The 144,179-nt window shown below is 42.7% G+C and overlaps 1 protein-coding gene across 1 annotated transcript; it reads right to left on the bottom strand.

Annotated features, from left to right (window-relative positions):
• Positions 1-39,361: 39,361 nt before the first annotated feature.
• LOC147604072 (heterogeneous nuclear ribonucleoprotein 1-like) lies at positions 39,362-100,535 on the bottom strand. Its single transcript, XM_086795069.1, has 12 exons — positions 100,420-100,535; positions 99,959-100,048; positions 99,212-99,277; positions 99,068-99,133; positions 98,879-98,964; positions 42,483-42,528; positions 41,020-41,074; positions 40,834-40,910; positions 40,320-40,751; positions 40,137-40,235; positions 39,927-40,061; positions 39,362-39,645 (listed from the first exon to the last, which is right to left on the bottom strand). Exons 1-12 carry the CDS (start codon positions 100,459-100,461, stop codon positions 39,562-39,564), a joined length of 1,278 nt encoding a protein of 425 aa, XP_086651195.1. The 5' UTR covers positions 100,462-100,535; the 3' UTR covers positions 39,362-39,561.
• Between the last annotated feature and the right edge of the window lie 43,644 nt (positions 100,536-144,179).

Raw genomic sequence — 144,179 nt, 5'->3', positions numbered from 1 at the left:
ATGAAGGAGGTAACTTTTTTCTCATCATTGCTTTCCATTTTAAATCAATAAAATGAGATATTTCATCTCTCCTCTCTACTATTTCAAGTCTAGTTCCAAAAAGTAAGCTGAACTAACCCAAAAATGGTCAAAATTTGACCAAACTGATCTGGAAAATTCTAGAATCAGTTTGCTTGGCTTGAGGCTCACATTTTCCTATAAATAGAAGCCTCCTCCTTTGTAAAAGCTTAATAGTGTTTATGCACTGTTACTCTACTCCTTCTTCCCAGAGCCAAATACATTGAATTCACTTGATAATTCAATTGTTTTTGACTAAATCCTCTCCAAAAGAATTGATGGCCACTCTTGATCCAAACAAGAGTAGAACCCTCAATCCCTCAAGCCAAAGGAAAACTCACAAAACTCCATGTAAGCTAAAAATTCTACTTTTTAATTTCTAATATATGGTTTTCTGATTTCTTTGCTTTTTTTTAGTTAATTAAAGTGAATCTTGATATATTAAAGTGAATCTTGATATTATGTCTTCTATTCCTTAAGAATTCAGTCCTTCTTTATCCTGAAATGAGTAACAAATAAATTGATTTAAACTTTTCTTATTGTTTACTCTTTAGAAAGTGAAAATTGAGTAGATTAGAGTACTTTACTTCAAATTGGGATTAATTTTAAATTGATATTAGAATGTAAAAATTGAAAAATGGTCAGCCATACAAAGGAGGTTATGGCAAAATTTTCTTAAATTTTGTAGAAAGTAAAGTTTATCTTTATGTTAATCTAAAAGAGTAATTCCCACCATTTGTGCATTCTAAAAGAAATATTTTTATTTACTCCATGTACATATTCATCTATGAATATGCATGGATATCATTGATATTAATTATTAAAATTAATTTCTATGCTTAGAAAGATGCATATTGAAAAAAAATATTATAAAAGTGTTATTTTCATTAGATTTAATTTCTATGCATGGAAAGATGCATAATAGAAATTATTTTTATTATAAAAGTGTTATTTTCATTAGATTTAAATTCTATGCATAGAAAGATGCATATTGAAAAAAAAATATTATAAAATTGTTATTTTCATTAGATTTAAATTCTATGCATAGAAAGATGCATATTGGAAATTTTTTTATTGTAAAAGTGTTATTTTCATTAGATTTAAATTCTATGCATAGAAAGATGCATATTGGAAATTTTTTTATTATAAAAATGTTATTTTCATTAGATTTAATTTCTTTGCATGGAAAGATGCATAATAGAATTTTTTTAAATTATAAAAGTGTTATTTTCATTGAATTCAATTTCTATGCATAGAAAGATGCATACTGGAAGAAAAAAATTATTATTAAAGTGTTGTTTTCATTAAATTTAAATTCTATGCATAAAAAGATGCATAAAGAAATTCTTTTTATTTTAAAAGTGTTATTCCTTTTAAATTGATTTTATGCATAAATAGATGCATAAAAGGCTTTTCTTTTATATAAAAGTGTTATTTCCATTGAAGTTGGATTTCATGCATAAATAGATGCATAAAGAATCTTTATATCAAAATTAGATTTCTCTTTAATTCTATGTTTAATTTCTACGAGTATTTGATAAACGAATAAGTAAATACTCTAAGAGAGAAATTTCTATCATTTTATATTCACTCAGACTGTAAAGAGAAAATTCAAGAAATCTATCAAAGTCGAAATATTCAGATAAATGATTAATTTATTCCTCATCAGAGTTCGTGATTAATTTAGAAATCAATTAAGTGAATATTCAATGAAATGAAATTTAGTAAAATAATAACTGAAATATCACCCCCCTTTTAAAGAAAGATAGTTCAGGAAAAACCTTATCAGACTCGAACCTTGAATCAAACTATGACCAAGACTAAACTCTTTCGTCAAATTTGAGGAAAGACGATGTGACCAATTCAGGAAAATACAGTCAAATCTCCCACCAAATCTGAAACTAAGTTAAGACCCTTAGAATTGATCTGAGGATCAAGGTTACAAAATTCGAGGAATTCGGTTTTGAAATTCAAAATTACGAGTATGAAGTTTTGGGGATACTGATGTAAGATATACTCATTGTATTCAAAAGAAAATCAAACTGAAAACTTGCATAGAAACCCTGTTTTCTTAAAGGACTGTCTTACGCCAGAATGCTGGAGGGAGCATTTGGTATGTGTTTTTCTAAGGTAAGTTCGTTTGCAATAGCTGGCCAGGGGAGTGTTCAAAAATTACAGCTCACGCGACAAAGCCTGCCAGGTCTTAACCAGCCTTGGTACAGTTAAAATGGTATGCTTCCGGTACTATGATGGACGAGGGCCGATAAAGCGGTCCCTGAGTGAAGTGCCAAGACACCTAAGGAGGATCCTGGAGGGTTCTGACCAGGCGATGCACGGGCTCGCGGTGCCTAGGACACCCATGTGTATGTCGTGGAAGATGTATGATGAACCAATGATTATTGTAATCTATTATTGGATCTCATTGCTATACGGAGAGTCTAGAGTGATACTGTTTTTTTTAGAAACAAGGATTGAATGGAAATTTTGAGTTATGACATCTGTAGTCAATAACTGTTTGTCAATGGATTATTTTATAAGTTAAAGGTTAAAGAGGATCCCTTGTAATCATTCTATGTTTCTGAATACAAGAAAATATTATTTTTTCTTATTTGACCTAGTGAGATAAAAATTTCCAAAGAGTGGTAAATCAATATTGGAAAATGAGAAAAAAGAGGGATTTCAAGTTTATTATAAAAAAAGGTATGATATTTAGTTAAAAAGAGATAATTAAGAAAAAAGAGATTTGAATTAAATTTTAGTGTCAAAAGATGAATTTCCACCATAATTCTACCGAATGAATTAAGGTTGAGAAATTATGTGATAGAAAGAATATCTTTGGATATTTTAATTGGTAAAATCACTAAATGGATATTTATCCAAAAATAGATGTTTATCTTAAGGGAATCCTTGTAGAACTAAACCGAATGAATTCGGTTAGACTCTACGAGAGGGACGGACAGTAAACCTACTTGTCCATCTCTCGATCTAAATCAAGTATAAATTTCGTGACCAATTCAAGTTCTAATCACAAAGAATAGACTACCGGAACTAACTAGTTTTTCCTGACCGAACTCACCAAGAATCTAGTTGGACAATCAGACTGAATGATGGGTAGATTACCCTGATGAGAGATCAAGGATCCTCATTATGAAACTGGGAATTATGGAAAAAGGGTTTTTGGAACCAATCTCAAATTGGAATTTTACTTGCATTGAAACCTCTATTTTTTTTTAATTCAAAGGATTGTTTTACTCCAGAATGCTTGAGAAAGCATTTGGCTCATGTTTTTCTAAGAGGAGGTTCGTTGTTGGAACAGCTAGGTGGGAGTCGTCAAGGGACGTCGCTCGCAGGCAAAGCCTGTCGAGGTCTCGACTAGCCTCGGTACGGTTAAAATGATACGCTTCTGGTACGATGGGCGAGGACCGACGAAGCAGTCCCTGAGTGAAGTGCTAGGACACCTAAGGAGGATCCTAGAGGGTTCTGACCAGGTGATGCATAGGCTCGCAATTGCTAGGACACCCATGCATACGTCGAGGAAGATTTCGGATGGACGAAAAGGAAAGATTTTTGGGAACAAAATTTTGATACTGGATCTCGTTGGTTGGCCAGCTGGTCTTCAACGGAGAGTCCAAAGGATATTATTGTAATACAATGGACTCGGATTTTTGGAAAATGATGATCATAAATATTATGATTTCTATTGAAGGATTGTTTGAAAGCCAGTTGAATCTGTTATAAATGGTAATTCATATTGGGTGTGTACGTGGTATGCCTACCTTAATTTTTGCATGAATCCCCGGCTAGGAGGCCTGGGAACTCTTTTCCTTAGTACTCGAGCAAAAACACAACCAAATCTTTATAAAGAAATCCCACCAATACAGTGGTCGGCTGGTTGGCTAATAGGCTGGATCGGAGGATTCTTGAGAAACAACTAGATACGATTAGTTACGTTAATTAGTTTAAATCCTGAGAAGACCTTGTTCCATGGGAGTGGATCAGCCAGCTGTGCCTTGTAAATGAGGAAAAAAGTGGTGATTCCATGGACCAAGTGCAAGTCTCTTCTTGATCTGACTATGTAGCTTCAAGTTTGGTCAGATCAGTTTATCTAGTTAAGACTTTGACTCATTAGAGTAATTCCCCGTTAGAAGATTTTTTTTCATGGCAGAATCGCCCATGCCTTCCGGGCAAGGGGAGTCTTCCGGGCCCGGTCTCGAAGGGACCGCCCGGGCTAGCCTCTCGTCCCCTAGACATCCACGGGCGAGGCCTCAAGTGTGGATCCCCACCCCGCGCAGGAGGCCAATGCCGCTTCTGCCACCGACAGGGCACCGTGGAGGGGGCAGGGACCTCACAGCTAGTATCATGAAAGCTAATAAGGATAAACGAATTCTTATCAGAAATTGATAATTAAAAAAAACTTTGAAAAAGCATTTTTCATAATGTATTTTCATACCGCAAGTCTCATTAATAAAGAATTTTTAATCAAAGAAATTATTTTTTTTAGATGGAAGTTCCATACTTATCTGGTGTTCCCAACCTCACCCAGTCCCTTGTGTGTTCTCTTTTAGGATTTTGTGAGTGTGTGTGTGCTTGCAAGAGCTCAAGTTCTCTTCTCCCCTACATCTGTTCATGGTATCAGAGCCTGGTTCATGCTAAGGGATGAGCTGCAAGCAAGAGAAGCACAGGAAGTGGTATGAAGGTAAGAGCTTCAACTACTCTTCCCTATTTGTGTTGGTGACTACACCCTTGTCGGGAGCTCTACAAGAGGCACTGGCAAACGATCTCTGATTGAAGAGCTTTCTTCACGGGAGTAAAACTATAGGGCAACAATACAGTCCTATTGGACTAAATTTTTTGATCCGAAAATGCGTTTTGGGTGCATTACGACCTTCGTTTTTCAGAAAGCAGGCAATTTCAAGAATTGCAAGTAAGTCATCGATTCTTTGCAGAACTCTGTTTGAAGAACTACAGGAAGACAGATTGGTTGTGCAAACACTGTGTGTGCTGCAAGGAGGTCAACAGTTGCCATTGGGTGTATGTATGTACATTGAGGTCACTGGTTGTGACATTTGAGTGTACTACAGTACCGCTGCAGAAAAAACAGCAGTTTGTGCAAGACAAACTAGAGTGTTGTTTCTGGTAAATTTGTGTGTCTGGCAAGATGTCAAATGATGGCATAAACCAGATTGTTGCTGAGAAGCTTGATAAGAACAACTTCCATGCTTGGAGGTTCAGGTTGACAAATTTCTTGATGGGAAAGGGTTACTGGTACTACATAGAAGGTGAGCACCGGAGATCCCGACTGCTGCTCTGCAGATGTGAAAGAGTTCAAGGATTGGAACCAAGGAGCCAGAAAACTTATGTATTGGCTCTCTATCAATATACAGGACACCATGATTGGGCACATACAGGATGCCAAGTCCCCCAAGGAGGCATGGGATGCCTTGGTAAAACTCTCTGAAACGAATACCAAGGCACGAACGATACAGTTGAAGAATGAACTTCATACTGTGGAGAAAAAGAGTATGTTTGTGAATGACTATGCATTGAAGATCAAGGGTATTGTGGAATCCCTTGCATCTATTGGTGTTTCAGTAGTAGATGATGATGATAAGGTGGAAGTCTGTCTACATGGTCTCTGGCCACAATACAAGGCGTTCAAGACGTCTATTCAAACTCGAGAAAACATTTCCAATTTCAAAGATTTGGTGTCTATGTTGATTATAGAAGAGAAGAGCTTGGGTGAAGACCAACAGCCTTCACAAAATAAAAATAGTTCAAAGTAACAGGCCTTCTACACAAGTTCAAGAAGAGGACGAGGTAGAGGAGGCCGTGGATGTGGCCAAGGAGGTGGCCAAACAGGTAATTAGAATTATGGCCAGCAACAGCAACAACAGTCCCAGAATTCACAACAACAACAACACACAGGTGGAAGAGGCCAATTCAAAGGCAAGGGGAGTCAAAGAGGTCGTGGAAATTGGCAAAGGCAGTATAATGATACACATGGATGATTTTATTGTGGTAAGCCTGGACATGTGCAGGCAGATTGTATAAGAAGTAGGCTGACATGCAAAATGGAAAATTGCAGTAAAACAACTATGCATCCTCGAGCAGAAACAATGAGGATAATGAAAGGTTGTTTGTTATGCAGCATGTTGTTAATGCCATTGTTAATGCCATGTCTGAAAATGTTGAAGCAGCACATAAAGATAATGTATGGTACGTTGATTCAGGTGCTTCGAACCACACGTTAAGTCATGGGGAGTGGTTCAAGGAGATGAAAAACCTTGAAAGACCAGGTTTTGTGGAAACAGGGGATGACACTGCTCATCCAATTGCCCATGTTGGAGATGTGCCATTGTCTATGCAGGATGGCAAAGTGAAGTACCTTGCAGATGTACTTCATGTTTCGAACATAACTAAGAATCTGGTTTCAGTTGGCCAAATGATTGAGCAAGGTTTGCAGGTTCGGTTTAACCCTGATGGTTGTTATGTTGAAGACTTTAAAGACAAGTGCAGGAGGTTACAAAAGGCAACAGAGTGGGCAGAATGTTTACATTAAATGTAAACATGCCTGAAGTGAGTGCTGCGATGTTTGCAAATGGTTCAGGAATTGTTGCAGACACAAACATTTGGCATAAAAGAATTGGACATGTGAATGTGCAGAGAATGAAGTCTATGCAGACTAAAGGAATTGTGGCAGGGCTGCCAAAGTTTTAAGTTGAAGGTATGTAGAAAATATGTGAAGCATGCCAATTTGGAAAGCAAACAAAGCATGTATTTCCACACGTAATAGAAATGTGAGCAGAAATGCACTAGATGTTGTGCATTCAGATGTATGGGGTCCTACGAAGACCATGTCTATGGGAGGCTTGAGATACTATGTGATATTTATTGATGACCACACAAGGAAAGTGTGGGTATACTTCATGAAGGAGAAGGGTGAGGTGTTCACTCATTTTCAGAATTTCAGAGTTATGGTTGAAAAGAAAACAGGAAAATATGTAGAGTGCCTAAGGTCAGATGGAGGGGGAGAGTACTTCTCCAATGAGTTCTCTGAATTTTTGAAGAAGAATGGTATTCGGAGACAGTTTACGTGCAAATACAGTCCGCAGCAAAATGGAGTTGCTGAGCAAAAAAACAGGCACATTGCTGAGATTGCACGAGCATTGATGGAAGAGAAGAATATGCCGCATAGCTATTGGGCTAAGGCTGTTTCTACAGCAGTTTACATCATGAACAGAACTCCAACTGCAACCATACATGATGTAACTCTAGAGGAGAGGTTTACTGGCAGAAAACCTGATTTGTCTTATCTGTAATCCTTTAGGGATAGGATATTATCCTTTAAAAAAACATGTGAATGAGGGTGTGTGAGTCAACCCTTAATTCTAAGGGGGTTAAAGAGCCTTATCAAGAATTTAATTTTGTGCGGTTAGTCGCATTCTCTCTCCTCGGCTACCTCTGCACAGTAGCTATGGGCGGGTACTGCCTCTTTGTGTAGTACGAGTCTTCATTCGCCTGCGCATGTCTACCTATCTTTGTCGGTGGCTATAGCTGGCCACTTTCCACACAAGCCCGCCAAAACTTCTTCAACTTCACGCCGCTGTTGTCACTTGAGGTCGCCACAGCAGCCGCCATCGCCTTGTTTGGGAATCAGTTAGCTTGCTTCCACCACCTCACTGATGCTGCTTCTTCTCATCTCATCTTCACCTTCTGCTGATATTACTGCTTCTTCCTTTTCAATCTCGCTGATTCCAGCTGCTACTGCCTTGGACTCTTGTCTGTCGCACTCTCTAGTGCTGTTCGCTTTTGCTGGCTATTCCCTACAGTGGAGATTTTCTATGCCATAGCCCATGCTTGGCCATACTCTTCTTCTCTATCTTTTACAGTAGGCAACAATCACTACCAGTTGTACACGATCTTCTCTTACGTGCTTTCTTCCTTCAACATTGCATTGCTAGACACACGAACCAGTTTCGTCTCCTACTCCTTGTGGCCAATGCTGCTACTGCCTCCTTGTTTATTGTCCATATCTAATGGTTCTCCTTTCTATGCCATTTTCAAGGCTCTCAATAGCTTTGCTGCTTTTCACATATGCCAAATAATTTTGGCCACAAGCCTTTCTTTGCCTTCTATTTTGCTGCCTACAGCATAGACTCATTCCAATTTGTCTCATATGTCTTGCTTGAATCTCTTTCAAGCCCTTCTTTCCAAGGTTCCAACAGCCATCGCTATGACCATTGTGAGCTCCCAAATGAACTCCATAACCTTGCATGCTCTCCCATTGCTACTTTGCCTCTCCAAGACCTCCAAGTTGAGGTCTTCCATGACCATTGACATGGCCTTCATGGCCTCCAAATCAGCATGCTTTTCCTTCAATGCATGCATCCATTCAAGGGTGCTTCTCCATTTTGGTTTCTCTCAAGAAACCAAGGTGCATAAACATGTGGAAACTGCCAAGGTTTCCATCCCCTTCTTTGCTCTCCTTCATTGAGCAAACATCAACAAGTGCATTCTCTTCTTGATGCACACACATGTGAACTCCATTGAGTCCACCATCTCACCTGCCATCATCTTGACAAGCATGCACCTCCTCCACTCTTTGCTTGGAAGCAAAGAACATTGGGATTCTTCCATCCCATCAAGCACCCCTTATACATTGAGCATTTTTCCATGCTCAAACACAAAACTTTGAGGCAAAACTTCACAAAACCAACCTTCTTGAGGCATAATCAGCAGCATATCTTCTCTTGGCAGCTTCTTTGTTGACACCGAAGGCTCCATAGTCTTCATACTTGTGCTGAAAGCTCCATTTTCAGCTTCTTTGATGATGAGCAAGCTCTCCATGTTGCAAACTCCCATTTGCAACTCTCTTGGGCAGCTTCAATGCAACCTCCTTGTCTCCTCTCAAATCCTCACAAATGCAAATCCAAATAATAATATGAGTGTGCATAATTTTTTTCATAAAAAATTAAAAATAATGCTTAATCAAAGAAACACACAACCAAGCTAATATACATAATAAACACCATGACCAAGAGCCCACCCAAGCTCTGATACCATATTAACAATCTAAAAATGGGATTGATCATGGTGATAAACATAGATTAAGAAACATAATTAAGGTGGATTAAACCACACTAAAAACTCCATGAGAGAGAGAGAGATTGCACACTCAACACTCAATTCTATTCACTTGCATATCACAATGAACCATACAATGATATAGGCTTTCTAGCCTTATCCCACTTTACACATCATCATCCATGTGGCAACTCCTTTTCCACTCTTTTGGTCAACACTCACACACCATACAATATTACATGTGGCATTCCTATCTCACTACAATATCTTGCACCTCTAGGATACTTTCCCACATACACAACACTGCGATTATATCTCTCAACACCCCCTCTTAATTGAGGTGTTCCACAACTCACCCATCATCCATCACCCATATTAATGTAGCATTGCACAAACGCAATCGCTACTTCTCAACATACATCATGTATACTTCGTCTTGTAAATCACCATGCAAGAATGCATTCTTTACATCCATCTGATGTAAAGACAAACCCTTTTTAGCACCCATAGCAATGACAGCTCTCATGGTTACCATTATTACAATTGGGCTAAATGTCTTCTCATAGTCAATGCCATAAGTCTACGCATATCCCTTGGCAAACCAATCTTGCCTTATACCTTCTCACTGAACCATCAACATCATGCTTGATCTTATACACCCATTTACATCCAATTGCCCTCTTTTTCCTAGGCAAAGGCACTAACTCTCCTATGTGGCATTTGTATCCAATGCTACCATCTCCTCATTCATGGCATCTTTCCATTTCTTATTTCCAAGTTCCTACTCTTTCTTAAAAAATCATTGAACTCATTGGAGAAATACTCTCCCACTATCTGATCTTAGGAATTTTATTTGCATGCATTTTTTCTTCTTAACCAAGACTTTAAATCTTTGAAAGTGAGAAAACACCTCACTTCTCCTTCAAAAAGTAAACCCACACTTTCCTAGCGTGGTCAATGAATGTAACATAATACCTGCAACCTATAATTATTGCAGTCTTGGTCGGTTTCCATACATTTACATGTATAACATCTAATGGCCTTGCACTAACATGCTTTTCATATGGAAAAGCATGTTTAGCCTGCCTTACCAAGCTCGCATGCTTCACACACTTTATGCATACCATCAATCTTAAACTTTGGTAAACCTACAATAATATTTTAGGCTTGCATAGACTTTGGTCATTATATATTCACATGACCAATGTGCTTGTGCATTATTTCAATATTTTTTATGACACCTTTTCCATGTGCAAACATCCTACCATTTCTATTACCCTTTTTGCAACCAAACAACACTGATTTTTGAAAAACCTCACTTATAGACCCTATTCAACCATCTGTCCAACATAAACCAGGTTCTTTGTAATATTTGGAACATGAAGTACGTCTGCCAAGTACTTCATTTTTTCATCCTGCATAGACAATGACACTTTACCAACATGCGCAATGGCATTTGTAGTATCATCACATGTTTCTACATAAGCTAGTTATTCTATTTTCTACGTCTCTAAACCACTCACCATGACTCGTCATGTGGTTAGAGGTGCCAGAATCCACATACCATATATTTTGAGATCCTAACACATCTCTTGTTATGGAACTGAGCATGTGTTACATCACAAACAGCTACTCATTTCTGTCATCACCACCCTGTTTACTAAATGATGCATAGTTGCCTTGCTACAACTTTCCACTTTTAATGTCATTTTACTTTTTTAAGTATTTATCTACCATGTTCCCTAGTTTACTACATAATATCACTCTGCTATTTGCACTTTGATTTGTTTGCCAACCACCTTGGCCTCTTTGGCTCCCCCTGCCTCTAGACTAGCCTCTTCCACTTGTGTATGATTGTTGCCACTCTGGTATTGCCACTCTGCTGCAAATCATTGGACTATTGTTGTCCATAATGATAGTTTTCTTGTCGACCACTACATTGGCCTCAACCATGACCTCTACTACTGGCTCTACCAGAATTAGAGTAGAAGGTTTGTTCTAATGTTTTCTTGCTTTGTGAAGAAGAGTCCTCACCTAGAGACTTTTCTTTTATGATTAGCATAGATACCAAGTCCTGAAAGTTGGGAACATTCTCTCTGATTGCAATGGAGTTCTTAAATGACTTGTACTCTTTGCCAACAAACAGACACTCACTAAATCATCATCTTCCACCAATACATGATAGATCCAAGGGATTCAACAATGCCCTTAATAGACATGCTTTTCTTTTCCATAGTATGCAGCTCTTGTTTTAGCTAAGTTTTCTTGCCTTTGTGTTGGTTTGGAACATCTGCACTAGGTTTTCCCATGCCAACATAATAGTATCTTCTATGACTACTACAATGGTACTTCAGCATAACCTATATGTCACCAGATCTAGAGTACATGTACGTACATCTAATATCAACATTACATGTGTAAACATTGTCTGCACTACCAAAATGCACTACTCCAATAGCCAGATTTTGACCAAAGACAATTCTCCACCAAAACTTCCTAAAACTGCCAAAAATACCTTTCTATGATCAAATAGAGACCGAAACGTGCCTAAAATGCAATTCTGGCTACAAAATAGCAATATAAAGAACTAAGCACCACACTGTTAATGGCTACCACCCCTCCTAAGAGAGAACTCTAAGCATTCACTAATTGAAAGAAGCAATAGACAACAACCATCATTGGGTACTTACCAATGCTTCGATATCACGTCCCTTGAGATCTCCAAGCTCACTTTTGAAAGCTCCACCTCCATGCTATCACTATAGAGTTGCTCACACCACAACGCAAGAAGGCAATCTCTCTCTCATTCCTCTACACATACATGCATAGAGAAGAAACATGTACTAGAGTATACTCTCACACTCTGTTTCTCTCACAAGACAAGGCAAGAGCTCTCATAACACAAAGGGGGATTGTGTCCTTCTATTATGAGAAAATGCCTTATATACAATTGGCCCTTATTCACACTTGGGTGCCCAAAAATTACTAACTAAGGCCTTGGGTGGCCAATATCTCATAGTGTACAACTTTTATAGTGCCTTTGCCATGACACTTATTAATGTCCTCAAATGGAGGAGCATATTTGTTAATCCAAAATTGGATTAACATCCCCCCCTACTTGATGGAGGTTTTGTTCTCAGAACTTGTTACCTAGGCCAAAAGACCCGGTCCTCGAACTCATGCCTGTAAAAGTTACGGCGTGATTGAAGCTTTTTTAGGGTTCTTCTCAAGGCTACGTGTGACATCTAGAACCCAATATCGACCATATGTAATGTGCATGTAACCTAGAAGACACCCTAGGCGATGATAGTATAGCATCATGCCTCTTTCATCAACACCTATTTTCATGTCGAAGCGGAGTTGTTCAGCTCTGCAAATCCATCGTATCATTCCTTAGGTTGATCTATTTGGACCACTATCAGCTTCAAAAATGTGATACCCCTCTACCCCCTTCGCGCACCAGATTCTCGGTTGATAGCAGCGGAAGTAGCTTCCTCTTATACAGGGCAGGGTTTCCCACTCGGGGCCTCGCCATCGAATGTCCGGACACGAGACCAATCTGTTGGTCATTTCGAAACAGAAATCAAGAAAATTTTCCTTGCCCAGAAAACGAGGACGATTCCACCTTTTTATTTTCTTAAAGATTTTCTTAAACGAATTACATATCTTCCACGACATACGTATGGGTGTCCTAGGCACCGCGAGCCCGTGCATCGCCTGGTCCAGGATCCTCCTTAGGTGTCCTGGCACGTCACTCAGGGACCGCTTCATCGGCCCTCATCCATCATGGTACCGGAAGCGCACCATTTTAACCGTACTGAGGCTAGTCAAGCCTGGTCAAGACAGGCTTTGCTGCGTGAGCTGTTCTTTGAACACTCCCCACCGCTAACTGTTGCAACCAAACTTTCCTTAGAAAAACACATATACCAAATGCTCCCTCCAAGCATTCTGGCATAAGACAATCCTTTAAGAAAACAGGGTTTCTATGCAAGTTTTCAATTTGATTTTCTTTTGCATATAATGAGTATATCTTAAATAAGTATCCCCAAAACTTCTTGATCGTAAGTTTGAATTTCATATAACAGAATTTCTCAAATTCTGTAACTTGATCAACAGATCAATTCAAAGGGTCTCAAACTTAGGTTTAGTTTTGGCGGGAGATTTGAGTGTATTTTTCTGAACTGGTCACATCTTCTTTCCTCGGAAAATTGACGAGTTTGGTCTTGGTCATAGTCTGATTCAGGGTTCGAGGCTGATCAGATTTTTCCTGAACTATCTTTCTCGAAAAGGAGTGATATTTTAGTTACTATTTTACTGAATTTCATTCATTGAATATTTACTTAACTGATTTCTAAATTAATTACGAATTTTGATGAAGAATAAATTAATCATTTATCTAAATATTTCAACTTCGATGGATTTTTTGAATTTTCTCTTTACAATCCAAGTGAATATAAAACGATAGAAATTTCTCTCTCAGAGTATTTACTTATTCATTTATCAAATACTCATAGAAATTAAACATAGAATTAAAGAGAATTCTAGTTTTGATTAAAAAAATCTTTATGCATCTATTTATGTATAAAAATCAAAGTCAATGGGAATAACACTTTTATATAAAAGAAAATCCTTTTATGCATCTATTTATACATAAAATCAATTTTAATAGGAATAACACTTTTAAAATAAAAAGAATTTTTTTATGCATAAAAATTAATTTTTACAAGAATAACGCTTTTATAACAAAATTTCCTTTATACATCTTTCTATGCATAAAATTTAAATTCAATGAAAATAACACTTTTATAATAAAAATTTCCATTATGCATCTTTCTATGCTTAGAAATTAAATTCAATGAAAACAACACTTTTATAATAAAAAATTTCCATTATGCATCTTTCTATGCATAGAAATTAAATTCAATGAAAATAACACTTTTATAATAAAAAAATTTCCAATATGCATCTTTCTATGCATAGAAATTAAATTCAATGAAAATAACACATTTATAATTAAAAAAATTCCATTATGCATCTTTCTATGCATAGAAGTTAAATTCAATGAAAATAACACTTTTATAATTAAAAAATTTCCAATATGTATCTTTCTATGCATAGAAATTAAATTCAATGAAAACAACACTTTTATAATAAAAAATTTCCATTATGCATCTTTCTTTGCATAGAAAATAAATTCAATGAAAACAACACTTTTATAATAAAAAATTTTCATTATGCATCTTTCTATGCATAGAAATTAAATTCAATGAAAACAACACTTTTATAATGAAAATTTTTATTTTGCATCTTTCTATGCATAGAAATTAATTTTAATAATTAATATCAGTTATATCCATGCATATTCATATGTGAATATGTACATGGAGTAAATAAGAATATTTCTTTTAGAATGCACAAATGGTGGGAATTACTCTTTTAGAATAACATAAAAATAAACTTTCTTTTCCATAAAATTCAAGAAAATTTTACCATAACCTCCTTTGTATGGCTGACCATTTCTCAATTTTTAACATTCTATTTTCTATTTAAATTAACCCCAATAAGATATAAAGGACTCTAATCTACATAATTTTTAATTTCAAGAGAGTAAACAATAAGAAAAGTTTAATCAATTTATTTGTTAATCATTCTAGGATAAAGAAAGGCTGAATTGTAAAGAAGAGAAGGGGGTAGCCTTTTCACCAAGGCATAGCATCAGAATTCACTTTAATCAACTATAAAAAAACAAGGAAATCAGAAAACCATAGATTTGAAATTAAAAAGTAAAAATTTTAGCTTATATGGAGTTTATAAGCTTTCCTTCGGCTTGAGGGATTGAGGGTTCTACTCTTGTTTGGATCAAGAATGGCCACCAATTTCTTTGGAGAGGATTAAGTCAAAAACAATTGAATCATCAAGAAAATTCAATGTAATTGGTTCTGGGTAGGAGTCGAGTAACAGTGCATAAACACTATTAAGCTTTTACAAAGGGGGAGGATTCTATTTATGGGAAAAAGTGAGTCTCAAACCAAGCAAACTGATTCTAGAATTTTCCAAATCAATTTGGTCAATTTTTGACCATTTTTGGGTCAGTTCAGCTTACCTTTTGGAACTAAACTAGACTTGAAATAGGAGAGAGGAGAGATAAAATATCTCATTTTATTGATTTAAAATGGGGAGTAATGATGAGAAAAAAGGCACCTCCTTCATGAGGGGGAATCTCCACTCTGAGGTGTTAAAATTTTAGTTTTTTAATGTTTCCTCTAGTCCTTAGTCCAGTCCACTCTTCATCTTATGTGAGCATTTACTCATTTTGGAGGAGTTTTTCTTTATTTCTTCAATTTATCTCCTCCCCTACATTTGAATTAATCTTATTGGTCCCTCAAAACCTTAATTGAAAATTTTCAAAAAATTTGGACCCATAGGCTAAGGTCTTTTGTGAGCAGATTATAATTTATTTCTAATACACCTTAGGAAATTCTTTTTAAACTTCTGTTTCGGGAGAATTTATTTTAAAAAATAGTTAGAAACAAGATCTTTTATTATTCTGAAAAGGGGATTGATTATAGGGGAAGATACTAGACATCTTGAGGGGCTGGGAGGAATCTTACAAGAAATCTGATTGTTGCCACGATATCTAGATCTAGAATACAGTTCTAAACTCATATCCAGGTGAGCATTTGTTGCCTTTGACTTGTAATATCTAGAAATGTTGATGGTGCAAACTGCGAAAAATTATAGCAAACATGAGAATCTTGGTTGGCATCATGGAATTATAATGGGGTCAGCCTCCATTTGATAGGTATGTATAGTGGATCAACCCTTTGGATTGGCGGTGGAGAGCACTGGTACTGCTAACTATATTTAGGAATTATGAGATATTCCTTACACCATTCTAGTTGTATACCAAAATCCTAAATGTGGTTTGGTATTATCTATGATGTCATGTAACCTCCCCTTGTGTGAATGGGATTTGCTTTGCACCACCTGCTAAAATAGTAACTAATCTCATGAATGTAACAATTTTAATCTCGAGCATGTCCGATATGGTTCCTAAATGTAGTGAGGAGATATCAGACTATCTAGCTTATGGTTTTTGGCCAAGAACAACCTTTGAATCAGGACAAAATATGTCGGCTTATTAAGTTAGCCGCGCCTTACCAATTGATTGCTGGATAATTGTACAAGCTAGGTAAGGACAATATCCTAAGAAGATGTGTGCGGGAAGATGAGTTTGTCACAATACTAGAAGAAGCACACTCAAGAATAGCTAGAGGACACTTTTCAGGGGAAGTTATAGCTCGTAAAGTGCTTCAAGCAAGACTGGTGACCCTCGTTATTCGGGCATGCCATGGAGTTTGTAAAACGATGCGAGGAGTGTCAAAGATTTACTATTCCACAACAAAGAGACAGGATGCCACTCACCCCCATGATTGTAAGACAACCTTTTGAGAAGGGGGGTATTGGTTTTATATTGGACCCATTGGTCTAGCCGCGCATTCGTTCATCACAAGCTCGATATGTGATCGTGACCACATATTATTTCACAAAATGGGCAGAGGCAAGAGCCTCTAAACGAGCTGATGCACAAACTACGACTAAGTTCTTATATGAACAAATCATTTTTAGATTTGGCTGCCCAATGGAATTAGTCAGTGTGAGGGATCACATTTCATTAATGAGGTGATTGAGCACTTATTACTTGCCGGATTCCTTGTAGTCCATTGGAAATCATCACCTTATTATTTGCAAGCAAATGGTGAAGCAAAAAGTATAAACAAGATTTTGTGCAGTATCTTGACAAAAACATTAGAAGCTAGTTGCACATATTGGGAACACAAGTTAAGTGCAGCTTTATGGGCATATCAAACATCGTATAAGGTAGCAAGAGATATAATCCCTTCCGTTTAGCTTATGGCATTGACGCAGTGATGCCTATGGAGTACTTAGTTCCAAACCTGCGAATTGTGACGCACAAGAGGTTAACTGAAAATGCAATAGCCGAAAGATTATGTTGGATATCACTGCTCCACCCTCAGGTAACTATGCAGGCACCAACTAACTCTACTTTGTGAGTCCCCCCTATATGAGGAGAAGGCATTTATGATGAGTAGCACGGGTCGCCTAGTAGGTCCCGGTTTAAACACCGGATGGTGGCCGATTGTGGCCAGATTGTGGCCAGATAGCATGAGACGATTTTGGAGAAGGTTGGCACATTGCCAACTAGGATACATGCATATGCAGTGAGTTATTATACACCTACTGCATATGGGCTATAAATTTTGGGTTCGTTGCAGCGCGCAGTTTCACACTAGCCTACTTGGGGGAAGGTGCGGAGGGGGGCATGAGCCCCTCTCTGCAGGGGGTCCGGGGGGGAGATGACTCCCCCTCGGCCTGAAGGGCCGTTTATGCTAAACTCCATACGATCTTTGCGGGCCAACCAGAATATAGATTCAATGGTGGTCATTTATGATTGCATGATGAAAAATCATGCACACAAAGCTCTATTTAGCGAGACGGTCTTTTCCACTAAAATCACTCTTCACCCACGCTTTTTGCATAGAGCCTTCGCTCTCACTTCTTCCGGTCAGCTATCAAAGCTTCTTCACCGAAGCACACGGCTGGGAAGCGGTAGCTATCTATTGTAATTGCATACAGTAATCATAAATTTTTGATTCTCCATATCTCTGTGTTTTCTCTTGTCTACAAAGATCTTGGCTTCTGTTGTTTTGTAATTTCTTACAGATTAGTGGATTTGGAGAAACTTCATGAAACCCGGCTAATTGCATCACATGGGCTTATGGTTGAGAAATTGCGAAGAAAGCGCTGGTTTGACCATAATATGAAACAAAAGGAATTAAAAATGGGAGACCTTGTCCTCATGTATGGTGTTGGAAGTACCAAGAAAAAGAAACTAAAATAAAGAGGGTTAGGACCATTTAGGGTGTTCGAAATCACCCCTCAAGGATCAGTCCAAATTGAAACCATCGAGGGAGTGCAAATGGAAAGATACATCAATGGAAGCAATCTTAAAAAGTATTGCGAGCCACTAACCCAAGAGATGCTCATGCAAGAGCACCTACCGAAACAAAAGGAAGAGTTGGCCAGGCAAAAAATAAAACAAGTGCAAAAGGAAGACAGCGCAAGGGATGCCAAGGCCAAATAGAGACTCCATGAGAAAATTTTGCATGTGAACATGGCTTCACTAAGTCTCCTTTTGATGAAAACGACTTGGACATTGAGTCGATGCGTCTTAATGTAAAAGTCTCAAAAAAAGGAGAGTTATGCAATGAGCATTGCATTAATTGATATGATATCAAGTCATAACTTGATCTCTTATGAAACATGGGAAGCTCTAGACTAACATCACCCTGAAGCCACTAATGCACAAGTCCAAAGTGTGCATTTGTCGACTACCACAGCTGTGGGATTTTTAAATGTTAATATTTCCAATCAGAAATAATCCCTTGGTTGGAAAGGTGTTTGTCATGCCTACAGGATCTATTGAAGAAGAGATGATCCTTGGACGATCCTGGATCTACGCCCGTAATTGTAATATCCAATGGGAAGAGAGGGTATCACAACTTAATGAGGGCAAGGATATCATTATCGCGCCATTATGGAGCCCCTTAAACAAAGGAAAACAGGAAATGATAGATGACATGAAACTACTGATGCCACAGAAAGTAGCCATTGTGCCATAAAAGGTTTCATCTTCGTCAACCACACCTTCTTACAAGAAGGCCACAAGAAAAATAGCCAACGTATCTGGTAATTCAATAGTGGGTTCCCAAGGACCAACTTCAAGCACATGGATACTATGATACAAAAGAGGTAGCCTGGGGATCAAGGAAAAAAATTCAGGTTAAGGACATGGGATAGAGTAGGCCGTCCAAAGACAACAAGCAGTATTCCAAGTAGAAATACCATCCTAAAAACACTCAAAATCAATGGGTTCTAAAGGATTTACTAGTTGCACAAGGTTATTTTTATCAAGGTAATACAACAATATGGGTACCTAGGTTCTACCCGAGTTCCAGTACTGCATGTACTTCTAGAAGTACAGGAAAGGACCATGAAAGCAAATAGAACCAATTTTCAGCTAAATCAAATACTAAGAAGACCCAAAAATTGGTTCGGAGGAAGAAACCCATTCAACCTAGCAAACAAAAGGAAGCAATACTACCAACTACACCCACCAAGGTAAGTGAGCTAACCAAAATTGAGGAGAAGAGAAAGGAAAGCATGCACCCACATGCACCAGCAACCAACTAATATCAACAAGATTCAGTGGATGCACTCTTCAATTGGATGGAGGGCAAATCAGAAACTCCCACTTTGAAGAACCGAAGCGGTTACAACAACAAGTTTCCACAAGTGCCAAAGTACCAAAGTACCAAATTGGTTTCTGTGGCAATAAACAGATAAGAAGTACAAGAGGTATCCATTCTTTGAGAATACAAGGTAAAAGAGTTTGATTTTTATACCATGAAGCATGATCATTCATTTCATGTGTATAAAAATGTTTGAGCATATAGGAAGCATAGGGTATCTAAATTTGCATGCACAAATGATTGGATAGATGCCCAAATGATCGGATAGATGCACATTGTGAAATGCTCAATGCTTCGTGCCGTGAAATGGTAAAAAATAGTTCACATCATGAAACGGTCAAACACGGTTCATGTTGTGAACCACCTTAGTGCTTCACGCCATGAAATGGTCACTAGCCATCCGCCAATCAAATGATGACATGTGGCATGCCTCTTTAAGTTAGCCACTAGGGCCGACAGTTGAATCATAAAGGCTATTTCTTCCCTCTTTTGTATATTTTTCCATGTGCGAATTCTAGATTCAAGCTTCATACATTGCATTTATGCTCACTGCCATAGGATTGTACTCACGACATCTTCCATCTATCATTTCTTTTGCAACCTTCAATTTCAGGTGGGAGCTTGTGCTTGAACCTCTTTTCTTTTCTTCTTTTGGAATAGTGGGAATCAATCGCATGTCATGTTCATTATTGTGAATAGTAGCACTTTGTTTGATTGTGTTCTATGGTCTGTATCTATTCACCCATCACCCTTATGTGATGAAAGAATGTGCATAAAAATTATGATCACTCTTAGCAATTGAGATACCTTGTGAAATAACAGTCTGCTATTTCACGGCATCCGCACACCACCCTTTTGATGGGACTACACAGTATTTAATCTCCATCCAAATGAATAAATCATGCCCTACCTGACCCATAGATGCATTTAAAATAAAAAACCATATGGGTTAGAACCCTACAATTTCACGGGTCACAACCGTGCAATCTCATAGGTTAAGCCATCACGGGTTAAGCCTCTCATGGGTTAATCCTCTCACGTACTAACCCTCTCATGATTTAGCACTTCACAGCTTTAGCCTTCCACCTGCATCTTCAGGTAATAAGCACTCACGTCTGCATCTTCACGTCTTATACACCTTGTTATTTCTCACCCCACTAACACCCTTCTCATCAAGCATAACACACAAACACACCATATCACTAAAAAAAAGATGGGGAGGACCACATGCTCTTACCAGTCATTATGTCTGACACTCTTCTCAATGTTCCAGATGTCATCCTCTGCAACCCCAGAACCGGAAGTCAAAGAGACTCCAACCATCACACAAACAAGTATCATAGGGTCACCAATGGACCGAAAGAAGAGAGCACCACGCAGTACAAAACTCAATTATCTGGGGCCGTATGCACAAATGTTCAAGGGCTCAACAATCAACAAAGATCAACAGATAGTACATAGAAAGATAACCCTACACTAGCATATCCCTAAGTGTTTATAGATTTTGGAGGATTCAGAAGTCAGAAAAACTGGAGAAAGTGGGGCTTAGAAGAACGGCCTAATGGCTCCCCCACACAATCAATGCGAGTTATGTGCAGAATACTTAAAGACCTATGATAGGGTAGCTAAGAGGGGACATGTTACAAAAGCAGATGGTACAACAAGGCAGGTCCTCCTCTTTGAAGAATTACTACGTGAAGCCTTGCAACTTCCGCCACCTATCAAAATACACACTCACAATTTCAAAAAGATGCCACTAGAGGCAATACTCAAAAAGAGTTCATACAATTCAAATGGGGTAGAATATGAGAATATACACGATGAAGTAATAGAGAAAGCTTACCCAATAATGTCTATAATTATGCATGTCAAGCCAATTGACAGGTACAACAGAATCCCTCTCAATTGAATAGCCAAAGTGTATGAAGAGAAAGAAGGAGATTGGGCTTGGTATATCCATAGAGAGATGGAGAACTATCTAAAGGCACAACAATCAAAAGTGTGCAATCCATACTTGCTCACCACAAGGTACTTAGTCATGGAGTGGATCTTCCAATTCCAGAAAGCATGCCAGAAGAATAGGTACCACAAGCTGCAGCATCGCTAGAACGTCCAACAATTACCCTTGAAGAGTTGCAGGAAGGGCAAGCACTTTTAAAGGAAACAAATGAGATAATGCAGGAACTGAAGAAGGGCAGATAGAAAAAGACAGACAAAAAGATGAGGGGCATCATTTCGGGAGTTGCAGAGGAGTCCTAGCGCTTGGAAGCTGAACTGGCCCATGACATTGCTTCTTATTAGTACAAGTGGTGGAACAGCAACAAGAGGCAAGGGGAGTTATCCTTTCAGATGTACCAGTGACCAAAGCTTTAGACTTGCCTCAACAAACACTCCCTCCCAGCCTAGCACATATGGTTTTTAAGAAACTCTCACCACTTTGAGATTTTGTTATATCAGATCAGCCTACATTAGCAGAGATTGGCATAGAGAAGGCCTCGAAGGAAGTAGTACTACAAGAAGATGTGAGCCACAAGAATGAAGAAGCAACATTAGCACATCCAAAAACCACAGAAGATGGTTAAGAAGCTTAAAAAAGGAAAAGCGCTGACAAACTTGAGAGCTCAAGCAAGAGACAACAGAGACTGGTTTATGAAGACCACATCACGACAGATTCATTTTTGCATAACCTCGATTATGACCCCTTCCTACACAGGAAACAGTGGAGGGTATCGATAGCTTGCTCCAATTCCCTTTACAAATTAGAAGGGCTAGTCTCTACAAGAGCATCCATTTGGGAGCAAGAACAACGGGTTTGGCAATGTCATTTACTCACCACTCATTTGCTACATGATAGGAACACAACTTTATGGAAGCAAGTGCAGGAAGTGACAAACCAAGTATAACTACTCAAGGAACAAATGGCTACAGCCTACGCTACACACAAAGATGTCATTCTCAAGGGTCTAAAGGATGCAAAAGAACAAGAGGCCGCCAGATACCAAGTATTAGAAGGAAACAACCAAATTATTAGCAAAACCATAGTGCAAAAAATCAAAGAGAACACAGAGCTGACAGCACAAGTCGAACAAGCTAAAGAGCAGCTTCAAAAAGAGGTGACTCATGCCCACAAAAAAGAAGAAGAACTTACATAGCAGCTCAGGGAGGCTTAGGCCCTATTTGAGGTGAAAGAAGAAGGGCTAACTAAGTAAATTGCCACCCTCACTGAATCCATTCACGGAAGTTGAACATAAAGTGGTCAATCTTGAGACGGAATGGGAACAAACAAACAAAGCCCATGCAGAGAAGGTTATGGCCTTAAATGAAATGATCAATGCTAAAACTTTGACAATAGATCAAATGCTTGCTAGTCATAAACATGAACGGGCTCATGTCACTGAGCAGTTAAAGAGCTTATCGATAGTAGAGTAGCTAAAGAAGATTGAAGATGCTCAAGTTTTGGAGGCATCAGTAATAAGAAGGGTGCAAGAAACATCAACATGAAGATATGAAGAATTAGATGTAGCCCGAATGGTCCGTGAAGCGACCATCTCTGATCTTCTATAAGCAAAGAATCCAGGACTTAGAATGCCAATTGGCCATCAGAGAAAGAAGCAAAAGATAGGAGCCTATGGACAAATTGCGACTAGTTATTGAACGAGCCTCGAAAATAGGTTCGTTGTTGCCAGTGACTCCTCGGGCCCCTCCTCAAACTTTAACTTTGTTTTTATCTACACTAACCCTCTCACTTCTCCAGTATGAAATCAACTTATCGAAAGACATTAGTCTAGGGGACTTAACACTAATTAGACAAAATACAGCCAAAGATGTAGACCCGACCAACATTATGGGCATTTTTCAGGGGGACTTAGTACTAACAGATCCAAGTGGTATACTCTTCTACCCCTTGCATCCAATTGTGTTAAACCTATGTAGTTGGTGTCGAGTGTTCCAGCAATCTGACATCTTGGATAATAGTGTCAACAAACTTGACTTGTTTATACCAGATGATATTCCTAATACACCAGCCGACTATGAGGTTGTAGTACGAAGCTACCATTGGATCATTAGTCATGGGTGGATAGAAGTCTATAATACACACCAACACTTAAATCTAACCGAATCCACCCTGTATCACCCATATAGCATTCTAAAGCTCTATCATTATATATATAAACACTTAGAAGCCATGATGATAACTTTGATAAAATGCATATTGAATATCCTAACATAACTTCATAAGATATCACAAAACTCCAGGAGTTTATGAAAATAAACAAGCCCGCCCACCCACCCCCTAGTTCAGGAGAGGGCTAGGAAGAAACACAAGGTTCTTCAACTCCACATACTTATCCAGTGTTTCTTCTATAGTCATCAGTAAAGTACTAAACCCTTATTTGAGTGTTGATCCTACTAACAAATCTGAGGCTAACTGCATTTTCTCTCGTCTTCCTTCCACACCTATAGATTTTACCACTAGCACTCTCGCCCCCGAGGAGTTGCCGGCACCCGACTCGTCTCTACCAAGGCTGCTTCAAGAGGTACGTGGCAGATCAACGGAGAGTGGAGAGTGAGGCCTATTGGGCATTGTACGAAATCAAGAAATCAGTGTAGCTAGCTGTAAATTTTAGGTGTCCTTCATAAAAATTTGGATGCCGGAGAATTCTGAAGCATACCCGATGCTACTTGGTCGACCATGGCTCCATGACTGGCAAAATCTGACAAAATTTGGAGACAGATCAGCTAACCATCCAAAAGGAAAATAAGAAGATCAGAGTGTGTTTTCACAAGAAAAAGTCAACCTGTCGAACCGACCACTCTATACAGAAGGACTCAACTAGCTAGAAGGATTGGAAAATGATGAGAAAGAGAAGATTTTAAAATAAAATCCATATTTAGTCTCTTTATTTGAGGTGGATGTTGATCGGATAGTGTCATAGTATGAGCAAAAAGCTGTGGTAGTGCAACTAGCTCTGGGGACCATGGAAGACAGAATCCTCGCCAATTCAAAACAAAAAATCTAGGGTAAAAAAACAAAGAAATTTATCTAGAAGCAAGAAAAGATGAGGTTCCTGAAGAAATCAAGGCATTCATATCTACCGGTGAAGCTCATGAGCAGAACATGCAGAAAAGTAGTCAACTTCAAGAAAAATTGTCGGACATGAACTTGGGGTATGATTAGAACCCTCAAATGGTTCGAGTAAGTGCCAAACTTATAGAGGAATGGAGACAACAATTGCAAAAACTATTGTCAGCATATAAAGACGTGTTTTCTTGGAGTTACACGGATATGAAGGGTATTGACCCTAGCTTTAATGAGCATGAGATTAATCTTAAAGAAGATGCAGTTCCCATCTGGCAATAGAGGTACAAGATGAATCCGAATTATACTTGCCAAGTGAAAGAGGAAGTTGACAAATTGTTTAAAGTACATTTTATTTATCCAATTGACAGAGCCAACTGGGTGTCTCCTATTATCATAGTTCCAAAAACAAATGGAAAATTGAGAGTGTGTGTGGATTAGTGAAAACTAAATGTTGCCGCAGTCACATATCTTTTCCCACTTCTGTTCACAAAATCACTCTACTAGATGCAGTTAGTGGCCATGAGATGTATTCGTTCTTGGATGGATTCAGTGGGTATAATCAAGTAAGAATGGCACCAGAAGATAAATAAAAGATGGCCCCTTTGTCATAGATTGGGGGCGTTCGCCTCCAATGTAATGACTTTCAGGATAAAGAATGCACCAGCCCACATTCCAGAGGATGGTTCAAGAAATCTTTTATGAGCACCTCACAACATTTATGATGCTCTTTGTGGATTATTTTAGTGTTTTTGCAAGGCATTCATAACATCTGCAACACTTAAAATTTTGTTTGTAGAGGTGCCGTGATACCAGATTGAGTCTAAATCCAGCAAAGTGTGCTTTTGCAAATAAGCAGTGGAGCGTTGCTTTTGGCCACATTGTTTCAAAAGATGGGCTAACAGTGGATCCCAGAAGGTGATTGTGATTGTTAGATTACAAGATCCACGTAGATATCTGGCACATGTGGCATGTCCACTATATCTACTCACAAAGAAGAATGCTCCCTGCATCTAGTAGAATAAGAAGGGTGAACAAGCATTCCGGCACCACCTGAAGATGATGTTATCCATAGTGCCGATTGTGCAACCTCCAAATTGGGAGAGGTAATTTCATGTTTTTGTCGATGCATCAAATGTTGCCATTGGTAGTGCTTTAGTACAACAAACCAAGGTTGGATGGGTTCGTCCAATTTATTATGGCAATCATATGTTGTCCTCGGAAGGTGATTGTGATTGTTAGATTACAAGATCCACGCAGATATCTGGCACATGTGGTATGTCCACTATATCTTCTCACAAAGAAGAATGCTCCCTACATCTAGTAGAATAAGAAGTGTGAACAAGCATTCCGGCACCATTTGAAGATGATGTTATCCTCCGTAGTGCCGACTGTGCAGCCTCGAGATTGGGAGAGGTAATTTCATGTTTTTGTGGATGCATCAGATATTGCCATCGGTAGTGCTTTAATACAACAAACCAAGGCTGGATGGTTTCATCCAATTTATTATGCCAATCATATGCTGTCTATAGTAGCTGAAAGGAATTACTCCCCAACATTCTGTGAACAAGTTTAAGCATTATCTTTTGGGTGATCGATTTGTTTTTCATGTCGAAGCATTAATTTATCTAGTGAGCAAGCCTAATCTTATAGGCAAATTGGCAAGAGATGTTGCTGTTGTGCAAGAGTTCTAGTTTACCATTGAACATAGACCAAATGAGTATTTAGTTATACTGATTTTCTATTTCGAATAGAATTTGGAGAGCCAGTGGTGGTGTTTAAGATTAGTTTCTAGATGCAAAATTGTTCATTCTGGATATCCCAACAAATACATGGTATGATGAAATGTTGTTATTCTTGATAAATGGATCATTTGCAAGAAGGCATGAGCTAAGATCATCGGAAGAGGCTGGCACGTCGTAGAAGAGCTATAGTGGTAGCTAGACAATTGTTAAGATGGGAATTGATCAAACCTTGAGGCCTTGTGTCCCATATCATGAGAAGATAGCAGTGATCAAAGAAGCCCATCAAGGCATTATTGGAGGGTATTTTTCCAGAGAAATCACAGGTCAGAAGATATTCCAAGATGGATTATGGTGGCCGACGGTGCTCAAAGATGCATGGCAATTCACTAAAGCCTGTAATTTTTGCCAGAGATTAGGATAACCAAATGCCGCAGATAGAATGCCACACAATCCGGTGTTGCCTCTGGAACCATTTCAAAAGTGGGGATTGGATTTTGTGGGTCCTTTCCAGCCATCAACTCAGAGAACCGGCAATAAGTATTTAGTGGTAGCCATGGATTATTACACTAAATGGGTGGAAGCCAAGGCTCTTAGAGATAATGCAGTTGTATCCATAGCCAAATTCTTATATAAAATGAGACGCTTACATGTCCTAGTACGGTGGCCAGGGGTTCAATTCTAGCCATATTTGCATAAGCCATGAGTGAGGGTAAAGGTAAGGGTGGAGAGCATTCATAGAAAGCTACACCTGCACCTTTGGTGGGGCCGAATGCTAAAAAGGTTGTGATACCAAAGGGAGTTTGGGACAAGCTCAAACATAAGATAAATCACTCACATACACATTGGTGCAAGAAAATCATAGAGAAAGAATCACATTAGACAGTAGCAAGCATCATTAGCAAGAGTGAAAAAAGAAAACAACACAAAGTTTAAGATTAAGCGTATGTGGTCCTTATCCCTCGATTCTGAAACTCTGTAAGAAACTAACACTCTTGATACGGTCTGAGACATTCCTGAAATGCTACAAAACAAAGCCCTCTAGAGAGCTTGAATTTAGTACCCATCTCTCTCTCTCTCTCTCTTTAAAAAAAAAAAGACTTTAGCTAGTGGGGTCCCGGATAGGATTGTTACTTACTCTTAATTTGTATTTTTTAATACTATCTATACAAATAAATGTAAAGGCTCTTCAAAAATGTATTATTTTCCTAAAATTAGATCCTTGATATGAAATTATAAATATTGAGTGCTTTATGACCGCTAGAAGCACAAAAAGCAGTCCACCTTACCATCCTGGGCTCTTAAATGAAGCCAAGCCTACAAGAATGGCACGTATCAATCATAAAGTAAAGGATTCAATTGCTTTTTTAATGGGAATTCAGCATAAATAAACTAAGGATGTGAAATGCTGAAAAGACTATGGCAAGAAAGTATAACGTTGAGCTATAGGCACTTGTAGGGGAAGGTGTAATTAGGTGGCTAATAATCAAGATAAGTAAGAGTTCCGTCTTGATAACGGGAAGGTGTAATTAGGTGGCTAATAATCAAGATAAGTAAGAGTTCCGTCTTGATTAAGCACTTTCTTTATCTTGCAACCACAGGTTTCAACCAGCTAGCTGTGGCGGAGACTTCGAAAGCAGCAGGATGGTATAGAGGTGCAGTGTCTTGCTCTGATCTTATGTCGGGCCTGTTGTCTTGAGGAGGAGGAGGGGAAGGAGGAGGAAGAGGAGAAGCTCGGGGTTGAAATCTGGCGGCGTCAAAGACAACAGCATTTTGGGGCAGATTGCTGTGCCCTCGCCGGCGGCAGCTTGCAGCAGCTACTGAAGATGCCTTCGCGGCCGGCAGCTTGCGGCAAAGTATCCAGACACCAACCGCAACTAAAACTGCGATGGCGACGCCCAACACAGAGAAAGCAACCACATAGCCTGTGCTGAGCTTGTCGTCTGCTGCAGGGGCGGGATCAGTCGAACCAAACGGTGTTGGAGGGGTGGTGGCGGGGCTGTAATCAAGCGGAGGCTGCAAAAGGTTGGCCAAGTAGGTTGTGGGTGCATCGATGGATGTGAAATTCCACTGCGACACACTGTAAGATCCATTGGAGGCGATGAAGCCAACGTAGAGATGCTTGGCGGGAGCAGCAATGGAGGACAGGTTTTGGATTGAAAAGCTCAGATAATTTTGTGGGTAATCGAAACTAGTGTCCATGATGCTTGCCACAAACACTGTCTTGGTCGTTGCATTGTACTCCACCAGGATCTGATGTGTGGCATTGCATGGAAAGGAAGGTGGATAAAACCATGCTTTTTGCTTAATATCGTTAGCTGCGTATGCCGACACTTGAATTCTTCGCCAACCACTGCCTTCTTGCCCTGCATAAGGTTCTGTGGAGCACGCCGAGGTATCGAACTCTATTGACAGGGTTTTCTCAGCCGTGGATAGACCGCTAATTATCGGATAAGTTGGCACTAACACAAAGGCGAGCGTACCATTCCCAGAACTACTGGAGAAAGTGAAGAACGAAGCAAAGGAGGAGTGATCATTTAGCTCCATGGATTGATGATAGACTGCATCTGCCCATGACTTGCTGCTATTCAATTCTAGAATACCATCCGAAACTGTCGCGCCATTGGTAGATAAAATGAGGCCGTCATTGGGGTTTAGCCTGTTGTTAGGAAAAATGATGTGCGGCAGGCACAGAGAGACTGTGGGTAACAGGAACAAAACCACACTGAGAAGGTGATGAGTGATTCTCGCCATGGTGTGAAAGACTAAAACCACCACCGATTCACAAAGGCAAGGTCTCAATGGCAAGCACCTGCATGCAAGAGAGGGGAGGGGAGGGGAGGGGCAGAGGGAGAGGGAGAGGGGGAGGGGGACCTTAAAAGGTACCTAAGAACCCTTGACTAGTCACGTTTAATGCCATCCATATGTCTTCATGACTTTTTTCCCCCACGACACCTTATGGTTTAACCCTTGGACCCCTCTCTTGTTGAAACCTTTATACTTTTGACCCATGAATGTTCTAAGAACTTTCCCTTTAATGCATGATTTGCACACCCCACCCTCTTTAACTTACGCCTTCAATTTTAATAATATTATGCACTTGAGAGAGGGTTTTCACATTTATAATTACCCCCCACCTAAGAATCCCAAGGGGGTTCTCTTTTCAATGATTGAGGTATGTAACACAACCTTGTCAATTCTAGCTTTTGGTCAAGCGTACCTTGTTTACTTGTGGAAGAGGGCAAATACCTAGAAACCCTTGAATATACCACACACATTCAAGAGGCACTTTTACAACCTTTCGTCTTTCAAATTAGGCATTTGAAAGACTTTTGGAGCAAGAGGCACTTTTACAACAACCTTTTGTCTTTCATATTAGGCATTTGAAAGACTTTTGGAGTTAATGAAATAAAGACTTTTGGAGCTAATGAAATATCTCTTGTTTTAGAGCAAACTTGATGGATTTTCGTACATTTTTTAATTTAAAAAAATATTATATTCATATAATTTTTCTATGGGTCCATGGAAATAAAACCACCTTTTGTTGAATTTACCACCTATCTTACATATTCATCGATGAACCTATAGAGAGAGAAAAATTAAAGAGAACCTATTCACACACAAAGCCAAATAAGTTGGTTGTCATTTCAAGTCTTTCAGAAGAACTTTCAAATGCTATTTTTTTTTCTCCAAGCACGTTCCACCTATGAAGCTTCCTCTCACATAAAGCATTAGTCTTAAAGCATCATTCCAAAACTTTCTTATCAACTTCATAAATGTAATTCAAAGTCTTTTAACATATATTATGACAGTGTGTTGACCGATTAGAAACCTACTTGTGACCAAATTCTAAGATGTAACACAAAGACTTTCTTCTACGATGCAGTCTTACAAAATAATATAACATTGATTTCTTTATCGTAATGGCTCCATTAGTTGACTATAATTACTTAATGTATAGTGGTGTCTCCTCTATGATAACTCAAGGCTACATGTCATTGCCACATTCCCTTCTTATTGTCCTCTACTCTTTGGTCCTCATTGCATACTCTCCATTATCTTCAAAATAATTAAGCATGTCCATCTTGGTTCCTTCACCATAAATAGTCCCACTTCTTGGTTGCAGTGTCTATTCTCCTCCATTGATTGTATACCATAGCATAATTCTTATGTATTCCTTCTTGTAAGAAAACATAATAGCACAAACAAAATGTTCACAACACAAAGCACTAAACTACATAAAGAAATGGAGATAAACAATATTACTTCTTGCAAACTTTGATTATAAAAAATTGGTGGTTGTTTGCCCACCCGAGTGCTCCGTGTAAGGAGCTTTGATGGCGATCTAGATGGACTTTAGATGGAGGTTGTCTTGCTTTACAAGAGCACTTGAACACAATGAACTCGATGATAAATAAAGGCTACCAAATTAGTCTATATATAGTACCCATGGTCAGCATGGACGTAGGTCGGCCATGTCGACTTGGTTAAAGCTGATTAGGATAATATTTAATGATACCAAAGTCCGTACAAGACTTTACACAACTCCCACGACTACCTGAGATTGTTTGAACCCTCAAATGGGTCCCACAACTGCTACAACGCATCAAGGGGCATAGTAGCGTTCCAACAATGTTGAGGCCTTCGGGATGTTGGGGCATTTTGTCACTACCCAACAACAAGAATTACAGTGATATTTCATTGCTATTTTCGTTGATCAACAACAAAATTTCACTGCTGAGTAACGATTATAGTAGCGAAATTTCATTGCTACACTGTGATTTCATTGCTAAGCAGCAAGTATAGTAGTGAAATTTTGTTATTATACTATTATAAAAAATTTCAGAGAGTTGTTGAAGATTACAATTAGGTTATACATGTCACATACATATAGAAAATGATGATAGTTTTAAAAAAACATCCATCGAAACCCTTAAAACCAAGTTTGAAAAACAAAGATAAAGATAGTTGAAAACGTTTGAAGAGGAATAATTACAAAAACAATATCAAGCTCATGAATGTGTCTTGCTTTACAAGAGCACTTGAACACAATGAACTCGATGATAAATAAAGGCTATCAAACTAGTCTATATATAGTACCCATGGTCAGCATGGACGTAGGTCGGCCATGTCGACCAACCCACGACTTGGTTAAAACTGATTAGGATCATATTTAATGATAATAAAGTCCATACAAGACTTTACACAACTCCCACAACTATTTGAGATCATTTGAACCCGCAAATGGGTCCCACAACCACTACAACGCATCCGGGGCATAGTAGCGTTCCAACAATGTTGAGGCCTTCGAGATGTCGGGGCATTTTGTCGCTACCCAACAACAAGAATTGCAATGTTATTTCATTGCTATTTTTGTTGATCAACAATGAAATTTCACTGCTGAGTAACAATTATAGCAACGAAATTTCATTGCTACACTGTGATTTCATTGCTAAGTAGCAAGTATATTAGTGAAATTTTATTCTTATACTATTATAAAAAATTCCAAAGAGTTATTGAAGATTGAAATAAGGTTATACATGTCACATACATACAGAAAATGATGATAGTTTTAAAAAAACATCCATCGGAACCCTTAAAACCATGTTTGAAAAACAAAAATAAAGATAGTTGAAAACGTTTGAAGAGGAATAATTACAGAAACAATATCAAGATCATGAATCTATCCCATCTTGAATAAATTCATTTGTGTTGCTTCATCAAACTCTATATCTAATAGAAGCTCAATGAAAAGATAGGGTTCCATATCAATATCATTATCATTATCTAATAAAGAATTGTCATGATTGATAGGTGACTTATTATCTTCTTCAGATTGATGTTCCTCATGCTCTTCATCGGCCTCCTCTAAATTGTTTTCTTCATACATCATGCATAGTAGACTCAAATGATAGAGCCTCCAAATCTGGATCATCTGTAGTAGACTCAATGTGAGATTCCACACCCACATGAAGAACTGGATCACCATAAATAGATCCAAAGATACTCATCATATCTGTATCAATATCAATACTAGCCAACGCTAGCTCCTCTGGATCATCATCAATAAACTTGGTATCCTTGACTACGTCACCACTAGAAACTAAATCAAAGATCTGTATATCCGCACTATCATCAAGAGAACACTCTCTATCCAGAATATATGGTTGATCTGGAACCATAGAGCTATCCTCCTCCGGAAAACCAAAAATCACACCATAATCATGGACAACATACTCCATATTACCATGGCATCCATCCTCTACCACATCATCAATGCTCTCAAAATCATGAGACAATATGACATCATCACAGATATGTGAATCGGAACTATGCACATCACCATATATCATCCGGACTATCCACCAAACCGCAAGAAATATCCGATGTGAAGCTAGGAACATCCGAGGACTCCTCCTAGCACTGATGGCCTTCCTGATCCTCCCATGCACCCTCACTCTCACCATATCCATCCCAATATCCTGGCTATCAAGGTCAACGTCACTCTCATCATCACTACTATCATTCTCATTGTCCACTAAATCCCGACATATGTGCACTAGCTTCTTCATAAGCTTTCTTCTTCCCAAGATGTCATACAACCCATCTATTTTTTACTGCAATGCCTCTAAGCAACAAAAGTGATAATGTGTTCTCTTCGCTCTTGGTCCATGTATATCAAACCATCCATGTACTCTATCCAAAGATGCATGATAAGCTTCCAAGTTCACTTCAGCCCTATGCAATGATCTATGTGATACGGCATATGCAAGATTATCAAACTTCTCCTCCAATGCAAGTGAACAATATTTGCTTATATGCCCAGCCTCCTTGCATGATGAACAAGGACAAAGAGGACACTTAGGTTTGTCATGCCCTCTCTCCCCACAATATAGAAAGATTTATTTTTCTTCTTCTTTTTTCCCATCATGATAATAAGGAGTGTGGGCTCTCACGAATGACGCACCATGACAACACGAGACCAACTTGTACATTGCAAGGAGAGCTTGGTGCTATACCAAGATCCCAGAAACGCACAAAACATGGCTGCTCACACAACTTCGGATTTGGAAAAATAAACCAATATGTCCTTCCATAAAAACTCCCCATTTAGATGGATTCCATTAAATTGTTACTGAACTAAAAGGTGGCATGAAATAATGAACAAAACTGTAATTTGCCAAAAACTCCACCTCTGATTTAGGTTCTGGTACTGTCAACTCGGATTCGGCCTCAAACTTGGATCTCGAAAATCTCTAACACGGATTTCAAACTCGGTTCAGATGTAGTAGCCATCACCACAAGTGGCCCTCCTACTTGGAGCTCAGACTTGTCCCCAACCTTCCACTTTTTTTCACTCAAGCCCAAATCGTCGGCTTTCTATCAAGCTCCTCTCTGAACTAGAGAGTATTTTCAATCTTCTACTTCGACAGTTAGCCAACCTTCAGTCATGATCATGAGGACCTGAGCATCATATTCCACACAATATTAAAAAACATCAGACCGCATCTTAACTCGGTTGACATTGTTGGTCTCAACATTGCAATCGCTCCAACACCATAGCCAGCCAACATATGCTAGTACCATTGAATTTGGTGTTGTTGCACTGCCAGCGTCACCCACATCAACACTCCATTACCTTGCACACCGGCTCCTCTACCTTTGCTTCTTATAATCACCAAAGAGCCGCTATTGAAACAATCAAACATCAACCGAGGAAACCCAAACTTTTCACTAGTAACAGTTGAGAGTGCCCAAGGATGAGGAGCAAACCCAAACTTTTCACTAGTAACAGTTTAGAGTGCCCAAGGATGAGGAGCAGGATGATCAACTTTGGCCTATCAACACTGTAGGTGAAAATCTGCGATAGGTTCTTTGAAGACATCAATCTAGATGTTGGCAAGGAGCACATTGATATGGTACTACAATACCAATCGCCACCTACAAGACAATTGCATCACCCAACAGTAGGGTTCGTTCATGCAAAGCAGGGATCGCCAAGTGTTCGTGGAAGAACCTCCATTAACAAACAAAGAAACAAAAGATTGACTGCCATTGCAAACTTCATCTATTCATTGTTGTTGCATAAGAGAGTATACACGTTGAATACAAGATGAGGGTAGTTATACACATGCAGGTGAAAATATAAAAAGGTATGATATAGGAATGTGAAGGGATCTGGGTTACCATCCTTTGAATTTATTATTAAATGCCTAAGGTAGGTTTAAATGCATACTAAGAGGGATCACATCCTTGTGCATACTCATGCTCTACCCTTGTGATCATCTCTCCGTTTTCTAATACCATCGATATTTCCTTACTAAGCCATTCTAAATTGATCACATTATTCGGGAGAGGTTCTAAGCTGGGCGAAAATAGCAAACGTCTATTTGCTCTTCTGAAAGCTCTTCTCTCATCCTTTTATCTATTAATTGCATCATTATATCTCCCAATCCACTTCTCCATGATAGGAATATTTGGAATGCAAAATGTATTCACCTTTTGGCATAATGCTTCATCCAATCTTCGTTGCTTTCCTTTTCCTTGTGGTGCATTAGTGATTAGTTAGTCATCCTCCTCCTTGCTCCATAATCGTGATATAGAAGGATCTATGTCCATTAAAGTTTTCATAAGCCTTTCAAGAAACAAAATCCATCGAACATGAACAACACCACAAAGTGCCACTTCATCAAATCAAATGTACCACAAGATGCAATAAGCTAGTGATAATTTTTCTAGGAAAGTTTTCCTCGATCACACACACCTCAATAGCATTAAAATGATACATCTCAACGTATGTAGGATCTATCTCCCCTGATGTTGCTTTAGGTGTAGGGCTCCCTTCTAGACCTTGCCATTGACAGCCTCCTCTCTCTCCCGAGCACCCTCCAAAGGCTCCCCAATGCCAAGGAAGCGATAGTGGGAACTCTCCAGTCCCCCCCCCCCCTAAACACACACACACACACACACACACACACAGACCACCACCACTATAAGCTAGAGACCAGTGACTCGCTATCATTCCTTCCAAAGCTTCACGGACCCCATGGAGATACATATCTTATCCTCTGCTTTTCCTTTTCCTTTTTTGACCTGGAGTACCCGTTGGACAACCCTCCCTTACTCATGGCATATCCAATGGTTTACACCTTTTTCGGTGCCTCACTCAAAGCCTATGTTGGGTGTGGGTTGACGAGGTAGCATGGGACATCTACTTCAGCTTTAGGTGTGGCTGAGCGTGAGATTTACAGGTGTTGGCCCATAGGAACCTCTTGTTAGGGTTTGTGGGGCAATGGAAGCTCACACACACACAGTGTTACGTGCACCCATGCATTGTGGTACACAGTGATAAACTGGCTCATCAACAGTGCAAGAAACATGTTCAGAAGTAGCACCTTTTTAGGATATTTTGTCATATGCTGTGAGCCCCAGTCCGGGACATGTCAAACACGAGCAATGTAGGTGAGTCTCCCAGCCATAGAGATCAATGTCAGGTCAGTCCTCTTAACCCGCTTTGGAGAATTTAGCAAGTAGTCTTCATGTTGATGTAAGCCTTAGGTTAGTTGTATTAGAGCATGGTAGATGCAGGGGCCGGCCCCAAGGCTAGCCCCGAGGAGGGACAGCCTTGCAAGGGGTGTTAATACGCTTAGCCACCCTCTATACCCAATCGACAGCCCTTGTGAGGGCTTGGGCAGCTGTCGGCCAGGCCCAAACTGCAGTCTGTCCGGCCAGAGAGTAGTCTGCCAAGGCTGACTACAATTGGCCAACAGCCACCAGATAAGCCCATGACTTTTTCAAGCATTTAATGCCAACAAATCTCAATCGTGGTAGATAATTAACATGCCAACAGTCTTAAAACCAGCCAACCTGTACTTTGTAGTCATATAGAAAGGCAAGTCAGCCTCAGTCCATAAATCATCAGACACAAATCAAGTTATCAAGCATGTGTGCTTAGGCCTTCAACCTTTGCATACTTTCAGCATTCTTATGCTTTCATCCCAAGGAAATCGAATCTCAGTCTCTTCCAGAATTCTTAGCACACCAACACTCAGTCGCGAGCCGGTGTATTCTGTTCGAAGATAGCTTCACACTTGCCTACAGCTTATGCTCAGTTCTGCCCAGTGTTTAGTCACTTGCATTTGGCAGTCCAGTCAGTCAGTTTTTCCGCTCAATCTTGTGGACAGAGTTCAGCTTGTATTGAGTTCTCCACTCCTGCTTGCAGAGGGGGCTTTAGTGTCCTTGCATTTGGCAGTCCAGTCAGTCAGTTTTTCCGCTTAGTCTTGTGGACAGAGTTCAGCTTGTATTGAGTTCTCCACTCCTGCTTGCAGAGGGGGCTTTAGTGTCCTTGCATTTGGCAGTCCAGTCAGTCAGTTTTTCCGCTCAGTCTTGTGGACAGGGCTTCAATGGGTAATTTGAGACCCCATCTGGTGTCGTCTCGACTACAGCTTTTAGATTCATGTATGTTGTTTAAAGGATTGCTAAAGACTCACTTAACTCAAGTCTAAAGCAGGCCTCATTGTTTCACACAGTCATAGCTTGGCGTATGCTACATTGGTATCAGAGCTTGGGACGTGATTCAACTCGGCAACCTAGGGTGAGAGCATCATGTGGATGGTAAAGCTGAGATCAGGAAAAACCATTTGCTCATCCACCATGGCATCAAGCTCCAAAGACATTACAAAAGAAGAACCATTCGAACCACCTCTTCTGCAAAAAGAAGAAGAAGATAACCAGAAGTTGAAGGAGCAGATAAGGTAACTCGAGATTCAACTTGAAAGAGTCCAAATGGAAAAAAAAACTCGCAAGGAAACCTTGGCCCAACAAGAGACAACCAAAGAACAAAGTTCCTTAATGGTGCAGTGGTGTTGATGGATGACTGAAAAAGAAGAGCGATACCATGAAGCAAGCTCAACAGTTTGCCTTCAAATTCCAGAAGGCCCAATTTCAGAGGGATTTCATTGTCTCGCCCCTCCTGGGATGCGACATGACCCTTCGGATTCAATGGTTCCACCACTATGTACATTGCAACGCACAATGAGCACAAATGTAGTCACATGTAAATGTCTTGCGCAAACCTATTGCAAGAAACTAAAGAAAAAGCCTCAATTTTGCATTTAAAAATCTAATTTGTCGATATAGCAAAATAGTGTTGTGTGTAGATAGCAAATGCCAAGAAGCTCAAGAACCCCCAAATCAAAAAAGCCCAAATTCTGGTAACTATTGCAACTTCAATTTTATGTGCAGGTACAAAATCCTGCAGTGGGACATTCGTCCTAGCTTGGCCTCACTTCAATAACTGCTAGAGCACACTCCCACCAGGAGCTGTCGGCGGCCAACTAACCCATTTAGCCGCCACCCAAACTGTCCTGTTGTGTAACAAACTATTATGGTTTGAGCCTGTAAACAACAAAGGGGGGATTATTCGGATATGCGTGCATTAGAGGATAAGGAACTAAGGGGATAGTTGAGTGAAGAGTTGATGAGCTGAGCTTCTGCCAATGTTTTGTATTGTACTGTTGAGAGTTCAAGCTAATACTGAAGAATGTTACAGGGATTGGTCTCCAACTTGTCTCTATTCTACTCTCCATAGTTCTGTCTATTCTGCATCCATTCCATGTTAAGTGCATTCTTGTCTAGACGTGAACTCCTGTCCGGAATCATGACGGACCTAGGAATTAACTTGCTTGCAGTCACCATTAACTCCCCAAGATTAGGCAAATGGGTAGCTCAACGTGCTAGCGTTGGCTTATCGCATTGGGCACAGTTGCATTAGTTGCCGCTCTTGGAGAGCCGACTAGGTGGTCCGGAACCACGTAAGTGCCGGGTCTTGACCGGACACCGACAGGAGAACACCCAGAGGCCACCTGGATTACCCCGAGGCATTGGAGAAGCAGAGGGTGGAGTGTAGGTATCATGCAAGAGCTTCCTTCTGGTCCCAGATGGGAGAGACTTTCTGCAGCGTTTTTTGCTGCTACGAAGTCCCATTTTTGCCCTCGGAGAATTCAAGCTCTGCGAAGGCACGACAGTTCGGTTCCATCAGACTCCCCCCAAGTTCAGGACATGGCATCGGAGTTTTACCATAGCTTGCTCTCTGTCAACCCAGACTTCCCCCAGTGTAAAGAGGCTCGCCCCGATGGGTTTGGCACCATGTGACGCCCTTGCAGAGCTTCTTGGACACCCCTTTCACTTTAGATGGGCTCTTCACCTTGCTCTACAGGCACTCCTATGACGGAAGTGTCCAGGGAGGCCAGCCTACGGGTTTCCCTCTTCTTGCACCACTGGGACCTCATGAAGGTAGGATTTTGAGCAGCTTTCAATGAGGTTATGAGGACCCACTCCCCCCGAGCACTTGGCGGAGGGTCTTATTTGCCACATCCCGAAAGAGGGCAGTGACAAACTGGAGCTTTGGCCCATCATCCTCTTAGGAATGGCTTACAAGATCCTAGCCAAGGCAATCAGTCTTCACCTGCAACCGTACCTCCCGGACCTGATCCACACGACTCAAACAAGTTCAACAGGATAGGAGCATCCTAAATAACATCTTCAATTTCTAAGAGGCTACAGACAGCCAAGCTTCAAAGCAAGGACCTTGTTGTGCTTCTTTTGGACTTCAAGAAGACCGACGACAGGGTGGATTGAGCCTTCTTAGAGGGGACCATGTTACGCCTCAGCTTCTCTGCCTCTTGCGTGTGTGTATGGTCCCTGCCCTCTACTCTTGTTGTGTCCACCGTCCAGTGTTTCTTCTCGAGGCGCAAGGCTACCATTTTGCTATCTCCCACTTTGTTCAGCAACGGGTGCTCCCTAGTGCCCTTCCTGTTCCGCTTGGTACTAAGGCGATGAGCCACTTCCGGTGGGCCCAGGATACATGTCCACAAGGCCTCCCGATCTGCACGAACTGGCCTTGCAGCTCACTTTCACATCACGGCAACAACAGTTGCCACATCTTTGGTTGCACCTTGGAACCCCGAGTACGAAAACTAATGAGATAGATTAAGCATCAACTGAGGCCAACTGTGACCTGTATACAGAACTGATTTTTATGCATAAGACCACGAAAACAGAAGTTTAACAAAAATATTCATCCTGCTTATGAAATGCAAGCTCCTGGCCCAGGTTTGATGTAGTTAAAACAAAACAACTTGCTTTTTCAAAATTCTACCATCATGGAACTGTTGTATTATATCCACCTACAACAACACATCTCAAGAGCTGCAGCTCCTCAAGATAATGGTGGAAGGATCCAAATTTGGGTAGCAGCAACTTCTTAATAAGGCCTGTAGCGAGCATCCGCTCTTGAGAATCTGTCGGCACCGGCAGTTGGCCCTACACCACTGTAGGCCCCTCCCCACTGCACAACCACCAACCAAAACCTTAAATATGTATAATGAGCAAGCTAAGATCACTATGAAATATAGTGTGGAGTAAAATGATCAGCTCAGATAACAGCAAGCAAGCAAAAGGACTACACACTTCAAACATAATGTGCAGGCTTGTGGGGCTAACCCATCATGGCCGCCCATGAGTGTTGGCAACCTTGCCAGGCCAAGGCCCTGCCCATGCAATGGTAGACCAGCATTTAGGCATAACCAGCCTTATTTTCTATAAAAGGAAGGGTGTGGACAAACTTACTGTGTTATAATGGTCAAGACTGCTTCTAACATTGCTTCCTGAGTATGCTGAGCTCACAGTTCCTCCATACATGCCTGATTCACCACCTAGATAACCGTCCCCAAGGCTGCCACTTGAATCTCGCTCTACTGTAATCTGTTCGAGTTTCCAAAACTATGTAAGCAACCACAAACTTAAACCCCCCCAAAAAAAGCATGCCAGCAGACAAACCTGGTGGCCAAGGAGTTCATGCGATCTCTGAGAGACACGTTCAGCTGGCCCTTGATCAGAAAACGTTACGAAAGCAAATCCACGGTGATGGCCTGAATCCTGCAGGTTTGTACCCAGCTTATTAGCATAGATTGCAAAGTTCAATTAAACACACACACACACACACACACACACAAAACTGACCTTTGGTACAAAGACATCTAAAATACGTCCGAAGCTCCCAAAATACCGACGTAAATCCTCAGTAGTAGCCTCCGAGGGAAGCCTCCCTACAAAAATCCTGTTCCTTGCACCTACACTAGATGGTGGTTCGGGGCCACTATAGCTGGCAGACCATGCACCACCACTACTAAGGGGTGGACCAGACCAGTTGCTCCCACCATACCCACCACCACTGAGTCCACTAGGCCCAAATTCACTACCAAAACGAGATTCTGGATAGTCATAGGCTCCATAGGAAGACAAGCCATAAGCACCAAACCTAGAACCACCTGCACTAGTGGCCATGTAGGGACTATATGATCCATATGCACCACGATAATCTCTCTCTCTATCAAAATAATTACTCTTCATGGGCTGATTACTCTTGGCATTAAATGATTTGCCACCTTCATCCTGCAAAAACCAAACAATGTTAGGGTTTCTTTCATGGCACCCAAAATCCATTCAAAAAAACACAAACATTGCCAATAGATACCTTCGGACTAGCTTCATCCACTGCTACTGTTGATCCTCCAATTTCATGGGTTTCTGCCATGACCTTGGCTACAGATTCTACAGATAGAAGAAAACATCTTTGAATCAGAAGCAGGGTGATTGGAGAAGGAAAAATTTATGCAAAACGTACTAATGGAATCGTTTTCAAGCAGAAAGTCACATTCACCCGGGTTCTCGAAAGTAATAAATCCAATCCCCCGATGAGTTTTGGCACCTTGATCCTGACATGACAACACATGGTTGCTAGTAAAACAGATAACTTACCCTCACTATAAGAGCCCATGCCAGAAGCGGCGATTTGAATTTAAAAAAGGTCAGGTTAAATAACCTTTAAAAAATTAAATAATCAGTCTAAACCCAAAAAAAAAGATGTTAGTATGCATGTCGGCTGGCCACTTCATATTAACAAATACAAAAATCATATTTCTGGGACTGCTTCACAAGGATCTCTACACCTAGGAACCTCATAGGGGGGACTGGCTAGTTCACCACCCAGCCATTGTTCCTCTTGAAAGCCCCCACAAGCCTGAGGCTCTACCCACACCATCCTGTAACCTCACCCAAGCCCTAGTGTCTCATACCACAAGGACCCACTAGGTGTAAATGCTTGAGCCAGACCAAGGCGGATCAGCATCCTGACTCCCAGGGTCTTAAAAATGTTCATTAATGAACCTCCTCGCTTAATAAAAAGAAGGTGAGAATTTCCTTAACTTCTGAGATCACTATAGAATCTCATTGACTTACAACTTACCATAAATTCAAAACAGGCCATTGGGAGGGTCCCAACAGCGTTTACATATGGGGTGGGTGCAGCCCATTGTCAACTGTGTGAAATGCCTACAAAATTGCAACTTCAAAACATTTGTATGGAAAAAATGTTTGTTTTGATAAGTTGGGACCTTAGTTAAAACAACATCAGCTTCAAAAAATTAAAAAAAACCCCCAAAAAAGTCGGTAGGGTGCCTGCAAAATTGCAACTTAAAACATGTGTTTGGTAAACTGGGACATTAGTAACAACGTTTGTTTTGATAAGTTGGGACCTTAGCAAAAACGACAAAAGCTTCAAAATAATCAAATCCCCTAAAAAAAAAACTCAAAAAGCCGCTCCCTACCCCACTGTATCTGTTTGCACAAATTTAAAAAAAAAAAAGAGTTTTCCACCCGTTTGTGCACCAGCAGAGTTTCTATTTGCAAATGAAGAAACACCCAAATGCCTTTGCCAATTTGTGCTAACTCAACCAATGGTCAGCATTCTGGAGCTTCAGCAATTGAAACCCTGCAATTCCTCCTATTTGCAGCTAAATCCATGTGCTAGGTACTTTCTTTCATTATAGTGGTGTAATCATTATAGACAATTCCAATTGAACATAACGGAGACTTTCAATTCAATCAATCGGGAAACAAATCAATTTAACAATGTTAATTTAAATTATTTGCAACCAGTCTAGATAGATTCACAATGTTGGAGTTCCCAGCTGATGCTTAAACCTAATGTCCCTTAATAGTCATGACAGATGAGTCTTGACTTATGAACATAATGCCTCGGGATGATTTATGTGACAATTTCAAAGTTTGTGACAGTTTACATAGCTTTGTGGAAAAATGTAAAGACTTAAAAGAAGGATTCACCTTAGGCATGTAGAGATCAGTTATTACTCCAAAATTTTCGAAGTACCTGCATCAAGTCAAGATAAATAAGTGAATAGAAAAACCATGAAGGGAAGAAAAAAGCAGCAGGAACAGCCAAAACTTTCCACATATAAAGGTTGCAACCCAAGGGGGGTTAAATGTTAAGATTTGGGGAGCCTTAAATTGATTGGTATAGTGCATTGCACCGCAACACACCTTGTCCAGGTAGAGCCAAAAGCATGACACAGCTGGCAGCACTCCACAACATGCAAGTGGACAACCTTTGGTGACCACGACATCAACTCAACATTTTCAGTTTCCCCACTAGACGAGCTCCAATGTCCATAGACAATCACAGTTCACAATCAATCTTTGGTGGGAAATAGGCGGCTCAGATTTCTGCTGGGTAGTACCTGCAGAAAAAGAAATGAAAAAGAAACCCAAGGTTTCCTTTCTATCCCCTAAGAGGAGCTTTCTATTCACTTGACTCAGATTTCTGCTGGGTAGTACCTGCAGCAAAAGAAATGAAAAAGAAACTCAAGGTTTCCTTTCTATCCCCTAAGAGGAGCTTTCTATTCACACATGAAGAGAACCATGAAACTCTTGTTCGTGGGAGCCTAGCCTCACCAAGAAAACCTCCTTACGCTCGTCAAAATGAATGGACGGTGTAACTTCAACATGCAAAAGGAGAATCTCAAACTCAAGGCAAGGTTAGGTGCAGTTGAAAGCCAATTAGCTTTGGTAGAAGCTCATGATATAGGAAAGTGACCCTTTCCAACACCAAGGTTGCAGAGAGCAATCTCCACAACGGCTAGAGCAGTGGGTGTCCTTGAGAGGGAAGTAGAACACCAACTGCAAGAAGTGAAAGGCGAGGTCAACACCGAGTTTCACAAACAAAATTGCAAAGAAACATTAGCTTTAAAACTCTTAGTGGGAGCTCTACTCAATAGTTTGTTGAGAAACGTGGTGCCAAGCGTAGCACTAGGAGATTTCCACATAATATATAGACCGGAGGTCCTCCATCACCTTAAGGTTTTGGGGTCTGGATGGCTAGACCAACTTGTGGAAACCTCCAATTAAGCGTGCACTGGCGTGAATACAAGCGGGATGGCTGACCTTCCAGGACTTGGCCCCCACCCAATTTCCAACATGGTAACAAAGCCATGGGTTGAAACTTGAAGTATAACCTTTGAGCTACTACAGAAGCTAAGTTGATCCTCCGAGCTAAGAACGCATGGACAAGTTTAACCTCTGAGCTAAGAAAAAGTGGACAAGTTGGCACCAAGGGAGGTGTTGACAAAAGAGGTGCCAAGCGTCGCACTAGGAGATTTCCACAAAATAGATAGACTGGAGGTCCTCCATCACCTTAAGGTTTTGGGGTCTAGATGGCTAGACCAATTTGTAGAAACCTCCAATTCAGCGTGCACGGGCGTGAAACAACTAGATTGGGTAACCTCCCGGGACTTGGCCCCCACCCAATTTCCAACAGTTGGCACAACGAGCCTTTAATATTTCAAGTCACGATGGGTGCCCCTCCCCAACAAACTTTTGGCTTTGGAGGGGCCACGCACTAGGCTTGAATGAACCCAAGGATTTGAATGGATCCCATGATGGCTCACATGAGCCCAAATGGCTTGGATGAGCCCTCGATGCTCAAGCCTAGGATTTGTGTTCATGCCTAGCTCCCTTGAGCACGCAGATACTATCTTTGTTGAGAATGGGAGATTTGACCAAATACATTTGATGCACTTGCAACATACATTCATGGTTGCCTACAATGTTCGTATGCAATGTTTTGGTTGCATGTTTGATGTATTTGTGTTAGTCTTACCGGACCCAGTGTCATGTGCATGCACATGTACATGTTGATCCCAGGGCTGATCCTTGAAGGGCAACAGATAAAGACAAGGTTTTGAACCACTTTTAGGAGCATGTACTCGTTGTGTGGGCAGGGAAGCCTTGTGGAGGATTCAAAAGGCTTCAGCCAACGCATGAAGGGATTTATCTCCTGTCAGCTGTAGCAAATGGACATGGACTTGTCCAGGACCTGGCCGACAATAAGTCGACCAGTCCATTGGGATTCCCAAGGCCTATATAAGGCATAGTTTGCTCATTGGTTAGACCATTCAGCCTCCCATTGGCTAAGTCGCTAGACTTAGGATTAGATTAGGTGAAATACCACCTTTTGATGGCAGGCTGGCAGCCTAGGCTGACCAAGATTTGTACACCTTTTTGTACTATAGAATACAGTGAAACTCAGCTATCTCTCTCTCTTCTCTCCATCTCTCTTCCTTGCGTTTTGCATCAAGTTGTTCCAGGATGGTGTTTGGGGCTGAAAGAAGACTCCTAGAGCTTCCACATGTGACATTGGTATCAAAGCATCAAACTCAGCAAGGCTAAACACTAATTCAGTCCAAGATGAAGGTGCACAGTCCAAGGAAAGGAACACGAGACATGGAAGAAGTTCCCAGGAGGTTGGTTGTTGGTGTTCCACAAGGTCCAAGGGGAATGGCAATCCTGTGAGCCGGATGCCACCTGGGATACACTAGGAAAGGCTTTCGGGCAACGGTTCACGGAAGGATGATCCTCCAAGGAGTGGAGTGAGAGTGCCAGAATCAATACTCAGGAAAAGAAGACCAGAGAAAGTGTTCAAGGACAAGGCATGAAGGGATAGGGGGCAGGATGGAACAAATGCAAAGATCTTCATCAAATTTGGAGTGGATTTGGAGACCAGTCAGGGTTCTTAGTAAGAAGATTGCCAAGAAGGGAAGGATGACAGGCTTGGAACTCTAGGAAGAGACAATGGGATGATGATAGTCATCCAAGAACAAAAGTTGGAATCCCATCATCAAGTTTAGCAGAGAGGGATGTCATGTGCATGCACATGTACATGCTAATCCCAAGGCTGATCCTTAAAGGGCAACACATAAAGCAAGGTTTTGGACCAGTTTTAGGAGCATGCACTGCTTGTGTGGACAAGGCAGCCTTGTGGAGGATTTAGGAGGTTGTCGGCTAGCGCATGAAGGGATTTATCTCTTGTTAGTAGCAGATAGACATGGACTTGTCCAAGACCTGGCTGACAACAGGTCGACCAGTCCATTGGGATTCCCAAGGCCTATATAAGGTATAGTTTGCTCATTGGTTAGATCATTCAGCCTCCCATGGGCTGAGTCACTAGACTTAGGATTAGATTAGGTGAAAGACCACCTTTTGATGGCAACCTAGCGCTAACCAAGATTTGTACACCTTTTTGTACTATAGAATATATTGAAACTCAGCCATCTCTCTCTCTCTCTCTCTCTCTCTCTCTCTCTCTCTCTCGCTTGCGTTTTGCATCAAGTTGTTCCAGGATGGTGTTTAGGGCTGCAAGAAGACTCCAAGAGCTTCCGCATGTGACACCCAAGATACCCAAAACCACCTCCTGTAAAACTTGTTGGAGTCAATGTAGCAATACACACATAGACGCAAAAAGCAAGGAGAGATACATGGAAGCATAACAAAGTAGATTGATAAGAATGAGTGAAGTAGAAGTGAAGTGACATGATAAGGTCACTTACACACTCATAAGAGTGTGTACTTTGAATTAGGTGTTTTTACAAGATGGACACATGGCATGGATTTATCTAGCTTGAATGGGGGTTTGATTGTTACAGCTAGACTTCCAGGTCTGCTCCCAGAATATGTGCCTTTTGTGAAAGAGATTGTAGGATGCATTGGCTATGTGATTGGTGATGTTTCATATACGGGGGAGGATAAGACCCCTTGCCTAAGTTGTTCTTCCTCCTGCCTTAGCGAAAAATCCTCCCCGACTTCTCTCCTTTCCATCCATTCATGGTGGAGAACATCTACAGAGAATCTTCTTCATTGGCTTTCCAGGACATTGCTTCGTATGTGGAAGGAAAGGACATTTAGCAGCGGAATGCACTCGGCACAGGGTCTCCTCACAGCATAGAAAGGATGCTGTGGAGATGGAGAATATTATTAATGTAAACCGGCCTTCAGAAAGCAAAGGGCGGTGGAACAAACATTTGCACATAAAACACTTCAACACCATTGAGGACCTAGAAAAGGAAAACAAACAGGGGGAGCTAGAGTGCTCCTGCAAATAGTACACGGACACCGATTGGCCCCAAATCGCAGTGGCGCCCCTTGCGGTATTTCTTTAATTGATTTTAAGAGCTTTGATTACAATATAAGGCTGGTAATTCAGCCGTCCCAGTAGAACTCCTGAAGCCTGCAAAGAACCTGCATCTGGCTTCTTGTCCACACGGCATCCACAAACAAGTCCAGCCATTGTTCATATCAAAAGACCCTTCACATTGAGTCTGCATACAGAAGCTTTCTCCCATGATCAAGGCTGCCACAACCATCCATAGCCTCTCACACTATGAACAGCATCACACCCTGACACATCCAGTGCTCCTGCATCACAACACAGACTCCCAAACTATCTCTCAAAAGAGAACTCGTATCACAGCACAGCATACCATACAGTTGACACACCTGTACAAACCCTCTCTACCATCCAAGGGTACTATCCATCTCTGTCATGGATTCCCTGTCCCCTGTCTAATCAGTAGCAAGGCTGTACCATACATGTGTCCACTCCTGTACCTTCTGCCTGCATGTGACCTATCTCCTGGAGAAACCCAAAAACATGTTTCCTCGAGAAACCTACGACCTGTTTCCACATGAAACCCTTAGGCCTGTTTCCCTTTGAAACTTCTGGCAACATAGAGATGCCCATACTGTAGTTCCCACTGTTCCTTTCTAGCAAGAGAAAACAATCTGCTCCATGAGCACGCAGCCATGCGAGCTTGCTTCACTCCCATGCCAAGAAACATAACCACATGACCTTGTACTTGCAGCCAAAGACCCAAGCACATAGCTGAATTTGCGACCAAACAAAAACAGCGCATAAACTGTCCCAAAACAGTCCCGAATCAAAGCATAGAAAGGCTGAAAATTCCATCAGTTGAACGCCATCGTCATGATGTCTATGTTCATGGAAAAACAGCACTAGCTTTCTGTAGAAACACAGTGTCCTCCAAAAAGCACACGCCTGCAGCCACCTTTCCGAACAGGTCAACATCAGCAGCCACCCGTACCCAATAGTGTGCAACTGCCACCTGTATTAGCTGTCGTACAGTAGCCGCCTGTACCAGCTTTACCTGTCCGTACACCTGTGCATGCAGTCGTACAGCTGTACCTGCAATCGTACAGCTGTACTTGCAGTCGTACACCTGCCTGTAAGCGCCTGTACCTGCACAACCAAATCTGGCCAGCGCCGCCTGTAGCAGAACTGTCCAGCGCCAGTTTCTGTCCTGTCCGTACAGCTGTCCGTACAGTCGTACAGACCTGCCTGCGCCGCCTGTACCAGCAGCAGCCTGATATGCGCAGTCTGTTCCTGCAGCAAACATGCAGTCGACCCACTTCTCCTCCCTTCCACGCATGAGAAGTTGCACGCCTCCCCAAAAGCAAGAGAGAGACCAGCGCCTCCAAAAGTGGAGTAACCTCTAAATATTGCTTAGTGGCCTCCTAAGGTTTTGAAACCTTTAAAACATTAACTTTATGGCCACCAAAGGTTATAAAACCTTTTTAATTAATGTCTCTTTGCCCCCTTTCACACATGGGGTTATCCACACATGGGCTTCCATCTTCACTCCCACCTGATGCCATTTACACTGTCCACCATGTCCCCGTGCACACCTGCATCTTGTCCAGAGAAAAACACAGGGTCGTAACATACCCCCCTCTTGAAAAATGGCAAGCGTCCTCGATTGCACTCAATGGCACAGTAAAGCATCGCATGAGTAAAGATACCCCATATGGCAAAAACAATGGCCTTCCAATGCATCTGGATGATAGAACAATCATCCTGCACAATAAGCCACACTGTCCTCTTGCTTGTTCCTTCAGAACCTACAGCAAAAGTCTAAAACCAAATGGAAACACGTTAACTGTGTTAGCCAAAAACAAATCCATGCATCATTCTACATATGGCACACATATGCATGACACACATATGCATTCGCAAACAATATGCTCCTCAAGATGCTCTACCTATTCCAAAGTAACAGTCTAAGGGCTGCTCGCAAGCCTTACGCCCATGGGCATCCCGCAGGACCCACGACTGAAGGTAAAACATAAGCATATGAAAGCACTCAATGCATCCAAACACTACATCCACTAAGTACTTTCCCACATATGTCTCATGGCCATCCCGCAGGAGTTACACCCAATGGTGCATCCATGACATAATAAAGCACTTGATGCATCATACCAACATACATGCAGCACATAACACAATGCAGAGTATTTCCCAATGTATTCTCAATGGTACCAGGATCCAATGGCACCAGAATACAAAAATACCTCTACCTCAAAAAGTGTATGCATACATGCACAAACAGAGTTCGATCCATATTTCCATGAACCAAACCAACTCTAGGACTGCTCGCAAGACTTATGTCCTCCATAAAGTTATCCATAGTTGCAGTTAGAGTTCCAGGTGCGCGCGACTGTGAACCTTACTCAACCACCATCTCCTGTGACTAGTACACAATATCATAGAAGTCCCATAAGCAGATGTACTGTCAGCCTCAGTACCTTCGGGTGAATACAAAGATGTCACCAAGCGACTCCTAGATAACAAATGAGCCTGTCTGTAACAACAAGGGAGTGGAGGTGCTACCCCCCTCTTGAGCATCAGGCAATGCTCCAGACCTATGCTCTGCTAAACCTGAATGAGCCGTAACAAGAGTCGACTCCAACTCATAGGCATCAAGATAAAGCTGCAAATCCTCAGGTGAATCTGCTAAGTCACCCTCCTCCATCCACTTCGCATCCATCAGTGAACCTCTTCCATCCACTTCGTATCCATCAGTGAACAGCTCTTGAACTTCACAGGATAGCGATGGGAAACCTTACTCTGTACCTTTCTTTCCTGATGTGCCAGTATAAGCTCAGGAATAAGAACCTCGTCAAGTTCCTCCACTTCCCTCTGAGCCTCATCTGATACATCCTCAGGCACCCAAAACCTGCTTGCACTCCACCCCAAGTGGTAAGCACAAGTCCTCGATGAAGCATAGTAGATCACCACTAACATAGAAAGAAACTGTCTTCCGAACCCATGAAGCCTCTGTGAAGATACGACCAGTGACTAACTGTCGAAAGCCATAGCCTTCAACGCATCTCCTGCACCATAACACTTCAACTGCTTCTTGTTCCTGGCCGACTACTTCTTGTCCTTGGTGTCTTTTCTCCTGAACTTCATCTTCAGCTCTTGCTCTTCACCTCATATAGGCAAAGACACAAAATCCTGTACTGTGTCCTGCACTTCCTTTTCACTTTCCTCATGTTGAAGCTTTTGATGTGACTCTCATGAGACAACCACGAGCTCGCCTCCTTGAGAAAGTCGACGATGTGTCCCGGCAACGGAACCTTGTAAACCGGCCTTCAGAAAGCAAAGGGCGGTGGAACAAACATTTGCACATAAAACACTTCAACACCATTGAGGACCTAGAAAAGGAAAACAAACAGGGGGAGCTAGAGTGCTCCTGCAAATAGTACACGGACACCGATTGGCCCCAAATCGCAGTGGCGCCCCTTGCGGTATTTCTTTAATTGATTTTAAGAGCTTTGATTACAATATAAGGCTGGTAATTCAGCCGTCCCAGTAGAACTCCTGAAGCCTGCAAAGAACCTGCATCTGGCTTCTTGTCCACACGGCATCCACAAACAAGTCCAGCCATTGTTCATATCAAAAGACCCTTCACATTGAGTCTGCATACAGAAGCTTTCTCCCATGATCAAGGCTGCCACAACCATCCATAGCCTCTCACACTATGAACAGCATCACACCCTGACACATCCAGTGCTCCTGCATCACAACACAGACTCCCAAACTATCTCTCAAAAGAGAACTCGTATCACAGCACAGCATACCATACAGTTGACACACCTGTACAAACCCTCTCTACCATCCAAGGGTACTATCCATCTCTGTCATGGATTCCCTGTCCCCTGTCTAATCAGTAGCAAGGCTGTACCATACATGTGTCCACTCCTGTACCTTCTGCCTGCATGTGACCTATCTCCTGGAGAAACCCAAAAACATGTTTCCTCGAGAAACCTACGACCTGTTTCCACATGAAACCCTTAGGCCTGTTTCCCTTTGAAACTTCTGGCAACATAGAGATGCCCATACTGTAGTTCCCACTGTTCCTTTCTAGCAAGAGAAAACAATCTGCTCCATGAGCACGCAGCCATGCGAGCTTGCTTCACTCCCATGCCAAGAAACATAACCACATGACCTTGTACTTGCAGCCAAAGACCCAAGCACATAGCTGAATTTGCGACCAAACAAAAACAGCGCATAAACTGTCCCAAAACAGTCCCGAATCAAAGCATAGAAAGGCTGAAAATTCCATCAGTTGAACGCCATCGTCATGATGTCTATGTTCATGGAAAAACAGCACTAGCTTTCTGTAGAAACACAGTGTCCTCCAAAAAGCACACGCCTGCAGCCACCTTTCCGAACAGGTCAACATCAGCAGCCACCCGTACCCAATAGTGTGCAACTGCCACCTGTATTAGCTGTCGTACAGTAGCCGCCTGTACCAGCTTTACCTGTCCGTACACCTGTGCATGCAGTCGTACAGCTGTACCTGCAATCGTACAGCTGTACTTGCAGTCGTACACCTGCCTGTAAGCGCCTGTACCTGCACAACCAAATCTGGCCAGCGCCGCCTGTAGCAGAACTGTCCAGCGCCAGTTTCTGTCCTGTCCGTACAGCTGTCCGTACAGTCGTACAGACCTGCCTGCGCCGCCTGTACCAGCAGCAGCCTGATATGCGCAGTCTGTTCCTGCAGCAAACATGCAGTCGACCCACTTCTCCTCCCTTCCACGCATGAGAAGTTGCACGCCTCCCCAAAAGCAAGAGAGAGACCAGCGCCTCCAAAAGTGGAGTAACCTCTAAATATTGCTTAGTGGCCTCCTAAGGTTTTGAAACCTTTAAAACATTAACTTTATGGCCACCAAAGGTTATAAAACCTTTTTAATTAATGTCTCTTTGCCCCCTTTCACACATGGGGTTATCCACACATGGGCTTCCATCTTCACTCCCACCTGATGCCATTTACACTGTCCACCATGTCCCCGTGCACACCTGCATCTTGTCCAGAGAAAAACACAGGGTCGTAACAATTAATGATGTGGGAGTAGAAGAACAGGTGATGACATAGGTGAAGGGTCAAAAACACTCTTTAGGACTAAGAAGACAAAGATCTGATGCAGAGAGAGCTAGAAGAAGGGCAGCTAAGAAAAGGAAGAGGAAGTTCGCTCGTCTCTCAGAGGGCTTGAGAGTGGAGATGGTGTATAAACGCAGGATCCCGCCTTCTTCTTCAGATTTTCTTCGGCTCAACCACCCCCTCCTCCTACTTCATTAACCCCTGAGCCTGTGATGCAACAGAGCTCTAGCAGTTTTTCTAAGGGAGAGAGCTTATCGTACAAGAAGCTTTTTCCAACCCTTGCAGAGTCTTGTGAAAAGTCTCCTGACAAGGAGCTTAGAAGATCTACTAGAAAGAAAGGAAAAGCCTAGCCTTGTAATTTGATTGTAAAAATTTTTGATAACCCCTTAAGAGCTTCGAGCCCGGGGTTATCTTTTTTCTATCTTTGGTGATACTTGGCTAAGCCCTCTGATGTTATCATTTTGTAATTTACCTTGAGGTCTGTGCCCTTGAGGTGTTTTTTTAATGGAACCGATCTTCTTTTGTGGAAAAAAAAAAGGATGTGTACTTTGAGAATGGGAGATTTGACCAAATACAGTTGATGCACCTACAACATGCCTTCATGCTAGCCTGCAATGTTTTGGTTGCTTGTTTGATGTATTTGTGTTAGTCTTACGGAACCAAAGATGCCCAGAACTACCTCCCGTAAACCCTATTGTAGTGGAGATCAATGTGGCAACACACACATAGATGCAACAAGCAAGGCGAGATAGATAGTGAAACCGACCTTCGATAAAAATCAAAGGGCAGTGATCAATCTGTCGTGCAAACACACATGCTTAAGTTGTAAATGCAGTAAAGAAAGGCGCCTCTTGCGGTATTTCTTTGATTGATTAGAAGAGCTTTGATTACAATAAGGCTAGGAACTCAACCAGCACAGAAGAACACTTCAAGCCTGCCAAGAACTTGTTAACTCCTGTTGGGGTAAAGGCATTATGCCCACCCTTATAGTGTGTACAAGCCCATAAGTTATAGTACATAGTACACTTAGTACTTTTAATGTACTAAGTGCACTATGTGTACTAGTGCAATATACATGTGTGATAGGGGAGTCACACACTCATCTTGATGAGTTGACTTATCCCCACAACTCTCTCTCCCTTGTTTCTCTGTGTATGTCTCCCACATGAACTCTAACCCTAATTATCTCTCCCATTCAACTGGTATCAGAGCTTGCAGCAAGTGCCACCGGTTTCATCTCTGTAGCCTTCGCTTCACACACCTCCAGTGCAGGGCAGCAAAATTGACGGCTCTAGATGCCGTATTTGTAGGCTCCCATTACAAGCGAAGCAAGTGACTGGCTTGGGTGTTGCAGGTGTCAGAAGCTGCCATGACAGGCAGCGCAGCATAGCAACCCACACCTGGCGCAGAGGCCGTGGTGGCATATCTGGGACGAGGAAGAAGCTCAGGCTGCCTAGCGCAGGTAGTCAACAGCCAGTCGTAGGCTTGCAGCAAGGCGCCTGGCCACAAGGCGTAAAGCCACTAGGCAGGCGAGCGAAGAAGAAGAACGGCGGCAACATTGAGTCGGCAGTTTTTTTTTCTCTTCGCACGTAGGCGACAAGCAGTGCGAGCTTCTAGTGGCGGCAGCTTCCATGTCACACACGTGTATTCTTCCATGCTGCTCTTGGGTACCTGTCGAGGCGGCTCCGACTCCACCCTCGGAATGCGCTGCTTTCGTGAAGATGGCTGGACATGTTGACGCCACTTGGGCGGGCTTGTGCATCCTCTGGGTAGCGTGAAGAGAAGACACATACGCTGCTGTTTTTGCGGCAGCAAGTAGCGCAGCAGCAGCAGAAACGTAGCAGGACCAGTACAGTTGGCTGTGCAGCAAGTTCTCTACTGTATAGCAGAGCTCCGCAGCGTTTGGATCAGCCTGAGCGTGTAGCAACATCAGCAAGACGTGCCTCCCCCCTCTCCAACAACAACAAAATTCAGCCTGCAAATCTCAGAGAAATTCAAAAATTAAGAGGTATTTGCCTTCAATTTTGGGAATTTCTTATCAATTCAATCAATTGAGCAGGTACAGGTGCCAAATTGCTCAAATTTTGAGCAAAATTGGCAAAATTAGGTGACATTGGTCACAATCAGGATCAATTTGCAGGAAATTGGTTGTCGAAATTTGGGGCTTTTGATGTAATTGTGCAATTAAGCACTCATACATGCTGTATGATGTGAGAAATCGCACATTCGGGCAAAATTGCAGCAAATTGCAGTGCAAATCAAGGAGCTTTTGTGCCGATTAAGTTGATTTGCATGCAGGCACTCGCAGTTGATGCTTTGGGCAATGTGTTAATGCCTGACAAGCACTCAATGTGCCTGTAAATCAAGGGGCTTTCATGTATTAGATGTATATGTGGCCAGGGGGAAGCATCGCGAAGACTCTGGATGCCTTCATGTGCGTCAATGTACCATGTATGATCAGCAATTGATCTTAAATCAAGGGGCTTTTCAAGATTTTATGCTTGTTGAGCTTGGCAAAGCAACAGGCAAGACTTTTATGCCTTGAATCCTCAGAAATCAGCTTGCAATCAAGGGGCTTTTGCCCAATTTCTGTTCGGGACTGTTGTATGCAGTGTTCGGGACTGTAAAAGTCTGATTTTCACTCATTTGGACAGCCAGGAGAGCATTTATTGCTACTGTACCTGCTGGTACAGATTTGGGACAGCTTTGTACAAGTTTTGGCATGGCTGCACATTGATTTGAGTGAAGAAAAGGTTCATTTTCAGCTGCTGTACTTGCCGGTACAGGTTTGGTACATCATTGGTGAGCACTTAGTACTGCTGTACAGTACTTTGGAAGGGGAACAGAGCACATTTAAGGTGCTGTCCTAAATCTGCAGCTATTTTGGTGATTTCATCACATACAGTGGGAGTAGAGTTGCATTTGTGCTTCCGCAGTGGGAGATAAAGCTTGGGAGAACAACTGTGAGCACTTTGTGTGCTTTTGGTGCAGTGTTTGCACATTTTGCAGGGAGTCAGGCATTGACAGGTTGCATATTGCTATGGCAACCACAGGTGAGAGCTCTTCATTGCTTCACATCAAGAAGCTTGAAGGCTCACATAACTATGATATTTGGCAAACCCAGTGCTACAATGTGTTGCTCCAGAGAAGAAGCAGCACAAGCCTATCAAAGAAAGGGGTGTAAAGCCCGCTTCTCTTACTGCTGAAGAGTGGGAAGATATGGATGAGCTGGCAAGATCTACTATCATATTATCTGTGTCAGACTCTTTACTTTTCAGCATTCGTGAAGAGAAGACAGCTTGGGGAATGTGGCAGAGATTGCAGGACTTGTATGCCCAGCAAAGTGCCTCAAGCAAAGTGTATTGGTTGAAGAAACTCATAGGTCTTCAGATGAAGGAAGGGGCGTCTATGACAGCCCATCTAAATGAGTTTAATGGTATTGTCAACCAAGTTATAAATCAAAAGTTGGCAATGGACGATGAGTTCAAAGCCACTTTTCTCTTATGCACTTTGCCAGAGAGTTGGGATACATTCAGGACAGCCACTAGCAATTCGAATGCTATGCTGTCATATGCAGATGTTGAGGGTGCTCTTCTTCAAAAAGAGATGAACAGGAAGAACAATTCTGTTGGAAAGTCAAATGCAATGAATGCACGTGGGAGATCCCAGCAAAGGGGTAAAAGCCAAGAACGGGGAAGGAGCAAGTCCCGCTCCAAAAAGGACTTGGAATGCCATTATTGTGGCAAGAAGGGACACATCAAAAAGCAATGCTACAAATGGAAAAATGATCAAAAGGAAAAGGGAAAAGGCAAAGACAAAGACAAAGATGAAGCCAAAGATGCGAAGCCAAAGGGCAAAAGTGGAGTCAAAATTGAAGAAATCAATGTGTCACATGCAGGTGACATTGAGGATGAGGTCCTATTCACGTCTTCACTTGATGCCCATTCACTTCTTACAGGAGATGGTCATGGTATGCACTCATGGATCATTGATTCAGGTGCCTCCTTTCATGTCACAGGTTGCAGAGACTTGTTTGTCATGTATACTGCTGGCAATGAAGGAGTAGTTTATTTGGGTGATAACCATGCATGCAAGATTCTTGGCAGAGGTGATGTGAGGCTTGTATTTTCAGATGGCTCACAGCTTATGCTCCATGATGTCAGGCATGTGCCTGAGATCAAGAAGAACCTGCTTTCTACTGGATAGCTTGATGATGCTGATTATGTTACCACATTTGGTCGTCGAAAGTGGAAAATTAGTAAGGGCTCACTGGTTGTTGCCAGAGGCTCTAAGGTGGACACTCTTTACTTCATGCATGCAGGTGTTTGTCACCATGCTAATGTAAATGCAACCGAGCTGCCGGAAATTTCTATGTGGCATAGCCGGTTGGGACACATGAGTGTCAAAGGAATGGAGCAATTGTCTCGTTTGGGTTACTTGCCTTCTCTAAAGTTTTCAAGTTTTCAGTTTTGTGAGCATTGTATATATGGCAGGCAACTACAGTGCCCCCACAAGAAAGCTCTTGGACAGAAAGATGCTCAGTTAGAGCTTGTGCATACAGATGTATGTGAGATGCCTCAGCTTTCTTTGGGAGGGGCAAAATATTTTGTGTCTTTTATTGATGATGTCACACGCAAGGTGTGGGTTTATCCTCTTCGTTTAAAGAGTGATACATTCTCAGTGTTTCAGAAGTTTGTTGCTCGTGTTGAGAATCAAACTGGCAAAACACTGAAGGCTTTGCGTTCCGACAATGGGGGAGAGTATATGTCCAAACAGTTTCAGGACTTTTGTGATGGTAAAGGCATCAACAGGGAGCTCTCTACTCCTTATGATCCTCCACAAAACGGGATAGCAGAGAGGATGAATAGGACCATTCAAGAGAAGGTCCGTTCTATGTTGTCACATGCTGCGTTACCTCATGGTTTTTGGGCTGAAGCTGTTATGACAGCCGTTCATCTTATAAACAGGTCACCTAACACGAGGCTTGGTGGGAAAGTGCCAGAAGAAGTATGGACAGGGAAGCCTCCGTCATACAAGCACTTGAGAGTGTTTGGTTGCGTTGCGTACGTGCACATACGCAGGGAAATGCGCACCAAACTTGATCCTAAGTCTCACAAATGCATATTCCTAGGATATGGTGACAAAGGTGAAATGGGGTATAGACTTTGGGATCCCGCGAATAGAAAGATTATACGCAGCAATGATGTCATTTTTGATGAAACATGCATGTATAAGGAGCCTGCAAGGCAACAGGAGCCTGGCAGAGTCATCTTTGATGATGATGGACATCATGGACAACAACAAAGGGCTGTAAATCAGCCATTACAGCAGCAAAACCAGCCCTTAAATGGTGCTGAAAATGGTCCAAATGGACAGCCAGAGATGGTAGAAGATATCCCTATGGATATACCACAGTTAGAGGAGATACCGGGCATGATTTTTCAGCCTTATGGCATGGAACAGGAGCCACCAGTAGGTGATATGCAGGCTGGACAGCAGCCTGCAAATGATGGTCATTGGGTACGGAGGTCCACTAGACCCTCCAGAGCCCCTGACAGGTTTGTCCCAGGGGTTGACTACTTGATGCTTACTGACTGTGGGGAGCCCTCATGTTATAAGGAGGCTTTACAGAGGGCAGACAAGGCTCTTTGGGAGCGTGCCATGAAGTCAGAGATGGATTCTCTGCACAAAAATGGAACATGGAAGTTGGTGCATTTACCTGCAGGCAAGAAGGTTTTGCCATGCAAGTGGGTTTACAGACTCAAAGTTGCACCTGATGCAAAGCCAAGATACAAAGCCAGGTTAGTGGCTAAGGGCTTCAAGCAGGAATTTGGTGTGGACTTTGATGAGATCTTCTCTCCAGTGGTCAAAATGACCACACTTAGAGCTGTGTTAGCTTTGGTTGCGCATGATGATCTGGACTTGATTCAGATGGATGTGAAGACTGCTTTTCTTCACGGTGATCTCCATGAGGAGATATATATGCAACAGCCAGGGGGTTATGCAATGAGTGGAAAGGAGAAGCTTGTATGCAAGCTGAAAAAGAGTCTTTATGGGCTCAAACAGGCACCAAGGGAATGGTATCATAAATTTAATATATTCATGAAATCCCAGAAATTCAGGAGAAGTGACATAGATCACTGCTTATACACCAAGAAAGCTTTGGATGGCAGTCTATTGATCCTCATCTTGTATGTTGATGATATGTTGATTGCCAGGAAATCTCATAAGGAGATGGATACCTTGAAGAAGAGGCTGCATCAAACCTTTGATATGAAGGATTTGGGTGATGCAAATCACATTTTGGGTGTGCGGATACTTCGGGACAGAAATCAGCATGTGTTGTATTTGTCTCAGAAGGAATACATTGGCAAAGTTTTGCAGAGGTTCAATATGGACGGGGGGAAGAAGACTAGTACTCCTTTGCCTCCATATGTGAAACTCAGTGCTATGGACAGTCCACAGTCGGATAGTGAGAGGGCTGATATGGCCAAGATTCCGTATGCTTCAGCTTGTGGCAGTCTCATGTATGCCATGGTTGCTACTAGGCCGGACATTGCATTTGCAGTGGGAGTGGTTTCTAGATATATGGCCAATCCTGGCAAGAAGCATTGGGAAGCAGTGAAAGGTGTCATGAGATACCTGAAGGGCACACAGGATATGTGCATTTGTTTTGGCAAACAGGATGCATTAGTGCATGGTTACACGGATTCGGATTATGCCGGTCATCCAGATAACCAGAAGTCTACTACCGGTTATGTGTTTACATTCACAGGAGGTGCTGTGTCATGGATATCCAGGATGCAGAAGTGCACAGCCTTATCTACTACAGAGGCCGAGTATATTGCAGCCACAGAGGCTTGCAAGGAGGCATTATGGCTATCTCGGTTAGTGGTTGATTTGGGCTATACAAGGGATATTCCATTGTTGCATTGTGATAGTCAGAGTGCCATCCAGTTGGCAAAGAACCCTGTCTTTCATGCAAAGACGAAGCATGTGGATGTGAAGTATCACTTCATCAGAGAGGTGATAGAGAACAAGCAAATTCAGCTTGTTAAGATTCACACGGATAACAACCCGGCTGATCTGTTGACAAAGAGTTTGCCTCCGGAGCGGTTTGCTCATTGCAGACACTTGATGGGCATTGGATGAGGCCAGTTTCAGCCTTGATATGGCCTTGTATATTATCATGTACATGCTGATTTTTCTTTTCCTTTACTTAAGGGCACTTTGCCTTTAAGTGGGAGGTTGTTGGGGTAAAGGCATTATGCCCACCCTTATAGTGTGTACAAGCCCATAAGTTATAGTACATAGTACACTTAGTACTTTTAATGTACTAAGTGCACTATGTGTACTAGTGCAATATACATGTGTGATAGGGGAGTCACACACTCATCTTGATGAGTTGACTCCCCACAAATCTCTCTCCCTCTCTCTCCCTTGTTTCTCTGTGTATGTCTCCCACATGAACTCTAACCCTAATTATCTCTCCCATTCAACTCCAGCCAAGGAGAAAGGAACCAATACCATAGCCAAACTCCTCCATGAGCACCTATCAAGTTCCTGTACCATAGCCTCATGTTCCCTCGACATCCACAAAAATAGTTCCACCCATTGTCCACGTCAAAACACTCACACATTGAGTCATGCATACAAAAGATTTCTCCCACGATCAAGGCTGCCACTACTACCCATAGTCTCTCACCCTATGACCAGCACACATCTCGATCCATCTGGTGCTCTTGTCTCACATCAAAGACTCCAAACTGTTTCCCAAAAGAGAACTCGCATCACAGCACAACATACCATACAGTCGACACACCTGTACCATCCCTCTCTGCCTTCCAAGGGTACTATTCATATTAATCATGGATTATATATACCTAGATGAATCCAGGAACATGCCCAAATTCACCTAATAAGAATGTGCAATTTATAACCTCATGGTAGTCATCCACAAGACAATAAACCATCAACTCCATCATGCATAGTATGGACTGGACACTATACGTCTAAGTCATGGATTCCCCGACCCCTATCCAATCAGTAGCAAGTCTGTACCAAACATGTGTCCATTCCTGTTGCTTGCATGTGACCTATCTCCTGGAGAAACTGAAAACATGTTTCCACAAGAAACAAAGACCTGTTTCAACATACATCCAGTGACCTATTTCCCCATGAAACGTCTGGTCTGTCCCAGCATGAAACCCATGTCTTGTTTTCCTACGTGAAACCATCCTCGGCACCCACTCAAACATAGTGCCAACACGACGCACACACAAAGGAGAGAGTCCTCACTGAATATGTATGGCGGTAATTCTGCCCCAAAACTGAGATACATAGATATGCCCAAAACTGCAAGTCCCTCTGTTCCTTTCAAGCACGAAGAAAACAATCTACCCCATGAACATGCACCCATGCGAGCTTGCATCACTTCCATGCCAAGAAACACATCCAAGTGACTCTATACTTGCAGCCAGACCCATGCACGCAGCTGTACTTGCAGCCAACCAAAACAGCCCATAAACAGTCCCGGAATTGCTCATGTTCGCAGCCACATGCACTACAACGAGACAGTCCATAAACCCTTTCCAAAACAGTCCAGAACCAAAGCACAGAGAAGCTGAAAGTTCCATCAGTTGAACGCCGTCGACATGACGTCTGTGTTCATGTGTTCGGCACCACCAAACACCAAGCTGATACCCCACAAGTGTGTAGGAGAGAGAGAGAGAGAGAGAGAGAGAGAGAGAGAGAGAATCCCACATGGCTGTCCGTTTCCTGCCGTATTCGCCTCCTGCAGTCCCGCACTGCCTTCCACGAGAGAGAGAGAGAGAGAGAGAGAGAGAGAGAGAGAGAGAGCGCAGTCCAGCCCCGAGCTTTTTCCACGACGAAAGAGGAGAGTAATTCCCTGTTGTGTAGGGACTAGGATCTCTCAAAAAATGTAGTAATCTGTGTCTGTCGTCCCCCCTCTGGAGGTGTCTGAGCATGTAATGATGTCTCTCTGTGACGCTGTATGTCTAGAATGAATCTCCCCAGTATGCGCTGGTCTACTGCCTCAAAGATCTGGCGTAGGGAATGTGGCTCTCTGAATAAAATGGGATATCTCTCTCTGATGGCTGCTCTGCATCTGCATACATAATGCTCCTCACTTTCCACCTCCTCTCTGCACAATCTGCATACCCTCTCCTCTCGGGGAATCCGTGCTGCTTTGCCAGTCTCGATCTCCAATCGATGTGATGAGACTCTAAGCTGACCAATAGCTACTCGGGAGCCATGTGGTAAAAAGCCCTCCATGTATCTAGGCCTCTCTATAAATCCATCATCAATGATACTCATGAAGTGATCTCTGTAGAATGATACTCATGAAGTGATCTCTGTAGTATAGCATCTTCGGTGGAAGCGGCTGTGTACGCGATATCCATGTCTCTCGTGTATAGAGTTGCCATAGGTCCTGTCTCAATACTCTATTCCTCTCACTATGAGAGAGACGGATATGTGGTGCATCCCTGTCATACTGGAATGGTGGTAGATGATCCATGTCTAGGCCATGCTGTGAGAACCAATGTGCGACCTGTGCATACCATGATCCTCTGTCTCCTACCTCAACCAGCTATCTAGATGCCTCAAAAGCATTGTATGACAATCTGTCCTGTGGCATCTCTCTGAATCTGTCTAGTAGGCATATAGTCTGGAATATGGCCTCTACCATCAGAGGAGGCGCAGCAAACTCTGCTCGGATAATGTCATGAGGTACTGACGGTTTGCTGTACATCATCCACCAAAAGGAAACAAATTCAAAGCAGTGCGGAATGCTTCGAATTTCGAATACCTTGGTGAAGATGTCTGCCACATTCTGATCTGTAGGACAGTAGATCAGACTGATATCACCTACCTGGAGTCTCTCCCGAACAAAATGATAGTGAATCTCAATGTGTTTCGTGCGTGCATGAAACACACGATTCCTGGCCACGGCAATGGCACTCTGACTATCAGTATAGATAGGTGTAGGCTCCTCCACTGAAATATCCATATCAGTCATGAGACGACGCAGCCGGACACACTCAACGGTAGTAGTGTAGGCTGCTCTGTACTCTGCCTCACAAGACGAAGTGGCCACTGTGGTCTGTTTCTTGCTTAGCCAAGAAATACATGAAGAGCCAAGAAAGAAACATTTGCCACTAGTGGAATGTCTAGTATCAAAATCACCAGCCCAATCTGAATCGCTATAAGCATATAACTGCATGTCACTCCCCTCAGGATAAAGCAATCCAAGAGACAAGGTACCCTGCAAATACCGAAATACACGCTTCACAGCTTGCCAATGTGACAATCGCGGCCTGTGCATGAATCTGCTCAACTGAGATACAGCATACTGAATATCTGGCCATGTAGTACACAAGTAAATAAGGCACCCAACAGCCTGAGCATATGTAGTGGCATCAAAAGATATATTGTCATCTTGTAGTGACAATTTCATCCCAGGCTCCATAGGAGTGCTAATAGGCTTGCAATCCTGAAATTTAAACTTCTCTAAAAGTTTAGCAACATACCGAGATTGCAACAACCCAATGCCTCTGTTATCCTGCACAAACTGTATGCCCAAATAGTAGTGTACGAGCCCCAAATCAGACATGTCAAATGTCTGTTGCAATATCTCTTTAAAAGCTGCAATTTTGTCATCATTTGATCCCATGAGCAAAAGATCATCTACATAAAGACCGATGACCAGCAGATCTTTCTCTTCTTTCTTTACATACAAAGTGGCTTCTAATGGACTGTTCACAAAGCCTTGAGTGAGCAGGAAAGCATCTATTTTTGCATACCAAGCTCGTGGAGCTTGTTTCAAACCATACAAGGCCTTTTTCAGCCTGCATACTTTCCCTTCATGACCATGTTCTGCAAAACCTATGGGCTGATATACATAAACTTCCTCCTCGAGGTCCCCATGTAGGAAAGCAGTCTTGATGTCCAACTGGTGAACAACCCAACCACGATGTGCAGCCAATGCAATGACACACCTAAGTGTCGACATACGGGATGTAGGAGCAAATGTCTCCTCATAATCAATGCCCTTCTTCTGTGCATAGCCCTTTGCAACTAGACGGGCTTTGTACCTGTCAATGGATCCATCTGCATGTCTTTTCAACTTATAGACCCACTTAGTACCAATTGCTTTCTTGCCTTTGGGCAGATCAACCAAATCCTATGTTTGATTCCTTTTAATAGAATCAAGCTCATCTTGCATGGCTTTATTCCAATGCACATTGTCTCGTGCATCCACAAATGAATCAGGCTCATCATCATCCTGTAACCTTGCTGCCATAACCATATTCAAATCCATGATGTGTGCATGCTCATTGGTCCGTGTCTCCCTACGAGTACGACCAGCAAGAGGACCCTCTAGATGGCTGTCCTGTAATGTCCTCAAATACCATCTAGGTATGTGTCTGACCTGTGGAGCCTGCTGCCCCATATTTGGCTCAACTTCTGGCTCAATAGCCTGCTGAATTTCTGCATGATCTTCATGATTAGCTGGCTGTCCTGTACCCTCATGGGTTGGATCACCAATTGTGGAATGAAACTCCATAGGTAGTAGACCTTCAAACACATCATTTTCAGCCTGATTTGCATCATAACCAGCCATGGATATTTCTGATTTTTCATCAAAAATCACATCCCGACTAGTGAATATCTTCTTGGATAGTGGGTCATATAACCGGTAGCCCTTGCTCTCACAGCTATACCCAACAAAAATACATTTTGTGGCTTTATCATCCAACTTCCTCCTCAACTCTTTGGGTATGTGTGCATATGCTAGACACCCAAAAGTACGAAAATGTGATACCGAAGGCTTGCGGCCATGCCAAGCCTCAAAAGGAGTAATGGAAACCAATGCCTTTGTGGGACATCGATTCAAAATATGACAAACACACATAACAGCTTCCACCCAAAAGATATGTGGTAGCTTCTTTGCCTTTAACATACATCTGGCCATCTCCATGAGTGACCGATTCTTTCTTTCTGCAACCCCATTCTGCTGTGGAGTATAAGGAGTAGTATACTGATGTTTGATACCTCTACTCTCAAGAAAGGAATTCAACATGTGTGACACATATTCCCCCCCTCGGTCAGAACGGAGAGTCTTAACCTTGCATCCTGACTCTGTTTCAGCAAGTGCTACAAAGGCCAAAAATGCATCATATACCTGTGATTTCTGTGTCAACGGATAGACCCAGCATATACGAGAGAAGTCATCAATAAATGTAGCAAAATAGAAGCAACCTCCTAATGACTTCGTCTGCATGGGACCACAAAGATCACTGTGTATAAGCTGCAACTTTGCAGTTGCTCGTAGAGCCTGATCACGTGGGAAGGAAAACCGATGCATTTTTCCCAAAATACATCCTTCACGTATGTGATCTGGAGGCTTCTCCATAAGAGGTAGGTCTGTCAACATGTTATGTCGCTGCATAAGCATAAGACTACCAAAATTTACATGCCCCATGCGAGCATGCCATAACTCCGCATCAACCATAGCTGGAGTAAGAATGAATGCATTATAAGCAGACTGATCCACTGGCTGAAATGCATCCAACTAATACAGTCCATGACATAATGTACCAGTAAGCATCAAGGTCAAAGCATTAGCCATGCATTTGTCATCATCAAAGTGGACTTGCATACCACACTGTGCTAAAGAAGAAATGGACAACAAATTCTTCTTTATCCCTGGTACATATAAGGCATCTGTAAGGCGAAGAATAGAGCAATCAATGGCTGTGAGCTGAATCTCCCCAATGCCACGAACTGGATATGAAGCATTATTGGCACACTGAACAGTTTTGCCAACAGGGGCAGGGCCTACATGACAAAACAAATCCCTGCGAGATGTGATATGCTTTGAAGCACCACTATCAAAATACCAAGTACATGCATGCTCTGTCACACTGAGTGCCTGTGAAGACTAAGAGGCATCATAGCTGCATGTGTAGAAACAGTAATCCCTGTCCTCAACAAAAGAAGCAGTCTCCGGAGGAGCTTTAGAGGCATCATTTACAGACATCCCAGATTCCTTTGCCTTCTCTTTGGCAATCCTCTTCCTACACTCTGTGATGTAGTGACCTGGCTTCTTATAGTAATGGCATTTGCCCTTCTTCTTGGGCTGTCCATCACCTTTCTTGGTATCCTGAGATGAACCACCATCACCCGAATTCTGATTTGAACTCTTTGGCTGAGATTTGCCTTTCCCTTTTTGACCTGTAGTAAATGCTTGTTCAGCACTTGTGTTCATATTCATGTTCTTCCTGATTTGCTCTTCTTGTAGCAAGAGAGCAACAAGTTCCTGATACTTAAGGGGTTCAACAGCATTCCTCATGCTGAGGTTCAAAGAGGTATGAAAAGCCAAGTAAGATCTTGGCAAAGAGTTCAAGATGGTGGACACAAGCTGTGTCTCAGGAATAATCTCATCCACATTGATGAGTTGCTCTCTCAAATCCTGTAGCTTGTTCAAGTGGCTAGACATATCATCTCCTTCATGCATTTTCTGATTTTCCAGCTCTCTTTTCAAAAACGAGATCCGAGCCTCATTACGAGCAGCATACATCTGCTCCAAAGTCACCCATGCATTCCATGAAGAGCCAGCTGAACGAATATGAGGTATAATAGACCTCTGTACTGACAATGCAATAAGTGACAAGGCTTGTGCATCTCTGGCATCCCATGTCTTCTGAGCATTTGTTCTTTGAACAGGCAATGGCTGACCCGGTGCCTGTACCTGTTGTCCTCATCCACGAGCACCCCCTTGGGGAGGAGTCTCTGGAGCCAATGGACCTGGACATGGTTCATCACCACTAACAAAATCCCAGAGACCTTTTGCCACGAGCACATTTCTCAGCATAAAACTCCACAAGTAGTAGTTCATGTCGTCCAACTTGTCTTCCTTAGACAAATACGTGAATACATCACTCTGCTGTTGATTTGCCATTATGCCAATGCACAATTTGTACCTGTGTATCAAAAAACCCAATAGCAACAACCCTGAAAGCAACTGTACTCCACTGAATACAGCTAACCCAAATATGCCTGCACTCTCAATCCTCTGAATGTGCAACACAATGCACCACTGACTGAGTAGAGCAGCAAAAATGGCTCACACAGTGCCAAAATGCGCAAAAAATGCCCAAAGTTACTGCACCCAAAACCTTGCAAAAAACCTGTAGAGATTTCTTTGCAAGAAAATCTGCCTGTATCTGCCAGAAAATTTTCACAGAGAAAATGCCCAAATTTCAGAACTAGTAATGCTTACCCCAAATGGGATTTTGCAGGTACAGGCGGCTGTAGACTGTACGGAACTAGTGTACGGTACAGTGCAGGTTCAAGTCGACTGCACGCTGTACGGAACAGCTGTACGGAAGCAGGTCGGCTGTACAGAGCAGGTACACGCAGCAGGTACTGTAAGGAAACAGCAGTCGACAGGTCAGCTTCAGGTATGCACAGTAGGTACTGGACTGCTGTACGAAGCAGGTACAGATGACTGTACGGCTACAGTACTGAGCAGAGTACTGTAGGGAACTGGGCGAGCAACTGACGGCGAGTGTAAGTCGCCTGCAGGTACTGTACAGGTACTAGGCGACTATGTACGGAGCAAAGCAGGCACCTGTACGGAGCAGATGGACTGTACGTGCAGCTGACGAGTACAATACAAAACAGGCGAAGACCTATATTTTCAGCTTGGCGAACCTGGCTGTACGAACAGCTGACTGTGCAGCTGAGGGCGGCTTTGTGTACGTAGCTGCAGGTGAAGTAAAAAACAGGCGAAATGATAACAGGCGAACTGTACGGACCTAGGCGAACTTGGCTCTGATACCAAATGAAGGAGCTCAGCTGTTAGGGTTAGGGTTTGGAAGGTACTTCAGCAAGAAACGTGAGAAGCAGAGAGAGGAACACGACTGCTCATGTATTCAGTTGTGGTAAAATGAAGTACAATAGCCACATAAAGAAGTGACCTAAAAGATGTGTTCACATGGTCCGACCATAAAGTGTGCCAGGTGGACCAAATCACTTATAAACTATTATAAGTGAAACTAAGCTAAAACTGGGAGGAAAAAACCTCCACTAACTGAAGTAAAAAGTGCCCCAGTAACCTACTGATGATCACTAGCACTCCTCTGGGTGCATACACAGCATAAAACCCAACACTCCATACATCAGTGCCGGTGTGACCTAGCCACCCCTTCGTCCGGGGCTCCTGAAAATGCGCCTGGTGGCACTATCTCTCTAGCATAGCCAATGCTGCATATCCCCGTGTCAATCTAGCTCTGGCTGCTGAACCCATGGTGAAGCGCGTGGCAGCTGCACAGAAGGTAACCCCTAGGTACACGTATGATGTCACCACCTCCACCTGGCGTCCTGCAAGAGTGAATGTCAGCTGACTCCTGCCCTGTCTCAATGTATGAAAGACCATAACCTTGGTTTTCCCAAGGATCACAGTAAGACCCCTCTGTGTGAAGAAATCATCGAGTGCATGTAGATGCTGTTGTAGACCTCCTGGAGACTCAGACACTAATACAATATCATCAGCATAAAGCATAATATGTACCGAGATACCTGCTAGATCAACTCCATCTCCGCCTCCCCGTGTAATGAAGTCAGCCACCTCATCAATGTATAACCCAAATAGCGTGGGGGAAAGTGGGCATCCTTGCTTCACACCAATGGTGCTAGCAATAGTCTCGGACATACCTCCTGGGCATCTGACTCGCCCAAAAACCTGCTCATATAATGCATAGATGCCCCATGTCATATCTACTGGTATGCCAAGAGACTGCAGGCGCTCTCTGGTGGTACTGTGTCAAATGCCTTGCGAAAATCCACAAAGCAGCAATAGAGCTTTCTCTTCCTCACTCTGGCCCGATCAAGCATACATCTCAAAGTGAATACATGGTCAGTGGTAGAGAAAGCTCTCCTGAAGCCTGCCTGCCCTGATGAGCGTAAACCTGCTCGCTTAGTGTGTGGGAGAAGGAAGAATTAGGGTTAGGTTAATTCATGTGTGGGAGACATACACAGAGAGAACAACAAGGGAGAGAGAGAGAGAGAGAGTTGTGGGGATAAGTCAACTCATGATATGAGTGTGTGACTCCCCTATCACACATGTATATTGCACTAGTACACATAGTGCACTTAGTACATTAAAAGTACTAAGTGTACTATGTACTATAACTTATGGGCTTGTACACACTATAAGGGTGGGCATTATGCCTTTACCCCAACAACCTCCCACTTAAAGGCAAAGTGCCCTTAAGTAAAGGAAAAGAAAAATCAGCATGTACATGATAATATACAAGGCCATATCAAGGCTGAAACTGGCCTCATCCAATGCCCATCAAGTGTCTGCAATGAGCAAACCGCTCCGGAGGCAAACTCTTTGTCAACAAATCAGCCGGGTTGTCATCCGTATGAATCTTAACAAGCTGAATTTGCTTGTTCTCTATCACCTCTCTGATGAAGTGATACTTCACATCCACATGCTTCGTCTTTGCATGAAAGACAGGGTTCTTTGCCAACTGGATGGCACTCTGACTGTCACAATGCAACAATGGAATATCCCCTGTATAACCCAAATCAACCACTAACCGAGATAGCCATAATGCCTCCTTGCAAGCCTCTGTGGCTGCAATATACTCGGCCTCTGTAGTAGATAAGGCAGTGCACTTCTGCATCCTGGATATCCATGACACAGCACCTCCTGTGAATGTAAACACATAACCGGTAGTAGACTTCCGGTTATCTGGATGACCGGCATAATCCGAATCCGTGTAACCATGCACTAATGTATCCTGTTTGCCAAAGCAAATGCACATATCCTGTGTGCCCTTCAGGTATCTCATGACACCTTTCACTGCTTCCCAATGCTTCTTGCCAGGGTTGGCCATGTATCTAGAAACCACTCCCACTGCAAATGCAATGTCCGGCCTAGTAGCAACCATGGCATACATGAGACTGCCACAAGCTGAAGCATACGGAATCTTGGCCATATCAGCCCTGTCTCTATCTGACTGTGGGCTGTCCATAGCGCTGAGTTTCACATATGGAGGCAAAGGAGTACTAGTCTTCTTCCCCCCGTCCATATTGAACCTCTGCAAGACTTTGCCAATGTATTCCTTCTGAGACAAATACAACACATGCTGATTTCTGTCCCGAAGTATCCGCATACCCAAAATGTGATTAGCATCACCCAAATCCTTCATATCAAAGGTTTCATGCAGCCTCTTCTTCGAGGCATCCATCTCTTTACGAGATTTCCCGGCAATCAACATATCATCAACATACAAGATGAGGATCAATAGACTGCCATCCAAAGCTTTCTTGGTGTACAAGCAGTGATCTATGTCACTTCTCCTGAATTTCTGAGATTTCATGAATGTATCAAATTTATGATACCATTCTCTTGGTGCCTATTTGAGCCCATAAAGACTCTTTTTCAGCTTGCATACAAGCTTCTCCTTTCCACTTACTGCATAACCCTCTGGCTGCTGCATATATATCTCCTCATGGAGATCACCGTGAAGAAAAGCAGTCTTCACATCCATCTGAATCAAGTCCAGATCATCATGCGCAACCAAAGCCAACACAGCTCTAAGTGTGGTCATTTTGACCACTGGAGAGAAGATCTCCTCAAAGTCCACACCATATTCCTGCTTGAAGCCCTTAGCCACTAACCTGGCTTTGTATCTTGACTTTGCATCTGGTGCAACTTTGAGCCTGTATACCCACTTGCATGGCAAAACTTTCTTGCCTGCAGGCAAATGCACCAACTTCCATGTTCCATTTTTGTGCAGAGAATCCATCTCTGACTTCATGGCACGCTCCCAAAGAGCCTTGTCTGCCCTCTGTAAGGCCTCCTTATAACATGAGGGCTCCCCACAGTCAGTGAGCATCAAGTAGTCAACCCCTGGAACAAACCTGTCAGGGGCTCTGGAGGGTCTAGTGGACCTCCGTACCCAATGACCATCATTTGCAGGTTGCTGTCCAGCCTGCATATCACCCATTGGTGGCTCCTGTTCCATGCCATAAGGCTGAAAAATCATTCCCGGTATCTCCTCTAACTGTGGTATATCCATAGGGATATCTTCTGCCATCTCTGGCTGTCCATTTGGACCATTTTCAGCACCATTTAAGGGCTGGTTTTCCTGCTGTAATGGCTGATTTACAGCCCTTTGTTGTTGTCCATGATGTCCATCATCATCAAAGATGACTCTGCCAGGCTCCTGTTGCCTTGCAGGCTCCTTATACATGCATGTTTCATCAAAAATGACATCATTGCTGCGTATGATCTTTCTATTCATGGGATCCCAAAGTCTATACCCCATTTCACCTCTGTCACCATATCCTAGGAATATGCATTTGTGAGACTTAGGATCAAGTTTGGTGCGCATTTCCCTGCGTATGTGCACGTACGCAACGCAACCAAACACTCTCAAGTGCTTGTATGACGGAGGCTTCCCTGTCCATACTTCCTCTGGCACTTTCCCACCAAGCCTCGTGTTAGGTGACCTGTTTATAAGGTGAACGGCTGTCATAACAGCTTCAGCCCAAAAACCATGAGGTAATGCAGCATGTGACAACATAGAACGGACCTTTTCCTGTATGGTCCTGTTCATCCTCTCTGCTGTCCCCTTTTGTGGAGGATCATAAGGAGTAGAGAGCTCCCTCTTGATGCCTTTAGCATCACAAAAGTCCTGAAACTGTTTGGACATATACTCTCCACCATTGTCGGAACGCAAAGCCTTCAGTGTTTTGCCAGTTTGATTCTCAACAAGAGCAACAAACTTCTCAAACACTGAGAATGTATCACTCTTCAAACGAAGAGGATAGACCCACACCTTGCGTGTGGCATCATCAATAAAAGACACAATATTTTGCCCCTCCCAAAGAAAGCTGAGGCATCTCACATACATCTGTATGCACAAGCTCTAACTAAGTATCTTTCTGTCCAAGAGCTTTCTTGTGGGGGCACTGTAGTTGCCTACCATATATACAATGCTCACAAAACTGAAAACTTGAAAACTTTAGAGAAGGCAAGTAACCCAAACGAGACAATTGCTCCATTCCTTTGACACTCATGTGTCCCAACCGGCTATGCCACATAGAGATTTCCGGCAGCTCGGTTGCATTTACATTAGCATGGTGACAAACACCTGCATGCATGAAATAAAGAGTGTCCACCTTAGAGCCTCTGGCAACAACCAGTGAGCCCTTACTAATTTTCCACTTTCCACTACCAAATGTGGTAACATAATCAGCATCATCAAGCTGTCCAGTAGAAAGCAGATTCTTCTTGATCTCAGGCACATGCCTGACATCATGGAGCATAAGCTGTGAGCCATCTGAAAACACAAGCCTCACATCACCTCTGCCAAGAATCTTGCATGCATGGTTATCACCCAAATAAACCACTCCTTCATTGCCAGCAGTATACCTGACAAACAAGTCTCTGCAACCTGTGACATGAAAGGAGGCACCTGAATCAATGATCCATGAGTGCATACCATGACCACCTGTAAGAAGTGAATGGGCATCAAGTGAAGACGTAAAGAGGACCTCATCCTCACTGCCACCTGCATGTGACACATTGATTTCTTCAATCTTGACTCCACTTTTGCCCTTTGGCTTTACATCTTTGGCTTCATCTTTCTCTTTGTCTTTGCCTTTTCCCTTTTCTTTTTGATCATTTTTCCATTTGTAGCATTGCTTTTTAATGTGTCCCTTCTTGCCACAATAATGGCATTCCAAATCCTTTTTGGAGCGAGACTTGCTCCTTCCCCGTTCTTGGCTTTTTCCCCTTTGCTGGGATCTCCCACGTGCATTCATTGCATTGGACTTTCCAACAGAATTGTTTTTCCTGTTCATCTCTTCTTGAAGAAGAGCACCCTCAACATCTGCATATGACAGCATAGCATTCGAATTGCTAGTGGCTGTCCTGAATGTGTCCCAACTCTCTGGCAAAGTGCATAACAAAAAAGTGGCTTTGAACTCATCGTCCATTGCCAACTTTTGATTAATGACCTGGCTAACAATACCATTAAACTCATTTAGATGGGCTGTCATAGACGCCCCTTCCTTCATCTGAAGACCTATGAGTTTCTTCAACCAATACACTTTGCTTGAGGCACTTTGTTGGGCATACAAGTCCTGCAATCTCTGCCACATTCCCCAAGCTGTCTTCTCTTCACGAATGCTGAAAAGTAATGAGTCTGACACAGACAACATGATAGTAGATCTTGCCAACTCATCCATATCTTCCCACTCTTCAGCAGTAAGAGAAGCGGGCATTACACCCCTTTCTTTGATAGGCTTGTGCTGCTTTTTCTGGAGCAACACATTGTAGCACTGGGTTTGCCAAATATCATAGTTATGCGAGCCTTCAAGCTTCTTGATGTGAAGCAATGAAGAGCTCTCACCTGTGGTTGCCATAGCAAAATGCAACCTGTCAATGCCTGACTCCCTGCAAAATGTGCAAACACTGCACCAAAAAGCACACAAAGTGCTCATAGTTATTCTCCCAAGCTTTATCTCCCACTGCGGAAGCAAGAATGCAACTTTTCTCCCACTTTATGTGATGAAATCACCAAAATCTGGTTGCTGCAGATTTTGGACAGCACCTTAAATGTGCTCTGTTGCCCTTCCAAAGTACTGTACAGCAGTGCCAAGTGCTCACCAATGATGTACCAAACCTGTACCGGCAAGTACAGCAGCTGAAATTGAACCTTTTGGTCACTCAAAACAGTGTACAGCCATGCCAAAACTTGCACAAAGCTGTGTCAAATCTGTACCAGCAGGTACAATAGCAATAAATGCTCTCCTGGCTGTCCAAATGAGTGAAAATCAGACTTTTACAGTCCCGTACACTGCATACAACAGTCCCGAACAGAAATTGGGCAAAAGCCCCTTGACTGCAAGCTGATTTTTTTGAGGATTCAAGGCATAAATGGCTTGCCTGCTGCTTTGCCAAGCTCAACAAGCATACGAACTTGAAAAGCCCCTTGATTTAAGATCAATTTTTGATCATACATGGTACATTGACGCACATGAAGGCATCCAGAGTGTTCACGATGCTTCCCCCTGGCCACATATACATCCAAATAATGAAAGCCCCTTGATTTACAGGCAAATTGAGTGCTTGTAAGGCATCAACACATTATCCACAGCATCAAATGCGATTGCCTGCATGCAAATCAACCAAATCGGCACAAAAGCCCCTTGATTTGCATTGCAATTTGCTGCAATTTTGCCCAAATGTGCGATTTCTCACATCATACAGCATGTATGAGTGCTTAATTGCACAATTACATCAAAAGCCCCAAATTTTGACATCCAATTTCCTGCAAATTGATCCTGATTGTGACCAATTTCTTGCAAATTGATCCTGATTGTGACCAATGTCACCCAATTTTGCCAATTTTGCTCAAAAATTGAGCAATTGGGCACCTGTACCTGCTCAATTGTTGATTGTACTTGCTCAATTGCAAATCCCAAAAAAAAATTGAGGAAAATACCTTGTAATTTCTGATTTTTCTTCAATTTGTTGCAGGAAAATGGGGTTGATGATTTTTGGTGCTGCTCTGCAGAAATTTGATGCTCTGTTGCAGAAGGGGGTGATTACACTGCTACAGCTTGTGAATCCATGCTCCAGGGTGTTGGCTCTTCTCTGCTGTGCGCTGGAGCTCCCACTGGAACTCCACGGGCGTATGCTGCCTTGCTCCAGGGTGAGCTTCTTGAGGCAGCTTCACAATACGACGCTCTCCACTGCTGTTGAGCTCGCCTCTTCACCTCAACTCGGTGCTGCTCCCAGCGGAGAAGGCATCGTTTGCATGAAGCTCCTACGCGAGACTGACTTTTACGTGTCCGCCTGCTTCTTCGCTTAGCGCTGGCGCCTTCGCCTAGTTGTGTTGACGCCCAGCCGACGCTTCTTCGCTCGCCTAGTAGCCTTCGCCGTCGACTTCGCCTTGTGTGGGCTGACCTGATTTCGCCCAGCCACGTAGGCGTTGCAGCCTTACACTCCTTATCGCTGGTAGCGGGATACCAGGTATGCGCCTTGTGTATTCGCCTAGGTACGCTGCCTGGTTTTGGTACACGTAGCTCTACCACGTCAATTACTAGTCGACCTGATTCAGCTGCAGCCTGCGTAAGTTGCAGAGAGAGACAGAGCTACACTTTCCTACGTGCAACACAGACAGTTGTAGGCGCCTAGCTCCACCATCATGTTGGAAGTATACTGCACATGCAGAGAGCTGCAGACTGGCTCTGATACCAGTTGTGTGGGAGAAGGAAGAATTAGAGTTAGGTTAATTCATGTGTGGGAGACATACACAGAGAGAACAACAAGGGAGAGAGAGAGAGAGAGAGTTGTGGGGATAAGTCAACTCATGATATGAGTGTGTGACTCTCCTATCACACATGTATATTGCACTAGTACACATAGTGCACTTAGTACATTAAAAGTACTAAGTGTACTATGTACTATAACTTATGGACTTGTACACACTATAAGGGTGGGCATTATGCCTTTACCCCAACAGCTTAGCATATAAGCTAAGCTCTTGCTCACTGCACCATCGAGTTTGGCCAACACATGGCCAATCATAACCGTCTTGTAGTTGCTCGGATCGAGCATATCCCCTGTTTTGTGGATCGGCACAATGGTGTGCATCGTCCACTCCGCAGGCAAACCCTCTGCTAGTGCCCTGTTAAACAGGTGTGCAAGAAAAGGAGCCAAAGAATCTACTGCATATATGAGATGCTCACCTTGTAGGCCCATATGGTCGGCTGGCCCTCCATGCTGTAGGTGGCGGATAGCTTCCTTTACCATCGAGTGGGTAAAGAAGCTAGTTGTGGTAGGTCAAGGCTCCTGTGGTAGGTCGAGGCTCCTGTGGCTGAGGTATAGGTGGTTGCTATGGGGCGTGGTATAGGCCCTCTGCATATGTGTGCCATGTCTGTGGGTCTGCAATGGGTGTCGGTGTCCGGGGCTCTCTGAAGTGCCGCCATGAGATAGGGCTATCTCTACTCATGAAGAAATGGAAGATCTCTAGCTCCTGTATCTCTGAGAAGGCCCGCCTTTTGCGGTGAGTAAGTCTCCTCATCTCTCTCCTCGACTCCTGCTCTGTGATGGCTCCCAAGGCTCTCTGTATGCAGAGCCGTGAGTATAGGGCTTTGCACTCGTCATCATACCATCTGTTCTGGGGCATAGTCCCAGATCTCGCAAGCTCTCCTGAGTGGACACGATGTGGAAAGCTCATTAATGCAGTTGTGTGTAGGAGTGATGCCAGCTGGTTGTAAGGGTATCCATAGGTGCCAAGGGATCCATGAGTAGGAGCCCATCCTCTACTCTGCTAGTGTATATGTTTGCCATGTCATGTGTGAAGTAGATGGTAGTGTGTGGCGTCGGTATGTGGGGGGCTGCGGATACTAGTGATCCGGCTAGTGAAAATGCCAAGTATGTATGATCTGCCCCAATAGGACGAGGTGGGATGGAGAATGAGGTGACAAGCTGTGATGCCTCCAAAGACCCCATAATGTAGTCTACCACCGTGCCTCCGGTCCATGTATGACCCCCATGTAGAAAGCATGTCAGCCCTCTTGATCCCGACCACTGTAGCATCCCGTTATAAATAACGAGACGATGCCTGGCTCCCAACTCTAGTAAGTGGTCCCCGTAATGTCCTCTGTCTGGTCGAGCGTCCTTTGATACCCGACTAGCCCCTATCTCCTCTGGATCCACAGGGTGGAGGATCTCCATGTCATCATAGTCATACACCTCACACTGTCTGCTCTGTGTGTCGGCATTGAAGTCACCCGTAAGAAACACTTCCCCTAGTGTAGAATAATGCATTATCTCCTCTGACAGACAAGTGTATAGCGAGGCTCTTGTCTCCTCCTCCTATGGCATGTCCTCTGTAATGACATAGGAGGATCCTCATGGAGGAAAGTAACATAGGGCTATGTATATAACCCTGTCCTGTGAGAGCTGTAAGCTGATCCACATGTATCTGGCCTCTGGATCCTGTGCTACCACTCTCAGTCTCCCCTGTAGCTCCCGTCTGAATAGAACTGCTACTCCCCCCGACCCTCTCGAGGTACCCTGGCGTGTGGTCCTCCTGTGTGCTGACTCCCACTGGAATCCCTCTACTCGAGGTAGCCCTCTCTCTGGGCTCTGATGTGTCTCTGTCAGAAGTATGATGTCTCTCCTCACCATAACATGCTCCAGTCGTCCAAGCTGCACCCATAGTGAACCATTACAGTTCCATACTGCCATGTGTATCTCTGTCAGTGGCCTGGTCTGTGTCCCATAGACCCCAAACCGCTAATCCATGGGCCGGCCATCAATGATGACCCAACCATCTCAATAAAATGCCTTCTTGCCTTCTCTCCTCGCGTGTAAGACTCATGGCATGCAAGCTCTCCTATGCTCTAGCTGCATCCTCGTGAGATCATCATCCAAGAAAATAGGAGCTCCCTCTAAGCCTCGTAAGTCTGCATACCCTCTCCTCTCAGGGGATCCGTGCTGCTCTGCCAGTCTCGATCTCCAATCGATGTGATGAGACTCTAAGCTAACCAATAGCTACTCGGGAGCCGTGTGGTAAAAAGCCCTCCATGTATCTAGGCCTCTCTATAAATCCATCATCAGTGATACTCATGAAGTGATCTCTGTAATATAGCAGGCTTCCACGATGCGAGAGAGAGAAAGAGAGAGATGTTCCCCAAGCTTCCACGATGCAAGAGAGAGAGAGAGAGAGAGAGAGAGATCTTCTCGACTCCACCCCCACGTTGCCCAAGGATGGCCGCATGCTCCTCCCTACTCCTCCACGCCACCAGGCCTCCCTAAAAATAATCTATTTTTGTGCCTTAAGTGAGGCCAAAAGCTAAAAATACCGCACTTATGCTTTTTATTCAAAAATAAAAGCTTTTTCGCTTTTAAAACTCCAAAAAGCTGCCTGCACCCAACAAGAGGGGAGTCCCACATGCAAAAAGCGGATCCCCAAGCCTGTCCATCGCGTGCAACCATCTGGCCACTAATAAGCTGTCCGGCACAGTGCCAAACCCTAGCACGATGCCTGCCCAAAATAGTGCCATCCACACTGTCCACCATGTTCCCGTGCACACTTCCATAATGTCAAGAGAAAAACACAGGGCCGTAACATACCCCCCTCTTGAAAAATAGCAAGCGTCCTCGATTGCACTCAATGGCACAGTAAGGCATTTGTCGAGCAGAGATGCCTCATATAACAAAATCAATCGCCCTCAAGTGCACCTCGATGATGGAACAATCTACTTGCACAATATGGCTATGCCCTCGTGTCAAAGTGACATGAGACTCTTGCTTGTTCCATAAGAACCTAAAGCAAAAGTCTTAAAACCAAGTTGAAACACAAAATCAATCGCCCTCAAGTGCACCTGCATGATGGAACAATCATCCTGCACAATATGGCTATGCCCTCGTGTCAAAGTGACATGAGACTCTTGCTTGTTCCATAAGAACCTGCAGCAAAAGTCTAAAAACCGAGAGAGAGAGAGAGAGAGAGAGAGAGAGAGAGAGTTGTATTAACGTCTTCAAAAGGCCAAAATGACCTATGAGACCAAAAGGTTACATCATATCCATGAGGTACATAATCGTGGGTACAAAATAGTAATAAAGAAAGATAACAAAAATCTAGAACTTTAAAATCTGATCTAGGTACATGAGCAGAGAGCTCTCATATCACCCTAATACATCCCTCATGGGCCGCTATGACATGGTGCTCAAGGTGGTAAAACTGAGCTGGCGGGAGAAGGTCTTGTGATGATGGGAGATGATGGCCCGGATCTTCCTGTGGTGGCATGGCCGTGGGCGAGGGCCATGGGGTCTGGGGCGTCGAGCTCTGCATAACTCAGTGGCTCTGTCGAGTGTCACACCTCTCGGACGAGCTCCTACACTAGCCTGTGGTCTGGGTATGATGGGTGGATCGGCCCTCGGAGTGCTGGTATGGAAGAAGTCAGTGAGAGCTCTTTGTGCTGGTCCTCCAGCAAGTACAGCTGATCTGGATCTCACTAAGGACTCCCTGTGTCTACGGAGCTCTAGAAGAAAAAGTCCCACTCTGATCCAGGAAGTCCATGATCCTAGAAAGTGGACCGAACCCAACTCGGAAGAGGCAGTGGAACCTCCCCCGAATCTCATAGCACACAGGGTATGTAATGGTCCTCTGTCTCGGGCTCTATGTGACAGAGCTGGCATATCCTGTCCTCTAGTGCGGCCGCCCTAGGCCCATATCTGGCAGTCTCCACTCTCAGTTGGTGGGATGAGGTGCGGATCTGGCCGATCGCACATCTCACCCCAAATGATAGGTGTATGTCCATGTAGCGTGGACGGATGATGAACCCATCCTCTGTCAAGCATAGGAGGTGATCTCTGTAGAAGGCCATCTTTGTCCCCAGTGGACGACTAGGTGAACTCCATGTCCTCTGAGTATCCAGTCTGACAATGTCCTTCATGATAACCCTGTTCCTCTCTGTGCGGCTGAGAGCAAATGCCGGGGCCTCTATGCTGTACTGGAAAGGGGGGAGTGCCTCCATCCGCATACCGTGCATGCCAAACCAAGTGCCTACCTGTGCATACCAGCACTCTGTATCTCCCTCAAGTGTCAACTGTCTCGAGGACTCCAGGGCTAGCCGGGGGTATCTATCAAGTGGAAGCTCCCATAGCCTATGCCAGTATGTCACTGTCTGGAATAGAGCCTCTGTCACTATCGGTGCAACCCACATCTCTGCCCGCACAATCTCATGTGGCACTGATGGTTTACTCCTAATCATGCGTGAGATCATCGCCACTAGGGGCCTCTCCATCGGCTTCCACCCATCATATACCTCCTCTCTATCTGTCTTAGCCAGCTCTCTCCTCCGTCTCCTCCTATGGTATAAGCTAGGACCCCAGATGGGGGCACCATACAGTAGTGCGGGTGTAACTAGAGTATCAAATAGCCAAAGCTTCGTCCTCGGCTCCTGAAACTGTATCTGTGAGCATTGCCTCTCTAGCGAGCCAAGGGCTGCATATCCCCTCATCAATCTAGCATTGGCCGCCTTCCGCATCGAGAACTGAGGTCCAGCAAAAGTGATCCCAAGGTATACATACGAGGTAACATACTCCACAGGCTCTCCACTGTATGTAAACTGTACTGCATATCTACTTATCCACTGTGAGGAGGTGTTAATGATCATGACCTTAGTCTTTCCAAGGTTCAAAGTAAGGTCCCGGTCCTCGCAAAAGGCATGTAATGCATCCAAATGCTTCTGCAGTCCCTCTGGTGAATCAGAAATAAGAACAATATCATTTGCATACAAGAGGATCGGTATCAGGACTCCTGCCAAATGTGCTCCTGATCCTCCCTGTCTATCTATGTAATCCAAGATCTCGTCAATGTATAGACCAAATAGAGTAGGAGACAAGGGGCAGCCTTGCTTCACCCCGATAGTGCTGTGTATGATCTCTGAGTCACCTCCTAGAGCCCGTATTCTGCTTGTGACTAACTCATAGAGTGTAATGATCCCCCACATCATCTCTACTGGCACTCCCATATCCTGCAATCTCCTCATCAGTCTGGCCCGTGGGACAGTATCAAAAGCTTTGCGGAAATCCACAAAGCAGCAGTATATCCATTGCCCGTGAGCTCTCCCCTCCTCAATGATCCCCCGTAGTGTAAAGATATGATCTAGTGTGGAGTGCCCTCTCCTAAAGCCTGCCTGCGCTGATGCTCTGAGTCTCTGCTCCTCGGACCATCTACTAAGCTCATGCTCCAAAATCAAACCATAAATCTTGGCCAAGGTGGGACGAATCATGATAGTCCTATAGTTGTTGGGGTCCATGGGGTCACCTGCTTTCAAGATAGGTACAATAGTATTCGATGACTAGCTGACAGGGAAGCCTTCACATAAAGCCCTGTTAAACATGTGAACCAGTAAAGGGGCTAGCATGTCTCTAGCATGGGAGAAATGCTCGGTGAGGAGTCCATCATGATCCTATACTCTCCCAGTCTCCATCCTGTCAATAGCATCTCTCACCATGCTAAGGTGAAAGAAGGAAGAGTGTGGGGGATGAGGTTCGGGTGGATGGGGGAGAGGTGGCTGCTCGGGGACATGGTAGAGAGAGGTGGCATAGGTGTGCCAGGTGTTGGGTGAAGTAATCGGAGTTGGAAGGTGATGATCCTAGAAGATCCTCCAGGCCTCCTTACAGTCCCTTCCAAGAAATAGCTGGTATAGCTCCTGCTCAAGCCTTGCTAGGGAGGCTCTCTTCTTTATCCGTGTGAGACGTCAAAAGATCACTCGTGCCTGTTGGTGAGTGGTGGATCCTAGTGCCATCTCCCGATGTAGACGGGCTCAGGTATCACGACATTCCTCGTCGTACCAGCTATTCTGTGGGACAGTCCCTCCTAGTGATGTAGGGGTGGCTCTGGAGTGTGAGAAGGCGGCTGCAGCGGACGTATGGAGGGTGGCTGAGAGGTGTGTAGTAAGCTCGTCAAGTAGGAAGTGGGGGTCGAGATCGAGGTCAAGGTCGCAGAGGATGCGGTAGACGTGATCAGAATAGATGGAAGAGGTCTCTCTGGTGAAGTGGTATCTCGGACGGTGGTTGCATGGTGTATCGGCATGTGAGTGAGAAGGCCAGGTATGCATGGTCGGCTACAACACCGATGGGGTGAGCAGAGATGGTAAGCTCCGAAATGAGTGGGATCAAAGAGAGGGATCCCATTAGGTAGTCCACTGTACTAGCTCCATGTCCAAAGGGGTAGGAGGTGAAGGAGTTGGATCTAGGCCATCTAGCCAGGCCATTATAAATGGCTAGCCTATGAGCCCCGCCGAGGGCTAAGAGATACTCTCCATAGTCTGTGCAGGCTGTTGTATCCTGTGGTGTCCACTCCGGATCTGTACCCATCGTATCAATCTCCTCGTACATGGGATCATCTGTCTCAAAGAAGGGTACCTGTGCACCTGTGGTGCGGGCATTAAAGTCTCCAGCCAAGAGGATGTCCCCTAGACTAGAAAACTTCTTAATGTCACCATAAAGGGACAGGTACGGGGACTCTCCATGGGTGGCATATTTAGAATTGGAGGGTGCAAAGTAACACAGTGCAAGGTAAATGTCTCGGGCCCTCTCTGTCTGGATCCTCACCCACAAAAACCGTGCGGCCTCATCCCTTCCGACCACCTGTATCACATGTTGAAGCTCCTCCCTGTATAATAAAGCAACCCCCACGATGCCCAAGGATGGCAGCATGCTCCTCCCTACTCCTCCACGCCACCAGACCTCCCTAAAAATAATCTATTTTTGTGCCCTAAGTGAGGCCAAAAGCTAAAAATACCGCACTTATGCTTTTTATTCAAAAATAAAAGCTTTTTCGCTTTTAAAACTCCAAAAAGCTGCCTGCACCCAACAAGAGGGGAGTCCCACGTGCAAAAAGCGGATCCCCAAGCCTGTCCATCGCGTGCAACCATCTGGCCACTAATAAGCTTTCCGGCACAGTGCCAAACCCTAGCACGATGCCTGCCCAAAATAGTGCCATCCACACTGTCCACCGTGTTCCCGTGCACACTTCCATAATGTCAAGAGAAAAACACAGGGCCGTAACATACCCCCTCTTGAAAAATACAAGCGTCCTCGATTGCACTCAATGGCACAGTAAGGCATTTGTCGAGCAGAGATGCCTCATATAACAAAATCAATCGCCCTCAAGTGCACCTCAATGATGGAACAATCATCTTGCACAATATGGATATGCCCTCATGTCAAAGTGAGATGAGACTCTTGCTTGTTCAATAAGAACCTGTAGCAAAAGTCTACAAACCAAGTGGAAACACAAAATCAATTGCCCTCAAGTGCACCTAGATGATGGAACAATCATCCTGCACAATATGGCTATGCCCTCGTGTCAAAGTGACATGAGACTCTTGCTTGTTCCATAAGAACCTGCAGCAAAAGTCTAAAAACCAAGAGAGAGAGAGAGAGAGAGAGAGAGAGATCTTCTCGACTCCACGCCACCAGCCTCCCTAAAAATAATCTATTTTTGTGCCCTAAGTGAGGCCAAAAGCTAAAAATACCGCACTTACGCTTTTTATTCAAAAATAAAAGCTTTTTCGCTTTTAAAACTCCAAAAAGCTGGCTGCACCCAACAAGAGGGGAGTCCCACGTGCAAAAAGCGGATCCCCAAGCCTGTCCATCGCGTGCAACCATCTGGCCACTAATAAGCTGTCCGGCACAGTGCCAAACCCTAGCATGCTGCCCAAAATAGTGCCATCCACATTGTCCACCATGTTCCCCTGCACACTTCCATAATGTCAAGAGAAAAACACAGGGCCGTAACATACCCCCCTCTTGAAAAATAGCAAGTGTCCTCCATTGCACTCAACGGCACAGTAAGGCATCCGTCGAGCAGAGACGCCTCATATAACAAAATCAATCGCCCTCAAGTGCACCTCAATGATGGAACAATCATCTTGCACAATATGGCTATGCCTTCGTGTCAAAGTGACATGAGACTCTTGCTTGTTCCATAAGAACCTGCAGCAAAAGTCTAAAAACCAAGTGGAAACACAAAATCAATCGCCCTCAAGTGCACCTGGATGATGGAACAATCATCCTGCACAATATGGCTATGCCTGTTGGGTAGGAGGAAAGCTAGCCTGCACACACACGCGCGCGCACACACGCACACACACACACACACGCACACACAACCTCAAGCACAGAGAAACGTGAGAGTGCTGGAAAAGATGTACTCAATAATGATATGAAATGAAAGTACAAGTGAGTACTAAAAAGGCCTAGGGCAAAGTGCCCAACACACATAAGTGTATTCACACAGGGAAAAAACCTGTGTCCAGTCACAGGGAAAAAGTGCCTGTGAGTAAGCTGGGTTCACACCTGAACTAGCCGGGAGTGGACATGACCAACAAACCCCCCTCAAGTGAATAGTGTGAACGGGTAGCAACAGGATTGTTTCTACAGTGTTGAGTAGAAGGGAAGCTAGCCTGCACACACACACACACACACACACAACCTCAAGCACAGAGAAACGTGAGTGCTGGAAAAGCTCTGATACCAATGTTGGGTAGGAGGGAAGCTAGCCTACACACACACACACACACACACACACACAACCTCAAGCACGAAGAAACGTGAGTGCTGGAAAAGATGTACTCAATAATGATATGAAAATGAAAGTACAAGTGAGTACTAAAAGACCTAGGGCTAAGTGCCCACCACACATAAGTGTGTTCACACGGGGAAAAAACCTGTGTCCAATCACAGGGAAAAAGTGCCCATGAGTAAGCTGGGTTCACACCTAAACTAGCCGGGAGTGGACATGACCAACAAACCCCCCTCATGTGAATGGTGTGAACGGGTACTAGTAGGGTGATAAAGCTGTGAATGCTGCCATACACTATGCTCCGCATTAAGACTGAGCTGCAGTGCTAATGGAAAAAGCAAGCACTATATGACAGGGAAAAGGAGAATCCCCAATGTCATAGTGCTAATGCTAGAGCACTGTAGTACAAAAATGCATCACCAGAAATGCATGGCAAAGATCATGTGGACATCAACTGCATCAAATCAAGAGGCATCACATAATACCCCCCCTGAAGGCAAGCATCCAAATGCCAAGCTGAACTGCACGTAATCCACATCAATGCTCTGCAACTGCACCAGTGATAAGCATAGGAAGAGGTAGGAGATATATGCATGTGTAAAGGCAACAAGATCTAGAAGTCATACCTGTGAGACATGCAATGTAAGCTGCAAAAGTTAAACTCATCAATGGAGGATCCGATGAGGAAAAAAATCAGCAATGGTAGGGCTGATAAAAGTAAAAATTCAGCAATGGGAAAAGCTGAAAATGGGGAGAAAAAGTGGGGGCTCGAGGCGGGCATCAGCCAATGCTATGAGAGAATGGGTCAATTCTCAGTGATGCCATGATCAGTGGCATGTGTGGCAAGTGTAAAGATGCATAATCCCACAATGAATAATATACATGTGACATGTCAAAACCATGAGAGCAAGCCAACACTGGCCAAGTGTGTAAAAGGCACTCCCAGTAAACATCACATGTGAGAAAGTGACAATGTCAACACTGTAGAAACAATCCCGCTGCAAGGGAAAACAACATAAAAGGCATCTGCAGTAGACATCACATCAGAGAAAGCGTCTAGCATAGACCAGCATAAGGGTCAACATGCATAAGTGACCATGAGGCAGCTCGCCAATCAGCCTGCCTAGCTCCAAGCTTCCCAAAACCTCGAAGCTAGTCTTGTGTGTGTGTAGCACACAGTAGATACACACTATGCACATGACATACTCCCCTTTCTCTAAGAGCTCACTCCTGAGCTCACTAAAAAGCCAGGGTAATCTCTCTGAAGAGTAGTCAATGTCTCCCATGTAGCATCCTCCTCAACACGATCCTTCCACTTGATCTTGTATTCCGTGATAAGCGTACTACGTAATCTTCTTTCACGAAATCCAAGAATCTTTTCAAGTTCGTGCGGAACAAATGTCATGTCCTCGACATCTATGATTTCTTGAGGAGTAACTAACTGGTCTGTTCCACCCAGTACTTCCTTAGGTCTACTGACATGAAATACAGGATGAACTTTCACATGAGAAGGCAAATCCAATTCATATGCAATTGAACCAATCCTTCGTGTCATACGAAATGGTCCACAGTATCTAGGGGATAATTTCGGAGATCGACCTGTCCCTAAAGTCTCGGAATCTTTCGGAACTCGCAAATATACCATCGTTCCTTCAGAGAACTCTCTCGGTGAACAATATCTATTAGAATAAAATCTGTCTCGGTCTTGAGCACTTCTAATAGATTCCTTCGCAACTTGTAACATTTCCTGCATATCTTGCAAAAAATTACGTGCTGCATCATGATGAAGTCCTGAGAATCCTACTGTAACAAGTGATCTAGGTTGAAAACCATACATAAGCATGAAAGGACTAAAACCTGTACTCGTATGCTTAGTACTGTTATATGCAAATTCTAACATAGGAAGATAATCCTCCCATGAACTCTATCTTTTGGATACATATGCTCGAAACATATCCTCCAAAATCTGATTCACTCTTTCAGTCTGGCCATCAAATTGACGATGATCTAAGGAACTCAATTTCAAAGTTGTTTCCAACTTCTCAAAAACAAGTTTCCAAAAATCACTCATAAACTTAGAGTCCCTATCACTGACTAAGTCCTGCGATAACCCGTACAGTCTAAACAATTGCTCGATAAACTGCCGTGCTAATTGCGTAGCTGTAATAGTCTTCCGGGTCGGTAAAAATCTAGCCATTTTTGTCAAGCGATCTACCACAACCCAAATAGAATCGTGGCCTTGATGTGTTCTTGGCAATCCGATTATAAATTCCATGGGAATACTTTCCCATTTATTACCTGGGATTTGCAAAGGATGCAACAACCCAGCCTGTCTAAAGCGTTCAGCTTTATTTGCCTGACAAATTTGACACTTGAGAACATAATCTTCTACATACCCTTTCATCTTTGGCCAATAAAAAGTGTGTTTCACTAACGATAGCGTCCTGTGTATCCCAGGGTGTCCAGCAGAAGGGCCGTCGTGACACTCCTTAAGAATCTTGGACCTAATGTCCGGGATCTGTGGTACACAAATTTTGTCATTACGGAATAGTCAACCATTCCGAATCATCCACTGGCCTCGTGCAGCCTGAATGGTAGACTGCTCAGTCATTGAGTCTTGGTCAATCAATGAGCTCCTGTCCTAGATCTTCTGCCAAAATGGACCAAAATAACTATCAGTCGTGCAAAGCCCTCTCAATGACTGAAATAAGTAAATAGAAATCTCGATGAACGACAAAGTATTCACCTCTCTAATTCGACTAAGCGCATTTGCAACACTATTCATGGACCCTTTCTGATAACGAATCTCAAAATCAAAATCTTGCATTAACTCAGTCCAACAAAGCTTTCTTTCCTATCAAATCATCCGCATCACGCACATACTTGATTGACTTATGATCAATCAATACCACAAACTTGGAGCCATATAAATAATGTCTCCAAACCTTGAGAGCATGAATCATAGCATAAAGCTCCTTCTCAAGGGTTGGCCAACGAGATTGAGTGTCGTCTAGCTTTTTACTTTCAAAAGCAATCGGTCTACCATCTTGAAATAGAGCAGCCCCGATGACATAGTCACTATTAGTTTCAAGAACATAAGGCCGACTACGATCGGGTAATGCTAAGAAAGGTGCTTCCTTGACTTTATCTTTCAAAAGTCTGAAATCGTTATTCCAAGTGATAGACTGATTTGACTTACATCCACGACCTGTCAATAAGTCGGTCATCGGTAGTGTGAGCTGAGAGTACTCCCGCACAGATTTCCGAAGAAAAACAAGAAAACCGAGAAAAGAACGAAGTTGTTTCCCTGTTCGCGGTATAGGCCAGTTCAGAACCTTCTGAACTCGGTCATAGTCAATGCTCAATCCATCTCTAGTGATCTTGTGGAATCAGAAAATGTTGAATAGGCATTGTTCATGGAACATTATATTCCATATGCTGTGCTTTTTCATTATAGTCTCTAAATGATGTCTGTCATAAAAAACTCACATTTACTTAACTTAGCATATAGTCGATTCTGTCTTAAAATAGATAAGACAATCGTGAGGTGTCTAGCATGATCCTCAAGAGTACGACTATATATCAAAATATCATCCAGGAACACCACACAAATTTCCCCAAATGTTCACGAAAAAGATCGTTCATCATTTGCTGGAAAGTGGCTGGAGCATTGGTTAACCCAAAAGGTAATACGAGAAACTTGTAATGGCCATACCTAGTCCGAAAAGCGGTTCTTTCGACATGCCTTTCATGAATACATATCTCGTAATAGCCAGTACATAAATCTATCTTCATGAAATATTTCGCTCCTGCTATCCGGTCAATCAAGTCATCTGATCTAGGGAGAGGATAACGGTTTTTAATTGTCAGCTTGTTCAATCTCTTGTAATCTATACACATTCTCCACGTGTTGTCCTTCTTTCTCCTAAGCAACACAGGTGCACCCCAAGGTGATCTACTTGGACGGATCAAACCCATCCTCAAATAATCTTCAAGTTGTTTAGCCAACTCATCTTCCTCAGCTTGGCTCATCCTGTAAGGTGGAATACTGACAGGATGGGCACCAGGGATCAAGTCAATACGATGATCTATTGCCCTTTCAGGTGGTAAACCCGATGGCAGTTCCTTAGGAAATACATCTTGAAACGAATCAAGTATCTTCTGTAATTCTTTGCTTTCAAACACACTTAATTCATTGACATCCATGGAAGGGATGAGAAAGGAAGAAAGTGGAATCATGTAATCTGCGGAAGCTTCGGAGAAGGATCGGTACTTCAAAACTCGGAAAACAACACTCTTTTCGCGACGGAATTAACGCACAAACTGAAAGACGATGTGCAGAAAATAGAGAGAGAAGGGGGAGATGGAGAAGGACACAGTATTGGGTCCCAATTACCCTCTGTAGGGCCCCCACCACGTATGGTGTATTTGCTTTATTAGAATGATGTAAAACTGAAACAAATACAAAGTACTTGACCTTTTCTTGGCTGGAAAACCTGCCCTTGACCTTCAGTCCTTCACCCCCTTAGCTTTAGCAAACCCTTGGCTGTCCTGGCCCTTGAATGCTTGGAGCTCTTGGTGAATTATGAGATAAATGATGGGATTATGGGCTGGGGTATTTATACTACTCCCTTCATGCAGTCGGCTGGCTTCAGGACAGCCCACGACTGAGTCTTGTTAATAAATTGTGTTCACACTTTAATAAAGTGTTTTCACACTTGTTTAGACCCTGTCCAGCCTGCGCATGCTTCTGGGACAGCCCCTGGCTGCTGGGCATGCTGCGCAGAGGTGTGCGACTGCCCCCCACACCTGGCCGCCTGCTGTTTTAGGGTTTTAATCTCTGTCGGCTGCCTGTCCAGAGGCTCTGGAGCTGGCGGACTGCCCCTCCAGCCCTTGCCTTGGCTGGTGGGCAATATCTTGGGCCCTCCTGGCCCCTTGGGGGTGGTTCTATACCTCCCCCATGCCCATGCTAAGTATGCCAATGCAAAACCTTGCCCTGGGGTAGCCCTATGGGCTGGCCCCATCTCTACATGCAAACTACATGCCTACAGAGGCCTGGCATCCAGTTGCAAACCAGATACTCAGCACATCTGACATCATTCCAGAGGGAGACTCACAGCGCGGACTGGCACTGCTTCATGTGCAGGACAATGCACACCTGACCTTGGACTCATGTGCAGGACGATGCACACCTGACCTCGGACGACTGAGATGGATCCCTGGCTGACTCGTCCCGGACTGGGCTCACATGGGACCAGTTCACCATCCCAGGTCCTGCACCTTCTGTACACAAATGTCTACGTGGCATCCAAGTGCGGGATGCACGTGACAAATCAATACACAATGGAAAGCGATATACAAAGAAGAATCCATTATATTTCCAAAATCAACTGTATTTACGAGAGGTCCCTGAGAGGGATGTATACAATCACCTAAAATACTATACTGGGTGTTCGTATGCTGAAAAGAAAAAATATGACTAGACCAATCTATCTAGACTTGAAGAGTCTTAAACCACTCAATCCCTAATAACAAGTCTACATGTTCTAGGTGCAGAATATAGCATTCCAGAGTATCTTTGTAGTCCTAAATCTAGATTGGTAGCATCTCCACCTTTCGATCCCATACTTGCCGACCCACAGGTAGGCGTACCTCATAGGTATGATCGCTGGGTGACGTATCAAGACTCAATTTCTGCACAAGTTTGTAGTTAACAAAGTTGTGTGAGCTTCCAGGGTCTATAAGAATGTGGATTCTATGGCCATTCACTTCTCCATAAACTCGGAGAAGATCATGCAAGCCAAAAACTTTAGAGTTGAACAGACAATCAGAACATGAACTAGGGCGAGAAAGTACAGTAACTGACGTACCTGTCAAAGACAACTGGTTAGCTGCCTTTGGCTTGGGTCCTGCGTTGGTCTTGGCACCCTTTTGCTTCGGGTACTCGTTACGCATGTGTCCTTTTTCTTCGCAGATAAAACAACGGCCCTCCGTCTTAAGCTTTAAAGCCTTAAAGGAGTCGTTTCTTCTTCGCTGGTGTCGACCTTGAATTCTTCGAAGATTGGTCCGAAGACTTTCCTTCAGTCGTGTTAGCCATAGGTGCGGAGAACTTTCTTTTATGCTTGTTCCCCTGCTCGGTAACAGGTTTAGACTTGGAAGAGACCATTGTATCATCATAGATACGAGCTGAATGAATGGCTTCGTCCAATGTTTTGCATTTGTTATTTTTAACCTGTAAACGGTATGAGTCTGGTAAACCAGCTACGAAGAACCCCAAAAGAGTAGTGGGATCCATCTTTGTAGCTTTCATTTGCAAGTCCCTAAACTTCTAGAGGTAGACCTCATAAGTGAGGTGCTGCGAGGTCATGGTCAAAGCGGTAAACCGGGCAACAACATCATAATCATCCTCTTTCTTGAGGAATTCCTTCTTGAAGACGTCTTCGAATTGTGCCCAAGTTGTTGGCTTAGGGTTGTGTTTCTTCCACCAAAGCAAAGCTTTGCCTGAGAGGAAACCTGCTGCTAACTGGATATTTTTTCCATCATCATATGGATGAAACTGAAAATGGACCTGCCACTTATGTAGCCATGTGTCCACGATATCCTTGGTACGCTGCTTTTGCTCGCCCCCGAACGGTTCCGGAGTAATATTGGGGCCTAAAGCAGAGGCCAAGGTATCCATACCCGAAATTCTGCTTTCTTTATTTAAAAAAAACACCTTTAAACCTTGGATGGGTCTTGAAACTCTTTTTTTTTTTAAAGTTTAATCCATTAAAAAAACGAAAGCAAGCGTATGTTTTGTTTTTTTTTTTGGGTTTCTTTAAAAAAAACAAAAGCCCAATTCGGCGCTTGAATGCTTTTTTTGATTATTATTTTTTTCTGAAAATAGTGCCGCCGGCTTTGCCTTGCTACCCTCACCTACGCTGCTGTCGGGTATCCATAGTCGCCTGCGCCAGCCTTCGCCTAGGCTTGGCCGCCTACGCAGGCCTGGACACCTACCTGCGTAGGCCCAGGCGCCGGCCTGCGTAGACCCGGGCGCCGGCCTGCGTAGGTTTGGGCGCCGGCCTGCATAGCCAGCCATCTTTGCGCTTGCGCCTACATCAGCCGGTAGCAACTCTTGTACCCGGCCAGCAGTACTCGACCAGCACCGCCAACGATCCCCATCGTTTGCCCCTCTCTCTCTCTCTCTCTCTCTCTCTCTCTCTCTCTCTCTCTCTCTCTCTCGTGTTCAACCAAAAGCAAACATGCTTTTTTTTTCCTGTTTTCTCACCCAACTTGTTCATGCCACTGCACAAGTATCTTCAGCCTTCTTCTTGCAAAACAAATCAACCCTACTCTATAGACCACCTTCTCCATCACGGGTTCTTTGATGAAAAAGCACATACTATCTGAAAAAACAACAACATGCTTAAGCAAAACAGCAAGCTTCTTGAACACATACCTTTCTTCGACCTCATCTTCTCTACCTACCAACTTGCTCGTTCACGAGGCATGCTCTGATACCACTGTCAAATCCCCATCGGATCTCCTCGTAGAACGCTCGTGGTACGAGACTTGAAACCTACAAACAAACAAACAACAAGGGGGTGCAGGCCTGACTCACCTCCCAACCATGACAGCCGTGGGCAAGCCCACAGTCTTGGCTGTCCCCACCGAGCCACGAGCTGAGCTAACTAGGTTGACGTACCGACCAATTACTCCCCTTCCTCTAAGAGCTCACTCTTGAGCTCACTAAAAAGCCAGGGTATGGACACAAGAGAGGGATCTCCGATGGGAGCTCCTCAACAACCTCACCATCTGGTTCACTTGGAGAGCCTGGTGTTTCAAGGCCTTTGAGGAGAGACTGGAGCCACCAGCAGAGACTGTTCGGGGGATTTGGCAAGAGTTGATCCACACCCTGCGAGGACAGCATGACCGCATCCAGGGCGACTCGGATGAGGCGATCTTGCGGCGCCAGGCCTTTCACACCACTTGGTGGAGCGGCCCCTTCTATACCCTACACGCGGGTTCCCCCCGCTGACACTACAGGCCACCTGTTTGGCTTTTCCCCCCTCCTATTGTATGATATAGCCCCTCAGTTCTTTGCACTTATATTTGTACTTTTTTGCACCTAGGGAGAGTCTCCCTACCTGCCTTGCTTTGATCTCTGCTCTGTTTTCTTATGAGCAGGAGAGGGTCTTTTGTAGCCCTACCGGTGTTTTTTATATAACTAATGAAAGGATCTTTTCTCGAAAAAAAAAAAAAAAAAGCCAGGGTAATCTCTCTGAAGAGTAGTCAATGTCTCCCATGTAGCATCCTCCTCAAAACGATCCTTCCACTGGATTTTGTATTCCGTGATGATAAGCGTATTACGTAATCTTCTTTCACGAAATCCAAGAATCTTTTCTCGTTCGTGCGGAACAAATGTCATGTCCTCGACATCTATGATTTCTTGAGGAGTAACGAACTGGTCTGTTCCACCCAGTACTTCCTTAAGTCTACTGACATGAAATACAGGATGAACTTTCACATGAGAAGGCAAATCCAATTCAGATGCAACTGAACCAATCCTTCTTGTAATATGAAATGGTCCACAGTATCTAGGGGAGAATTTCGGAGATCGACGTGTCCGTAAAGTCTCGAAATCTTTCGGAACTCTCAAATACACCATCGTTCCTTCAGAGAACTCTCTCGGTAAACAATGTCTATTAGAATAAAATCTGTCTCGGTCTTGAGCACTTCTAATAGATTCCTTCGCAACTTGTAACATTTCCTGCATATCTTGCAAAAAATTACGTGCTGCATCATGCTGAAGTTCTGAGAATCCTACTGTAACAGATGATCTAGGTTGAAAACCATACATAAGCATGAAAGGACTAAACATGTACTCGTATGCTTAGTACTGTTATATGCAAATTCTAACATAGGAAGATAATCCTCCCATAAACTCTGTCTTTTGGATACATATGCTCGAAACATATCCTCCAAAATCTAATTCGCTCTTTCAGTCTGGCCATCAAATTGACGATGATCTGAGGAACTCAATTTCAAAGTTGTTTCCAACTTCTCAAAAACAAGTTTCCAAAAATCACTCGTAAACTTAGAGTCCCTATCACTGACTAAGTCCTGCGGTAACCCGTACAGTCTAAACAATTGCTCGATAAACTGCCGTGCTAATTGCGTAGCTGTAATAGTCTTCCGGGTCGGTAAAAATCTAGCCATTTTTGTCAAGCGATCTACCACAACCCAAATAGAATCGTGGCCTTGATGTGTTCTTGGCAATCCGATTATAAATTCCATGGGAATACTTTCCCATTTATTACCTGGGATTTGCAAAGGATGCAACAACCCAGCCTGTCTAAAGCGTTCAGCTTTATTTGCCTGACAAATTTGACACTTGAGAACATAATCTTCTACATACCCTTTCATCTTTGGCCAATAAAAAGTGTGTTTCACTAACGATAGCGTCTTGTGTACCCCAGGGTGTCCAACAAAAGGGGCGTCGTGACACTCCTTAAGAATCTTGGACCTAATGTCCGGGATCTGTGGTACACAAATTTTGTCGTTACGGAATAGTAAACCATTCCGAATCATCCACTGGCCTCGTGCAGCCTGAATGGTAGACTGCTCAGTCATTGAGTCTTGGTCAATCAATGAGCTCCCGTCCTAGAAAATCTGCCAAAATGGACCAAAATAACTATCAGTCCTGCAAAGCCCTCTCAATGACTAAAATAAGTCAGTAGAAATCTCGCTGAACCACAAAGTATTCACCTCTCTAATTCGACTAAGCGCATCTGCAACACTATTCATGGACCCTTTTCTATAACGAATCTCAAAATCAAAATCTTGCATTAACTCAGCCCAACGAGCTTTCCTTCCTCTCAAATCATCCGCATCACACATACTTGATTGACTGATGATCAGTCAATACCACAAACTTGAAGCTATATAAATAATGTCTCCAAACCTTGAGAGCATGAATCACAGCATAAAGCTCCTTCTCAAGGGTTGGCCAACAAGATTGAGTGTCGTCTAGCTTTTTACAATACTGGCTCTTCCAAGGCGTGACAATCCCATGGACAGAACACAGTCCAGGTCATACACGGGTGGCACCAGTCTGGCTCCCGTCCATACGACACCATCCTGCTAACACACAGGTGGCACCAATCTGGCTCCCGTCCATGTTATGCAAAAAAAAACTGGCCCCTTCACATGAGACACCGGCCTGGCCTCAAGTGAACGAGACACAAATCTGGAGATGGACCAAATGGTCGGCCAATTGGTGACACAAACTCTACCCACGTACTCCGTTTATTCCTAAGTTCTCTCAACCATGTCAAGGCTTTCCCCCTTCAGGAGACCCCTAACCATCTGAAACTTCCGAGCTTCCGCCAACGGGTGACACTCAAACTGTACATCCCAACGGTTGAGCTGAGAGTCAACCACCTCTTGAGTCTTGTCCTTTTTCTCACCCACAAAAGCCTCGGGTGCAAGCAAAGGAGCTCTTGTTGGCCGGCCCTACAAGAACCGTTGCACCAATCACCGCTAACTAAAGTACAACCATTTGATCCTACAAAAGCCGGTTCTCTTTCCAAAACTCTCCTCGGAGTTGAGCCATTTGCTCCTCGAAGTAAGTTTTCACAACCCCCTCGACCACCCTCCAGGTGTTCCCCTGACCCGTGAGGACAATCTTCCTCATGGTCGGAAACCTCATCAACAAAGTGGAGTTGTGCCGTCATGGTAAAAGAAGAAGACTGCAAGATATCTATGTGACCGATTTTGAAAAGCCGCGGAAGAAACACAAGTTTCACGTGGGAAATTGGAGAAAAGCATGCAAAATAAAGGTATCCCAATTGTGCTCCACGCACAAGAGATGAAGACCCGACTGCAAATCCTTGCAACGGGCTCCCTTCAATTTATTTCATAATAGGCTGAATACAAGGGACCCAAGGCTTTTTCTTTGATGGCTTTAAAAAAACACCCAAGAGCTTTTTCTCCTTTAAAAAAAGAGACACCTTTTTCAGAGTGCACGCTTAAAACAGTCCCACCCCTTGCTATTTCAATAAAAACAACCCCAAGCTTTTTAAAAAAAATAACATGACTGTTGAGTTTTTAAAAAAACAATAACCCTGTAAGTGGCACCAAGTACGCTTTTTCTCTTCCAAAAAAAACTAGTCGCCCACTTTTGCTTTCCCTCTCTCTCTAAGCGCTACCTTCTATTGTCCGCCTACTACCCTGCCATACGTGCCAGCTTGCCCAACATGCGCCAAGTCGTCCTGTACCATATATTTGGCTAGTTCAGCCTTTGTACAACTGGGACCATATTGGACTACAACATCGCCTCGTAGGACCTTCGCGCAGCCTCCCACGGAATCTCGCTTGAACGTGGCCTTTTGAACATTAAACTCAAACTATTGAGCTTAATGAGTGATATGTATGTGAAAACCAGATGTAAACATGTCCACAACTAAATTATGATACCCTAATGTGCAACTCGTGTTCTTAGCCAACTGGGGAGAGACAGCGTCCTCCAAGCTGCCCATGTCAAACAGGACAATGAACTATTGTCCCTTTGCTATGCCATAAGCACGGATGAGAGCTTTCATCTACCCTCATTCTTATAATCAAATACCACTAGGGATACTAGATTTAAAGTAGGTAATGGCTATATGGCATTCATGTTTGAAGATGGAGGGGTGGATGTAGCTTCAGCCGGCCACTGTGGAGGAGGATGCTTTGGTGGTCTGTAACTGAGTGCAATCCTTACCATGGCCTACTCGATGACAAAAAAACCAATGATTCTCTGTCTAGTACCGCTTTTGCTCCCTCTGGCTAGAGATAACCTCCAGTGATGCCCTCCTTGGCCTTCTCCTTAGGCGTGGTGGCCTATAACTTAGTGCAATCCTTCTTACCATGGCCTACTCGATGACAAAAAAACCATTGATTCTTTGTCTGGTACCGCTTTTGCTCCCTCATCTCTAGCTAGAGATAACCTCCAGTGATGCCCTCCTTGGCCTTCTCCTTAGGCATGGTGGCCTATAACTTAGTGCAATCCTTCTTACCATGGCCTACTCGATGACAAAAAAACCATCGATTCTTTGTTTGGTACAGCTTTTGCTCCCTCTGGCTGGAGATAATCTCCAGTGATGCCCTTCCTTGGCCTTCTCCTTAGGCGTCTTTTTAGGCTTAGCCTCTGTGGTTTTTTTGGCGCCTAAGGTGCTCTGAGACTTATTGTCCTTACTGTCTTTACTGTTCTCAGTACCCTTGCTCGACTGGGATCAAGACTGCTACTGCTGCAAGGGTTTGGGACTAGTCTGGAAATACTTAGGCTTACCTCCGTTCACCATCGTCTCTTGATTTTGTGCTAGAGTCAAAGCCCGACCATAAGACTGAGGCCCGAAATTGCGAACAGGAAACCTGATGTTCATATCTAACCCCCTAAGAAACTGATTCAACTTCTCGTCTTCCGTTTTCCCCAATTGTTGTGCGATAGTGATGACCTTATTGAAATAAGTCAAGATGGGTGACCCATTCTGGGAGAGTATGTAAAACTCATCCTCCAAATTGGTCATGTACTGGGGTGGAAGGAATCTTTCTTAGACGTCCGACACAAAAGTCTCCCATTGGGCCATGCCTCTGGTTAGGTCTGCATAGAGACATGGCCAATGCTGCCACCAAGTAACGGCTTCTCCCATGTGGTGTGGAGCCGCCACATGCACTTTGTCTTGTGGATCTAAAACTTTAGCTAAAGAAAAATATGCAAAAAATTGGTGAATAAACTTTGTAACTATAGAATGATCATCACTTACCATCATACTTACTGAAATTTGGTTAAGCTCCTATGACGGTGGTCGATGCAGCGGATGAGGTACTAGGACCAAGTGCCATTTTGGAAAGTGTTGCCATAAGACTAGCTTGTAGGGTTGCTAGCAATTGATGATGTTGAAGTTGCATGGCTTCCCGATCTAGCTTATGTTGGTATTCTAACGCCGCACGTTCTACCTACTGGGGTCGATCTTCAGCCTCCCTACCCACTTGGCTTCCTCTATTTGGCATGCCTCATCAAGTTCCCGTCTTCTTTGTTGCTCCATGAGAAGAAGCGTGTGCTGAAAATTTTGGGAACTCTGTTCCGTAATCTTCTCTTTAGGTTGCTCTTTAGGTTGCTCTTTAGGCTGTTCTTTTTTTTCTTTTGCTTGTTGTAGTTGTAGCTTGAGAAACTTGTTCCGCTTTGCAGCTTTGCAGAAGCTTTTCTTCTTTTCTTGTGTCTCTAGACTCCAGAGACACTTTCTTCTGCAGTCGTGTCTTCGTGGACACTTTCTTCTGGAGTGACGCCTTCTTGCCACTTGGTAACTTCTTCCTTCTTCTCTTGACATGGTGAATGGCTAAGTGGTTTTTCCTAACCTTAGTTTTACCATTCACGGATTTGCTCTCACTTAGGTAGTCAAGCTGGGTGACAACCAGAAGCTCTGATACCAATGTAACGTGCAGCTAGCTAGATCATGTAATGCCAGCAAGACCTTCTTTATACCTTTATTTAGTGAGCATGAAGCAATCCACTTTAATCTTTTGTACACAAGAGGTAGAGTTAAAGAGAGAGCATCAACGACACCAGATTGGGTCATAATTTACCCACTAAAAGCCCGCCCCCCCTACAAGTAGGAATATTTGCTTGTATTACTTTGGAGAATTGTTGCGATGGAGAGAACTTACTGAGAATTGATTGACGGAGACTACCAAACGCAAGGATGTTGTAGACCGGACGTATGCTGAACCATCAAGCGGTATGAGGGATGCCCAAGAGGATTATCAGACGAGATCTCCAGTACCATCGGAGTGAAGCAAGGATGCCCAATGTCTCCCACTCTCATCAACGAGTTTTCGGCCTTCATTGATAGAGGAGGGGGAGGAGGCGTATCGCTAGTAGGCATCCTTGTTTCCATACTACTTTATGCTAACAACATTGTGCTTATTACACATTCTCCAAAAGGCTCTCTAGAGGCTTCTTGACACATTACAAGACTTCTCTGTATAGTGGGATGTCACAGTAAACCTTGGAAAACCCAAGGTTATGGTCTTCAACACATCCCCTCTTTTCACATCTCAACTGAGTTTCACCTACATGGACAGCCCAATGGAGATTGCACACTCATATGTGTACTTGGGAGTCACTTTTTGCACACTCATATGTGAACTTGGGAGTCACTTTTTGCACACTCATGTGTACTTGGGAGTCACTTTTACCAAACCGGTCTTCTCAATGAGCCATGTTGCATAGGCTTGACTGATAAGAGGGTATGCTTCTCTCACTCTCACGAAGAGCCAGTGCTTCTAGGCCCATTTCCAAGAGCTGAGGACCAAGATGTGGCTATTTGACACTTTGGAGACTCTGGCATTGATGTAATGGAGCACCCTATTGGGCACCCGATCTCACAACGGCCAAATGGCCGAAGGTAGAGAGGCCCCAGGTCATCCTATGATACGCAGCAAACCATCGGTCCCACGTATATTATCCTAGCAGAGTTTGTAGTAGCACCCATGGTAGAGAGGCACTCTTCCAGACAGTCACATACATTCACAAGATTAGTGCCGCACTGTATGGCGGAGGGAGGTTTGAGTCAGAGGAGCACTTCATATTGCAAGTGCACCGTATATTATGGGATCTGAGGGAGGTTCCAAGGGGTTTGGACCCTTATCCACAATCATGGATTATCCAGATTAGCGGTGCCTAGGCCTCTTCCTACTAGAGCTTCATTGCCACAGACTCGCTGATTAGGGAGTCGAGACCTCGGGGGAGACATCCACCCTAGCCCCAAGCGACCACCACTCAGTTCTTCCAACCACGAGAGGACGCTACACCAGCCATGGATGACATACCCATAGCCTCATCAAGCCACACATTCTCAAGTGCCCAACCTCCCGCCAGACCCCACTCTAGTGTGACTCTAGATCAGGCCATGGCCCTGCAGCGAGCCTGACGTCCAAACTCCCTCGACCTTGCCAGCAACACAGACATCAACCCCAACTTGAGATCTTGGAGAGGCACAGAGCCACCTTCCCACGCCCAACGGATCTACAGAGCCTTCTACAGGTAACCCCCATGCTTGATGTCCTTGACAGCCCCCTCCTACCACGGGGTTAGCTCCATAGGTTGTATGATGATGATGATCCCATTTTGTATTATATGACTCGGACTTGAAATTCCCGGCTCATAGCTCTCGTCTTTGTTTTCTTTTGTACCATGATGAAATCACATGGACACCATTGTATTACTTTTGGTCTCATAGACCCACTTGGTCTTTTGAAGACGTTAAATATAACTCTCTCTCTCTCTCTCTCTCTCTCTCCACGGGCCCCAGGTCCATAATATCTCTCGAGTCTCCACACAACAACTCCAGAGATATAGAGAAACTCCCCCACTGAGGGTAGACTTGGTAAGTCTTTCGCTAGTTATACACTCACCTACACTAGATATTTTGGATGGATGAGAATGATATTACACCCACATGAGCCCTTCTTTTATTGAACCAACTTGGAGATGCATCCTCCACATGTGTACTCACATGCTCACCATAGTGCACACCATGCTCATGGTGATAGTGATGATAATGATGAGATAGACATGCATCTAGTCTATCTTTTTGTGAGTTTTTTTCAGTCTTGTTAGTCTTTTCCATGGCCCAATACCACATGGAACTTGTGAACCATTTTTTGGTCTCATACACCCATTGGGCCATTTGAAGACATTTAATATCTCTCTCTCACTCTAGCCTTACTACTCATTGTACATATAGGACCTAATGGTACAAGGGCCTATTTTCTTTGGCTTTTTTGTGTTTCCATGTTTATGTTTATGATCTTCAGTTAATACATATGATAGCACTTTTGGTCTCAAAGACCCATTGGGTCTTTAAAAGACGTTAATAGCATCTCTCTCTCTCTCTCTCTCTCTCTCACACACACACACACAAACACCACACCTTTTCCAGCTGATCCAGTGACTTACTCCTTAAATGCCTCTTCGGATACTTTGTGTGGTATCCTAGCTACAAATATACGAGTTATCTTCTTTGCAGGGACTTTCATGTCTTCCTGAAAACACAAATGCACATTGATGTAGATCACTGCCTGATTACAGTGTACTACCAATAATTACTGATACTATTTGACACAAGCACAGGGGATAATATTTAACCTTTGGTGTTGCCACTTTGACCTCCAATAACCTTTCATGGAGAATATGTTTTGATGCTAGGGCTTTCTGAAAACATGCAATGCACATTGAACAGTCCGCGACACAGTTTTAGCTCATATACAAAATATAATTTCATGACACTACCTCTGCACTTTCGGCTGATGAAAATGTCACATATCCAAAACCACGGGAACGGCCACTCTTGCGATCCTGCATTAACCTTCAAAAGTCAATGAAGAAGGTACCACACAAGCCCACACTCCAAGCAGCCCCATCCCACCTTCTGAAGTGGCCTGCTTGGTTTTGACATCAACAAACAAATACCATCCCCATGTCCATGTCTTCACAGCATGGGCAAGGACATGGATGTCATGGACAGTTATGCATGAGTATGGATGTCATGGCTGAAGGAACATGACTATGGAAATGTATGGCAACAAATGATATATAAATCCCTTTGCTATGAGACGAGATGGAAAGTCCAAATAGTAAAAAGACAGCATAAACGTTACTACGTAAGCAAGGCTTCAGTCATTATCCCATACTTAAGATAGCTTGGCTTGCATCCACCGAAAGTGTCATAAAATCATCTAGAGCTTTTCACTAGCCACGAAAACAAAAGCACTTAGGGTCCTCAAACATGTTTTCCCACCAGTTGGATGTCCGAGAGCTTGGAGAGAAGCCATATCCCAACTCCATCCAGCTGTCTCAGACCTGCTTGATGGGCAGGCATCTTAGCAGCCATCCCTACTCCTAGTGATTAGCCAGATGAGACATGCCAAACTTCTGGAAAACATGTGCGAACCCCTTTCATTACCCAAAAAAGTGGAGTTTTAACACCAGAAACAGTATTCTGATTAAACCATATAAAATGCCTCTTTGACGACTCACCTTCATAACCACAACATCATCAAGACTGCCATATTTGGTCATGTATTGCTTAAGTCCATCAGTGTTGACATGCCACGGAATGCCAAGCACCTGCAATTTGAAATATCTTGAAACAAGAACTTGACAGACAAGAAGAAACACAAGGAGACTGACTACTCACATTCACTCAGGTATTGTCTGAGAAAATTATTGATGTACCATGGAGTTTTATGTCATGCGCATTAGACTAGAAACTTCAAGTACACACACACCCAGCGCACAGACACATACATACATATAAACACACATAAGTATGTACACAACGCGTGCTGCACAACTACACACCTACACACACACACACACACACACATACATACTTGCAATGCATAGACACACACGTACATATAATACATACACACGCATGCATACGTACATACATACACATAGAGAACAAAGAAAGAAATCAGAAAATTCCTTCATACCACGAGCTTCCTGTTTCCCAGCTCTAGGGGAGTATCGGCCATGGTATCCTGTACTGTAGAGTTGACTGCAAGCAGGGAGGGGAGGGTCCCGCTATTCTCTCTCTGCTCTCGTTCTCACACACTCTGTGATTTGCTCTTCCTCGCACTCAGGCCCTTCCTCCCTGCAAAATAGCGCTCTGCATTTACGTCTTTGAATTCTCGGCCCTTCTTCCATAATAACTCACAGACCCTAACCATATCTCCAAATATTTATTTCCTACGTACATGGACAAAGGCAACATTATTACACTCGAGGCGATGGTGGTTCACCTCTGTTAATGAAAGTCTTGACACGTTAGAAAGCCCAAACCTAATTAAACTAGAGCTTAAACCTTTTTCCCTGGTTGGATATATTAATTTCCTAAGGTGACCATAGCAAAACGGTTTTGGCAATGGACAAGAATATTATATGCACCCAAAACCTTTTTCCCTTTTTCCATGGTTGGATATATTAATTTCCTAAGGTGACCATTGCAAAACCTTTTTTTTGTGGTTGGATATATAAATTTCCCAAGGTGACCATGCCAATGGTAAGCAACCATGCTACACGTGTCTTATTTCCGTGCGAACAGTAATCTGCCTCACCTTACACAGTCCATAGACATTGATGAGATTTTCTTCACAGACAGTCCTACTCTGCAAGATATTTTGATCCACTATATCGACATTCATGCATCAATGAAGCTGACAATGGGAGAAATGATGATATGCATGCTGATGACTGCAACCGTGATACACAGCCTGGAAGTCATAGCAATCCTATCATTATATTGATGATGATGATGACAGTTGCCATGCACAGTCTATGTGGGAGAAAACACATAAGTTTTTAAAAGCCATTGTGGATGGCGATGACTTCGTCCTGCTATCACTAGGATAACATGCTACCTTGCACACAAGAAGGAAAGAGAACAAAAGAGAGACAGATGCAAGGGTTGAGTCTGGAGAGTTGCACTTAGCCAACCCTAAGAGGATTAACTCCTCGATATGAAGCTGCTAGGGGCTCATTCTACCTCTTCTTGTGTCACCCAAGAAGAGATTCAATAGCTAGGTAGTGAGAAAGAAGGAGGGAGTTATGGCTCATGCAACAAGCATGCACAAGGGACTTGGTAGTTGTTCAACTTTGGCCTGGTGATCGTGATGTAGATCAAGCTACCCACTATCTTCTTGTACATAGTGGGTTCTCCAAGATTGCACCCGCAATTGCACTTAACTTGCCATTTGAGTCTAATGGTATAGAAATTGGCTTACAACTAACCATACCATATTTGGACAACATGTCCAATACATACTACCTCTGAGACAACCATATGCCCTTGGCCGTCCTAATAACCTCAATGCCAAGAAAATATCTCAGCTCACCCAAATCCTTCATGGTGGCAAATTTATGCTTAAGGAGACATTTCACACTCTTAACTTTCTCTCCACTATCACCCCCAACAATCAAGTCATCCACATAGATTTTGATGACCACAAGGCCCTTATCAGTCTTCTGCACATAGAGTCCATATATTTGAGCGGTGCTCATCCTAAGCTCAGTACCAATGGCTCTGAATGTGGCTTGCCAGAAATTAGATGTGAACTTTTGAATCCCTATCAGACACTATACTTTGAGGCATACCATGCAAATGAAAATTTTCTTTCACAAACAACTTGGCTACCTCAAGAGCACCATCTGTCGTCTTCATAGGAAAGAAGTGAGCCATCTTCGTCAAACAATCAACTACAAAGATAGTGTCATGTCCTCCTCTAGGAGTGGGAAATTTAATGATAAAATTCATTGAAATTGATTCCCACTTCCTAGAAGGAATGTCTAAAGGTTGCATTTGACCCGGCATTCTATGTTGTTCAATTTTCACTTACTGAACGATGCAAACATTCTCTAATATAGCGTTGGACATCACTCTTCAAACTGGGCCAAAAGTAAGCTTTTCGGAATTATTGTATGTTTTGTTATATCCAACATGTCAAGAAAATGGTGCATCATGTCAATCATCAAGAATTTTGGCCTTAAAAGCAAATTCACTAGGCACACAAAGTCTCTCATTATAGTACAAATTCCCCTTGACCAATGATATTTTCCCTCAACCCTCGTAGATGGATTCTTGGCAATTCTCTCTAGGATACTCACATAAAAGGGATCTCTCTCAATTTCAGCTCTAATGTTTTCCATTATGTCTGACCGAACGACAGTCAAGGAATTAATCAAGGGTCGCCTACTCAAAGCATCAGCCACCTTGTTCTCCTTACCCTCAATGTATTTTGATCTCAAAATCATACTCGCATTAGGAGGTCCATCCACCTCATTTTCCTATTGTTTAACAAGGGTTGAGTGAATACATATTTTAAACTTTGATGATGATCAGTCCGAAGTTCAAACTTCACACCAAGTACGAAATGTCTCCAATGCTTAAGGGCATGCACAATTGCGGCCAATTCGCAGTCATGGGTAGGATACTTCTCTTCATGGCTCCTAAGTTTCCTTGACTCATATTCTACTACTCGTCCATCTTGAGAGAGAGAGAACACACCCAATTTGTGTTCCACTAGCATCGTAATTATTTTAAAAGGTTTCCCCATTTTTGGTACTTTTAAAATATAATTCTTAGCAACCTTAGCTTTTAAAGTGTCAAAAGCTAATTGACACCTTTCATCCCGTTTGAACTTTTTTCTTGTTTGGTGAGATCGGTCAATGGAGAAACTATCTTAGAGAAGTCTCTAATGTGTTTTCTCTCCAATTGTGCCAATCCTAAGAAGCTCCTCACATCTGTCACACACCTGGGTCTAGGCCATTCCATAATCACTTTAATCTTCTCGAGATCTATGTGGATACCCTCCTTAGAAATGACACGGCCTAAATACACAATCTTGTCCTTAGCAAAAAAACACTTGCTCATCTTTGCATACAACTTGTGATCCCGCAACTTTTGAAGTGCTTTCCTAAGATGAAGTTCATGATCTTCTTCATTCTTTGAATACACAAGAATATCATCTATGAATACAAGAATGAAATTATCCAAATATTCACGAAACGCATGAAAGTAGTAGGTGCATTTGTCAATCCGAAAGGAAGAATAGTGAACTCATAATGCCCATACTGAGTCCTAAATGTTGTCTTAGGAATGTCCGCTTCTCTGATCTAAATTTGGTGGTATCTAGATCGCAAGTCAATCTTAGAAAAGACAGAGGTCCCACTTCGTTGACTCAACAAGTCATCTATGTGAGGTAAAGTGTACGTATTCTTAATGGTCTGCCTATTCAACCCTGAAAAGATGCAGGGGGGAAGAGGGCTTGAGCTCTTGCAAGCACACACACACACACTCACAAAACCCTAAAAGAGAACACACAAGGTAAGAGGCTGAAAATCTTCTTCTTCTTCACACAACACTCAACACACCATATACAAAGATAAGAGTACCCCCACCATATGAAAAGGTACTCAACCAAATACATACTAGGGTTCTCTATAGTGTGAACCCAACTAAATGAGCTGGCGCTATAACTATGCCAGTCTCTAGAATGGCTGTCACACAGCCTGTCATCCCACTGGCCGCATATCACCCATGATCTCACCAACCATGCCAGTGGTGTAAGTGTGGGGCCTATCCCCTAGGCGGGTCATCAGTGTCCACCGCCTCACTAGATGAGCTCGATATCTCAACACTCCCCCTCGAGCTCAACTCCATCTCATGTACACCAAGCGAAGCGCTGAATCTGCGGAGCTTTGTATGCTGACATAAACAAGGTCAACGTCTCCTGCCAAAACCTTCTCTCTGACAAAATGGTAGTGGACCTCTATATGCTTCGTGCGAGCATGAAAAACTGGGTTCCTGGCCAACTGTATACCGCTAATGTTGTCTCACAGAAAATGACAACTTGTCTATCCACCACTGATAGACCCAAATCTGTAAGTAGCTTTCTCAACCAAGCATCGGTGGGGGATTTGAGTACATTTTTCCTGAACTGGGCACATCGTCATTAATTGAAATTGATAAAGGAATTAGGTCTTGGTCAATAGTCTGAATCAGAGTTTGGGTCTAGAAAGGTTCTTTCTAAACTATCTTTCTCGAAAGGTACTATTTCAATTTCTCTTTTTCTAAATTTCGTTCGAAGAATATTTGCTTACAGATTTCTAAAAACATGAATTTCGTTCGACGAATATTTGCTTACAGATTTCTAAAAACATGAATTTCTTATGAGGAATAAAATAATCAGTGTTGATCGCTATAAAGCTAGACTTGTTGCAAAGGGTTATGCTCAAGAAAAGGGCATTGATTTTGATGAGACCTTTGCTCCCACTTGTCGTATGACTACCATTCGTAGCATTTGTGCATTGGCAGCTCATAATGGTTGGAATGTACATCAGTTGGACATAAAGACTGCGTTCTTGAATGGAGATTTGCATGAGGAGGTGTATGTATCGTAGCCTCGTGGTTTTGTTCAAAGAGGGCAGGAAAACAAAGTGTGCAGGTTGAAAAAGGCTTTATATGGTTTAAAGCAAGCTCCACGAACTTGGTATGAAAAGATACATGCATATTTGACTGCACATGGTTTTCAGAATAGTCCAACAGAAAGCACTTTGTATGCTAAACGTGTGGATGATGTACATCTAATCATTGCTCTCTATGTCGATGACATGCTGCTCACAAGACCAAATGAGAGTCGTATTGTTGATTTTAAGGCTGATTTGAATGTCTCTTTTGAGACGTCAGATTTGGGACATTTGCATCATTATTTGGGGATACAATTTAAGCAGTGTGATGGAGGTATTGCTTTGTGTCAGACAAAGTATATTGAGGCATTGTTGCGGAGATTTGGCCTTGAAGACTGCAAGCCTATTGCTACTCCAATGGAGACAGGTTTGAAGTTGAGTCTTCATGATGCTAGAGATCACTTTGATGTCACACTCTATCAGACAGCTGTTGGTTGCCTCATTTATGTATGCATTACGAGGCCGGACATTTAGTTTGCAGTCTCACAGGTGAGTAGGTTTATGCATAGCCCAGGGTCTCAGCATTGGAAGGCAGTTAAACGCATCTTTCGCTACTACTTGAGTGGCACCATACATCTTGGGTTGTTTTATCCCCCAAGGGGGGATCGTTGCCGCCAGATTTACATGCTTTTTCGGACTTAGATTGGCCTGGTTGCTATGACACAAGAGTGTCCACAAGTGGTTTTTGTTTCATGCTCAGTAGCTCATGCATATCTTGGTTGAGCAAGAAGCAACCTACTGTGGCCACTTCTAATTGTGAAGCTGAGTACAAGGCAGCTTTCACAACTACGGTTGAGTGTGTGTGGCTTAGATGGCTTACGGATGACTTGGGTGTTGGACAGAAGTCTGCCACCTCTATCTACACTGACAGTCAGAGCGCATTGGTAGTTGCAAGAAACCCAATTTTTCATGCTCGCACAAAGCACATTGAGGTACATTATCACTATGTCAGGGAGAGACTCTGAGCAGGAGTATGTGCCAACATAAGACAACCTCGCTGATCTTTTCACAAAGGCGCTTCCTCGCTCGTGAGAAGTTCGAAGCTTTCCGCAAAGCTTTGGGCTTGCTTCCCTTTGTGGACGGATCTACTTCGGGCATGGCACATCCCTATATATGAGTGCCAGCTCTCGTTCACACCATCACTCCCAGGCATCTATTTATGCATAAAAATCTATTTTGATGAAAGTAACACTTTTATAATTTAAAAAATTCTTTTATGCATCCTTTTATGCATAAAAATCAATAATGATGAAAGTAACACTTTTACAATAAAAAAATTTCTTTTATGCATCTATTTATGCATAAAAATCAATAATGATAAAAGTAACACTTTTATAATAAAAAAATTATAAAAGTAACACTTTTATAATAAAAAATTATTCTTTTATGCATCTATTTATGCATAAATATCCATTTTGATGAAATTAACACTTTTGTAATAAAAATAATAATAAATATGCATCTTTCTATACATAGAATTTAATTCTATTAAAAATCACTCTATAATAAAATAATAATCAATATGCATCTTTCTATGCCTAGAACTTAATTCTATTAAAAATCACTCTTTTATAATAAAAAAATAATCAATATGCATCTTTCTATGCATAGAATTTAGTTCTATTAAAAATCACTCTTTTATAATAAAAAAATAATCAATATGCATCTTTCTATGCACATAATTTAATTCTATTAAAAATCACTCTTTTATAATAATAAAAAATCAATATGCATCTTTCTATGCATGAATGAAAATGACACTTTTAGAATACACAAACGATGGGGATTACTCTTTTTGATTAATAAAAGATGAAATTTATTTCACAAATTTTTAGAAAATTTTGCCATAACCTCCTTTGTATGGCTGACCATTTTTTATTTTTTCTAACCTTAATCTACTGAGGAATTATCCCCAATTAGTTTAAAGCATTCTAAATTAATTAATTTTCACTTTTAAGAGAGAAACAATATGAAAAGTTTAATTTCAACAATTAGATCACTTAACTAGGATAAAGAAGGGCTGATTTTAAGAATGAGAGAGGGGGAAAGCCTTTCCAAGAAGGCATAGCATGTGTTTATCATTTTAAGATAACAAACAATTTAGAAAATCATTAAAAGAATAAGAAAAAGTAAGATTTCTTACTTACATGAAATTATGGGAGCTTTCCTTTGGCTTGATGGTTTGAGGAATCTACTCTTATTTGCAACAAGAGTGGCCACCAATTCTTTAGAAGAAGGAATGGTCAAAAACTAGTGAATTATTAAGAAATTCATAGTTCTTGGCTCTTGGGAGAAGTAGAGTAACAGTGCATAAAACACTATTAAGCTTCAACAAAGGGGGAGGCTTGTATTTGTAGGAAAAAGTGAGCTCCTAACCAAGCAAACTGATTCTAGAATTTTTCAGATCAGTTTAGTCAATTTTTGACCATTTTTAGGTCACTTTACCTTACTTTTTGGAACTAGACCTGAATTAGGAGAGAGGAGAGATGAAATATCTCGAACCTTTTCTCGAACATCAAGGATTTCTTCAGGTTGGAGTTCCATCTACCCTTGGGTTGAAGAAGTTAAGATTTCATCATTAAGTACACGATTTCGGCTTGGTACATACTTTTTAAGAAGGCTGACATGAAATACATTATGTACTTTGAGATGAGGAGGTAGAAGAAGCTCGTAGGCTAAGTTACCTACTTTCTTTGTAATCAGATATGGCCCACAATATTTGGGGGATAACTTCTTGTACTTCCCAAGAGATAGAGAACTTCTTTTGGGGCGTACTCGAATGAAGACCATATCTGCTTCTTCGAATTCTCTGTCTATCCTCTTCTTATCTGCATACTGCTTTTGTCTATCTTGGGTAGCTTTTATATCTTTGCGACTGCATTTGTTGCTCCATGTCATCAAGCATCTGTCTGGACATCTCGACCCTAATCAATGGGTCAGACCAAGTTAGTGGAGTTAAGCAATTTTGTCTATACAGAGCTTTGAAAGGACTCATCCCAATACTTCTGTGATGATAAGAAGCATTGTAGGCGAACTCGACTAGGTGCAGATAGCTTCGCCACTTCTTGGGTTCCTTGCCACAGCATGAACGAAGTATATCTTCGATTACTTGGTTCACCCTTTCGGTTTGACCATCGGTCTCAGGGTGGTAAGCTGTGCTGAGATCCAAGAAAGTTCCTACTACTTCAAAAAATGCAGTCCAGAATCTTGACGTGAATTTGGGATCTCGATCACTTACTATTCTTCTGGATAGGCCATGCAATCTGAAGATTTCCTTGAGGAACACTCTGGCCACATCCACTGTAGTGTAGGTTTCTTTTACTGGAATCAGATGGGCAACTTTGGTTAGTCTATCAACTACCATGAAGATGGAGTTGTAACCTGATTGCACTGAAGGTAATCCAGTAATAAAATCCATACTGATGCATTCCCACTTCATCTAGGGGATGTAATTTCCCAGGCATTTTTACTCTCTCAGCCTTGACTTTCTGACAGATCAGACATTGACATACATGATTAAGCACATCCTTTTTTAGACTAGGTCAAAAGAAGCTTTTCTTCACAGACATGTAGGTTTTGATGAAACCTGGATGTCCTGCAATAAGGCTGTCATGGGCTTCATTCAAAATTTGACCCTTAGTTTCCTCATCATTGTTGGGAATGCATAGCGTGCGATTATAATACATAATTCCATCATCCAGGCTATACCCTTGAACTCGGTTCAATTCCTGTGGAGTTTTGCTTTCCTGCATAAGTAGGGTAGCAATAGGGCCAAAGAATCTATCCTGCATGATCTTCTCTCTTGCTTCAATAATCAAAGGATTTGACACTATAGTAATTGCAAGCAATGAGGCTTTTCTGCTGCTGAGGGCATCTGCTATCACATTTTCTTTTCCTGGGCGGTACTTGATTTCAAAATCAAATTCCTGCAGGGTGTGCATCCACCTTCTTTGGCGCATGTTGAGGTCCTTCTGAGTGAAGATCCACTTTAAGCTCTGATGATCTGTCATCAAAGTGAATCTTTGACCCAGTAGGTAATGTCTCCACAATTTCAAGGCATATACTACTGAAAGTAATTCCAGGTCATGGACAGCATAATTCCTCTCATGCGTTCTGAGTTTTCGGGATTCATAGGCCACTACATGACCTTCCTGCATGAGTGCACCTCCCAGGGCAAAACCACTGGCATTAGTTACTACCTCAAAGGGTACAGAGAAATCTGGCAGCTTTAGAACGAGATTGGTTACCAAGGCGGTCTTCAGCTTATCAAAAGCACTCTGGCACCTGGCAGACCATTGAAACGGAATATTCTTCTTGAGAAGATTAGTCAGGGGGGAAGCTATGAGAGCATACTTTGGTATAAAAATTCTATACCAACCAGTCAATCCCAAGAATCCTCTAACTTCTTTCAATCTCTTTGGTTCAGGCTAATCTATGATTGCTTGGACTTTCACGGAGTCTGGAGAAATTCTATCTTTGGATACCAGAAAGCCCAAGTATTCAACATGGTCGGCAGAGAAAGTGCATTTGCTCTTTTTTGTAAAGAGTTAGTGCTTCCTTAGAATCTCAAGAACTTTTCTGACATGAGCTTCATGTTCAGCTGCATTCTTTGAGTAAATCAGAATATTATCAAAGAAAACAAGAACAAAATCATCCAAGTATTCTCTGAGAATGTCCTGCATTAAGCGATTGAATGTAGCTGGGACAAGGTTAATAGTTAAAAAAGAGAGATATTTAGATGAAATGATGCATTTTTGACACCTCAGTATATGGGGGAATTCCCCTCATGAAGGAGGCGCCTAATTCACGTGTAGGAGAGTTTTAAGCTCCCAAATAATGAGATATTTATATCCCTCCTCTCTCCTGTTTCAACTAGATCCAAAAAGTAGACTAAACTGACCCAAAAATGGTCAAAAATTGACCAAACTGATCTGGAAAATTCTAGAATCAGTTGGCTTGGTTAGAAGCTCACTTTTTACGATAAATAGAAGCCTTCCCCTTTGTTGAAAACTCAATAGTGTTTTACACTGTTACCCTGCTTCTCCCAAGTGCCAAAAACTGTAAATTTTACTAGTTTTTGACCTTCCCTCTTCTAAAAGATTGGTGGCCACTCTTGTTTCAAACAAGAGTAGAACCCTCAAACCATCAAGCCAAAGGAAAGCTCTTAAATTATCCATGTAAGTTGGAGATTCTTCTCTTTTCTATTTCTTTTATGGTTTTTTATAATTTTTGTCTTCTCTAAATTGAAAATGATGTTATGCCCCATTGAAAAAAGGCATTCCCCTCTCTTCTTTAGTAAATCCAACCATTCTTTATCCTAGATGATTGATTATTGAATAAAATCAAGTTTTTCATAATGTTTCTCTTAAATAAGTAAAAAATGTTTACATTAGAATGATTTAAATACTCTTGGTGAACTTCTAATTAATTTTAGAGAGTTAAAAATTAAAAAATGGTCACCATACAAAGGAGATTATGGTAAAATTTTCTAAAAATTTATGAAATAAATTTTATCTTTTATTAATCAAAAAGAGTAATCCCCAATGTTAGAGTATTCTAAAAGTGTCATTTTCATTCATGCATAGAAAGATGCATATTGATTAATTTTTATAAATGAATGATTTTTAATAGAATTAAATTCTATGTATAGAAAGATACATATTGATAATTTTTTTATTATGAAAGTGTTACATTCTTCATTATGGATTTTTATGCATAAAATAATGCATAAAAGTATATTTTATTATTATAAAAGAGTTACTTTCATCATATTGATTTTTATGCATAAAAGTATGCATAAAAGAATATTTTATTATTATAAAAGTGTTACTTTTATTATTATTGATTTCTATGCATAAAGGTATGCATAAAAGAATATTTTTTTAATTATAAAAGTGTTACTTTTATCATTATTGAATTCTATGCATAAAAGTATGCATAAAAGAATATTTTTTATTATAAAAGTGTGATTTTCATCATAAATGATTTTTATGCATAAAAGATATTTTTTTAATATTAAGAGTGTGATTTTTATCATAAATGATTTTTATGCATAAAAGATATTTTTTTATTAAAAGTGTGATTTTCATCATAAATGATTTTTATGCATAACATATATTTTTTTAAAAGTGTGATTTTCATCATAAATGATTTTTATGCATGCATATGCATAAAAGAAATTCTTTTATATTAAAAGTGTGATTTTTATCATAAATGATTTTTATACATAAACATCTGCATAAAAGATATTTTTTAATATTAAAAGTGTGATTTTCATCATAAATGATTTTTATGCATAAACATATGCATAAAAGATGTTTTTTTTAATATTAAAAGTGTGATTTTCATCATAAATGATTTTTATGCATAAATGGGTGCATAAAAGACATTTTTTTAAATATTCAAAGTGTGATTTTCATCATAAATGATTTTTTATGCATAAACCTCTTTCAAGAAATCAGAGGGATGAGCTCAGAAGTGAAAACCGATGTTTTGGATGCCAAGGTTTTGGTCACCAACTGAAAGACTGCCCCACTCCTGCCATGTCAAGGGGACAAGGAAGTCAAGGACCCTGAATTCAGAGACCAATCCCTTCATACCAGTCCGTCGTCTAGCAAGGAAACCCCAGAAGAAGAACTCCAGCTGAGCCATCTGCCTCTGTCCAGAGTAACCTCAAAACTTCCTCCCAGAACTGGGGCAATCAAAGAGAAAGAGTTCAGCCTGCAGCCAGAGCAGTCACAATTTCAGATGTAGTAGAAGAGGAAAGAGGTCAGATCTTTGCTGCAATTGAAAACCAAGGACCTAACCGTCAATTCTCAGTCATCCATACTCCAGCAGAATATTAGGGTAAGCCTTTCAAGCTTTTGATTGATTCAGGCAGTTCTCATTCTTTCATTTTCCCTGGATGCTTGCGTAAGCTAGTCTTAGAACAGAAATCAGGGAAACCTATGCAAGTTGAATTGGCCAGTGGGAAGACTCTTTTCACTCACCACCCATGAGACAGATCTTATCCAGTTCACTCACCATGAGACAGATCTTATCCAGTTTAATCTAGATGGTAATGTAACCGACTGTCAGTTCACTCACCATGAGACAGATCTTATCCAGTTTAATCTAGATGGTAATGTAACCAACTGTCAGTTCAAAGTCTTACCTCTGGGAGTTTTTGACGGGATCCTTGGAATGGATTGGCTCCACAAAAATCAAGCTGACATACACTGTCACAATGGAACCATTTCCTTCCATGACCTTCACGGGAACAAAGTTCAAGAAACTGGAGTTTTCGGATCCCCAGACCTTCAGTTAGTAAAAGCTTCCAGGTTGCTGAAAGGACTTAGGAAGAAGTAGCAAATTTATGTTGTCAAAATGAACCCAGTAGACTCAAAGCTTAAGGCTAAAGAACCAGAATGGTTAAGTGAATTTGATGATCTATTCCCAGCAGAACTAACCGAAATGCCTCCAATCCGGGAAGTAGATCATGTGATTGAATTGACCCTCTCGGAGCTCAGCCAGTAGCCTTGTGCACGTACAAAATGCCAATTCTTGAAGCCATTGAACTCAAGGAATAGCTTAGACAGCTGTTAGAACAAGGGTTTGTAAGACCCAGTGTTTCACCTTAGGGTGCGCCAGTTCTCTTTCAGAAAAAGAAAGATGGAACGCTTAGACTCTGTGTAGACTACATAGGTCTAAATCAGCTGACAATTAAGAAGAAGTATCCTATCCCAAGAATTGATGAGCTTCCGGACAGGCTGAATGGAGCCTAGATCTTCACAAAGATAGATCTCAAATCCGAGTATTACCAGATCAGGATCAATGATTAAGATATACCGAAAATAGCCATCAATACTCGCTATGGGCATTATGAATTTATTGTCATGTCGTTCGGATTAACTAATGCCCCAGCTACATTCAATCGCCTAATGCAAGACATCCTCAGAGAATACTTGGATGATTTTGTTCTAGTTTTCTTTGATGACATTCTGATTTACTCAAGGAATGCAGCTGACCATGAGACTCATGTCCGAAAAGTTCTTGAGATTCTAAGGAAGCACCAACTCTTTGCCAAAAAGAGCAAATGCACTTTCTCTGCCGACCACGTTGAATACTTGGGCTTTTTGGTATCCAAAGATGGAATTTCTCCAGATTCCGCAAAAGTCCAAGCAGTCATAGATTGGCCTGAACCAAAGACAGTGAAAGAAGTCAGAGGATTCTTGGGATTGACTGGTTGGTATAGAATTTTTATACCAAAGTATGCTCTCATAGCTTCCCCCTTGACTAATATTCTAAAAAAGAATACCCCATTTCAATGGTCTGCCAGGTGCCAGAGTGCTTTTCATAAGCTAAAGACTGCCTTGGTAACCAGTCCTGTTCTAAAGCTGCCAGATTTCTCTCTACCTTTTGAGGTAGTAACTGATGCCAGTGGTTTTGCCCTGGGAGGTGCACTCATGCCATGCAGTGGCCTATGAATCCCGAAAGCTCAGAACGCATGAGAGGAATTATGCTGTTTACGACTTGGAATTAATTTCAGTAGTCTATGCCTTAAAGTTGTGGAGACATTACCTACTGGGAAAAAGATTCACTTTGATAACAGACCATCAGAGTTTAAAGTGGATCTTCACTTAGAAGGACCTCAACATGCGCCAAAGAAGGTGGATGCAGACCCTGCAGGAATTTGATTTTGAAATCAAGTACCGCCCAGGAAAAGAAATGTGGTAGTAGATGCCCTTAGCAAAAAAGCCTCCTTGCTTGCAATTATTGTGGTATCAAATCCTTTGATTATTGAAGCAAGAGAGAAGATTATGCAGGATAGATTCTTTGGCCCTATTACTACCCTACTTATGCAGGAAAGCAAAACTCCACAGGAGTTGAACAGAGTTTAAGGGTACAGCCTGGATGATGGCATTATGTATTATAATCGCAGGCTATGCATCCCCAATGATGAGGGAACCAAAGATCAAATTCTGAATGAAGCCCATGACAGCCTTATAGCAGGACATCTAGGTTTCATCAAAACCTACATGTCTGTAAAGAAAAGCTTTCGTTTGGCCTGGTCTGAAAAAGGATGTACTGAATCACGTAGTTTGCAAAAAAGAGCAAATGCACTTTCTCTACTGACCATGTTGAATACTTGGGCTTTTTGGTGTCCAAAGATGGAATTTCTCCAAATTCTGCAAAAGTCCAAGCAGTCATAGATTGGCCTGAACCAAAGACAGTGAAAGAAGTTAGGGGATTCTTGGGATTGACTGGTTGGTATAGACGTTGAATGGTCTACTAGGTGCCAGAGTGCTTTTGATAAGCTGAAAACCGCCTTGGTAACCAATCCCATTCTGAAGTTGCCAGATTTCTCTCTACCCTTTGAGGTAGTAAAACTGATGCCAGTGGTTTTGCCATGGGAGGTGCACTCATGCAGGAAGGTCATGTAGTGGCCTATGAATCCTGAAAACTCAGAATGCATGAGAGGAATTATGCTGTCCTAGAGCTGCTTTCAGTAGTATATGCCCTGAAGTTGTGGAGACATTACTTACTGGGTCAAAGATTCACTTTGATGACAGATCATCAGAGCTTAAAGTGGATCTTCACTCAGAAGGATCTCAACATGTGCCAAAAGAAGGTGGATGCAGACCCTGCAGGAATTTGATTTTGAAATCAAGTCCCACCCAAGCAAAGAAAATGTGGTAGCAAAGATGTCCTCAGCAAAAAAGCCTCCTTGCTTGCAAGTACTGTAGTGTCAAATCCTTTGATTAATGAAGCAAGAGAGAAGATCATGCAAGATAGATTCTTTGGCCCTATTGCTACCCTACTTATGCAGGAAAGCAAAACTCCTCAAGGAGTTGAACCGAGTTCAAGGGTACAGCCTGGATGATGGAATTATGTATTATAATCGCAGGCTATGCATTCCTATAATGATGAGGGGACTAAGGGTCAAATTCTAAATGAAGCCAATGACAGCCTTATTGCAAGACATCTAGGTTTCATCAAGACCTACATGTCTGTAAAGAAAAGCTTTTTTTGGCCTGGTCTAAAAAAGGATGTTCTTAATCATGTACGTCAATGTCTGAAATATCAGAAAGTCAAAGCCGAGAGAGTAAAAATGCCTGGGAAGTTACATCCATTAGACAGTGGGAATGTATCAGTATGGATTTTATTACAGGATTACCTTCAATGCAATCAGGTCATAACTCCATCTTCGTGGTAGTTGATAGACTAACTAAATTTGCCCATCTGATTCCAGTAAAAGAAACCTACACTGCAGTGGATGTGGCCAGAGTATTCGTCAAGGAAATCTTTAGATTGCATGGCCTACCCAGAAGAATAGTAAATGATCGAGATCCCAAATTCACGTCAAGATTCTGGACTGCATTTTTCAAAGTAGTAGGAACTTTCTTGGATCTCAGCACAGCTTACCACCTCGAGACCAACGGTCAAACAGAAAGGGTAAACCAAGTAATCGAAGATATACTTTGGTCATGCTATGGCAGGGAACCCAAGAAGTGGCTAAGCTATCTGCACCTAGTCGAGTTCGCCTATAATGCTTCTTATTACCGAAGTATTGGGATGAGCCCTTTCAAAGCTCTGTATGGACAAGATTGCTTAACTCCATTAACTTGGTCCGACCCATTGATTAGGGTCGAGATGTCCAGACAGATGCTTGACAACATGGAGCAGCAGATGCAGTCAATTCGCAAAGATATAAAAGCTACCCAGGATAGATAGAAGCAGTATGTAGATAAGAAGAGGAAAGACAAAAAATTCAAAGAAGCAGATATGGTCTTCATTCGAGTACGCCCCAAAAGAAGTTCTCTATCTCTTCAAAAGTATAAGAAGCTATCCCCCAGGTATTGTGGGTCATATCTGATTACAAAGAAAGTAGGTGACTTAGCCTACGAGCTTCTTATGCCTCCTCATCTCAAAGTACATAATGTATTTCATGCTAGCCTTCTTAAAAAGTATGTACCAAGCCCGAATCATATGCTTGATGATGAAATCTTAACTTTTTCAACACAAGGGCAGATGGAACTCCAACTTGAAGAAATCCTTAATGTTCGAGAGAAGGTTCTCAGGAACAGAATTCTGAGAGAATTATTAGTCAAATGGAAGTTCTATTCTTTTGAAGATGCCACCTGGGAGAAAGAAGCCGAATTGTTGCGGGATTACCCCCAGTTTGCGAGATGAGGACATCTCCCATTTTTCAAGTGGGAGAGAATGTAAGATTCCTCCCAAGCCCCTCAAGATGTCCAGTACCTTCCCCTGTACAATCTCCTTTTCAGAATAATACAAGATCTTGTTTCTAACAGTTTTGGCCTAGAGAGAGAAAATATTATAGAGAGAGAAATTTTTGGATGGAAAAATATCTCTTCTTATTAAAATAAATTTCCCTGAAACAGAAGTTCAAAAAGAATTTCAGAAGGTGCATTAGAAATAAATTATAATCTGTTCAAAAAGCCTTATCCTAAGGGTCCAGATTTAAAAAAAAATTTAGATTAAGGTTCCTATGGACCAATAAGATTAATCCAAATGTAGGGAGGAGATAAATTAAAAAATAAAAGAAAAAATCTCCAAAAATGAGTTAATGTTCACATAAGATGAAGAGTGGACTAAGGACCAAGGAAAATAGTTAAAAAACTGATTTTTGACACCTCAAGATAGGGATTCTCCCTCATGAAGTAGGTGTCTTTTTCTCATCATTTTTTTTTCAATTTTAAATCAATAAAATTTGATATTTCATCTCTTCTCTCTCCTAATTCAAAACTAGATCCAAAAAGTGAACTAAACTGACCCAAAAATGGTAAAAAATTGACCAAACTGATCTGAAAAATTCTAGAATCAGTTTGCTTGGTTAGAGGCTCATTTTTTCCTATAAATAGAAGCCTCCCGCTTTGTAGAAGCTTAATAGTGTTTTATGCACTATTACTCTACTCCTCCCTAGTGTCAAAAACATTGAATTCATTGATAATTCACTTGTTTTTGACTATTTCCTCTACAAAGAATTGGTGGCCACTCTTGATCCAAGCAAGAGTAGAACCCTCAATCCCTCAAGCCAAAGGAACGCTCACAAAACTCCATGTAAGTTAGAAACTCTCTTTTTTTTTAATTCTATTCTATGGTTTTTTGATTTCTTGCTTCTTTTAAATTGAAATTGTAAGTTATGCCTTGATGGAAAGGCTTCCCCCTTCTCTTCATCTGTGAATTCAATCCTTCTTTATCCAAGATGTGTAATCAAATAAATAGAGTTAAACTTTTCATATTGTTTACTCTTAAAAAAACGAGAATTGATTAGATTAGAGTATTGAATTCATCTTGGGGTGAATTCTAAGTAGATTTAGAATGTAAAAATTGAAAAATGGTCAGCCATACAAAGGAGTTTATGGTGAAATTTTCTTAAATTTTGTAGAAATAAGTTTTATCTTTATGTTATTCAAAAAGAGGAATCTCCTCCGTTTGTATATTCTAAAAGTGTGATTTTCATTAGATTTAAATTCTATGCATAGAAAGATGCATATTGGATATTTTTTTAAAAGTGTGATTTTCATTAGATTTAAATTCTATGCATAGAAAGATGCATATTAGATATTTATTTTTATTATAAAAGCGTTATTTTTATTAGAATTAATTTCTATGCATAGAAAGATGCATATTGGAAATATTTTTACTATAAAAGCGTTATTTTTATTAGAATTAATTTCTATGCATAGAAAGATGCATATTAGAAATATTTTTACTATAAAAGCATTAATTCCATTAGAATTTATTTCTATGCATAGAAAGATGCATATTGGAAATATTTTTATTGTAAAAACGTTATTTTCATTAGAATTTATTTCTATGCATAGAAAGATGCATATTGGAAATATTTTTATTGTAAAAGCGTTATTTATTTCTATGCATAGAAAGATGCATATTGAAAATATTTTTATTGTAAAAGCGTTATTTTCATTAGAATTAATTTCTATGCATAGAAAGATGCATATTGGAAATATTTTTATTGTAAAAGCGTTATTTTCATTAGAATTAATTTCTATGCATAGAAAGATGCATATTGGAAATATTTTTATTATAAAAGCATTATTTTCCTTAGAATTAATTTATATGCATAGAAAGATGCATATTGGAAATATTGTTTTTATTATAAAAGTGTTCCTTTCACCAATATTAATTTTTATGCATAAAGTGATGCACAAAAGATTTTTTTTATTATAAAAGTGTTACTTTCACCAATATTAATTTTTATGCATAAAGTGATGCATAAAAGAAATTTTTTTATTATAAAAGTGTTACTTTCACCAATATTAATTTTTATGCATAAAAGAAAATTTTTAATTATAAAAGCGTTACTTTCACCAATATTAAATTTTATGCATAAAATGATGCATAAAAGATTTTTTAAAAAAAATAAAAGTGTTACTTTCACCAATATTTAATCTGTTATACTGGATCTTGTTGTTGCTGATCAGCTGGTCTCAACGGAGAGTCCATGCGTATGTCGTGGAAGATATTGTATGATGGACCAATATTTATTGTAATCTGTTATTACTAGATCTTGTTGTTGCTGATCAGCTGGTCTCAACGGAGAGTCCAGAGTGATATTGTTTTTTTTGGTGAGAAACAAGGATTGGATGGAAATTTTGAACTATGACATCTGTAACCATTAATTGTTTTTGTCAATGGATTGTTAGGACACCCATGCGTATGTCGTGGAAGATATTGTATGATGGACCAATATTTATTGTAATCTGTTTACTGGATCTTGTTGTTGCTGATCAGCTGGTCTCAATGGAGAGTCCAGAGTGATATTGTTTTTTTTGGTGAGAAACAAGGATTGGATGGAAATTTTGAACTATGACATCTGTAACCATTAATTGTTTGTCAATGGATTGTTTTATAAGTTAAAGTTTAAAGAGGAGTGTGTGCGTATCTATATTCTAAAGCAAAAGTTAAGAAAGGCATTCAATTATGGGTGGGTGAGTACTTGTCTGGTTCTACCAATTCCAGTGGTTGGGCGGTGGCTAATCCATGGGCCGGATGGGGTTAGGCTAGAATCAGTAGAGTTTTAATAATAAAATTGATTAATAGGAATACGTTTAGAACTCAAGTAGTTAAATAAAAGCCTCGCAAACAAGGACCTGCACCAATTGAGTTGTACACTGCACAAAATTTATGAAACAATTGAACAAATAAGATAGAAACATTATTATATCAAAAAAATGTAGGAGGCACAAAGAAAAATTTCATTCAATAAGTGAAAATAAAAAGTAATTTAAAAGAAGATAGTACAAAAGTACATCTCTTTTGGATATTAGAGTTATAACCTAAAAATCCACATTGTCAATTTTGCATCTACAAATGCTACTCCTCATTGAAGGAACCATCAATATGAGCTTCATTCTCATCACAGGCCAAGCCTAAGCATGCTTTTGCTTTACGGGCCTCCTTTTCTGGTATCTTGATTCTTTTGTATGGTGGTGGATTCCTTGGTCTCCACGACCAAAGAATTGCATCAGCATTTTCCCATACTTGTTGTTCTGCCTCATTAATTTGCCAATATCCCTTCCAACAATCAGCATAAGCTTGAGTATCTGCCAAACCTTTCTTCCTTGCACAAGGTCCCCAATATTGAATCAAGAGTTTCTTGTAATTTGGTGATGTAGGCTCATCATCAATATCCGATTAAATGCCTCCCTTGGTTTATCCCGTGCAAGCCCACAATAATGATCATTATGTTCTTCAATACCTAAGAATCTTTGTGCCTGCAATTGTTCAACATTCATATCATCTAATTGATGGGACCCTTCAGATTTTGGCAAAAAATTTGTGTACTTTCTTGCCTCTGATTGTATTGGTTTTCCAAGCTCTTCGATTACATTACTCCAATAATCTATGACGGGCCTATAATATCTTGGCACAAATGAACCATTACTTAGATTCTGCCAAAATTTCATGTAACCCTTCAATCCTGATATTACTTCTACATGCATCTTTATATGCTCGGCCATTGGTAGTAGAGGTGGATCTCCTTTTGGTAACCTTGGTTTACCTTCACTGTCTGTCTTCCAAAGACGGATACTTCCACTCCAATTACGAATAGCTACATGTGCCTTAAATTGCATTACCGGTGTGTCTCCTTCCATGAAGAACCTGAATAGAAGTGGTTTGGAGTGACCTATAAGTGCTTCTTGCCCATCACAAATGTAGCCATCACAATATGCCTTGAAGTCAGGGACCTCTGTAAGCAAGAAGGGAGCTGGAGAAGAAGTTGAGCTGGTTCTTAAAGTATCCATCAAATGTGGTAAAGTAAAGGTTTGCCCCACTCTTAATTTCTCTGAAAACCTGCTAAACATAGCATCTATATCCTCATGTGTATGTCCGACCATTAGAAATCCCAACTGTACAGTTTTGAAAGCACCCCGTGCAACAAGCAATGACAAATAGGCAAATAAGTACCGATTTTTATTTTCTCCAGCACAATTATCTAGTTGTAGCAACAAGTTTTCTGGCAACTTACAAAACGAGGAAACCCAATTCATTGTGTCTCCCTGATTTATACATGGTTCAACAATGGGATCTTTACCATCACTCATATTGTGGTTGTCTAAAGCTGTCCTTGAATTTAAAGCATGTAGAAGTGAAACATTGCTCCTTGGAAGCCCATTTGTTACTAGATCACCAAGAGGATGCTTATCCATCCTCTCTAAGTTATGTAAACAACTTGCAATTGAGCCAATTGTTAGACTGGGATCAGATGGCCATAAACCATTCAAAATAAAGTGTCCATAATGACCTTCTGCATGGCCATGAGTGATCATACCAATCAATGCAATTGGTAAATTATATCCCGAATCCACACCCTTGGGAAGGACCCGTAGTCTGGGAATGGCTGTTTTCTTTTGATCCATCTTGTCATGGATGATGCATACATACTTTTGTGGTTGGGTTTCTGAAAATATGCGCCATGCATAGTATAAGCTCCTGCAACTTTGTTGTTGTCGCATGTGAATATCTCTTTCACTGAGGAGCCTTGCTCTTTCTTCTAGACTAGGTTTGGCTTCTAGTTTTGCCTTGAGACCACTACATAAGGTGCACTTGGAGAACTCACTTGCCTTTGTTAGGGACACTTGTGGGTACTCTTTATTCCAAATTCTACTAAACGATGACTTTGATAGCCTCTTCTCATGTTCCAACTGCTCAAGTGTTGCGTTGATTTCATTTAAAATGTCAACTTGCTTGAATATTGATGGAATCGACAACCTGGTTTCCCTTGAGCCATCTAGCATTGTTCTACTTTTGTGTGGCGCAGGCTCGGAGTTCATGTTCACAAATTCATTAAGTAGTGCTCTTGCCTCACTATCATGTTGTAGGCCTTCCTCAATACCCCTGTGTTTCCATGCAGATATTGACACACACCAGACTCAAACTTTTCCCTGTAGTAACGGTAAAAGGATGTCTTTGGTATACCATGCATCTCATACCATGCTCTGCAACAAACAATCACCCCATTTAACCTAAATTCATATTTAATTTTTTGAGCTGAATCACGATGCCAAGCTGTAGAAAGCACATCAGATACATAATTTGTACGAGACTCCTGAGATTGTCCCCAAAAGTCTTGTCATATCCTCATTAGTACATCACGATTGATTAGCTGACAACATTTTTTTGCACAACAATCAATGGATGAAATCCTTTGAACTGATTCACGTGACATATATATTGCAGAAGCTGGTTGTGGTCTCTGCTTTGGAATCCTGTTTATGAAAGTGTAGCGTCTTTTTGCAGAGGTTTGGGCAACAATAACCTCATTAGTCACATCTCCATCATTATCCTCATTACATACATCAGCATGTTCAACATGCATGCCATTAAGCAAAACATAGCGTTGCAATGGGCTCCCATCTAGCATTGTCAACTGTTTAATAGACCATTTAACTAGGGTGATACTATCCACTTGCGGCATAGTTTGAAATACATTTGCACTTTCAATAGCCACACCCACACAATCATCACCAAGTTGTTGAAAGTTGACACATTCAAATGGAAACACAAAGATAGTTCCTTGATTGATAGTTTGCATCATGCTCTCATCCTTTAGAAGAACCATCTCATTCTTCCAAGATTGTCGGATTTGCATGTCAAGTTCTGGAGATGTTATCGGTATTGCATCTATAATTGGAGGTTCCACAGACTCTTCTTGATCTGCATCACTACATCTTTCACTCCACTCTCCAAATTCCAGCTCCCTTGTGAAAGGCCTTAAAAGCATTTTTGGCCAACAAACATTACTCCATAATGCATTTTTTAGATAAATGGTATCCATTGTAGGGAATGGTAGTTCCACATCCTTCAAGCATTCCTCCACAAGTAATGACACATTTCCTTGACCAATCTTTGTTCCACTACAAGTGGAATTTGGATCAATTCTACACACGCAGCCAATACCAACAGAATCATTGTTCAACATCATGTAGACCCTCCCTCCAGATTGGAAATCCATCTTGCACATAATCATGTTGGACTTGTTAAACTAGTAATCAAATCTAGCAAGCAATTTTCTTTAGATTGAAACCTACATCAGACTCTACCATGAAGTATAGCTCTACCATGTGGTCGAGCTAGAACTAGAGCTAGAACTAGCTCTATCATATGGTAGAGATAGAACCCATTAAAGACTATCTCTACTATGTGGTGGAGTTAGACTTCAAAGCATTCTAGCGATACCATGGTGTCTAGATAGATTATTTTGATATAGCTCTACCACATGGTAGAGCTAGATCAATGAATTCTAGCTCTGTTACATGATATAGTTACATTGATGCATTCTAGCTCCACCACATGATATAGTTACCAGATAGTATAGCTAGTTCAATGTATTCTAGCTCCACCACATGGTAGAGCTAGACGTCTAGGCATTCTAGGTCTACAACGTGGTTTATGGTACAGCTAGATTGATGCATTCTAACTCCACCACATGGTAGAGCTAGACCTTAAAGTTCTACGATGTGGTCTAGGTAGAATACAACCCTACCACGTAGTAGAGCTAGATCAAATACTTTGAGGTCTAGCTCTACCATGTGGTGGAGCTAGAATTACATTTAAGGTCTAGCTCTACCATGTGGTGGAGCTAGAATGCATCGATCTAACTGTGTACCATGCAGATTAACAAAACCAATTACTCCAAGAGAGACCTACTTCACATGACAAGAACCAAGGAGCTAGAATTGCATTTGATCTTGCTCTACCACGTGGTAGAGCAAGAATTGCATTTGATCTTGCTCTACCACGTGGTAGAGCTGTATTCTACCTAGACCACATCATAGAGCTGGAATTATTTGAGGTCTAGCTCTACCATGTGGTGGAGCTAATGCAGATCAATAAAACTAATTACTCCAAGAAGAGACCTACTTTACAAAATGAGAACCAAGGATCTAGAAAAAAGGTCAGACTCCATTACTCCTAAAAATAGGTTATTTATAAACTTAAATTATATGGGTTTATATATAAATAGGTTTGATTTATATAGCTATATAAAGTCTATAAATAAGTAAAGTATAATTGAAAACTATAGACATGCTTTAAGTTACTATAATTAACCTACATATTTAAATATAACTTTAATCCTATTTAAATAAGCGCTTCACGGCCCATCGCTTCATAGCCCATCGCTCGCCTCTCTCCCCCATCCGTCGAGTCAAGGGGCCATTCCCACGTGCCACTTCCACAAACACTAGGGTCTTTTCACATTACAATTAAAAAAAGACCTAACGAGACTTGAAAAAGGTAAGTTGAAGAAGTTATAAATATCTATGCCAAATAATGATCAAAACTAGGGCAATGTTCAGTCTCAATACCTGTTAACCTGAGGCTCTTGATCATCAATTAATACACACATAAGCATAAATTTGTTGGTGGTTCTAGATTTAGAAGGTGAGATGGGGCCACGTATCAACTTGACCCATGCCCAACACATGACCTCAAAAACATCATATTCGACACAAGCCTCACCTTATTGTTATAATTATTCCTATGCTTTACAAGGATTATCACAACCCCTTTTTGCAACCCGTGAGTTGGAATAAGTGCCTATAGGCACGGTGAGTTAGAATAAGTGCCTACGAGCATAAATCCCAAAAAAAAAACTTAACCCTCGCCTTCTTAAACTTATCTAGTTTCAATCGGAGCTCCAGGTTCACTAAATCAATTATAGAAATCACCTTTTATAAAAAATTACCATTACGGTTTTTCCATAAGCCTATATGATGCATGCTTAACAAGGCTCAAATTGATAACTTGAGGTTCACCAAGTAGAAATCACTATAATATCTTGCTCTTTTTTCCAAGTTCCTCAGTTCTCTCAATAACTGATAGAAATAGCTTTAATTTTTTGAAACTCATACAACATCTAGTCCCGAGCTATGTCGGTCCGCTATGCGCGCACACGTGTGTATGGATGCATAAGGAGCATAGATGAGTCTAGTAGGGAACTATGGATTAGGCGTCAAGAGCCGAGGACCTCAATATTGATTTTGCACAAGTGCACACAGCCATTGCATGTTCAGAAGATAAAACAAGGTGATTTGTCAAGATAAATTCGTAATAATTGATCTTCATAATTTAAGTAAATCCAAGAGCAAAAAAAGAATTATATGAAATTATCTTTGCTCTTGATTTTGTATTTCAAAATTGTGTACATGATGGGATGGCCTAATCCCAAATGTATGGAGAAATGAAGAGATCTTCGGAAACTTTAAGATCTAGAAAATTACCAAAATTTTGTAACTTAAAATTTGGTATAATATGTTACCAATGCTAATTTTATGTTACCAATGCTAATTTTATGAAAATCTCAAATTTAGACAAGTAATCCTTATCCTCAACCTTATCGTTTGGCGAACGTATCCGGACGGCTCTCTCTCTCTGCGGGTTCAGTTCTGGGCGGGGCTCTCTCTCTCTCTGCAACGTTCGTGGGCAGCTCTCCCTCCATCAACACAAGCTACACGGCTACAGGGGCGCACGTTTGTCTGTTTGCTGCTCTTACCTAGCATGGCCTGCTTCTCTCTGGGCGGCTCTCTCTCTGCAGCCACTCGCCCCTTCAGCAGCTCCACCTTGTTGTTGTGTCTGTTTGCTGCTCTTACCTAGCGTGGCCTGCTTCTCTCTGGGCGGCTCTCTCTCTGCAGCCACTCGCCCCTTCAGCAGCTCCACCTTATTGTTGTGTCTGTTTGCTGCTCTTACCTAGCAGCTACTCGCAGATATTTACTTCCAAATCAAAGGATGCCTAGCATTATGTACACCTGCCAGTGGGGTTATAATTTATCTAAGCTTATCCGTCCCTCCACAGCCATGCAATCTGGATTCTAGCAGGTATATGGGCATCTCTTAAACTCTAATTTTCTGATTTTCTCTTCTGAATCAGACGATAAAAAAGATAGAGCATGTTACAGTAGTAGTCGTAGTTTCATTAGCAACCATGTAGTCTAAGAGCATTGTAGGTCATAAAGGGCAATAAACAGGCCCTGGCCATAAATCTCTCATGCTTGGTTTTCTTTAGGCGTCTCTTATTGCTGTGAGCAGGCCCACTCTCCTACGCAGCATATACAAGACATTGCATAGTTGCAGGCCACATCTTCTACAGCAATAAGAGAGAGCAGCCAGCATATACTTGTCCACGCAGGTCCATTCCTGATTTTCTCTTCTGAATCAGGTTTTTTCTCTTCAACCATTCTTGAGTTTTTGAATTCTTGCATGCTTTTATTTTCTACTCTATGTCAATGTGTATGATCTGATTTTTAATTACATGTTCAAAACTTTAAATCTAATCATAGATAATGATTTAATATGCATTGAGATAAAAATATGTGTACCTTGTTGTATCGTTGAATTTGATAAAGATGTGGTGATGTCCAAGTGCTAGTTGTCAATGACAAGATGGGAAAGTAGGTTTGTATTACATAAACGACATGGACGTCAAGGAAAACTTGAAAAATAGCAAGACCATTTTAAATTCTTTAAGGACGGGATAATTTGAATTTAAAATTGGGCGGGATAATTTGAATGCTCTACCACATGCTAGAGCTGGAAAAATGCATTCTAGCTCTACCGCATGGTAGAGCTGGAGTTGAAATGACTTAAACTAGTGCAAGATTACTTGAAATGAAAAACCATCCATCTAGTATCGTACCTCTATTCATAGCATAGCTTCTCCCCTCTCTCCTTGCTTGAAATTGTACTTTCCTGCTCTTACACTCTAAGCATGAGATCTATGCAAGAGAGCTCTCATAATAATGCAAGATGTAGCTCCTAATGCTCTTACTCTCTAAGCATGAGACTATGCATGAGAACTCTTTTACTTTTTACATGAGATCTATCCATGGGAGCTCTTATAATAATGCAAGATATAGCTCTATGTATGAGAGCTCTTATAATAATTAATGCAAGATCTAACTCTATGCATGCGATCTCTATGTATGAGAGCTCTTAATGCAAGACTTAGCTCTATGCATGAGAGCTCTTTCACTCTATACATGAGATCTATCCATGGGAGCTCTTATAATAATGCAAGATATAGCTCTATGTATCAGAGCTCTTATAATAATTAATGCAAGATCTAACTCTATGCATGCGATCTCTATGTATGAGAGCTCTTAATGCAAGACTTAGCTCTATGCATGAGAGCTCTTTCACTCTATACATGAGATCTATCCATGGGAGCTCTTATAATAATGCAAGATATTATAGCTCTATGCATGAGATGTATGTAAGAGAGCTCTCATAATAATGCAAGATCTAACTCTATGCATGTGAGATCAATGTATGAGAGCTTTGAATGCAAGACCTAGCTTTATGCATGAGAGCTCTTTCACTCTATACATGAGATCTATCCATGGGAACTCTTATAATAATGCAAGATATAGCTCTATGCATGCGAGCTCTATGTATGAGAGATCTTAATGTAATACCTATCTCTATGAATGAACGCTCTAATGCAAGACCAAGCTCTATGCATGGGAGCTCTATGTATGAGAGCTCTTAATGTAAGACCTAGCTCTTTGCATGAGAGCTCTAGTGCAAGACCAAAATCTCTATAGCTCTCATGCATGATATGAGAGATCTATGCATATGAGAGCTATTAATGCATGAGAGCTCTTACAATGCAAGAGGGATCTCATGCATGAGACCTCTTAGAATACAAGAGAGCTTGATGCATAAGATCTCATGTATGATAACTCTATATGCATGAGAGCTCATTGATATGCATAAGAGCTCTCATGCATGAGATATATATGCATGACAGCCCTCTATGCATGATAACCCTCTATGCATGAGATATATATGCCTGATAACCCTCTATGCATGAGATATATATGCATGACAGCCCTCTATGCATAGGAGCTCTCACAATGACTCGCACTTGATAATAGCTGATCTATATGCATTAGAGCTCTCTTTGCATGAGATTTGCGATCTATATGCATGGGAGCTCTCATAATGAATCACACAATGTTAGCTCTATATTTATGAGATCTATATGCATGGATCTCTCATGGAAGAGATCCACGCTTGAGAGCTTTATGTAAGATCTCTCACAATGCATGAAAACTCTCTATGCATGAGAGCTCTCACACCTTGCGTAGATATATCCTAGATCTATATGCATGAGAGCCCTCTATGCATAATCGATAACACATGCATCACAGTAAATAAAAGTATGTAAATAATTCTCTATTGTGTTATTCTCTTGACCTCACGTCGTGACCATGCTTTGGTGTTAGGTCCTTACCACCTACCGAGTTGTGGTAAGCTCTAAACCCAATGCTCTCTTTTTTATGTTGCAACCCATCAGGGTGCTATGGGAGTTTTTTATAAGAGCATTAGATATCTCATGGCTGCAAGAGATCTCTATGCATAAGATCTCTTATTTTCATTTATTTGCATTGAGTGTACGAGCTCTCTTGCGCTGCATGATATCTCTATATGCATGTGAGTTCCCTATCCATGAGAGCTCGCATTTATTATTAAGAGCTCTTTTTGCATGAGAGCTCTCATTTGCATCTTTTTCGAGAACCCGGATTTGGACAGTTAGAAGTTGAGGATTTGGGACCCCATCAGAGAACGGACCACACGGACTTGTGCTAGGGAAGTTGCTCTATGTCCACATCACTCCGTGCATGGATTTGGGCATAGCAAGCACTTCTCCCAACGCGTCAAAGTTGGGTCCCAGTGCCATTCAACACACTTGTTTATCTCCTTGGTTCTCGTCATGGTCTCTTCTTGGAGTAATTGGTTTTGTTGATTTGCATGGTACACAGCTATTCTAGCTCTACCACATGGTAGAGCTAGACCTCAAATGCAATTCTAGCTCCACCACATGGTAGAGCTAGACCTCAAAGCAATCTAGCTCTACGATGTGGTCTAGGTTGGATACAGCTCTACCACGTGGTAGAGCTAGATCAAATGCAATTCTAGCTTCTTGGTTCTTGTCATGTGAAGTAGAACTCATCTTGGAGTAATTGATTTTGTTGATCTGCATGGTGCACAGCTAGATCGATGCATTCTAGCTCCACCACATGGTAGAGCTAGATCGGATGCAATTGTAGCTCCTTGGTTCTCGTCATGTGAAGTAGGTCTCTTCTTAGAGTAATTGGTTTTGTTGATCTGCATGGTACACAGCTAGTTTCGGGTTGCTTGTTGGCACACATTTTTCCATGCATGATTCGAATTTCATGCCTCTTCGGTGCCGTTTGCGCCACGGTTGGAAATTTCCGCCATTTGGCACGCTCGTTCATCTTTTTCGAGAACCCGGATTCGAACAGTTAGAAGTTGAGGATCCCGGACCCCATTAGAGAACGGACCACACAGACTTATGCTAGGGAAGTTGCTATATGTCCACATCACTCCGTGTATGGATTTGGGCATCGCAATCACTTCTCCCATCGCGTCAAAGTTGGGTCCCTAGCGAAGATAGTGCAAAATTGCCATAACAGAGTTTCGGATTCAAAATGAGTCCGAATCGCATCTGAACACAACAACAAAGATCCGGGTTGCTTGCCACACATTTGTCCATGCATGATTCGATTTTCATGCCTCTTCGGCGCCGTTTGGTCTACGGTTGGAAATTTTTGCCATTTGGCACGCTCGTGCATCGTTTTCGAGAACCCGGATTGGGAGAGTTGGAAGTTGAGGATCTGGGACCCCATCAGAGAACGGACAACATGGACTTGTGCGGGAGTAGCTCTATGTCCACATCACTCCGTGTATGGATTTGGGCATCGCAATAAGTTCTCCCTGATGCAATTGTAGCTCCTTAGTTCTCGTCATGTGAAGTAGGTCTCTTCTTAGAGTAATTGGTTTTGTTGATCTACATGGTACACAGCTAGATTCGGGTTTCTTGCCACACATTTTTCCATTCATGATTCCATTTTCATGCCTCTTCGGCGCCGTTTGGGCCACGGTTGGAAATTTCCGCCATTTGGCACGCTCATGCATCTTTTTCGAGAACTTGGATTCGGACAGTTAGAAGTTGAGGATCAGGGACCCCATCAGAGAACGGACCACACGGACTTGTGCTAGGGAAGTTGCTCTATGTCCACATCACTCCGTGCATGGATTTGTGCATCGCAATCACTTCTCCCAGCGCGTCAAAGTTGGGTCCCGGCAAAGATAGTGCAAAATCGCCATAACAGAGTTTTAGATCCGAAATGAGTCCGAATCGCATCTGAACACAACAAGAAAGATCCGGGTTGGTTGCCACACATTTTTCCATGCATGATTCAAATTTCATGCCTCTTCGGCGTCATTTGGGCCAGGGTTGGAAATTTTCGCCATTTGGCACGCTCGTTCATCTTTTTCGAGAACCCGGATTCGAAAAGTTAGAAGTTGAGGATCCGGGATCCCATCATAGAACGGACCACACGGACTTGTGCTAGGGAAGTTGCTCTATGTCCACATCACTCCGTGCATGGATTTGTGCATCGCAATCACTTCTCCCAGCGCGTCAAAGTTGGGTCCCACGGCGAAGATAGTGCAAAATCGCCATAACAGAGTTTCGGACCCGAAAAAAGTCCGAATCGTATCTGAACACAACAAGAAAGATCCAGCTTGGTTGCCACACATTTTTCCATGCATGATTCGAATTTCATGCCTCTTCGGCGCCGTTTGGGCCACGGTTGGAAATTTCTGCCATTTGGCACGCTTGTGCATCTTTTTCGAGAACCTGGATTCGGATAGTTAGAAGTTGAGGATTCGGGACCCCATCAGAGAACGGACCACACGGACTTGTGCTAGGGAAGTTGCTCTATGTCCACATCACTCCGTGCTTGGATTTGGGCATCGTAATCAGTTCTCCCAGCGCGTCAAAGTTGGGTCCCGAGATGAAGATAGTGCAAAATCGCCATAACAGAGTTTCGGATCCGAAATGAGTCCCAATCGCATTTGAACACAACAAGAAAGATCCGGGTTGCTTGCCACACATTTGTCCATGCATGATTCCATTTTCATGCCTCTTTAGCGTCGTTTGGGCCACGGTTAGAAATTTCCGCCATTAGGCACGCTCGTGCATCTTTTTCGAGAACCCGGATTCGGACAGTTAGAAGTTGAGGATTCGGGACCCCATCAGAGAACGGACCACACGGACTTGTGCTAGGAAAGTTGCTCTATGTCCACATTACTCCGTGCATGCATTTGGAGATCGCAATCACTTCTCCCAGTGCGTTAAAGTTGGGTCCTGGCAAAGATAGTGCAAAATCGCCATAACAGAGTTTCGGATCCGAAAAGAGTCCGAATCGCATCTGAACACAACAAGAATGATTGCCACTTATTTGTCCATGCATGATTCGATTTTCATTCCTCTTCGGCACCGTTTGGGTCCCTGTTGGAAATTTTCGCCATTTGGCACCCTCGTGCGTCTTTTTCGAGAACCCGGATTTGGACAGTTAGAAGTTGAGGATCCGGGACCCCATCAGAGAACGGACCACACGGTGCTCTATGTCCACATCACTCCGTGCACGAATTTGGGCATCGCAATCACTTCTCCCAGCATGTCAAAATTGGGTCCCAGCGCCATTCAACACACTTATCTCCTTGGTTCTCGTCATGGTCTCTTCTTGGAGTAATTGGTTTTGTTGATTTGCATGGTACACAGCTAGATCAATGCATTCTAGCTCTACCACATGGAAGAGCTAGACCTCAAAATCAATTCTAGCTACACCACATGGTAGAGCTAGACCTCAAAGCAATCTAGCTCTACGATGTGGTCTAGGTTGGATACAGCTCTACCACGTGGTAGAGCTAGATCAAATGCAATTCTAGCTTCTTGGTTCTTGTCATGTGAAGTAGATCTCATCTTGGAGTAATTGATTTTGTTGATCTCCATGGTACATAGCTAGATCGATGCATTCTAGCTCCACCACATGGTAGAGCTAGATCTGATGCAATTGTAGCTCCTTGGTTCTCGTCATGTGAAGTAGGTCTCTTCTTAGAGTAATTGGTTTTGTTGATCTGCATGGTACACAGCTAGATCCGGGTTTCTTGCCACACATTTTTCCATGCATGATTCCATTTTCATGCCTCTTCGGCGCCGTTTTGGCCACGGTTGCAAATTTCCGCCATTTGGCACGCTCGTTCATCTTTTTCGAGAACCCGGATTCGAACAGTTAGAAGTTGAGAATCAGGGACCCCATCAGAGAACGGACCACACGGACTTGTGCTAGGGAAGTTGCTCTATGTCCACATCACTCCGTGCATGGATTTGTGCATCGCAATCACTTCTTCCAGCGCGTCAAAGTTGGGTCCCGATGAAGATAGTGCAAAATCGCCATGACAGAGTTTCGGATCCGAAATGAGTCCGAATCGCATCTGAACACAACAAGAAAGATCTGGGTTGGTTGCCACACATTTTTCCATGCATGATTCGAATTTCATGCCTCTTCGACGTCGTTTGGACCAGGGTTGGAAATTTTCGCCATTTGGCACGCTCGTTCATCTTTTTCGAGAATTCGGATTCGAACAGTTAGAAGTTGACGATCCGGGACCCCATCAGAGAATGGACCACACGGACTTGTGCTAGGGAAGTTGCTCTATGTCCACATCACTCCGTGCATGGATTTGTGCATCGCAATCACTTCTCCCAACGCGTCAAAGTTGGGTCCCGGTGAAGATAGTGCAAAATCGCCATAACAGAGTTTCAGATCCGAAATGAGTCCGAATCGCATCTGAACACAACAAGAAAGAGCCGGGTTGGTTGCCACATATTTTTCCATGCATGATTCGAATTTCATGCCTCTTCGGCGCCGTTTGGGCCACGGTTGGAAATTTCCACCATTTGGCACGCTTGTGCATCTTTTTCGAGAACCCGGATTATTCGGACAGTTAGACGTTGAGGATTCGGGACCCCATCAGAGAATGTACCACACGGACTTATGCTAGGGAAGTTTCTCTATGTCCACATCACTCCGTGCATGCATTTGGAGATCGCAATCACTTCTCCCAGCGCGTCAAAGTTCGGTCCCGACGAAGATACTGCAAAATCGCCATAACAGAGTTTCGGATCCGAAATGAGTCCCAATCGCATCTGAACACAACAAGAAAGATCCGGGTTGCTTGCCACACATTTTTCCATGCATGATTCGATTTTCATGCCTCTTTAGCGCCGTTTGGACCACGGTTGAAAATTTTCGCCATTAGGCACGCTCGTGCATCTTTTTCGAGAACCCGGATTTGGACAGTAGAAGTTGAGGATTCGGGACCCCATCAGAGAACGGACCACACGGACTTGTGCTAGGAAAGTTGCTCTATGTCCACATTACTCCGTGCATGCATTTGGAGATCGCAATCACTTCTCCCAGCGCGTCAAAGTTGGGTCCCGGTGAAGATAGTGCAAAATCGCCATAACAGAGTTTCAGATCCGAAAAGAGTCCGAATCGCATCTGAACACAACAAGAAAGATCCGGGTTGGTTGCCACACATTTTTCCATGCATGATTTGAATTTCATCCCTTTTCGGCGCCGTTTGGGCCACGGTTGGAAATTTCTGCCATTTGGCACGCTTGTGCATCTTTTTCGAGAACCCAGATCCGGACAGTTAGAAGTTGAGGATTCGGGACCCCATCAGAGAATGGACCACACGGACTTGTGCTAGGGAAGTTGCTCTATGTCCACATCACTCCGTGCATGCATTTGGAGATCGCAATCACTTCTCCTTGCGCGTCAAAGTTGGGTCCCGAGACGAAGATACTGCAAAATCGCCATAACAGAGTTTTGGATCCGAAATGAGTCCCAATCGCATCTGAACACAACAAGAAAGATCCGGGTTGCTTGCCACACATTTGTCCATGCATGATTCCATTTTCATGCCTCTTTAGCGTCGTTTGGGCCACGGTTGGAAATTTCTGCCATTAGGCACACTCGTGCATCTTTTTCGAGAACCCGGATTCGGATAGTTAGAAGTTGAGGATTCGGGACCCCATCAGAGAATGGACCACACGGACTTGTGCTAGGAAAGTTGCTCTATTTCCACATTACTCGGTGCATGCATTTGGAGATCGCAATCACTTCTCCCAGCGCGTCAAAGTTGGGTCCCGGCGAAGATAGTGCAAAATCGCCATAACAGAGTTTCAGATCCGAAAAGAGTCCGAATCGCATCTGAACACAACAAGAAAGATCCGGGTTGGTTGCCACATATTTGTCCATGCATGATTCGATTTTCATTCCTCTTCGGTGCCGTTTGGGTCCCTGTTGGAAATTTCCGCGATTTGTCACGCTCGTGGATCTTTTTCGAGAACCCGGATATGGATAGTTAGAAGTTGAGGATCCGGGACCCCATCAGAGAACGGACCACACGGACTTGTGCTAGGGAAGTTGCTCTATGTCCACATCACTCCGTGCACGAATTTGGGCATCGCAATCACTTCTCCCAGCACGTCATAGTTGGGTCCCAGCGCCATTCAACACACTTGTTTATCTCCTTCGTTCTCGTCATGGTCTCTTCTTGGAGTAATTGGTTTTGTTGATTTGCATGGTACACAGCTAGATCAATGCATTCTAGCTCTACCACACATGGAAGAGCTAGACCTCAAAAGCAATTCTAGCTCCACCACATGGTAGAGCTAGACCTCAAAGCAATCTAGCTCTACGATGTGGTCTAGGTTGGATACAGCTCTACCACGTGGTAGAGCTAGATCAAATGCAATTCTAGCTTCTTGGTTCTTGTCATGTGAAGTAGATCTCATCTTGGAGTAATTGATTTTGTTGATCTCCATGGTACACAGCTAGATCGATGCATTCTAGCTCCACCACATGGTAGAGCTAGATCTGATGCAATTGTAGCTCCTTGGTTCTCGTCATGTGAAGTAGGTCTCTTCTTAGAGTAATTGGTTTTGTTGATCTGCATGGTACACAGCTAGATCCAAGTTTCTTGCCACACATTTTTCCATGCATGATTCCATTTTCATGCCTCTTCGGTGCCGTTTGGGCCACGGTAGGAAATTTCCGCCATTTGGTACGCTCATGCATCTTTTTCGAGAACCCAGGTTCGGACAGTTAGACGTTGAGAATCAGGGACCCCATCAGAGAATGGACCACACGGACTTGTGCTAGGGAAGTTGCTCTATGTCCACATCACTCCATGCATGGATTTGTGCATCGCAATCACTTCTCCCAGCACGTCAAAGTTGGGTCGTGGCGAAGATAGTGCAAAATCGCCATAACAGAGTTTCGGATCCGAAATGAGTCCGAATCGCATCTGAACACAACAAGAAAGATCCAGGTTGGTTGCCACACATTTTTCCATGCATGATTTGAATTTCATGCCTCTTCGGCGCTGTTTAAGCCACGGTTGGAAATTTCCGCCATTTGGCACGCTTGTGTATCTTTTTCGAGAACCCGGATTCGGACAGTTAGAAGTTGAGGATCCGGGACCCCATCAGAGAACAGACCACACGGACTTGTGCTAGGGAAGTTGCTCTATGTCCACATCACTCCGTGCATGGATTTGTGCATCGCAATCACTTCTCCCAGCGCGTCAAAGTTGGGTCCCGACGAAGATAGTGCAAAATCGCCATAACAGAGTTTCGGATCCGAAATGAGTCCGAATCGCATCTGAACACAACAAGAAAGATCCGGGTTGGTTGCCACATATTTTTCCATCTATGATTCCATTTTCATGCCTCTTCGGCGCCGTTTTGGCCACGGTTGCAAATTTCCGCCCTTTGGCACGCTCGTTCATCTTTTTCGAGAACCCGGATTCGAACAGTTAGAAGTTGAGAATCAGGGACCCCATCAGAGAACGGACCACACGGACTTGTGCTAGGGAAGTTGCTCTATGTCCACATCACTCCGTGCATGCAATTGGGCATCGCAATCAGTTCTCCCAGCGTGTCAAAGTTGGGTCCCAAACGAAGATACTGCAAAATCACCATAACAGAGTTTCGGATCCGAAATGAGTCCCAATCGCATCTGAACACAACAAGAAAGATCCGGGTTGCTTGCCACACATTTGTCCATGCATGATTCCATTTTCATGCCTCTTTAGCGCCGTTTGGGCCACGGATATTTTCACCATTAGGTACGCTCGTGCATCTTTTTCGAGAACTCGGATTCGGACAGTTAGAAGTTGAGGATTCGGGACCCCATCAGAGAACGGACCACATGGACTTGTGCTAGGAAAGTTGCTCTATGTCCACATTACTCCGTGCATGCATTTGGAGATCGCAATCACTTCTCCCAACGCGTCAAAGTTGGGTCCCGGGGCGAAGATAGTGCAAAATCGCCATAACAGAGTTTCGGATCCAAAAAGAGTCCGAATGGCATCTGAACACAACAAGAATGATCCGAGTTGGTTGCCACATATTTGTCCATGCATGATTCGATTTTCATTCCTCTTCGGTGCCGTTTGGGTCCCTGTTGGAAATTTCCGCCATTTGGCACGCTCGTGGATCTTTTTCGAGAACCCGGATTCGGACAGTTAGAAGTTGAGGACCCGGGACCCCATCAAAGAACGGACCACACGGAATTGTGCTAGGGAAGTTGCTCTATGTCCACATCACTCCGTGCACGAATTTGGGCATCGCAATCACTTCTCCCAGCACGTCAAAGTTGGGTCCCAGCGCCATTCAACACAGTTGTTTATCTCCTTGGTTCTCATCATGGTCTCTTCTTGGAGTAATTGGTTTTGTTGATTTGCATGGTACACAGCTAGATCAATGCATTCTAGCTCTACCACATGGAAGAGCTAGACCTCAAAAGCAATTCTAGCTCCACCACATGGTAGAGCTAGACCTCAAAGCAATCTAGCTCTACGATGTGGTCTAGGTTGGATACAGCTCTACCACGTGGTAGAGCTAGATCAAATGCAATTCTAGCTTCTTGGTTCTTGTCATGTGAAGTAGATCTCATCTTGGAGTAATTGATTTTGTTGATCTCCATGGTACACAGCTAGATCGATGCATTCTAGCTCCACCACATGGTAGAGCTAAATCTGATGCAATTGTAGCTCCTTGGTTCTCGTCATGTGAACTAGGTCTCTTGTTAGAGTAATTGGTTTTGTTGATCTGCATGGTACACAGCTAGATCCAAGTTTCTTGCCACACATTTTTCCATGCATGATTCCATTTTCATGCCTCTTCGGCGCCGTTTGGGTTATGGTTGGAAATTTTTGCCATTTGGCATGCTCATGCATCTTTTTTGAGAACCCGGATTCGGACAGTTAGAAGTTGAAGATCAGGGACCCCATCAGAGAACGGACCACACGGACTTGTGCTAGGGAAGTTCCTCTATGTCCACATCACTCCGTGCATGGATTTGTGCATCTCAATCACTTCTTCCAGCGCGTCAAAGTTGGGTCCCGACGACGAAGATAGTGCAAAATCGCCATAACAGAGTTTTGGATCCGAAATGAGTCCGAATCGCATCTGAACACAACAAGAAAGATCCGGGTTGGTTGCCACACATTTTTCCATGCATGATTCGAATTTCATGCCTCTTCGACGTCGTTTGGGCTAGGGTTGGAAGTTTTTGCCATTTGGCACGCTTGTTCATCTTTTTCGAGAATTTGGATTCGAACAGTTAGAAGTTGAGGATCCGGGACCCCATCAGAGAACGGACCACAAGAACTTGTGCTAGGGAAGTTGCTCTATGTCCACATCACTCCGTGCATGGATTTGTGCATCGCAATCACTTCTCTCCCAGTGCGTCAAAGTTGGGTCCCGGTGAAGATAGTGCAAAATCGCCATAACAGAGTTTCGGATCCGAAATGAGTTCGAATCGCATCTGAACACAACAAGAAAGATCCGGGTTGGTTGCCACACATTTTTCCATGCATGATTTGAATTTCATGCCTCTTCGGCGCCGTTTGGGCCACGGTTGGAAATTTCCGCCATTTGGCACGCTTGTGCATCTTTTTCGAGAACCCGGATTCGGACAGTTAGAAGTTGAGGATCCGGGACCCCATCAGAGAACAGAACACACGGACTGGTGCTAGGGAAGTTGCTCTATGTCCACATGACTCCATGCATGCATTTGGAGATCGCAATCACCTCTCCCACAGTGCGTCAAAGTTGGGTCCCGAGACGAAGATACTGCAAAATCGCCATAGCAGAGTTTCGGATCCGAAATGAGTCCCAATCGCATCTGAACACAACAAGAAAGATCCGGGTTGCTTGCCACACATTTGTCCATGCATGATTCCATTTTCATGCCTCTTTAGCGCGGTTTGGGCCACGGTTGAAAATTTTCGCCATTAGGCACGCTCGTGCATCTTTTTCGAGAACCTGGATTCGGACAGTTAGAAGTTGAGGATTCGGGACCCCATCAAAGAACGGACCACATGGACTTGTGCTAGCAAAGTTGCTCTATGTCCACATTACTCCGTGCATGCATTTGGAGATCGCAATCACTTCTCCCAGCGCGTCAAAGTTGGGTCCCGGCGAAGATAGTGCAAAATCGCCTAAACAGAGTTTCGGATCCAAAAAGAGTCCGAATCGCATCGGAACACAACAAGAATGATCCGGGTTTGTTGCCACACATTTGTCCATGCATGATTTGATTTTCATTCCTCTTCGGCGCCGTTTGGGCCCCTGTTGGAAATTTTCGCCATTTGGCACGCTCGTGCATCTTTTTCGAGAACCCGGATTTGGACAGTTAGAAGTTGAGGATCCGGGACCCCATCAGAGAACGGACCACACGGTGCTCTATGTCCACATCACTCCATGCACGAATTTGGGCATCGCAATCACTTCTCCCAGCACGTCAAAGTTGGGTCCCAGCGCCATTCAACACACTTGTTTATCTCCTTGGTTCTCGTCATGGTCTCTTCTTGGAGTAATTGGTTTTGTTGATTTGCATGGTACACAGCTAGATCAATGCATTCTAGCTCTACCACATGGAAGAGCTAGACCTCAAAAGCAATTCTAGCTCCACCACATGGTAAAGCTAGACCTCAAAGCAATCTAGCTCTACGATGTGGTCTAGGTTGGATACAGCTCTACCACGTGGTAGAGCTAGATCAAATGCAATTTTAGCTTCTTGGTTCTTGTCATGTGAAGTAGATCTCATCTTGGAGTAATTGATTTTGTTGATCTCCATGGTACACAGCTAGATCGATGCATTCTAGCTCCACCACATGGTAGAGCTAGATCTGATGCAATTGTAGCTCCTTGGTTCGTCATGTGAAGTAGGTCTCTTTTTAGAATAATTGGTTTTGTTGATCTACATGGTACACAGCTAGATCCGGGTTTCTTGCCACACATTTTTCCATGCATGATTCCATTTTCATGCGTCTTCGGCGTCGTTTGGGCCACGGTTGAAAATTTTTGCTATTTGGCACGCTCATGCATCTTTTTCGAGAACCCGGATTCGGACAGTTAGAAGTTGAAGATCAGGGACCCCATTAGAGCACGGACCACACGGACTTGTGCTAGGGAAGTTCCTCTATGTCCACATCACTCCGTGCATGGATTTGTGCATCGCAATCACTTCTTCCAGTGCGTCAAAGTTGGGTCCCAACGACGAAGATAGTGCAAAATCGCCATAACAAAGTTTCGGATCCGAAATGAGTCCGAATCGCATCTAAACACAACAAGAAAGATCCGGGTTGGTTGCCACACATTTTTCCATGCATGATTCGAATTTCATGCCTCTTCGACGTTGTTTGGGCTAGGGTTGGAAATTTCCGCCATTTGGCACGCTCGTTCATCTTTTTCGAGGATTCGGATTTGAACAGTTAGAAGTTGACGATCCGGGACCCCATTAGAGAACGGACCACACGAACTTGTGCTAGGGAAGTTGCTCTATGTCCACATCACTCCGTGCTTAGATTTGGGCATCGCAATCAGTTCTCCCAGTGCGTCAAAGTTGGATCCCGATGAAGATAGTGCAAAATTGCCATAACAGAGTTTCGGATCCGAAATGAGTCCCAATCGCATCTGAACACAACAAGAAAGATCCGGGTTGCTTGCCACACATTTGTCCATGCATGATTCCATTTTCATGCCTCTTTAGCGCTGTTTGGGCCACGGTTGGAAATTTTCGCAATTAGGCACGCTCGTGTATCTTTTTCGAGAACCCGAATTCGGACAGTTAGAAGTTGAGGATTCGGGACCACATCAGAGAACAGACCACATGGACTTGTGCTAAGAAAGTTGCTCTATGTCCACATTACTCCGTGCGTGCATTTGGAGATCGCAATCACTTCTTCCAGCGCGTCAAAGTTGGGTCCCGGTGAAGATAGTGCAAAATTGCCATAACAGAGTTTCGGATCCGAAAAGAGTCCGAATCGCATCTGAACACAACAAGAATGATCCGAGTTGGTTGCCACACATTTGTCCATGCATGATTCGATTTTCATTCCTCTTCGGCGCCGTTTGGGCCACATGGTAGAGCTAGATCTGATGCAATTGTAGCTCCTTAGTTCTCGTCATGTGAAGTAGGTCTCTTCTTAGAGTAATTGGTTTTGTTGATCTGCATGGTACACAGCTAGATTCGGGTTTCTTGCCACACATTTTTCCATTCATGATTCCATTTTCATGCCTCTTCGGCGCCGTTTGGAAATTTCTGCCATTTGGCACGCTCATGCATCTTTTTCGAGAACCCGGATTCGGACAGTTAGAAGTTGAGGATCAGGGACCCTCTTTAGAGAACGGACCACACGGACTTGTGCTAGGGAAGTTGCTCTATGTCCACATCACTCCGTGCATGGATTTGTGCATCGCAATCACTTCTCCTAGCGCGTCAAAGTTGGGTCCCGGCAAAGATAGTGCAAAATCGCCATAACAGAGTTTTAGATCCGAAATGAGTCCGAATCGCATCTGAACACAACAAGAAAGATCCGGGTTGGTTGCCACACATTTTTCCATGCATGATTCAAATTTCATGCCTCTTCGGTGTCATTTGGGCTAGGGTTGGAAGTTTTCGCCATTTGGCACGCTGTTCATCTTTTTCGAGAACCCGGATTCGAACAGTTAGAAGTTGAGGATCCGGGACCCCATCATAGAACGGACCACACGGACTTGTGCTAGGGAAGTTGCTCTATGTCCACATCACTCCGTGCATGGATTTGTGCATCGCAATCACTTCTCCCAGCGCGTCAAAGTTGGGTCCCACGGTGAAGATAGTGCAAAATCGCCATAACAGAGTTTCGGATCCGAAAAAAGTCCGAATCGCATCTGAACACAACAAGAAAGATCCGGCTTGGTTGCCACACATTTTTCCATGCATGATTCGAATTTCATGCCTCTTCGGCGCCGTTTGGGCCACGGTTGGAAATTTTTGCCATTTGGCACGCTTGTGCATCTTTTTCGAGAACCTGGATTCGGATAGTTAGAAGTTGAGGATTCGGGACCCCATCAGAGAACGGACCAGACGGACTTGTGCTAGGGAAGTTGCTCTATGTCCACATCACTCCGTGCTTGGATTTGGGCATCGTAATCAGTTCTCCCAGCGCGTCAAAGTTGGGTCCCGAGACGAAGATAGTGCAAAATCGCCATAACAGAGTTTCGGATCCGAAATGAGTCCCAATCGCATCTGAACACAACAAGAAAGATCCGGGTTGCTTGCCACACATTTGTCCATGCATGATTCCATTTTCATGCCTCTTTAGCGTCGTTTGGGCCACGGTTGGAAATTTCCGCCATTAGGCACGCTCGTGCATCTTTTTCGAGAACCCGGATTCGGACAGTTAGAAGTTGAGGATTCGGGACCCCATCAGAGAACGGACCACACGGACTTGTGCTAGGAAAGTTTCTCTATGTCCACATTACTCCGTGCATGCATTTGGAGATCGCAATCACTTCTCCCAGTGCGTTAAAGTTGGGTCCTGGCGAAGATAGTGCAAAATCGCCATAACAGAGTTTCGGATCCGAAAAGAGTCCAAATCGCATCTGAACACAACAAGAATGATCCGGGTTGGTTGCCACACATTTGTCCATGCATGATTCGATTTTCATTCCTCTTGGGCGCCGTTTGGGTCCCTATTGGAAATTTTCGCCATTTGGCACCCTCGTGCGTCTTTTTCGAGAACCCGGATTTGGACAGTTAGAAGTTGAGGATCCGGGACCCCATCAGAGAACGGACCACACGGTGCTCTATGTCCACATCACTCCGTGCACGAATTTGGGCATCGCAATCACTTCTCCCAGCATGTCAAAGTTGGGTCCCAGCGCCATTCAACACACTTATCTCCTTGGTTCTCGTCATGGTCTCTTCTTGGAGTAATTGGTTTTGTTGATTTGCATGGTACACAGCTAGATCAATGCATTCTAGCTCTACCACATGGAAGAGCTAGACCTCAAAATCAATTCTAGCTACACCACATGGTAGAGCTAGACCTCAAATCAATCTAGCTCTACGATGTGGTCTAGGTTGGATACAGCTCTACCACGTGGTAGAGCTAGATCAAGCTTCTTGGTTCTTGTCATGTGAAGTAGATCTCATCTTGGAGTAATTGATTTTGTTGATCTCCATGGTACATAGCTAGATCGATGCATTCTAGCTCCACCACATGGTAGAGCTAGATCTGATGCAATTGTAGCTCCTTGGTTCTCGTCATGTGAAGTAGGTCTCTTCTTAGAGTAATTGGTTTTGTTGATCTGCATGGTACACAGCTAGATCCGGGTTTCTTGCCACACATTTTTCCATGCATGATTCCATTTTCATGCCTCTTCGGCGCCGTTTGGGCCACGGTTGGAAATTTTCACCATTTGGCACGCTCATGCATCTTTTTCGAGAACCCGGATTCGGACAGTTAGAAGTTGAGAATCAGGGACCCCATCAGAGAACGGACCACACGGACTTGTGCTAGGGAAGTTGCTCTATGTCCACATCACTCCGTGCATGGATTTGTGCATCGCAATCACTTCTTCCAGCGCGTCAAAGTTGGGTCCCGATGAAGATAGTGCAAAATCGCCATGACAGAGTTTCGGATCCGAAATGAGTCCGAATCGCATCTGAACACAACAAGAAAGATCTGGGTTGGTTGCCACACATTTTTCCATGCATGATTCGAATTTCGTGCCTCTTCGACGTTGTTTGGTCCAGGGTTGGAAATTTTCGCCATTTGGCACGCTCGTTCATCTTTTTCGAGAATTCGGATTCGAACAGTTAGAAGTTGACGATCCGGGACCCCATCAGAGAACGGACCACACGGACTTGTGCTAGGGAAGTTGTTCTATGTCCACATCACTCCGTGCATGGATTTGTGCATCGCAATCACTTCTCCCAGCGCGTCAAAGTTGGGTCCCGGTGAAGATAGTGCAAAATCGCCATAACAGAGTTTCGGATCCGAAATGAGTCCGAATCGCATTTGAACACAACAAGAAAGATCCGGGTTGGTTGCCACACATTTTTCCATGCATGATTCGAATTTCATGCCTCTTCGGCGCCGTTTGGGCCACGGTTGGAAATTTTCACCATTTGGCACGCTTGTGCATCTTTTTCGAGAACCTGAATTATTCGGACAGTTAGAAGTTGAGGATCCGGGACCCATCAGAGAACGGACCACACGGACTTATGCTAGGGAAGTTGCTCTATGTCCACATCACTCCGTGCATGCATTTGGAGATCGCAATCACTTCTCCCAGTGCGTCAAAGTTGGGTCCCGACGAAGATACTGCAAAATCGCCATAACAGAGTTTCGGATCCGAAATGAGTCCCAATCGCATCTGAACACAACAAGAAAGATCCGAGTTGCTTGCCACACATTTGTCCATGCATGATTCGATTTTCATGCCTCTTTAGCGCCGTTTGGGCCACGGTTGAAAATTTTCGCCATTAGGCACGCTCGTGCATCTTTTTCGAGAACCCGGATTCGGACAGTAGAAGTTGAGGATTCGGGACCCCATCAGAGAACGGACCACACGGACTTGTGCTAGGAAAGTTGCTCTATGTCCACATTACTCCGTGCATGCATTTGGAGATCGCAATCACTTCTCCCAGCGCGTCAAAGTTGGGTCCCGGTGAAGATAGTGCAAAATCGCCATAACAGAGTTTCAGATCCGAAAAGAGTCCGAATCGCATCTGAACACAACAAGAAAGATCCGGGTTGGTTGCCACACATTTTTCCATGCATGATTTGAATTTCATCCCTTTTCGGCGCCGTTTGGGCCACGGTTGGAAATTTCTGCCATTTGGCACGCTTGTGCATCTTTTTCGAGAACCCGGATTCGGACAGTTAGAAGTTGAGGATTCGGGACCCCATCAGAGAATGGACCACACGGACTTGTGCTAGGGAAGTTGCTCTATGTCCACATCACTCCGTGCATGCATTTGGAGATCGCAATCACTTCTCCCAGCGCGTCAAAGTTGGGTCCCGAGACGAAGATACTGCAAAATCGCCATAACAGAGTTTCGGATCCGAAATGAGTCCCAATCGCATCTGAACACAACAAGAAAGATCCGGGTTGCTTGCCACACATTTGTCCATGCATGATTCCATTTTCATGCCTCTTTAGCGTCGTTTGGGCCACGGTTGGAAATTTCTGCCATTAGGCACACTCGTGCATCTTTTTCGAGAACCCGGATTCGGATAGTTAGAAGTTGAGGATTCGGGACCCCATCAGAGAATGGACCACACGGACTTGTGCTAGGAAAGTTGCTCTATTTCCACATTACTCGGTGCATGCATTTGGAGATCGCAATCACTTCTCCCAGTGCGTCAAAGTTGGGTTCCGGCGAAGATAGTGCAAAATCGCCATAACAGAGTTTCAGATCCGAAAAGAGTCCGAATCGCATCTGAACACAACAAGAAAGATTCGGGTTGG

This window comes from Cibotium barometz, chromosome 62, assembly GCF_041138505.1.
Source record: "Cibotium barometz isolate CiBa-2024 chromosome 62, ASM4113850v1, whole genome shotgun sequence".
Lineage (NCBI taxonomy): Eukaryota > Viridiplantae > Streptophyta > Polypodiopsida > Cyatheales > Cibotiaceae > Cibotium > Cibotium barometz.
The sequence above is the reverse complement of the archived record's forward strand: the minus strand, read 5'-3'. Positions and strand labels throughout refer to the sequence as shown.

Bases quoted from the DNA above. Each gene is read 5' to 3' on its own strand.
- LOC147604072 (XM_086795069.1), bottom strand. From the start codon at position 100,461: ATGGCCGATACTCCCCTAGAGCTGGGAAACAGGAAGCTCGTG. The intron at 40,062-40,136 runs GTTTGTCTGCTG...AAACTCGAACAG, and splicing joins ATGAACTCCTTGGCCACCAG to ATTACAGTAGAGCGAGATTC. The intron at 39,646-39,926 runs GTAAGTTTGTCC...GTGGTTGTGCAG, and splicing joins GTCTTGACCATTATAACACA to TGGGGAGGGGCCTACAGTGG.